The sequence below is a fragment of the Rhamphochromis sp. 'chilingali' genome, assembly GCF_963969265.1.
Source record: "Rhamphochromis sp. 'chilingali' genome assembly, chromosome: 1".
Lineage (NCBI taxonomy): Eukaryota > Metazoa > Chordata > Actinopteri > Cichliformes > Cichlidae > Rhamphochromis > Rhamphochromis sp. 'chilingali'.
Window position 1 is genome coordinate 20,642,830 of NC_137929.1, and position 121,896 is coordinate 20,764,725.

General features: G+C 40.0%; 5 protein-coding genes and 1 long non-coding RNA gene across 6 annotated transcripts; all 6 read right to left on the reverse strand.

Annotated features, from left to right (window-relative positions):
* Window positions 1–8,931: 8,931 nt before the first annotated feature.
* On the reverse strand, window positions 8,932–10,309 carry ccl36.1 (chemokine (C-C motif) ligand 36, duplicate 1; the record flags this gene model as incomplete). Its single annotated transcript, XM_080892365.1, has 3 exons — window positions 8,932–9,394; window positions 10,049–10,160; window positions 10,240–10,309. The coding sequence occupies 3 exons, from the start codon at window positions 10,307–10,309 to the stop codon at window positions 9,301–9,303; spliced, it is 276 nt and encodes a 91-aa protein (XP_080748491.1). The 3' UTR covers window positions 8,932–9,300.
* Window positions 10,310–20,836: 10,527 nt separating this feature from the next.
* tbc1d14 (TBC1 domain family, member 14) lies at window positions 20,837–64,202 on the reverse strand. The gene is given in 15 exon segments (XM_080890159.1): window positions 20,837–24,679; window positions 24,681–24,707; window positions 24,811–25,069; window positions 28,003–28,112; window positions 28,576–28,704; window positions 31,757–31,828; window positions 32,065–32,153; window positions 32,243–32,323; window positions 33,709–33,815; window positions 34,853–34,970; window positions 35,140–35,222; window positions 36,916–37,040; window positions 47,373–47,496; window positions 58,351–59,113; window positions 63,690–64,202. Coding segments are annotated over 15 exon segments (2,172 nt in total). The 5' UTR covers window positions 63,739–64,202; the 3' UTR covers window positions 20,837–24,643.
* Window positions 64,203–69,292: 5,090 nt separating this feature from the next.
* Window positions 69,293–80,645, reverse strand: kiaa0232 (KIAA0232). The gene is made up of 8 exons (XM_080874253.1): window positions 80,288–80,645; window positions 77,928–78,494; window positions 77,542–77,682; window positions 73,870–73,939; window positions 73,688–73,772; window positions 70,208–73,559; window positions 69,965–70,073; window positions 69,293–69,536 (listed from the first exon to the last, which is right to left on the reverse strand). Exons 2-8 carry the CDS (start codon window positions 78,162–78,164, stop codon window positions 69,520–69,522), a joined length of 4,011 nt encoding a protein of 1,336 aa, XP_080730379.1. The 5' UTR covers window positions 78,165–78,494; window positions 80,288–80,645; the 3' UTR covers window positions 69,293–69,519.
* Window positions 80,646–102,933: 22,288 nt separating this feature from the next.
* LOC308404800 lies at window positions 102,934–104,535 on the reverse strand. Its single transcript, XR_013973197.1, has 2 exons — window positions 104,421–104,535; window positions 102,934–103,648 (listed from the first exon to the last, which is right to left on the reverse strand). It is a non-coding gene; the product is annotated as an uncharacterized lncRNA (long non-coding RNA).
* A 5,773-nt stretch (window positions 104,536–110,308) lies between these two features.
* LOC308404992 (protein S100-P-like) lies at window positions 110,309–111,142 on the reverse strand. The gene is made up of 2 exons (XM_080895356.1): window positions 110,909–111,142; window positions 110,309–110,558 (listed from the first exon to the last, which is right to left on the reverse strand). Exons 1-2 carry the CDS (start codon window positions 111,044–111,046, stop codon window positions 110,412–110,414), a joined length of 285 nt encoding a protein of 94 aa, XP_080751482.1. The 5' UTR covers window positions 111,047–111,142; the 3' UTR covers window positions 110,309–110,411.
* Window positions 111,143–111,584: 442 nt separating this feature from the next.
* On the reverse strand, window positions 111,585–115,506 carry LOC308406270 (protein S100-G-like). Its single transcript, XM_080897179.1, has 3 exons — window positions 115,372–115,506; window positions 112,287–112,488; window positions 111,585–111,809 (listed from the first exon to the last, which is right to left on the reverse strand). Exons 2-3 carry the CDS (start codon window positions 112,422–112,424, stop codon window positions 111,669–111,671), a joined length of 279 nt encoding a protein of 92 aa, XP_080753305.1. The 5' UTR covers window positions 112,425–112,488; window positions 115,372–115,506; the 3' UTR covers window positions 111,585–111,668.
* Between the last annotated feature and the right edge of the window lie 6,390 nt (window positions 115,507–121,896).

Here is a 121,896-nt window from a genome sequence, read left to right on the forward strand (position 1 = left end):
ATTATTTTTAAAGATATTAATAAAATTCCATCCATCCATTTGCTTATCCTTTTAAGGGTCGCAGGGGGTGCTGGAATCTATCCCAGCTGTCATAGGGCAAGAGGCAGGGTACATCCTGGACAGGTTGCCAGTCTGTCACAGGGCCAACACACAGGGACAGACAACCATTCGCACTCACATTCACACCTATGGGCAATTCGGATTAACCAATTAACCTCTCACCACAAGCTGCATGTCTTTGGAGAGAGCCCGGAGAGAACCCACGCAAACATGGCGAGAGAACCTGCAAACTCCACACAGAAAGACCCTGGCGTGATGGTGGAATTGAACTCAGGACCTTCTTGCTGTGCGGCAACAGTGCTAACCACCGTGCTGCCGTAATAATAACATTAAATAACATTTATGAAGAAATTAAAAGGGGCATGCCAGTAGGTGCGTATCAGTTTATAATTGGATAAGGTGTTTTGAGCCATTAAGCATGTGAGTGAAGTTGGCCCCCCCACCTTCTTCAAATCCAACAAAAGTGGTATCAAACGTTTGTGCTGGTTTGTGCTGCAAAAATTTACATTTGTGCTGCTATCATTTTAAAGAAATCCATACAAATTTCTGGAGGTCATCAGAGGTCAACCAGCCCCCCCACATTAATGGAATCAAACAAAACTGGTGTCAATCAACTGTGCTACGTTTGTGCTGGTTTGTGATGCCTCTGTTTTAAAGATATTAATGAAAATGTAAAGGTCAAAAGGTCAACCAGCCCCCCCACATTAATGGAATCAAACAAAACTGGTGTCAATCAACTGTGCTACGTTTGTGCTGCCTCTGTTTTAAAGATATTAATGAAAATGTAAAGGTCAAAAGGTCAACCAGCCCCCCCCCACATTAATGGGATCGAACAAAATTGATGTCAAACGTTTGTGCTGGTTTGTGCTGCTAAAATTGTTGTTTGTGCTGCCTCTGTTTTAAAGATATTAATGAAAATGTAAAGGTCAAAAGGTCAACCAGCCCCCCCACATTAATGGAATCAAACAAAACTGGTGTCAATCAACTGTGCTACGTTTGTGCTGGTTTGTGATGCCTCTGTTTTAAAGATATTAATGAAAATGTAAAGGTCAAAAGGTCAACCAGCCCCCCCACATTAATGGAATCAAACAAAACTGGTGTCAATCAACTGTGCTACGTTTGTGCTGGTTTGTGCTGCCTCTGTTTTAAAGATATTAATGAAAATGTAAAGGTCAAAAGGTCAACCAGCCCCCCCCACATTAATGGGATCGAACAAAATTGATGTCAAACGTTTGTGCTGGTTTGTGCTGCTAAAATTGTTGTTTGTGCTGCCTCTGTTTTAAAGATATTAATGAAAATGTAAAGGTCAAAAGGTCAACCAGCCCCCCCCCCACATTAATGGGATCGAACAAAATTGATGTCAAACGTTTGTGCTGGTTTGTGCTGCTAAAATTGTTGTTTGTGCTGCCTCTGTTTTAAAGATATTAATGAAAATGTAAAGGTCAAAAGGTCAACCAGCCCCCCCCCACATTAATGGAATCAAACAAAACTGGTGTCAATCAACTGTGCTACGTTTGTGCTGGTTTGTGCTGCTAAAATTGTTGTTTGTGCCGCTATCATTTTAAAGATATTCAAGAAAATTTGTAGAGGTCATCAGAGGTCAACCAGCCCCCCCACATTAATGGAATCAAACAAAACTGGTGTCAATCAACTGTGCTACGTTTGTGCTGGTTTGTGCTGCAAAAATTTACGTTTGTGCTGCTATCATTTTAAAGAAATCCATACAAATTTCTGAAGGTCATCAGAGGTCAACCAGCCCCCCCACATTAATGGAATCAAACAAAACTGGTGTCAATCAACTGTGTTACGTTTGTGCTGGTTTGTGCTGCCTCTGTTTTAAAGATATTAATGAAAATGTAAAGGTCAAAAGGTCAACCAGCCCCCCCACAGTAATGGAATCGAATAAAAGCCTTCAGTTTTCAGGCCCCTCTTCTGTGGAACCAGCTTCCAGTTTGGATTCAGGAGACAGACACTATCTCTACTTTCAAGATTAGGCTTCAAACTTTCCTTTTTGCTAAAGCATATAGTTAGGGCTGGACCAGGTGACCCTGAATCCTCTCTTCGTTATGCTTCAATAGATGTAGGCTGCCGGGGGATTCCCATGATGCATTGAGTTTTTCCTTTCCAGTCACCTTTCTCACTCACTATGTGTTAACAGACCTCTCTGCATTGAATTATATCTGTTATTAACCTCTGGCTCTCTTCCACAGCATGTCTTTTATCCTGTCTTCCTTCTCTCACCCCAACCGGTCGCAGCAGATGGCCGCCCCTCCCTGAGCCTGGTTCTGCTGGAGGTTTCTTCCTGTTAAAAGGGAGTTTTTCCTTCCCACTGTCGCCAAAGTGCTTGCTCATAGGGGGTCATATGATTGTTGGGTTTTTCTCTGTATCTATGAAGCGCCTTGAGGCGACTTATGTTGTGATTTGGCGCTATATAAATAAAATTGAATTGAATTGAATGTTTCATTAGAGTGGATGTGGCACACTTAATCAAAATGATTTGCCAGTGGGACTGTTTGAGGAAAAAAGCCTCATCGGGTGAGGGATTTCTATGTGCGATCAATGGCACAACTTGTCAAGTCCCAATCCTTGGAAGAAGCAGAGGTCCTAATACGCAGCATTGCTATTGTGGCATTAAGTGAGACAGAAGGCTGTGACAGTTTTGGAAACCTCATTATGTCAGAAGTGTCCAAATCAAATCTGAAAAGAAAAATTGCAGATGAGACTGTCTGTTTCTGATGACAAGGAAGAAGAAGACATTAGATTGGATCCATGCACAGAAATAAACACCGACTTAAGGCAGTGGGTGGCAGATATTTGTGAGGGGAGCAGGTGCCATGCTGAAGATCATGGTGATCGAGACAATATGCACTATCTACCTGAGCTCGTCCCACACCTAATTAGATTGGGAGGATACCTACCACTCTGGACTGGAGAAATGGTTCCCCTATTTCAGAGCAAAAAACTCACTGCAACTTTAGCTAATGTTGAAGCAGAGTTCAAGAACATTAAACATGGTCTGTTCAAGCATGAAAATCTCCCTATAAGGATAGATAAATTCATTGCACGTCATCTTGGTTTTATTGAAGGGAACATGCGGATCTCTTCTGCAAAACAAATACGAAAAGAAGCAGAGGTTGCCAGACAGGATGGTACAGTGAAGCGTCAGTATCCACACAAAGCCTTTGTGGAGCAGGAAGTGGATGATAACCCCTCTCAGGAGCCCAAAATTGACACAGACATAGACATACAGGAAGGGCACGAAGTACTGCAGTGCGTTTCACGTTGATATCAGGCGCCTCCTAAAAAGGGAAAAGAAAAGTTCATTTAAGGCAAAGTTTTCAGGTGTCATTCTTTGGGGAGAATACATGTTTATGAAACTGCATGACATCAGACTCTACCAAATTTTGGAGACTTTTCTTTTAAGATACAACCTTTCTGTCTCTTGTGACAGAGAGTCTGTTTCTTAATCATTTGACAAAAACCCTACACAGTATTTTAAAATAGTGTTCTCCAGATCAGAGCTGTAATCTATATAGAACATGGGGTTCAAAGCAAGGAAAAATTATGTTTATCAGTGAAACCTTTAATTTGTGTTAATTTTATCATTATCAATAAATGAAATCTTCACCTTAAGGGACTTAATGAATGGTTTCTTCTAAAAATTAGAAATGATTGAGTCATTTCACATCATATGAAAATATTAATTTTTAATACAAATTTGGCCCTACAAAAATGGAAACTCAGTAACAAAGATAATGGAGATTCTCTAAACACGAGCAAATATCACAGTAAAATTGTTGATTGTGATTTACACATTGGATGTATCCTCAGTGATTTGGTACAATTATACAACATTTTATAAGAACTGAACAACTGATGAAACTAATTATAGGCCAATCTCCAACCTTCCTTTCATATCAAAAATCCTTGAAAGAGGATTTTTGTTAGCTGTTTGATCTGTTTGATCTGTTAGTCAAACAGCTAACAGATCATCTGCAGAGGAATGGTTTATTTGAAGAGTTTCAGTCAGGTTTCAGAGCTCATCACGGCACAGAAACAGCTTTAGTGAAAGTTACAAATGATCTTCTTATGGCCTCTGACAGTGGACTCATCTCTGTGCTTGTCCTGCTAGACCTCAGTGCAGCATTCGATACTGTCGACCATAATATCCTATTAGAGCGATTAGAACATGCTGTAGGTATTACAGGTACTGCACTGCAGTGGTTTGTATCATATCTATCTAATAGACTCCAATTTGTACATGTAAATGGAGAGTCCTCGTCACACACTGAGGTTAATTATGGAGTTCCACAGGGTTCAGTGCTAGGACCAATTCTGTTTACATTATACATGCTTCCCTTAGGCAGCATCATTAGAAGACATAGCATACATTTTCACTGCTATGCAGATGACACCCAGCTCTATCTGTCCATGAAGCCAGATAACACACACCAATTAGTTAAACTGCAGGAATGTCTTAAAGACATAAAGACCTGGATGGCCGCTAACTTTCTGCTTCTTAATTCAGATAAAACTGAGGTTATTGTACTCGGCCCTGAAAAGCTTAGAAATATGGTATCTAACCAGATTCTTACTCTGGATGGCATTACCTTGGCCTCCAGTAACGCGGTGAGGAACCTTGGAGTCATTTTTGACCAGGACATGTCCTTCAATGCACATATTAAACAAATATGTAAGACTGCGTTCTTCCATTTGCGCAATATCTCTAAAATTAGAAATATCCTGTCTCAGAGTGACGCTGAAAAACTAGTTCACGCATTTATTACTTCCAGGCTGGACTACTGTAATTCATTATTATCAGGATGTCCAAAAAACTCCCTGAAAAGCCTTCAGCTAATCCAAAATGCTGCAGCAAGAGTACTGACAGGGACTAGAAAGAGAGAGCATATTTCTCCTGTTTTGGCTTCCCTTCATTGGCTTCCTGTTAAATCCAGAATTGAATTCAAACTCCTGCTCCTCACATACAAGGTCTTAAATAATCAGGCCCCATCTTATCTTAATGACCTTGTAGTACCATATCACCCTATTAGAGCACTTCGCTCTCGCTCTGCAGGCCTACTTGTTGTTCCTAGAGTATTTAAAAGTAGAATGGGAGGGAGAGCCTTTAGTTTTCAGGCCCCTCTTCTGTGGAACCAGCTTCCAGTTTGGATTCAGGAGACGGACACTATCTCTACTTTCAAGATTAGGCTTCAAACTTTCCTTTTTGCTAAAGCATATAGTTAGGGCTGGACCAGGTGACCCTGAATCCTCCCTTAGTTATGCTGCAATAGACATAGGCTGCCGGGGGATTCCCATGATGCATTGAGTTTTTGCTTTCCAGTCACCTTTCTCGCTCACTATGTATTAACAGACCTCTCTGCATTGAATCATATCTGTTGTTAACCTCTGGCTCTCTTCCACAGTATGTCTTTTATCCTGTCTTCCTTCTCTCACCCCAACCGGTCGCAGCAGATGGCCGCCCCTCCCTGAGCCTGGTTCTGCCGGAGGTTTCTTCCTGTTAAAAGGGAGTTTTTCCTTCCCACTGTTGCCAAAGTGCTTGCTCATAGGGGGTCATGTGATTGTTGGGTTTTTCTCTGTATCTATGAAGCGCCTTGAGGCGACTTATGTTGTGATTTGGCGCTATATAAATAAAGTTGAATTGAATTGAAAAAGTTGAATTGAATTGAATTGAATGAAACAACTTACTTATGTGACCACATATGAAGTGTTATAACTTACCACAAAAGGTGAACTGTGCCACTGACCCTTGGTAGATCTGCACATGATAAAAAAAAAAAAGCATTATAAATACTAACACAGCTATTAATAATTAAACTAGTGGGGTACATTTAAGATGTTAATGTCACAAAATAAAATAGACTGGTAGAAAGAAGTACAAGGAAATGGTAATGGGGGGAGCCATGAAAATATATCTTTTCAACATGATTCAGTGTGACAAAGCAAGGGCATGATTTTTTTTAAAAAAAACAAAAAATAAACAGGTTGTCACGGTCCTGGGTCAGTGACCCAGTGTTTTGAGTTTCTTGTGCCTCTGAGTTTTTTTGTATTATGTTCTTAGTTCTCTTTGTTGTCCCAGCGTATTCTTTAGTGTAGTGTCTTAGTTTGGTTTTCTTGTATTCTGTTTAGTTCTGAGTATTTGGTAGCTGCCCTCTGTGTTTCTTAGTTGCTCTGTCTCCCCTAGTCTAGTTTGCATCTGTGCTAATTCCTGTTTTACTTTGAAGGTCTGTGTCTCATGTGAGTGTATCCTACTTTGCTCCCTTGTCTCGTCAGTTCTGATTTCTCCCAGCTGTGCTCTCCTTCTGTGTCTCATTCCCCTCGTTACTTCCCATTGTATTTAAACCCTGTGTTTCTCTGAGGCAGTGCTGCGTCGTCCCTTAAGCTGTGTGTTTCTTCGTGTGCCTCTCTGCAAGGTGTGAGTTTATATTTTCCCAGTTTAATTTTGTATGCTCGTTTTCTGTGACTAGCAATTAAAGCTGTGATTTTGAGTTCATCCCCTGAGTCTGAGTCCTGCATTTTGGGTATCTATAGACTAGTGATGGCCAAATGAAGCTTTCCGAAGCACTGAAGCTTGTATTGAAAAACGGTTCATTACTCGAAGCTTTTCAACACAGTCCTCTCCGGTGACATCTGGTGGTGAAAATTTTGAAGAGCAGCTTGAATCTGCAAAATAAAACGGACTGCTCAATTATCACTGCTCACTCAAGAGTGGAGTTCTCTCTGATATTGGGCCACCGTTCCGTTGCTTTGAACATGTAATTGGTTTTGTTTTCTCGATTGGGGGGCTGAAAAAAATGTAATGCGTATTTGCGTAATACATTTTGATCAATAAACTTTCCCTATTTAAACATGCACTATGGTGGCCTTTCTTTGCTCATAACTCCTTGATGTTGGTAAATACAATAAGTGAGCAATATATATAATATACATATGATAATGCACAGCACATTATGGAGTATGCCCCTGCTGTGAAGTCCTGCCTCCATCTACTTGTCGTTTAATCACTGGACAGCTGGACAGGTTCATACAAAATATTAGATTAGGCCAATTGTCCTATACATATTTTTGACCTAGGGGTGGGATTGATTGTGAACTGGAAAGGGAAAATGCTTAGGAAGCTGAGTACGGCTGCATCGTCACTGATTTGTAGAATCATTTTGATTCGATACAGGATCCGATTCAATTTGATTGGAATCTGGAAAGTTTTGCCTCAGTCAGAAATATTACAAGTCTGATCATTTAACAGTATATATCCATAATTTCGTATCTATTAAAAGAAAGCTGACACATGTGAGACTTAATTAGAGATGTAAACAGAGAGTTATGAAACCTGCAGCTGCAGAAGCCAGCGGGGAAAAAAAGAGGCAAACACAGCGCGGACCCGCCGACACATCAAAATCTGACTCTGACGGGTCGGGTCCGCGCTCTGTGTTCACGTTTGTATGCAGAATCCGTAAACCTGCTCCCAGTTACTGTTTTAGCTGCATGGTGTTTGACGACATGTTTGTGAGGTTTAACCTGAGATGCTGGCGTTTCAGGCATAATAACGTTAATTTACAAATCGACAAGGGATTTTAATGAATCAATATCACTTTATTCAATTTAGCATGGATTGTAATCAGAAAGGCGATAATCAAAACCCACCCCTAATCAAGAACTTGCAAAGTAAAAACATGATCAATGTAAGGTAGCCCTTTTGTTATTTACAGTTAACAAGAGGATTAGTGTTACTGTGCGCTGGCTGAGTCTGTTTCTTTTCTTAGAAATAGTTTCTCCTGCCCTGAAGAAAATCCACTTGCATGGAACAGAAGAGGCTGTGGAGTGCAGGAACTACACTGCAAGTTGGTAGATATGCAGGTATTCCTGGGTCCTGCAGACTATCACCTAAAAACAATAAACAAAATGATTTTCTAAACTGTGTAGCAATGTCATGTACGTATAGTGTCAAATACATTTTTGTAGTCTTCATCAGCTTTAATTCACATGGAAGTGTTTCTAAAGTCATATGCTGTAATGATATTTACATTATGAAAACATGATTTTGGACATTTCAAGTTTTTCACTTCGGCAGATAAAATGAATTGAGCAAAATCAACTCAAAATATTCCCACACGCCAGAACGTCCTCTCTTCCTCGCTGGCTCCATATCTGTCAGTGGAATGATCACCTCGTCGCTATCTGTCACCATCAACACACTCCACGAATCCCGTGGATGATTCACTTCCTTATATCTGTTTGAATCAGGTACCGAAGCAGTTACGTGCGTAATGAAGCTTCGGACGTCACTGGTCACGTGACTTTTGCCAAACGAAGCAAGCCTCGACACAGTGCTTCTGAACCAGTGTGTTGTTTTTTTCGACACACGCTCCGGAGCGTCAGCTTCAAGCGGGCCATCACTAGTTTGCACTATGGAAAGCACAAAATCAACTTCTAAATGAAAGAATGAGACAGGTCAGTTTTACTATAGATGCACTCTGGAACAAGATTAGTCAGACTGCAGGTACTCAAAGCACCTTGCACGCTCCTGCCACTACGTAAGCCAACGGCGAGGTGACGTTTTTCACTGCATTTTTGCATTTACCTCAGTTAGTGTAGCCCCGGTGCTCTTTTTGAATCTGTTCATGTTTTTCTAACGAACCTTTCCTAACCTTTCTCTGTACAGATCTTCCTGGACCCCTTCTTGTTTCTGGTGGACCCTGTTAGATGAACATGAGTGGATTCCAGTGTTGAGTGGGTTTGAGTGAGTCACAGACTGTGTGAAGAGGAGTGTGGACATGTTACCCTTACCCCGGATCCCCCACCCCCACAGGCCCCAATCCTTCATCACTGTATATATTACTGCTAAATATTCCATCAGAACATTTGATAAAATGTGTTATTTATTTAGAAAACCTTATTTTAAACTGTATCAAAGGAAAATTAGACTTGACAAGTCTTAAAGCTTCAAAGAAACGAAGAAGAGACAAAAAGTTTCAGACTCTGTCGTATTTGTGAGGTGTTTATTTTGGAGCATAATATATATAGCACAAAGCATCCACGAGACATTACACAATCAAAGGGCGTGACTGTTCAGTGGATTATTTCAGGCTTATAATCGCTTGAAAGATAAACTTTGGACCACATGTAAAAGAACTGTCATTATAAAAACTCAAGTTTGCATGCGTTTTATATGATATTATCTGACAAAGCAGAGCAATGTGTAAGGATGAGCAGGCAGCTGGTTCAGAAAGAGCTCTGGTCCAGTCTTTTCATGATGCGTTGGGTCCAGGAGGCAGACGCATCCACACACACTGAACGAGACTTTTTGGTAATGAAGCTGAAACAAAGAGGTGGAAATTCAGAAATCTGAATTTTAAATAAGCTTCAAAATTCTCTCAGTAAATATGTTGTAAAAATAACAATAATAATAATAATAATAAAGTATACTTTATTTATCCCAGTAGGGAAATTACTCTCTGCATTTAACCCATTCACTCTAGTGAAGCAGTGGGCAGCCACCAATCAGGCATCCGGGGAGCAGTGTGAAGAGACGTTACCTTGCTCAGGGGTACCTCAGGGTAGCCGTTCAGTGGTTTCGAATGCCCGAATATGTACTTTTTTTTTTTTTTTTTAAATGACCAGTAGACAAAATGTCATAATATAAACACTTAAATGTGTATTTCAAACAATTTACAAGCAAAATAGCCAAACATCCACGTAAAATTGATCAAATTATGAAAACAAGTTTGTGCATTTTTCTTGAACATTTACAGGATAAAATTAAAAGACAATAGTAGGAGAACAAATACAAGTTCAAATAAAAAGTATCAAACTCATACTATGTCCTGAGCATCATGTGTAAAATGACAATTTTTAATTGTCCAGAAACTCTGCAGTTACAATGATCATACTGCATAATTTTCATTACAGTATTTTCAGTATTTGTGTTAAACATTATGAAAATAAAATAAACCCAGTTTTCTTCACTTACATGATGGCAGACTTTGGGCATCGGTGATCAGTCAGTCGATACGACTTGATGAGGTTTGCTTGAATTCTTCCCGGGTACAACTTGAAACAGCAGGTGTCGGGACCATTTGCATCTGAGGAAAAAGACATTTCATTAGACTTACTCAAAAAATAAAACTTCTCTTTTAATGATGACACTTAAGGTAATCTTACTGTTGCAGTTAACTGCAGGCAACAAAGCAGCTCCAAGGATGCACAGCAAAAGGAACTGAGCGGTTTTCATTATGATTCCTCAGGAGTTGATGATGATGACGATAAAGACAACAGCTGCTCTTCAGATGCAAGCAAGGGCTTCTAAATATTAGGTGGTGTGCTGTTACATTTATCAAGATCAATACTTTTTTTTAAAGGTAGATAGGGTGTCATTGGTGTGAAAGAGGGAGGGTGGATGTGGTTTCAAAAATTGCTGAAAATGCCTCTGACAGAACTTTCCATTCGGTTACATTGACAGGAAATGAAGCTGCGGTTTAGCCCAGCGATGCAGCTCAAAGCATGACACTGTTAACAAAACCAACTTCTACATCCCCCTCGCCCAAAAGTTTTAAAAAAAATATATGTCACAAAATATTATGACCACAAAAAAAACGCTAAAACAATCGTTGAGCAGTCCATATGACTCCATGAGTTTTGCTTTAATTCTTCTTGGTACAACTTTCAGCAGCAGTTGTTGGGACTATTTCCATCTGAGTAAAGAGGATTAAGATCAAACTGTTTAGAAAGTATAACAATAAAAAAAATATCGATGACCACCAGAGCTAGTCCTCCTTGTAGATAATCAAATGGTATAAATTTCTAAATTCACCGCGCCTTGTTCTCAAATTATCGCATTCCCAAGACTTACGATTCAATTCAATTTTATTTATATAGCGCCAAATCACAACAAAAGTCGCCTCAAGCTGCTTTATATTGTACAGTAGATACAGAGAAAAACCCAACAATCATATGACCCCCTATGAGCAAGCACTTTGGCGACAGTGGGAAGGAAAAACTCCCTTTTAACAGGAAGAAACCTCCGGCAGAACCAGGCTCAGGGAGGGGCGGGGCCATCTGCTGCGACCGGTTGGGGTGAGAGAAGGAAGACAGGATAAAAGACATGCTGTGGAAGAGAGACAGAGATTAATAACAGATATGATTCAATGCAGAGAGGTCTATTAACACATAGTGAGCGAGAAAGGTGACTGGAAAGGAAAAACTCAATGCATCATGGGAATCACCCAGCAGCCTACGTCTATTGCAGCATAACTAAGGGAGGATTCAGGGTCACCTGGTCCAGCCCTAACTATATGCTTTAGCAAAAAGGAAAGTTTTAAGCCTAATCTTGAAAGTAGAGATAGTGTCTGTCTCCTGAATCCAAACTGGAAGCTGGTTCCACAGAAGAGGGGCCTGAAAACTAAAGGCTCTCTCTCCCATTCTACTTTTAAATACTCTAGGAACAACAAGTAGGCCTGCAGAGCGAGAGCGAAGTGCTCTAATAGGGTGATATGGTACTACAAGGTCATTAAGATAAGATGGGGCCTGATTATTTAAGACCTTGTATGTGAGGAGCAGGATTTTGAATTCAATTCTGGATTTAACAGGAAGCCAATGAAGGGAAGCCAAAACAGGAGAAATATGCTCTCTCTTTCTAGTCCCTGTCAGGACTCTTGCTGCAGCATTTTGGATTAGCTGAAGGCTTTTCAGTGAGTTTTTTGGACATCCTGATAATAATGAATTACAGTAGTCCAGCCTGGAAGTAATAAATACATGAACTAGTTTTTCAGCGTCACTCTGAGACAGGATATTTCTAACTTTAGAGATGTTGCGGAAATGGAAGAACGCAGTCTTACATATTTGTTTAATATGTGCTTTGAAGGACATGTCCTGGTCAAAAATGACTCCAAGGTTCCTCACAGCGTTACTGGAGGCCAAGGTAATGCCATCCAGAGTAAGAATCTGGTTAGATACCATATTTCTAAGCTTTTCAGGGCCGAGTACAATAACCTCAGTTTTATCTGAATTCAGAAGCAGAAAGTTAGCGGCCATCCAGGTCTTTATGTCTTTAAGACATTCCTGCAGTTTAACTAATTGGTGTGTGTTATCTGGCTTCATGGACAGATAGAGCTGGGTGTCATCTGCATAGCAGTGAAAATGTATGCTATGTCTTCTAATGATGCTGCCTAAGGGAAGCATGTATAATGTAAACAGAATTGGTCCTAGCACTGAACCCTGTGGAACTCCATAATTAACCTCAGTGTGTGAAGAGGACTCTCCATTTACATGAACAAATTGGAGTCTATTAGATAGATATGATACAAACCACTGCAGTGCAGTACCTGTAATACCTACAGCATGTTCTAATCGCTCTAATAGGATATTATGGTCAACAGTATCGGACGCTGCACTAAGGTCTAGCAGGACAAGCACAGAGATGAGTCCACTGTCAGAGGCCATAAGAAGATCATTTGTAACCTTCACTAAAGCTGTTTCTGTGCTGTGATGAGCTCTGAAACCTGACTGAAACTCTTCAAATAAACCATTCCTCTGCAGATGATCTGTTAGCTGTTTGACAGCTACTCTTTCAAGGATGTTTGATATGAAAGGAAGGTTGGAGATTGGCCTATAATTAGCTAAGACTGCTGGGTCTAGAGATGCTTTTTGAGTAAAGGTTTAACTACAGCCAGCTTGAAGGCCTGTGGTATATAGCCGATCATTAGAGATAGGTTGATCATATTTAAGACTGAAGCATTAATTAATGGCAGGACTTCTTTGAGCAGTTTTGTAGGAATGGGGTCTAAAAGACAAGTTGATGGTTTGGAGGAAGTAATTATTGAAGTTAACTAAGAAAGATCAATTGGAGAAAAAGAGTCTAAATTAACATCAATGGTACTAACAGTAGCTGTAGATAATATTACATCTGTGGGATGATTATTGGTCATTTTTCCTGTAATGATAAAAATTTTATTTGTGAAGAAGTTCATGAAGTCATTACTAGTTAATGTTAAAGGGATGGTTGGCTCAACAGTACTCTGACTTTATGTCAGAGCTACAGTGCTGAAGAGAAACCTGGGGTTGTTCTTATTTTACAGAAAACCTGACCTCTGACCTTGAGATCACCTTGACTTGAGAAGGTCACAGGACTCAGACTTATACATTATTTTAAGTAGCTGCACCTGCACAACTTTCAGAATCCTACACAAGTTATCTGATTCACAAACTTGGGTGTTGATGCTGCCCGCCCGTCTGGCAGCGTAGCCCCAAAATGATGAGGAAGATAAGGAACATTTCTTTGAATTAAAATTTTTCTAAAGTGTTATATTTTATAGGGAAATTGGTGAATTTAACATGGAAAAAGGTCTTTATTTGCATAGTTTTCAGCTTAGAAATCTGAACTTTGAGGCACCAGACAAAGAGCGATTCAGAAGACCCCTATGAGCAGAACACCAAGGGAACAGTTCACCCTGCCCGGGATAGGGTCACTGGGGCCCTGCCCTGGAGCCAGGCCTGGGGAGGGTGCCTGCGGGCGAGCGTCTGGTGGCCATGTCTTAGTCCATTGGGGGGCCCGTCCGGTCACAGCCCAAAGAGTGACATGGGCCCATCATCCTGTAGACCAACCAACCCCACGGCTTGGGCTCTGGAACCAGTCCCCTGGAGAGGGCTTGGACTCTGTCTCAGTCGAGTTGTCCCTGGTAAGAGGCGGGCTGTAGTGGGTATCCTAGTTTCCCCTCAGCTTGCTGCCTGTACGTGGTGAAGAGAGAGCTGAGTGTAAAAGCAAAGCGTTCAATTTACCAGTTGATCTACGTCCCTACCCTCACCTTTGAGATGTGGGTAGGGACTAAATCCTTGGCTCCTCTGTGAGGTGTACCGGGCACGTCCCACCAGAGGGAGGCCCCAGAAGAGACCAAGACCACTTTTCAGACTAAGGAGAGAATAAGAATTAATTTCTTTCAGGTTCCAATGTAAAATAAGTAATCTATATAATATATCAGGCATTACCCCTTTTTGCTTCTGTTTTGTTAAAGAAAATGCTGAAATAGGAAAGAAATTATCAGACTATCAGAAAAGAAGGAGCATGTGCCTCTGTCTGCTATCATCTGGCCAAACCATGGTCACACTGCCACCTGTTGGGACAAAGATGTTATGACAGCTACAGGATTGTTAAGAAACTAGATAGGCCTATTTAGTTGAAATTAATTATTTTAGGGCATTTTCAAATGAAAGTATTTCAATATGTAGTAAAATGATGTATAAATTATTTTTTTAAAGTATAAATTATTTCACACAAACTTGATCACATATGAAAGTCAAATCTCCAAAAACCAGTGAACCCCAAATCAACTGTGTAGTATATTCATTTCTTAATTTTTCAGCACTAACCCATAATATTTTAGAAGGACATGGTTTCTTTATATATATTCTAATCTTAAGCACTTAAAGTGTTCATGACACATTCATTCAATGCTTCAAACATGGGGGCTAGGTGGCGTGTACTGTCTTACCCACGGGCACTTTATCATGCAGAATGGAGGAACCTGGGACTGATCCACTGATTTTCTGAATATTGGATACGTGCCCCTCTTTCAGAGCCATAAACATTACAGGGTGTATAACCCACTTAATAAATAATTAAATAATAATAATAATTTTCTTAGCAACATATTCAGTCATGGTTGTAGGTGCACCCAGGAGAGCACGCCATGTCATCACAGAGCCTCGGTTTATTTTAACATAAATGTGGCAATTTCAAGTTTGACCTGATGATGGCAGTGGTTTTTCACACCTACACTGCCAAAAGCCAGTTAGTTAGAAGTGTGTGTGTGTGTGTGTGTGTGTGTGTGTGTGTGTGTGTGTGTGTGTTTGCCTTATTTTCACACTTACTGTAAAATTTGGTAGAGAACGACTCTGTTTACCTGCAGCCCTGATCATAGGCTCTGAAAATGGATTTGTATAAAAACTCTGTCATTCCAATATTTTTCTCAGCTCCACTAAAACAAGATGAAAGTCTGCACTATAATCACATCTTAGCAAACATCTGGACAAAAAGGAACGAGGATGAAAAGATAATGTTCTTGCAATGGTCAACACACAGTACTGTGTAAACGCCTTAAGCCAGCCTAAAAGTCTTTATTCCCTTATTTCCTAGGACTCAAAGTTTTAGTCCAGCCTTTGACCTTTGTGAGGAGTTGTGCTTTCTGAGTGCTCTTGTTAGTGTTATTGACCTACAGCTCTCCAGGCTTTCTGAAGGTCTTTCAGAATTTATCTTTGGCTGCTTTTTCACTTACTTCAGTCCAGTCCTTGTGCCTGAGCATTTTCTTGTTTGTTAAATCACCTAACACCTAACTCTGTATCATTTAAGCATTAAAAATGTGCTTAACTCAAAGGATGAATCCTCACTGTGGAGGACAAAAGAAAATTCCAGATTACATAAGAAGTGGGTCACATCATTTCATATATCAGTGTGGAGGATGTCAGGAGAGAGGTGCAGCGTCTGCAGACATCCGTGAAACACAGTGGAGCCTTGATTGAGGCTTAATTCTAGCCAGTGCTGTTGGAATCTTGTCAAAATTGATGGCATTATCAGTGCAGAATACCATGTGATGCATCATGCAATAACATCTGGGGTGGTTCCATAGTGTAGTGGTTTATAAATTTACCAAAAGAGCAAAATATTGCTGGTTCAATCCCTTAAGGAGTCACGAATCCCTTTATGGCCATGTCAGGACGATCTGGTGCAAAAGCTTGCCAAGTCTAATATGCAGAGTTACCTGTTGTGGTAACCCCTTGTGAATAAGGGAGTAATTGAATTTAGCTCCCACTATGCAATACCTAGGAAGTGTTTAATCGGCAAGTACTTCAATTTTGAGCAGAGCAATGATCCCAGACACACTGCCAATGCAGCAAACATACACCTGGATAAAAATGTAGTCATGCATCGGCCTCCCCAGCGACCAGATCCAAGTCTGGGATCATTCTGAGATAATCTTGACACGGAAATAAAAGGTAGCCAATATCCAAAGAAGGGCTTCAGAATGTCCTTTAAGAATTCTTGAGAGTCGTTTCCAAAAAATACTTAAATATATTACCAAAGAAATTGCCTAAGAGGGTTCAGGTTGTTGAAGAACAATGATGATCATCTTAAATATTGACTTCAAAGGTGAAGAGAAGTGTACAAACTAGAATTTTATTTAAATGTATGTTTGCACATTTTCATCGTTGCACTTTTTTTTCTCATTTTTGTGGCAAAGTATACAGAAACAAAGGTTGGCTCAAGACTTTTGGACGTTATTGTAAATCCAGTTAATGGCTGCAAGAGAAATTAGGAACAGAAGAGGAAAGAATTGTATGGATGTATTTTGACCTCTGATGAATGTTCTAATCTTCGGCCATAACATAACTTAGCAATTTGCAACACCAAGCACAAGACTGTGCCCAATTACTCTGCTGGTTAATTTGTGTTAAAAAAAAAAACCTAAAACAAAAACAAAAACAACTTTTTCTTTTAGATACTGGATGCTACATTGTTTTCTGTATGTCCATGGAAATATTTATACTGATATAAAAGAAAAAGAAATCTATTGTACAAGAGTTATAGGTCTAACACAGAGTGCTGGGCCATTTCCTTATAACTTCTCTAATATCTCTGACAAACTACATAAAGACTCAAAACAGAACTCACAGAAGGAAGTAGTTGTTCTTTGTTTGGGTGTTTTTGTTGTTGTTCTTTACTTAAAGTGAGAGTTACTTGATATGTTGGCAGTAGCGAGTTCATAAACAGACAAGCATTCAATAAAGCTCAACAAGTTCAGAGACCAGCAGACAGAGTAGCATTAACTAAGGTGTCCTCTAGCCAGTAGCTCAGGAAGTCTGTCCCAGCTGACAGTGGGCAACAGCAGAGGTGAAGTCTGGACAGGAAACCAGTTAATCATTAGCAATTTGTAAAAGCAGTGGTAGTTAAGAAGAAAAAGACAGAACTGGGCCAGAAAATTATTATTATTAAAGAGTCAATTATTTACTTTTAATTCCAAATGAAATTCCAATGATAGCTCAACCATAAGATTCTTAGTTGGTGCATCGAGGGAAAGCCAAACATTTACATACAGTTACAAATCAGTTGCATATATAACTCATAGATTGTGTTTAAATTAATTGTTTGTTTTTTTTTGCCTGTCCCATTTGGTTCTTTAGCCATCAGAATTGTTGTCTGAAGACCAACAAGGATACCCAATGGATTTACTTTGCCAAATGGATCATCGTGGCATTGCCGTATTGGTCCATTTGGTCGATCTTTGTTTTTATTATTTATTATATTTTATTTTCAGATGTTACAGACGGGACAGACATGAGTGAGGGATAGGAAAGGGAGAAAGAAAGAGGAAGGAAAGGGAAAACAGAAGGGGAGAGGGACAGTGAGAAAGGGGGGGAGAAAAAAAAAGTAAAAATCTCCTGGATCACCTGTTGAGAGAAAAATAGAAAACAAGCAAAAAAAAACAAAGCAACATACTAAACACAACACCATCGCATTAATCTAGCTAAGTGTAAACAGCAGTAAATACTAAATATTCAATGTTGTTGTGCAGCACGCAGGACAGATGTGCTTCGAAGTAGCGGCCAAGAAAGGTGTAATTTGGGTCTACGAGCAGTGAACACCCGTGTGCATACCTGTGTGGATCAGCGCGCTTGTATTCCAAAGGTTTCTCCATGTAACGATCTGCTAGGGAGTGTGGGGGGGGCCACAGCCCCGTCCTCCAGGGTGTGAAGCGGGTATGGAGGAGATCAAAACTCCAGACATCCAGAGGCCCCCAGAACACAAGAGACCAAGGAAGACCAACAGAGGGGCAGCCGCGCCACTGTTCCAGTAAGAGCTGAGGAGAGTCCCAGATGAGGGTTCACTCAGCAGCCGCGGAGCAGAAGCCAGGGGGAGTTGCAGTGACGCGCCCATGAGCTCCGCCGGCCCCCAGCTGTGCCTGAGTGACCGAGCCCCAGGCCGAGAGGCCGGGGGCACCCCACCTCCGAAGGGGTGTTTAAATTAATTAATTGTACTTTCAGAATCGACCAAATTATATGTTATTTGTTTTAAAAGTGTTATTTCACACAGTATGTAAGGAACACTTGGCAACCCGTAAAGCTTAGAAGACATGAAGAAGAGACAAGAAAAAGTTTCACACGCTTGTATTTTTGTGGTGTTTATTTTGGAGGATAACACATAACACAAAGCAAAGAGACATTACACAATCAAAGGACTTTTCAGTGGATTGCTTCAGGCTAATAACTAGCTTTGGATCAGTTGAGACAAAGTTGCACTAATTACAAAAATCATAAAGGTACATTGGATATGATATTTGCAGATAAAGCAGAACAAAATGAAATGATGAGCAGGCAGCTGGTTTAAAAAGTGCTCTCGTCCAGCGTTTTCATGATGCTATCGACCCAGGAGAGAGACGGATCCATACAGACTGAACGAGCCTTTTTGGTAATGAAGCTGAAACAAAGAGGCGGAAATGCTGCTGTTATTGTGTGTTGTTGTTTTTTTAAACAAAAAAGCAAAAATAACTAATAGCTACAAAGAAACACGGCTACAGGATAATGTTAGGAGACAAAACTAAAAGAACAAATATGAGTTCAAATAAAAAGTAAACGTAGAAGATGTCCTGTGTGAAATGAAAAAAAAAATGAAAATGTCCAAAAACTGTCCAGTTACAATGGTCATACTGGATATTTTTCATTACAGTAATTTCAGTTATTGTGTTAAACATGAAAACAAAATAAACCCAGATTTCTTCACTTACATGGCGGCAGGCTTTGGGCATCGGTGATCAGTCATGTAATACGACTCCACGAGGTTTGCTCTAATTCTTCTTGGGTAAAACTTGAAGCAGCAGTTGTCGGGGCCATTTCCAGCTGAGGAAAAAGCATTAGAACATGTTTCATTAGACTTACTCAAAAAACCTCTCTAATAATGATGACATTAAAGGTAATCTTACTAGTGCAGTTAACTGCAGACAACAAAGCAGCTCCAAGGATGCACAGCAAAAGGATGTGAGTGGTCTTCATTATGATTCCTCAGGAGTTGATGATGATGAAGAAGATTAAGACAACAGCTGTTCTTGAGACGCAAGCAAGGGCTTCTAAATAATAGGTGGTGTGCAGTTACATTTATCAAGATCAATATTTTGAAAAAAAAAAAAAAAAGGTGCATATGGTGTCATTGGTGTGAAAGAGGGAGGGTGGTTGTGGTTTCAAAAGGTGCTGAAAATGCCTCTGACAGAACTTTCCACTCGGCTACATTGAGAGGAAATGAAGCTGTGGTTTAGCCCAGAGCTGCAGCTCAAAGCATGACACTGTTAACAAAACCAACTTCTACAGCCCCCCCAAAAGTTTTAAAAAATATATGTCACAAAATATAATGACCACAAAAACACTAGAAAAACAATGCCCCCGAACATCACTGTTGGCTATTTCTAATGTAATGAGACTGTGCTGGCCAGAGTAACATTTCAAAATCAACAAATCTATTTGAACAATGTGTGTTATCATTTTTTTCGTGCTACATATAGTCATGTGCTGTACCACAACAGTCCTTGCGATTGCTATGGTTGCGGGTTGCTGCAGTCATCTGTTGTTTTCATGAAAGACACAACTTAACCAACTTAACTGTTAAACTAACTTAACTGTCTTAACAACTGAGCACTATTAAAACTTGAAAGTGTGACACAAACCAGAATGTTAACATTCACACTATATGTTGTGCTTCAGCAATTCAGCACATTGCATTTTTTACTTTGCAAAGCGATCGAGGATTTTGCTAACCAGTTGGGAAATACACATTTATTCCTGAGTATTCTCCGGCTTTAACAAGCACTTAAACAGTGATTGCCATCAGCCTCAACTAACCACCAGCCAACTGGTTGGGAAATATTCTTTTTTTTTTTTGTGTGTGTGTTGCCAAAAGGTGATCAATCTCTAGACCTGTTCATACGATTTGTCAAATCATTTAAACGTCACGTGGTCAGCGTGTGGTCATATGACCCTATCATGGTCATAGTGTTTATAGGAAAATGGCCGCAGATCTGATCTTAACAAGAACCTTTTTGATTCACGCATTTTTGTTTTTGTTTTGGTTGTTGTTGTGTTTGTGTTTTATATATCAGCTGTAAAACAAATCAGTGATTGTTTGTAGCAGCTGCACATGTTACTTAGAAATAGTCATGAAATATTCACATAGAAACAAAGATAGCTAACAAAACAATGCCATGGGGTTTAAATTATATACTTATATATGTTGGAGAATTAAGCTGAAGAAGTAGATACAGATTTTAGATGAAGACAAAACTTCACTCTCTGCTCATATGAGGATCAGATCTGTGATTAAAGGCTTTTGTGGACTCCAGGAGATTTTTACATTTAAAACTGGGCCACTGTTGTCTGACGTAGGTCTGCTTCAGAGAACCCCATTTGATATTTATGTAATATGTTCACTAATCAGTGGTTTATCACCACTCATCGAGAATCAAAGCAAAAGTGCGGATCACTCAATACTAACATATAGATTTTATCTCAGGTAAAAGTGTGGCAACCTTTTCACAAGAAAGTGTAAATACACCACAACGCATTGCTGCAGCAATGACTGTTGCACTAACCACATAAGCCATCGTGTTCTCACTCCGGTTAGGCTCAAAGGCACTCTGGGAAATTCACTTCCACCTGTTGATCTATACAAGGCAGGAGGAGAGTTGTAATCCAGTAAGAAACAAACTAGCTCCTGGTTGAATATGTACATCTTTTTATTATAATAAAACCATCATTTATATACATTTCAAGTGAGAAACAGTTGCGCGGTGACCTTCTGCTGTCTCCATGTATATCTATCAGTCCTCTACAGTACACAGGTCTCTTGGAAAAAAAGGAATACAAGTCAGACAATGCAAAACGACTGAGAACACCCAGCAAATCAACATGATTATCAAGCAATGGTACATCATCTAAAATATCTTTCAACCCAATTTAGTTTGAATCTTTTTGACCACAAAGGATCAAACGGTAGTGTTGACAGGTAGAGCTGATACCCAGGCCAGCTTTAAATGTAACAATTAATTGGTAACTAACAGGTCTAATTGTGAAGATACCACTTAACCACACAAACAAGACATACACATACAGACACACACTACAGTTTGCAAACAGCTACCTAAAAAAGGTGGAGAAATCAACAACCCGTTTTTAACCACGAGACTATCAGAGGCACAACTCAAAGGCTTGCACGTATGGCTTGCAAAAAGCTTTAACTGCAGTCCTGCAGTGTTTCACCACAGTGGGGGAGGGGGTGCATTTAGAAGAATGATCAGACATAGTATTGCACGGTGCTGAGTCAAAAACACAGCAGGCGCCCTTTCAGCGGCCATGTGGCTGAGACGATGATGAATTACAAAACGAAAGGAGTCTTCCTGTTTTTAAAGCCCAGACTGAACGTTCTACTTCAGCTAATGTCCAGGGATTTAAGAAAGCACAGCCTCAGCTGAGGGTTAAGAGATTGAGTTCACTAATATAACAGGAAAGACCGACTGGAACTCCATCACACACAAATTCAGCAGCACAACACAGCACGTGAAGCAGTTTCACAAGGAACGACGAGACATTTCCTCATACATCGGCCTTTCATTCCTCTGATGACGCTTGTGCACAATGGGCTTTCAAAGTCATCACTGTCACAAAACAAAGATCAGATCAGGAAATGCAGTGTGTTGACTTTGCACAGTGTATCCAATCAACGTAGCATTGGCTCCGCCCACTACTGGTGAGGATGGAGTGACACAATAACCACAGTGTGAATGCAGTGTCAAGGCCTCAACTTAGTGACAACCTCAACTTTAAGCAGCCACAATACCCTGACACACGCAGCAGTTAGCAGATCTAGGCCAGATCTCTCTCCACTATGCCACTGTGACACAAAAGACAACACAATCTGTGTCATCTCATGATGAAAAACTAAAAGTAGAGATTTGCAGGCTGTGTAACGCTCAATATCCAACAATCCGCTTCCTTCTTCCAACTTTGTGTAGGGCTCTAACTAAATATTGCTTCTATTATCAAATAATCAGATCTGCTACCCTAATAAAAACTCTATAAAACAACCAATTTAAAGCCCCCACAAAACAAAAAAGCAGCAAATCTTTAAACCAAAGTAAGAAATCTCTGTTATACTGCACTTTGCTCCAGAGTGGAGGATTTAAAACTGTGAGGGGCAACACAACATGACGGGTAAGATGGTTACAGTGATGCTGCAGGCTAGTAATCTGACCAACAGTCAATAACTACAGCTGCAACAGTGACGTTTACACACACAGCTAATGCAAGTAATTAAAGGCCATCTATGCAGGATTTTAAACTTTAGGAATCTCTCTGATCAACCACTTACGACCCACCGTATGTTGCGGTGTAGCTATTTAAACTTTATGCCCAAACCATTCATCCTTAATTTGTCACATAAATTACCTGGAACCAAACCTGGGTTGTCCCGCTCTTTCACGAAAAGCCAAATTTGTACCTCGAGATGGTGCAGCAAGTCCACCAGGCACGTCACTAAGAATGTACAATGACAGCCGGGTGGAAAAGCCCAGCCACTTGATTTAAAAAAGTGAAGGTTTTGGTTAAATTTCACAGATGGCAATTGAAAAAAATACTTTTAAGCCAAGGACGACAGACCCACGATGCAAACAGCAACAACAAAACTCCTGCATAGCGAGCCTTGAAAGTAAAAACCATCAACAGCTGACTGCACACTCCTCAGAGTCTCCACATCTTAATGCTTCAAAGTTAATTTCATTGGCCAGTGTGGTTAGTACTTTTAGATTGCTCCCTGGAAATCCTGCTTTGACCACACGCGCCGTGCACAGACCTCAAACCTGTGCATAGAGCAAAGATTAATTCAGCTTCAAACTGACCCAAATTTCTGTGGTTTGGATGGTTGGCGAAGCATGAGACTGTCAAAATGGAAGTTGTACTATATTCTGCTCTGATCTTGCACCGCTCAGAGCACACTGAATACACAAGTGTCTTCCGCCAAAACAAACACAATCATCAGCTTTTTAGCTTTAAATAGATCCTATCACAGATGTTTGTGGACACGTAGAAACAGCCTTCTAGCTCTACAGTTTTTTTTAAATAAACTGGACTAGTACCTCACTAAGCCTGAGAACTCAGGGTCAAGACTCTGAAGCGCTCTGCTGCCAGGAATGACTAAAAAACATGCAATCAGGGCAACTGCCGGTGGGGACAGTGTACCAGGATGGATGCAAAGTCAAATAACTACAGTGGAAAGTTCTGAACCATTCAGAGTATTTGAACTTTGTCGTTATCAGTGAAGTGATTGCTATTGTCCAAAAAGATGGTTTTTTTCATCTTTCATATTCACGCAAATTATGCAGCCAAATGCGTGCAAAGCCCCTCAAGTTACAGCCTGCAATCTAGAATGTGTTTAAAAAGAGATTAAAAGTGCTCCAAATGTGCAGACAGAAGCTCAACGACAACCCTTCATTTGTCTGGACCAAATCCATCCTTTTCTTAAATATACTAAATAAATGAACAAAAGACTTCACACTCACACCAACACATCTGAAATCATAACAAAAACAAGCTAATTAATTAATGCAAATTAATGTACCACAAATATATTAAATACAGGGGAAATCCACATCTAACACTTTACCTCATTTATTCCAGTCTCGCTGACACAGGCAGCTTCTGACCTCTTCTAATGAACTAAAACTGTAACGCGGTGCTCTCAAACACACCACATTTTCTTATGTGCATTTGTGTCATACCTTCATGGATTATAACCTACAAAACTCCCCCTGTTCAGAAGAGTTGTCTTCATGGAACAGCTAAGGTGACAATTTGGCCCTGATTACAAGCCAATGAAAAGCAAACTCAGAACAAAAGGAAATAAAAACATGGAGGACACAAAGGAATGTGAGAAAAATTAAAGTGAGTGGAAAAAAGGTGCCGCTACGCAGAAGGAGACGCACAGAGACAGCTAGGAACCCCCTCACATATTTATGTCGTTTACAGATTTGACTACGGAGATGAACATTGCTGTAGACACATTTAAGCTTCATTTGCCGAATCAAACAGAAAGGATCTGAGAGCTGGCAGCAGTGAAGGAGTTGATGTAGTATCTGGTATCTCTGTGGTTTCCTTCAGTCTCTGGGGAACTGAGTCAGTCGGGTAGGTTCATATATGTGGGAGTGTGTGTTACATTCTTCAGCCTTTCCCAGCTACAAGTTTCCAGTTTGCTGCTGGGCCTCTAAGCAGAGGAGGGGTGCTGGAAGTTAAATAAGGCCTCATATTCCTTTTTCACACCCCTGCTCAGTCACTGAGACCCCCTCCAGTGTTCTGGTTCCAGTCGGAGGAGTGGCATGCCTCTGGAGAAGAGCTTTATCACTGCAGCCTCAACTGGACGTGTCCCCAACCTGACAGAAGATCTCTCTCAGGTCCATCAGCTTGGGCAAGAGTGTAGGCTTTTCCAAAGGCTGGAGGGGGTCTGATTGAGTACTTTAGCTTGAGCTGGTTATGTTCTGATCTCAGCTCAACGCTTCAGCACCGGGCAACCTCGCTCCCGATCTCTTCTGCTCCGTCAGCGCCTGCAAGACCTGACGGGAGGAAGCAGGAGTGAAAAAAAGGTTTTCAAAACAAAGATGCAGTGATGGGGGTAAACAATGTTTTCAGACACAGTATCTAGAAATAAAATCCCACCTGTGCCCACTTCCTGTTGCGGCTGGTCATGTGAATAGCAGCAATGTGCTGGAAGAGCTGGTCGGCAGGGATGAGGTCAGGCAGGCGGGTGAGGAACTGAGCCATGTGGATGAAGTCCATGCTGGTCAGGACATCCTGGTAGAGGCGAAGCAATCCCAGAGCCGTGCGGAACAGGAACTCTTCACCATCTCTGCAGAACACATCCCACACTCGACACGCCAGGTCCAACGGCAGCGACTTGCTATACAGAGTGAAGATCCTGAAGGGACAAATAGATGGGAAGGAAAAGTTATTATCAGCTAGCACTATATAAAACAAAGTCACTAATAGCAACAGAAATTTGAAATGACCTTTGTTAACATATTAAAGAAACACATGTACTGAGTTACAGTTTCTTTGCTGAAATCTGACTTCATGTACCAACTTCTAAGATCTACCCTCACATCCTGATAGATAAACAAAGGAAAGATACAGTATAGAGTAAAAACTACTCATCCGTCTCCCTTCAAACGCATATGAACTTCTTAAGTGACATCCCATTTTTATTCCATAAGGTTTAATTTGATGTCTAAACCTTAGCAGCTTTAACAGATTCAACTCTTCTTTTACATAAAGTTTAGGAAAGCATTTATTTTTGTCCATTCTTGCAGAGGTGCACTGGGACATCCCCAAACTGTTCCCACAAAGTTGGGAGCATGAAATTATCCAAAATGTCTTGGTATTCTGAAACATGAAGAGTTCCTTTCACTGGAACAAAGGGGGCAGGCCCAACTTGTGTAAAACAACCCCACACCAAACTTTACACTTGACATATAGTGCAGTAACACAAGTACCGTTCTCCTGGGAACCACCAAACCCAGACTCATCATTTGGCTTGCCAGACAGAACGTGATTGGTCACTCCAGAGAACACACTGCTCCAGTGGCAGTGTGCTTTACACTAGAGATGGCACGATACCACTTTTTTATGTCCGATACCGATATCATAAATTTGGATATCTGCCGATACAGATATGAATCCGACATAGTGTTTTTTAATCAACAAAACTGTTTTTTAAATATCTTGCTGTATTTTGTATAAGTTCATACTCAAGTTTAAAACAACAACTACACTAAAGCTATTCTGTTATACCTGTATGCAAAAAAAAAATGTTTCATAGTTCAGCAATACTGATCAATCTAATAAACTTAAACCTACACCATCCTCCCTATTCTGGTATTTTAAAGAGTACTTAGCGTAAATATTAAGCAACCTAACTAATAGGGTTCCAACTCCCAGCAACAACAAAAATAAATAAATAAAAAATAGGGAACCACCCCTCACGCTCCACCTCATGATGCTTAATCAACGTAATCAACCTTAATTTGACGCAGTGTGAAAAAAAATGCACAGAAATCAATTATTTTTCAAGAAATATTAAATAGATTCAACATCTTTCTTCAACAAAATTGCAGACTGCACAGATGGTACCTTCCCAAAGGAAAAAGCTTACTAGGGTATATTAGACTTAATAGTCACTATATACAGTAATTGACTTCTATTCATTTTACTTTGGGTGTCAGATAATTATTTATTAAAAGCTCGAAATTTTAAATGAGAATAAGAAAGAAAAGTATGTCTTTGTGCCCCCTTTTCCCTGTTAACGCCCTATCGGCCCCCCTGGCTAAACTTTGCTAGATCCGCCCCTGCACAGTTACCAGCGTCAGCTACGTAGAAAAAGATCCTCGAGTAGAAAGTAATATTAAATAAATTCTAACAACAGCTGATCAAGCTTAAACGTGCTGCTGTTGTTCAGCCGCTGGTTTCCTCTTTCTGGTGCAAAGTGGGCCAAAAGCAAACTAGAGACACGGACTCGCGACAGAAAAGCCGATCAGCTGATCGTTAAGCAGTTTCATGATTGAAGTAGCAGCAGGAGAGGCAGTCGCTCCATATATCGTTTGGTAAGCTTAACGCAGGAATGCTTTACAAACATTTAGAGATGGACTTACACACTTGCTTTACTTCTCTCGGGGATAACTTTGTCGGAGATGAAATGCCGGGTTGCTAGCGAAGCTCCACATGCTATCCAGACCACCGACAGGTCCCGCATGCCACAGCCGCTCTATCACGTGATGCATACTGCTCCACTGCTAACGTTCTGAGGTGAGTTACGGCGTGTTGCAAGTTTTGTGAGGTGCTTTTGTGATATTTAATGGATCGGATTACATTTTTTATTTTTCTCCGATATCCGATCCAGTAATTTAGGTCAGTATCGGACCGATACCGATACGTAATATCGGATCGGTCCATCTCTACTTTACACCACTGCATCCCACGCTTTGCACTGTGCCTGGTGATGTAAGGATTCAGCTGCTGAGCCATGGAAACCCAGTCCATGAAGCTGAAGTTGTTCACGTTTGTACCGCAGCATCCACTGTGATTTTACAAGGCCTACCACTTCTGTCAGTTCCCAGTTGCTTTGTTATAATTCCACTAACAGCTGACTGGAATATGTAGTAGTGAGGAAATGTCTGGACTGGTAGCACAGGTGCATCCTAGCTTGAATTCACTGAGTTCCTGAGAGCGACCCATCCTTTCACAAATATTTGCAGAATTACTCCGCATGCAAATAAAAAAACAAAAACACTTTTTAAAAGAAAAAAGGCTCCTTTCTACGTTGTTACAAGCTTCAAGAGATTTAGAAGCGAGCTGACTACCACCTGCTCTTAATAAAACTAAAAGGCTGTTTTAGGTGTAATTACAAACAAACAAAAAACACAATAATTCACAATATTAAAGTCAGAAGTCTGTGAATAAAAATAAATGATTGATATTATTGCCCTAGTTATGTGGCATATATGTGGTTAAAGTGAAGATACAAACACAAATTTCTACCTCAAATGGGCAGTGACCACTCATACAACCCCTTTCCTGTTTTCTCAGAAACACACCTGACACTGAAAGTATGACAAACTGAATGTGAGGCAAGTGTCATGTTTCGAGATGAAGGCATGTAGCGTGTTTTCAGCAAGACGGGGTACAAAGTGCACTGTGCATGTGGGTGGAGGATGAATCGGTAGAGCTTTGCTGCATCAGTGAAATGACACACTGCCAAGTAATTCATGTTCATCAATAGATGCAAGTTCACTGTTAAAACAAAACAGGAGATATAAAATAAAATGAGGCAATAGCACAATACAGGGAAGCACTCACCAGTCAATTAAATAAATATCAGGTGTCAAGTTGTTTTTCTTGAAATGTGCAAATAGCTTTGGTAGATTTTCTTCAAAGAACACTTCAAATGCTGCAAAGTACGTCAACATCTGCGGAGAGGAGAGGAGGTGGTCTTAGAGAGAAGTAAACCCAAACCACACTTACAGTTTGCTCAGTGAGTCAGACACAAATGACAGACACTTTGGTTTAAATGGAGACAAGTGTGTAAACACAGTAGAGATGATGATGGGACAGTAACATTACCAAGTTTATAAATGTGGTTAGAAATAACAGCACTAGCACTGCTATATTCAGTAAAACAGGTAATGGAATTTACTGACGTATTAGGTATTACTGATAAATGTTTTAAGTCAAACAGATTTTTTTTTTAAACCGTTAAGTTCTCAACTTTACAGCTGAACAAAGAGCTTGGCGGAAAAAGGTGATTTGCAGTCAACACATATGTATACATATATGTTTATTTTAAAAAAGCTCAGAGTCATGTGTATTTATAGGTACTGCGTGTGAAATAAGTGGGCGCGCACGTGTTTGCCATGCTCTTTGTTTACTTACAAGGCTGTGGTCAACCCTGAAAAAGGCCATCTGACAGGGCTTGTTGAGCAGGTTGGCAAAAGCTATGAAGGCATCGGCTGTGTCCAGGTTCAGGATGAGCACAGCAGCGATGAAGGACATTCCCTGCACCTTAAAAAACACACAAACACAGAGTCAGTACAAGCGAATACTTACAGCAACCCTAAAACCGGTGACGGTGCGAGCTTGTACGTGTCAAATGTTGTAATATTTAGACAGAAACACTGGCAGGAAGTCATTAACGGGTAACCTTGCATTTGAGTCAGACACTATTAATCGGTGCAGGCGCTTTGACAGTGATGTGCAAGTATTACAAGTAGTGTGGACAATAAATCTGGGGAGAGAGATGATAATGCTGATGGAGAAATGGAAAGAAATAAACCTGCGTACAGCTTACACAGACTGAGAGTGTGTGTATGTGTAGCTGCTCATGGGTTGGGGTCAAATGCAGGAAGTCACAGTCATTTCTACCTGTCTATAGACAAAAGCATGGGGCTGCGGGTAGGAGCAGCAAGGCAAACCACAGCAGCACTGCTCATTAGTGCAAATGCAGCAATTTTGCTGTAAGAGCACACAGTGATGATACTGAGAGAAACAATAAAACAGAGAGCACAGTTGGTCAGGTCCATTACAACTGACAACATAAACAAAATGTAGCGGGTGACTTTTTAAAAATACTGCTTTGCGATCGTTGCTTCTTTATCCCAAATATTCGCTGGGTTCACACTTTGTAAATGTGCAGATTGTTTGCTAATGCTCCTGCGCACGTCTTGTAAATTCAATGTTTGGAGGTTTGGATGATTTAATGAATAAAGAATCAATCTGAATACATCCCCCTATGGATTTTTGGTTTGTTTGATATTTTAACAGGCCAACACTGTGAATGAACAAAAACATACATTTTATTAAATAATAGTTTAAAAAATAAATAAAACTTTAGCCAAAAAATTCAGTTTGATTTCTAGGAATCAAGTAAACCATGAAAGTATCACAAGGGAGGATCAGGGCATCGTGAGAAACTAGAGTCGGAAATCCAGGGCGTCACTGAGGCTCAATACAAAGTCTCCTTGAAAGGAAGAAAAGAGCGAATGGAAGGAAAATATTTGAGGTCTTCTAACTTTAAAATGGAACCTACATGCTGCAGAAACCCCCTGACCAATCTCCTGGGCACGGTATTTCAGGGTTAGTGAACGTCACACAGAACTGATCTTTTGACTGGTTGCTGGTGATGAGGCACAAAAAATCCCCCCAAAAACACAAAAGACAAAACAGCGCAAACAAATGTGAATCTGTTGCTTAGAGAATTCTAGAAATTACTCTGAGCACATCACCTGTTAAACACACTAATGCCAATCATAAATGTAATATTTAATACTATCAGAAATGAAAAATGATTTGCTTTTAATATTAATGCTCAGTCCTGAGGGTCCTTCTAAATTTCCAAGTAATTTTTGCTTGCTTAGAAAATTCTGTAAATTTTCACGTGTGGTCTTGTTCATAAGTAATTCAGCAGAGGTTAATCACAGGCTCCCTTTTCTACAGTTGGCTAGCCCCACATTCTGTAAATAGCATCCTACATTTTACTCATCATAGCTTGCAAAAAGGAACATAAGTGAGTCAAGCAGAAATAGGAAACTTAAAAAGAAATGCATACATATGGATGTATCCCAACTGAAACCCAAAAAAGATCGCAAACAGAAAACCAGATCAAATGAGACTTAACTACATTTGTCCTTCGTATGATTGATACCAAACACGCAGAGTTATCCTTTTAGATCAGCTCTCAGCATCAGTAACAAATGTATCTACTGGAAATCTGAAGCACCTTTATTTACACTAAAAACAAACCTATGGCATAATGTAATAAATCTGAAAATGCATCATTTTCCTCATACAGAGCTTTAGTTGGGTGGAAACGCTCACACAGATTGCTAACAGGACCATCCTCTATATGAATCTGATGATTTCATTAAAATAAAAGCCTGTGTATGTTAATACGTGTCATGTTTTATAATGTTAGACCACATCTATTAATACATTCTATTGAGGGGAGTGACTATTCATGTGGTACTACTACCACACCAAAGCTTATATAACTGTAATTCATGTGCAATATATTCCTTACTTACAATCAATTAGCAGCTTTTGGGAGGTTTTTGAGAAAAAATACTGGAGAATATGATGGAGCTAAAGAAGGTTGTGCACAACTGTTTTATAATTGATATGAAAAAGACAAAATGCATGAAATCAAGCCAATGAGTATGAAGTGCTTTAATATCAGGACACCTAGTGAAATATCAGTGCTTGAAAGAAATACTTAGCGCCAAGAGTAAGAAGATAAAGATGGCACAGCAGGTAAAGCATTTATTTACTTAATGAGAAGGAATCGGGCCTAAATATTCTATTATTTCTGGCAGGATTTTGTTTTTCAGACTGGTGAAATATTTGAGAACCGTACTCACAGACAGTCATCCCATCTGTCTGTCTTCTTATTCATTTGGTGACTTTGAGGTAAATTACCGTGCTTTCCCCTTTTTGCTGCACTTACATTGAGCCCAGGTATCGAACTGTATCACACACCGGCATAGAAAATGTTGCCGACTTCATATTCAGTACCCACTCAGCTCCTCGCGTGTGGCAGCAACCTCCCACTTGGTGCAAATTGAATCGTCTTATTTTAAGCTAATATTAGGCTACTGTAGGTGTTGTGTGGGAGATCAAAGTCTGTTTAACCTTCATAATACACAATGAGCTGCAAGGTGCAATATCTCAAAGTTCACTTAAAATTTCCAAGAACAGTCACTTTAGTTTCAAGAAGACAAAGTCGTGGAGCGACTCCAAGGGAACAAGACTTATATTTGTGGTGTAAAAATGACCCGTTTTATCTACTACCTGAACAAATGTATTAAACAGAAATTGTTTTATTTGTTCGTTTGTTAAATAAGAGCATATAGATGAATAAACTCTTTATGGTCTCTAAAAATCAATCTAAATTTCAGCGCCAGTAGATGTAAGAATCTCATGACTAAACAATATTTTCTATACTTGAGATATTCATGTGGCACTTTGTGTTTTTGTCCTAAACATGAAGCTGTAACATGCCCCAGTCACAGGTGTGAGTATCACAACATGATGTAATATTGGTTAAGCATGTGTGACTTACATAGCCAACATCAGGCCTGTAACAAGTGTATGCTCCCAGAATGCTGTGCAGCACGTCGTGATAGGGCCCACCCTGATGACGTACAAAGAAAAACAAAACAATGGAACAATGAGTCCAAAAACGCACAACGTACACACACCTTTTTACATTTACAAGCTTTCAAAACCTGTTTCAATCATACAAATATTTTTTTACAAAAATAAGCAAGACGTTCCTTTCATGTCTTGCTCAGTTTAGTCACGTTTTCCTTCGGTGCATCCCATTACCCACATCGTGCTGAAACGTTATTCTAATTCTCTCTCACTGACCTTCTGGAAGATGCACAGTTGTGGGAAAGTTCTTGAGATGTCCAGCTTGATGAGCTCGAGACTTGACTCTCTGTCTGAGGAACCAACATCTGCAAGACATTTCAGCACATTAAAAAAAACAAACTGGAAAAATATGAGTATTATTATAAAATTAAAGAAGTTTCTTTAGAAACTCCACCTTCACTTTCAGTCTCGGTGAAGAGTGTCGCTGTGCTCTTCCACTTCTCCTTGGCCCGGGACAGACAGATGTTATACAACTCTGCACAGACACACAAACAGCAGCACAGTGAAGTTAATGTGAGAGATTGGAGGGACGCACAAGTTTGAAGACTGAAATGTGAACGTGATAAATGGACAGAAAGCACTCGCATCAGCAAACAGTGAAGGTGACTGAAGAAAACATGTCCCCCAATTACAGAAGACTGCACTGCTGTGCAGCCTTTCCTTTGAACTGCTGCTGCCCTCTGGTGCTCAGATGCTAGATTTAATATTGAGCGTTCAGAGAGGAGACGTGGAGATTTACACTAGTGCTCGAGTCAAATCTGAACTACAACAAGCTGCTTGTAGGATGAAGAGGTTAAGCTGATGATCGGTTAGCCTGTGGTATGCAGCTCGTTAAAGACAGATTGAAGCATTAGTTGATGCTAGGACTTTAAGCAGCCTGTCGGGTGATTGGTCTAATAGAGACGTTGATGGTTTGGAGGAACCGATTAGTGAAGTTAACTCGGAGTTTTAAAACAGCTGATATTTATTTAAAGCTGCTGTAAATAATTGCACGTTATGACAAGTGAACAATTTCTCTAATCATTAAAGACAGATTATTACTCTGCTATATTACTCATCTGCAAGCCAGTCAAAGACATTAGTAGTAACATTAGCATCAATAATAAAAATGCTTCTGTGAAAGTGAGGGAGTGCTGTCACTGAGCTGCCCATGCAGCTACTTTAAAGGGACTGAAAACTCCACGAGTGTGTGTGTGACTGCAGTGTGTGTTTTGGTGTGTAGGATAGTGTAGCTCCAGTTAAAACGATGAATAGCACAAAGTGGAGCAGACCAGCTCAGCAGTCAGAGAGAGTGCTTATCTGCAAGCAGCCTTGAGGGTGCTGAGGAGCACACACACACACACATTTGAGCATGCATGCACACAAACACACAGTCTAAGGAATGCCAATTTCAGTTTGTACTCCATTCTCAAGAGGAAGATGAGGGTAGTGGGTGTGTGTGTGTGTCGTCTGTGCAGGATCAGCGAAGTCATTGAAATGCTGCACATTCTCTCGTGTACTGGGGGAATTATTGGACCGTGCTCCTTAATGGACACGCTCTTCCTTCCTCTTCTATCCATCTCACTGCCACACATTCAACTACAAACACTGAGACAAATTGGTGCACCCATCTGCGTGTGTGTGTGTGTGTGCTTTTATTACTTATTTTGTGGGGATGTGTGTTTTTGCAATCACCCAATGAGAAGAACACCAACTTTTGAGCATCAAAACGCTCGCATTAAAGAAACTGTTACATTTTAAGTTGCAGACATAATTCAGGGCTAGGTTAAGTTAACCCAGCTGGCAGTTTTTAGGTTAAGGTTTGGCCTGCTAACAGATCTTTTAACTTGAAAAAACACACACACACTCATTCCCACGTACCGTGTGTTATGTTGAGATCGTTGCCCACAGCCAGGCTCCACACTTTCCCTCTGACACTGGGGGGGATGCCCTGCCACCAGAGGTCCCTCACTCGTCGAGATGTACACCTGTAGCAGTGGGGGATTAGAGGGGAAAAAAATGTTAAGCACATCAGAGTCTATGATAAAAATGTTTTATAGAGTGGGCCATAGGTTAACAATAACCTAATTGGCAAACCACTGATTCGAAAGCAAGAAAAACACTTTCCTTCAGTCTAACACCATCTATACTGTCTTCTGTTTGTATTGTTGTAGTAATAAAGATACAATAGACTAAAGGAACGATCTGGCAGCAGTACTGTAGCGATGTTTGGTAGTGTGAAGTGAATTAGTCACATATTAATCAAGGAGTACACCTGCAGGAGGAGCCTGGTACTTTTATGAAGATTACCTGAGATGACCACACTGGTTTGAACGTGTTTTTCCAGCTTAACCGCCACAACAAGTTATGTCTTGTTATATTCTTATGTCTGCATACTGCATTTCCGCCCTGCAGTGCTGGCCAACAGCAGCAGTGTACTAAATGCTCCCAAGAAGGATCAAATATTGAAGATTCAGTAAACTTTTAAGCAGGCAGAGAAGTAAAACTGTCTATGTGGTAATAAAGGAATAGCGAGTTGAATTTGTTGGTCATTATTTTCTCTGACTTGTACTTCTGTGTTTTTTATTAAAAATTCAAGTCCAAAGTCAACAACACTATTGCGTGTTCTTCCAACATGTACACTCCTATAGTCAGGCTCTTTTCAGGGTCAAATTCAAGCATTTTCAAGCACCTGTACAAACCCTGAATACTGTACATGTTGACCAAGGAATACTGCACATTGAGCATGTTGCACATTTTGCAAGTTCTGCATTAAACTGAGAATAAAACGGCAGTAAAGCTCCATGTAATCCCGCAGTGTAACATGCAGCGAGGACCAACATCAGGCTTAACCTTCGTAGCCACCTAAACACAAATGCTAAACACTGATACGGCATTTTTGTTGTTGTGACTCTAGCTGTTGGGATGGAAGCTAACTGCACAACTGAATATACCGAAGCAAAGCAATGAGCTTTGTTATTGTTAAATATGTTATAATTCAAACCAGAGTCTTTTTTGTACTCACACTGTACTCCAATTAGGCAGGATGTCTTGGTTCCAGGTCTGAGCTGCTGTGCCAATGCTCTCTTCAAGCTTGCATCGATCCTCCAGCTGCTTCTTCCTCCTCTGAGCTTCTTTTAACTCTGCAGAAGTCATTAAACATAAAATTACATGGGAAAGAGAGGAGCGGACAACAGACTGGACAGAAATAAGAGTCTGAACTATTGTGTAGTGTGCCAGGCTGGAGGAAAAAAAAAAAGAAAGCAACATTGATGCTGAAGCTGCAGCCTCAGTTCACTCCACTGAACTCACCCCTCTTCTTAACCTGGGCCACCATCTCTTCATACTGCTGCCTGTGTTTCTGTGCCTCCTCAGCTGGCTTGGCAGGCAGGTTACTGCACATGCAAATGCAAACACACACACACACACACACACACACACACACACACACGGTTAGCAACTATGTGCTCTTGCATTACTCATGCTGAGCAATCTTGGAGTGTATAAAAAGAACATCAGGACAGGAAGCTGCATGTGTTTATGGAGTGAACACAGCTGCTTATATTCCAGTAAATTCAACTTACTGCCTCTTTAACATGCTACAAACATTAGATAACCCTTTTTTCTTTTTTTTCATCTTTTCCAGTCTTTCTAAATCACTTGGCTGATGTCGTGCTAGTTGCTGGTTAAAATCAATAAGCATTTAAATTTTCTCAACACCTTTGCCTTTATATATCAGCCCCTGGCAACAAAGTTTATTCTTGGAATAAGGACTCGGAATAGGCTCAGGGAAAGAACATAAAGGAGGAACATAAACATCTAACTGATAAAGAAAACACTCCACAGCACGTACTACAACGGACCTTGAGAAAAGAAAAGAAAACACAATGAACTAAAGGAACATTTACAATCATTACAGTGCAGATTGTTTTCCTTTCCACTATCTTGCTTTGAGTCTTCTGCATGGCAAAAAAAACGTATCAAAACTGTGTATATGGTTAACAATGTGCAACACAACTTTCATTATTTGGACGGCTTTCATGAAGTTCAAGCAGATCAATTCACTGTTACTCATATAACACGAAATCACAACAACAGTCGCGTCAACGTGCTCTATAATGTATGATAGAGGATACAATCATACAGAAAAGCCCCCAACTTGGCGATAGTGGGGAAGAAAAACTCCCTTTTAACAGGAAGAAACCTCCAGCAGAACCAGGCTCAGGGAGAGACGAATAGCACAGCCGAAACTGATTAAGCAGCTCTGCTACTTAAGTGACATGATCCTATACTCCGATTAAAAAGTGTTCCTTTAATTTTTTTTTCAACAGTGTATAAAATGCTATATACATATGTGCCAAAGTCATCAGACTATATTTGTTATACTCTTATCAACTGTGACAATAAACATAAATACAAACGGCATTAAATTCAAACGTATTCAATTATTAAATTGCAAGGTGAAAAACATTCGTAACAATGCTAAAATAAATCCATCTTTGTTAACAGCAAAATAAATGTTAAAATATATATGCTATGTTTAGTCACATTTGTTATAAAACACATCATTTGCACTTTTCTTGCAGGTTCAGAGCTTGTGTGCAGACACATGAGAGGCTGCATGCCACAAAGGGAGCAGCAGCTGAATGCAGTTCTGCCATTCATGGTGTCAAAATAAACTTCCTGGTGTTCACAGAGGAAATGTGTCTGAATACGTTTTCATACACTTAGCTCATGGCTAAGCAGCAGTACTCAAAGATGTTGCTCGGCATGTCTGTCTGCCTGAATGCAAAAACATTACAACATACTAAAGAAAAGAAAAAAAAATTACAAAAGGGAGGGTAATGAAACCAAGCTCAGCGAGGGCCATTAAACTTTCAGCAGCACGTCTCTTTTACCATCTGCGATACAAGCGGGGAAACAGTGAGAGCTGAAACAATGCAGAACAGAGCCTAACGACCTGGCAGGGGAAGGAGAACTGATAAGAAATGAGAGGAAGAAGGAGATTGGCTTTTATGTCTGATAAGCAAACTCAGCTGACAGTGAGAGGGAAAGAAAAATGTGACTGCGCCGTTTGTGTTTACATACGCAGGTCTGTCTTCTAGTATCAGCGCAGTGGTGGAGAGAGGCTCAAAATCCAGGTTTTTCCTCACACTCTGCCTCGGAGATGTTGGGTTGCCAGATCCAGCTCTGCCACTCTTTGTTTCATATTCCTGACATCAACAAAAAAATAGAAAATTTAGACATAGAAACATGAAAGTAACAGTGTAACTGTGTCACAGGGAAACCAACTTGCTTTTGAGGTCAGTTTCATTTGGTCTATATTTAGTTTCACACATTAAGATCTGCAGCATTTAAACTGAAGTGAAGAACAGAACAAGGTAGAGCACTAACAAAGGTCACAGGAGGCCTCAGTTCATGCTGTAGCTTGATGCAGACCGGTTAATAATGGAGGGAAAAAAGTTGATAAAAGAAGAGATGACTACTATTCTGTATTTGTATGACGTTAACTTGACATGGCCTCTGAACATTTGCCAGCTGCTGTTTAACGAGTCTGTTGCTTCTGCTTCACTACTGGGAATGTGATACAGGACTTTTAGGAAGAGAGCACCATGTGACAGGCAGTCATTACAGCTAAGACCACACTACACACAAGACCAACCGTCAGCTGACTCACAGGGTGTGTGTGTGTGTGTGTGTGTGTGTGGCATTCAGAGAAGGCCTGTCATAGATCTTATGGTGTGCTGCTAATCAATTAGGAAGCTATAAATGGGGTGAGTGCAATATGAGTGCAGAAACACCCCAAGTGTGACCAAAATGGCCTCCAGTGTGTAGTGTTGGTTAATAATGCAGGCTGAGATCTGCAAGCAATCAACAACACTATACCACCAATGGGACACACACACACACACACACACACACACACACACACGGAAAATCTATTCCCTCAACAGGACTGTGTGTGCACAAGTGCATTCATGACTTTTGTAATGCAGCCAGTGTCATTAATTTCTTTGTGTTTGTGTCTGTTGCACCTGCTCTCAATTGGTGTTGGGGGTGGGGTGAGTAAATAAAGGTAATTGGACCTAATTTTTCCTTGAGGTGGGGGGGTGGGGCACCAATATGCTTGTCATACTCTGCACCATGCTTTGGTGTCAGGCAGTCTCACACCTTTCTGTTTTTTGGGAGGTGTCCGCCCCCTCCCCTCCTCCCCTCACACAGGTGATGCAGCTGGATGGAGTGCAGACGAAAGTAGTAAAGTACACAACAAAGCAGTCACAGAAATTGTGTTTTTCCCCAGTCACAAAGAAAGAAGTACTGTTAGGGGGGGGGGGGGAGTGGTAACAAACACATGAGGAAAGATACTTATGTGAAAATAAATGGAAGAGAAATAACAAACCAATAAAACACAACACTAGTTTTAGAGTTTAAGGTATCATGTGAAGGTGATTGAAACAGAAACATGCACATGATGGAGGGAGATAAGATGAGCTAAGCTTGTAGTGTGGAAGAGGAAAATTCTGCTACTGTAAGTGACTGAGGAAAGTTAGAGAGGAGAGTACTACACAGAAGGTTATTTAGCAGTGCCATTTGTGTGTACTTCTGTCTGCTTTGCCTGTAGTTGCTGTCCATATCCTCTTTCATCTGCTTTGCATCTGTCTGTCTTTCACTTACTCTGTGCTTGACTGTTCTTTAACTGCACCATACTGAAGATCACTGATCTCCCAAACTGGCTAATTTATCTTCAATCTTCTGTTTCATTGTTTTGGTTTCTTGACTCACAGATTTATATTCAGTCATATTAATCCACCCACCTTTGATTCCAGCAGCTATTTAAAGTATTTAGCTGTCAGTCAGATATTTTTCCTAGGAGTCTTCCCAAACATGCTTCCAATGAAATCCTGAGGTTGTTCACTGAACTTAGAATAGTAAAGTCTCTGTTAACCAGGTTTTTCTGGTCAACCATAGTGGTTTAATTGCTTAATAAAGAAATAACAGTCATGTGCTGCTGCATGGCTTATTAAACATGATGTGTACTCAAGCAGCTGCAGGTCAAAGAAAAAGGTTAGAGATGTGCTGCCTGAAAATCAATGGATACTGCAGAGAGGGGGAGGAAGAGCAGATTTTGAAGAGGAGTAGGCATCTGTTCAACCTGGCATCTGTTCAGCAGCAGAGCAGGTACACGCACCAACGTGAAACTAAAGAAGAAAGGATGTGTGAGTGGCAGTGCTGAGGTGCTGATGAGAAGGTGTTGGTGCAGTATTAAAGTGCCCGAGGTAGAAAAATATGTAAAGTTAATGAGGTTATTTAAAAAAAAGAAAGAAAAAAAAAAAGATGAGACATGGCTCCAATCCTGGATTCTCTTCATGGCTCCCTGTTAAATCCAAGGGAGTTTTTATATCCTGCTATCACCATGCGCTTTCTCAAAGGAAATGATGTGAATGTTGGGATTTTCTCCCTATTATTGTAAACTTACTGCAAAATTATTCTTTACCTTACAATAAAAAGTACCTTGGGGTGAATGTTGTGTGTTGGCACTATATAAATAAAATTTATTTGAACTTAAAGCTGAAGTGAATTGAAGTGATCATCTGGGAGGTGAGGCCGAAGAGCTATTGTGCCATTGTGACAATGAAACAAAATCCAGTAAAACGGTAACCCAACTATTCCAAGTCTTGATGCATCCTCAACCATCCAGATAAGGAAATCCTAGAAAGTTTATTCTGTTCACCTGGGAGAAATATTTCACTCATCCAAGCGATGTTCAGATAATTACAATCAACTTTTTGTGGCACACTACTCCACATTCCTCTGTTACCTCACAGGTAGTGCTACAAGTTAATCAACACTTAAGCTGACGAAGCATGAGCAGAAAGGATGAAACATTACTTTACCAACTCTTCCTCCTGTGGTTCTGTCACTATTATAAATGCAACACATTTGTTTTCTTGTTTTGCAACACAAAAAGCTTCTGCTTTACAAAAACAAAAAACTACACCCTGATGTTTATTGCCCTTGTTTTGGATACTGAAAGCTTGATGCATACAGCTTGATTTCAAACTGCTCATATGCAAAGGTGATCAAAGATCTCTTCCCCAGTTTCCCTCTGCTTACCACTGATCAAATAACAGAGCTTTATCGGACTGTGCCACGCCTCCTGATGTTTCATACTGTTTCATGTGGAAAGATATAGTAAAATCCAATTCATTTGTCATCCTGGTACAGGAACAAAGCTGTAAATAACACTTGTAAAACGTGCTATATTTCTTAGAGACTCAGCGCTGGGAATAAAGGCAATCTGTCATCTGTTATACCCGTTAGCTGCAATAGCAATTGGATCCCATGATAACCTACAGCCAAGGCAACCTGCTTTGTCACTATGGCTTTCAGTAAAGTTCTCCAATTTCCTGGTAGTGATGTAAGAGCTCTCTGGGTGCCTGGCTGGCACAGTCTTTCCGATTTAAAGCTATAGACGTGAGGAAGCTGCTCTGTGATGATGACCTCAGGATATTTTCTTTAATGATTCGCATTTGGTCAGTCAGTAATATGTGTTCAAAGTCAAATGAAATTCTGCTTGAGAAGAGGTTAATTTCACTCCTGGTTGTAAAACCGTCCTCCTACAGTGTCAAAGAGCATAGCCTCTGCATCAAATCCTCAGAAAAACACCACAGGGCTTTCTAATAATGCAAGCTGGGAGCTGAGAGGAGACAGCAGTCTGCTTATCCTTGTCGCCAAACTCAGCTTTTCACCAAATGCTGCTTAAGGCATCAACAAGCATACAACAGAGTAAAATACTAATTGATTCTCTATCATTTGTTATGTAGGAAGGTAGGGGTGTGTGTCAATTTACAGGTTATCTAATCAGAAAGGTAGTAAATTCTGCTGAAGGTCTCTTCCTGGTAAAATTCTTTCCTAATGTTGCCTTTTCACAGAGGATTTCACAGCTATTGGGGTTGTCTCTCCAATAGTGTATGTCTGAAGGTTCTCACTCATCCAGGTCATCATAATCTAAGGAGGTTGGAAATAAAGGAGTCTGGACTTCTGCAAGTTTCCTGGAAGACGTTTCACCCCTCATCTGAGAAGCTTCTTCAGTTCTAAGAGCAACCGTGGGGCTACCGTGGTTCAGGGGGTTGCCGGTTCGATCCCCAGCTCTCTCTGTCCTGGTCGTTGTTTCCTTGGGCAAGACACTTTGGCCAACACCAGTAGGTGGTAGGTTAGAGGGGCTGATGGCACAATATGGCAGCCTCACTTCTGTCAGTCTGCCCCATGGCAGCTGTGGCTACAACTGCCTGCACCAGTGTGTGAGATTGAATGAATAGTAGAATTGTAAAGTGCTTTGGGTGCCTAGAAAAGCACTATATAAATGCAATCCATTATTATTATTATTATTAACAACAACAACAACAACAACTGGCGGAGAGTCCCAGATTTTAAGCCCTATGGGAGTGCCCCCTTAGAGTGTCATGTGAAAAATGGTGTAGGTCACAATCCACTAATGTTTCATGTGAACTCATTGTGAAACCTAGCCCAACCTTATGTGATTTCAAATGGTCACATAGCCCAGGATCTGAGTGAGTGTTAAGGCCTCTGGGAAGGGATCTCAAAACTGGATTATAGATGGCAGACAGTTGGTGTCGTAAGCCCCCACCCTCTGTTCAAAGATGGTTGTTCACAGTGGACATAGATGGCTTCTTTCACTCCATTTTAAACCATCTGTCTTCTGTGTCAAAAATGTGAACATTGGTATCCTCAAAAGAGTGAATGTCCTTTAGATGCAGATGGGCAGCCGAGTCTTGTCCCGTGGAGGTGGCTCTTCTATGTTGTGCCATGCACTTATGAAGTGGCTGTTTGGTCTTGGGGACACCCCCATAGGGCTTAAAATCTGGGACTCTCCACCAATTACTCTTAGAACTGATGAAGTTTCTCAGATGATAGGTGAACGTCTTCAAGGAAACTTAAAGTCCAGATGCTTTTCTTTCCAAGCTCCTTAGACTGTACGTTCTGTACTTAACACTTAAAAGGTACTTTTTGACAATGTTTGCTATGGACTCCTATTATGTTGTGACCAACGTCTGGTATATGAGAACACCATAATGTAAATAGTAGACACACAAGCAACATGAAATTCTGCCTGTTACGTTTGGTTGCGTAACAAAAACAAACTTGACCTAACAAAAAAAACAAAAATAAACATTTTACTCCTTTTTCATCTTCTGTCAGTAGAAGTTTGTCAATAGGATGATTCTGCGTGAGTACCAGATTGAGTTTTTATTAACCTACAGATTAAAAGGTTTGTGGTGGTGAAAAAAAAAAATCAAGGTTAAATCAGGAACAATCAAGAACCACAATGTCACTTTGTTTTTAATGCCAACCATCATTGTCATTATCCCATTTGCTTATTTATATCATCTATGACACGTGACCTTACTCATGTTGGAGTAATTAAATGTTTCTGAATTGCTTTCAAACAAGGATTCCAACTGCATGTAGTGTCTTTGGCACAGGACAGCTGACACATTAATAACAGTTCTCACAGGGGAGCTGAGGAGGAGTCTGTAATGATCTGGCAGAAAGTGAACAATATCTAGACAAAAACATAGAACTGAATACTGGCATCAAACACTCCAATGAGACGTCTTAGATGAGCTGTTTCTTTTTAACTGCATCAGTGGTGACAGCAGGAGGAAATCCCTTGGATGTCCCTACAATTAAAAAAGACAATGCTACTTCCACACTGCTACACATACTTTGGTAATACTTGGTAAAGGGCTACAGGTCAGGTTCCATGCAGTGGCGATGCTCTGTCCCCTAGCTGGCCAACCAACCATCAACACATCCAAAAACCAGACATTATCTTTTTAGAGACATTCCAGCAATCATCACCCTGCTCCCCAACACAAAGCACAAAGCTACGGCTATTATGGAATAGCTTGAAAGAGGCTATTACAGGATACCCGAGATGTCCTTTTCCTGTGCTGCTTCTCTTTCAACCTCTGACTACCAGTGTCCTCTGATTCTGCCAGACAAGGCGAGAGACAGTGGGTCATCACACTCACAATGCAGCTGCTCACTCACCATGAACGCTGCGGTTCTGTACAGACAGCCAGTCCTCCGGTGGGGGTTCGTCTTGAAAACCCTAGCCTAGCATCATTGCTGCTCCACAGGGCTCACTCCTGGCAACAGGAAACCCAGGAGGTGAAAAAGAAGGGCTGCTGACAGAGCAACACACCCCGCATTACAAGATGATACAGCACCATGATACCCTGTTTCCTCCCCCCACTCTCTCAGTGTCCCTCACTTGGAGCGGTGACGCTACACTGATCCACTCTAGTCTGTCAGTGCCGCTGCTGCGTGTGTGTCAGCAAATCAGCACCACCGTGTCGCTGCGCTCGAAGGAGCTCTGCACTCTGCTGTGCTCTGGCAGGCGCTCTAATCAAACCCCGAGTAATAGATTAGTTCACAGCCACTCTGGCCTCCACTCTCTTAATCCAGTCAGGACAGAATGAGCAGCTGCGACTTAAGAACTGATAGATCTTTTAAAGACAGCATAACAACACATGAAGAGATCTAAAATTGAATGAAAGCTGTGATTCCATTTCTAAACATTCAGTTGCCTTTCAAAGACGCAAGTATCCAGAAAGCTTTTGTTGCTAAGGCTGAAACACAAAGTTCAACTAATGAAGGCTTCAGGTGCTGTGGCAACATTGTATCTGTACTCTGGACAGATGGAGGGATGGAAAACTTGAGGGGGGGGGGGGGGGGGGGGTCTGAAAATGTTATTCTATTCATTTCTATGTTGAAACTGGTTAGATCCATTAGCAGCATCTAACCAGTTGTTAGAGGAAGCTAACATATCAGAGGAAACCAAAGGCTAGGCAGTTAAGAGGATTATAGGCTGATACGACCAATTTTCTTTTCTTTTTTTTTTCTTTTTTTTTTTTTTAAATAAAGTCAAATTATTGCAACCATGCTACTAAATTTAGACAACATATGTTTGGCTATCAGCTTCTATGTGAACATTTGTTGAGAATCTTTTATTTTTTATTTATTTATGGTGACAAAAGGTAACTTGATTCCAATTATTATATTGTTCACACACGTGAGCGAGGTGCTGGACACACGCGGGGGACTGGCTATAAATAACTGCATTATACAGTAAAAACAAATCACATTGAGACTAGATTAAATAAATAAGCGAGTAATCTAATCCTCTTTCCTTCATTGAATTTATCTTTGTCTCTTTTTATGCATTATTAATGTGAAATCAGACTCGAAGTCACAACAAGGCCTTTAAACACAGTGGAGCACAGTGATGTTTTACTCTCGGCAATGCAGAATTGGTGTACATGACAGAATAATGATTCATAGCTTTGGGAAAAACTGTTAGTGGAAACAGCACAGTGAGTCTCATAATAGCTCAACAATAACAGAGTCAAATAGGAGTCCACACAGAGTCCAGTAACTCCTCCGTGAAACAGCAGCAGCACTGGCTTAACAAAGCCTTGAAATCCGAGCCTTGTTAACTGATTCCTCAGGTCCAATATAGAGTTACAGCCACAGACAGACTTGTGTGTGTACATGAGCACTTGTATATCAACATGCAATTTAAAGCCAACTTGTTAAAAGGTTACACATTAACAGAACCTTTAACTGGGCTTCCCATGCACAAAGATCACTGTAGAGTGCTTTTTCCTTTGTATCAGAAACGGGGCAAATGGAAACACAATAACAGGTTTCTGATGGCTCTAATTACATGTTAGCATCTGGTTCTTTAGTTTATTTTATCAGCACAGAGCGACCCTCTGCTTTTATTGAGCCTTGGGCACTTTTCTGTGGAAGTGGGAAAAAATAATAAGTATTCAGGCACCAGCTGGCTATCTGGCAGTGTTGTCAAAGACCTTGACATTTTGAATACTGCATAACAAACACGTTATGCTTGCTCTCCACTAAACCCAGTCACATAGAGAGAAACAGAAAAATAAGTATATATAATATTTTAGCAGGTTCTACTTGTATACATGCAACTGTTTCTTCTATTTTGGCCATTTTACATCAAAAGACAAAAAATATTTTAGGCAGCCATAAAAAGAATTGATGATTCATTATAACCGAAAAGCTGGAGCTCAAAGCAAATGGGTGTCCATAAAGGAAGCAACTACCAGCAGCCACAGAAAGTCAATGAGATCGAGCAACTTCAAGAAAAGATGGAAAAAATAACCACTGACCATATGAAGTTAAAATATACAGATCGTTTTCATCTTTGAGGTGAGCAACTGCAGCTTGGAATGTCTGATAGCGACCAAACATCACTGTCTGTCAGGGATAATACGTGTAGCATACTTACATCCCCAAAGGAGTATATTATCAACTACTTCAGCTGTCTTCCTGAAGTCCACTGTGTTGTAATAACATGCTCCTGCTATAGTGACCATGCAAATAAAATTCTCCTTGTCATGTAAAACCCAAACCATGACCGTGCATGCTCCCTGCTTTGAATAAACGAATAAATAGCTCAAGTCAAACATTTGCTGGGCCATCTACTATACTTCTAAGAGCTGCTGAAGCCAAACAGAGGGGCCACTTCAATTTCTGCAAGTGGTATTTTTTTAAATATAGCAGCTGAACCTGCATGTCATTTTTCAGCTCAGTACTCTTATTGTTCGAGAATACAGCAGATTGTATGCATGATCTGAGTATTTTGAACTTGCTTATGATGAGAGCCATTATGAACCAACTACTGACGAAGGCTTCTTTATCAGTCTTAAGTAGTTATGATGTTACTGTACTTTACCTCATGGTACAACATTAAGGCTCTGCTTAAAACTGAATCCAAGCTATCTGTCTGACCTTTGAACAACAGATGCACACTCTGCAGAAACACCAATTCAAAACTGCACTTTCTGAATTGAACTGATCACATTTTGGGTCAGAGCTGGACCCTGGATCATGGAGCCAATGCCTACTTGTATTAGCGTCAGTTACCTTATGAATATAATACCAATGGTTTGTGCATCAGACAGCTGGCTGTACAGTTTGACTGGGGCTGTGATGGCAGCACCTTCTGCAGTCACATAAACCGCTCCTGATGGTCTATGCCAAGGCCAGATCAACCCCATTCATAGCACACATGCGGAAGGCTGGTTTTCAAGGACAGTGACCGACTGGAGTAGGATGTTGATACCTTATCAGCTTTATCAAACTCCAGACTAAAAATGTAATTATACTTTTCATGGTTATTTTCCTGTTGGAGTCTTCATAATTTTATTTGATGGTTTCCATTTTTCTGCATAGTCACCACAAACAGAAGATCAGCTGCTCTGGGAAGAAAAATCCTTTGTTCTACTGAAGTACGCAAGGCCATGTTCTGTGTGTCAACCAAGCAAAGCACACACAGAGCTGAACAAATGGGCTACAAACAGACAAAACTCTCCTTGGTTTATAAACAGGACAGTGAAACTTCATGTAAAGGAGAAACAGTTCCTTTTCTGATTAGTTTTCTCTCAAACGAGCAGTGACCTCCACCTCACATGGGGCGGTGCCCAGCTGAGCAACAGGAATGAAATTTGGCACATCGCAAGTCTGAGAGAACAGTTCTCATCTGGAAAAGAGTTAAAGGCACATACCAGGGAAGGCAGAGGTTCATCTGCAGTGGTGCAGACACTGTACTGGTGTGCTTTGAAAATAAGAGCTGAGTGTACAGCAGAGCTGTAAATTCATTGGTTGGTCTATGTTCTTACCCTCGCCTATGGCCACAGGCTGTAGGCAGGGACTGAAACAATAGGATAGCAGATGGCTGAAAACTACAATATACCTGCTGCAACAGTCGGTCACTTCGCTCAGCACGGCAACTGTGTTTCATAGACATTTGTTTTATACCTGCTGTTACAGGAGGCTGCCGCAGTATTCTCCTGAACTATAGATATGGCCACTTAGACAATACATCCACATAAGCGTTGATATAGGAGGAAAAGAAGCCAAAACTGGAAGCCAAGATGTTGTCAAAGGTTTTTTGCAAAGTTTTTTCCACAAATTGTCAAGTTTTCTGCATCTGTGCATCTCTGATCATGTGCTACAATATCATTAAAATGGCAGTAAAAACCAATACAGATGTGTCTTCAACCCAGCTCTAGCAGCGCACCGTGCCAAGTTAAAAAAAAAATTGAGAGGTGCATAAGCAGCCGACTGGCATCAAAATTGATGCGCAACACTACATCATGCCACATGAGATTAAGCCTAGCTAGTACATTGAAAGAAGCCTGGTTCAGGAATCTTTTCTAGAATGTCGTCAGGATGCCTCCTTGTTTTGGAGTTTTAGGCTTGTCCTACCAGGGAGGTGAAGAAATTAATTGGAGAATGGAAAGTATGGTGGGGAAATGGAGATCTGCACATCACTGCTTGGACTGCTGTTCGTCTGACGCAGACGCAACTACTGCCCACGTCTCCATCCTTTCTGGCAATTCAATAGGTATGCTCGTGCCACAAGCCACACACAAAATAAAGCCCCTTAAGTTCTGCTGAACCCCTGGTCTGACTACAGATTCTACCTTTTGTATTTTCTTAGGGTCTTTGAGGGGGCTTTCCCGAAGTGGGACTTTCCCAAACAGCTTCCACCCAGGATCCTTCTGCTCCACAGGCTGATTTTCCTTCACTCTCCTGGCAAACAGGCTCCTGAGAGAGGAGAATGACACAGAATTAGAATGGACGATAATTAGCTCATTATAACAGCAACAAAAAGGAAGGAAGGCGTTGACAACCTGCCTCCTGACTAAAGCAATCAGTGAGGTGAAACACTGTAGTGTGTGTGTCTCTACTACTGGAGGGGACAGCTGATGTAAAGCCACATATTGTATATTTGACTTAAAGAACAAGGGGTTATAGGTCGCAAGCCATTTAACCTCCTACCTTATATGAGCGATATTCAATTAAAATTTAAGGTCTAGTTAGAGAAAATTTCCTCAAACCAAGGTCCAAAATATCAAAGTTCCAAATGCATTATAATTTAATGCAATATATAATAAAGTAGCCCAATTTTTGAATCAGTAGTAGTTTGAAGTTATATAAGAATATTAAATCTACATTTATGGTAATTTCATTTTAATGGAGAAAGACAGAATTCAACCAAAAATCCAGAAAGAAAATATTACATGAAAGTAATAAATAAATAGATTTGCATGTCTCTGAGTAAAATAAAAATTTGATTCCCCCACAGATTGACTATAATCATGGGACATAGCCAGTCAATTCCAGATACTACTGATCTTAACTTGTTGTGTATAAAGTACACCTTTTCACAGAATCAATTTGCTTTTATTCCAACCTATCCACGACCACAGGTAAGACCAAAGATCGATCAAAGAACGTGACAAGACTGCAGATCTGCACAACGCTGGGCTACACATGGATGAGTTACAAGAACATCAGCAAGAAGCTTGGTGAGAATATGACAACTGTCCGTGCAATTATTCAGAAGAAACTGTCACCCTTGAAGGAGTTCTTCCCTCACAGGGTGAGGATGATCACAAAAAAAGTGGATCAGCCTAGAGCTACACTTGTTAATGACGTAAAGGCAAATAAGACCACAGTCACCAAGAACACCACTTTTAACACACTACACATTGAAACCTTGCAGCGTTCCAAGTTCCCCCCTTGGTTATGCGGCCGATCTTACAAACTCAGAAGGAGAACATTTCCCCCACTGTACATCGACTATTGTAGACAAAGGAAAAGGCTGACCATACTAAAATAACAATAAGATAAATGTGAGAAATGTGGCACTAACGTAAAATAGAAATGGTTCATCAAAATCTAGTAATAGGTCTGGGTTCAGATCCAGATTGTAGTCTGCCTATTCACGACTTAGGCACAATATGGAAGAAAGCATTGGGAAATGGTTGAATTTGGGTGTTTTTTTGTCCCACTGCCACAGGTGTATAAACCTCAAGCACTTGTAAAAGAATGGGTCATCTAAAGAGCTTACTGAATTTGAGTATGGTAGTAAAAAAGATGCCACTGTTGCAACAAGTCAGAGTGAAATTTCGTATCGGCAAGTGGTATTATTGCAAAACTAAAGTGTTTAAAAACCACATCAACATCATGTAAAGTTACGGAGCAGGCTTGCCATGTGCTGAGACACACAGTGCCTAACTGCAGAGTTCCAAATTTCCCCTCATTATTGCCGCTTTGACTGAAGAATACTACCTTCATCCAATGAATTTTGTGAATTCCCATTTGAAATGAATTGTATCCAGTCTCCTCTGCACTGCATTGAAAGTGCAGTGGTTTCAACCCACCTGGGGTTTAAATACTACCTGCTAAACCGTTGAAAAGCTTTCTTTTGTTCCACAACATTCACTAAGCCGTTTAGCCAGCTATTCGGTTTTATTTTTTTATTCATTTATCACTGCGTTGATGTCACTGAGCTGTTAGAGGTGGCTTTAATTAAAAGCCCGAATAGAGGCAAGCTGTGAAAAGACATTTAAATTGGTCAAATAAAAAGCCTCTTCTGATCAAGCAGGGCAAGAACAGGCACAATAGAAGGCTGTAACATCAAAGAGCCCACACACTGCTGTTTGTCTAAGGCTGAATTTCATCAAGGGGTCTTCTATAATGATTTTCACACGTCAGCTAAATATGACATTTTCAAGCTTTGGCTCTCAGCAAGTTGTACAGACATGTGGAAAGAGCCGGGAAGGGTCAAATAGGTCTAAATGCACAAGTTGTCTCAGTTGAATCAGTGACCCCTGACCTCTTAAGTGCTGCACAGCTTGACCTGTGCCCCGTGGGTTGGTCTCGAGAGTAGTGATGACAGGAAACATGCTGCCAAACACAGGACAGACTCATTCAATGACTGTCACCACATGTGCTACGGGCTTCTGTTTTTGCTTTGGAAATTGCTTCATTCAAGATGTTCTGTGCTCAGTAAAACCTTACAGTTCCTGTCATCTGGACAACAAAATGACACTGGCTCTTATCTTGCTTAATAACAGTAGTTATAAAGTTATTATAAAGTGCAATTAATACTAATCAAGAAGAAGCTGCATCATATCAAAAACAAGCAATGCTTTGCTGCTAGTAATCACTTATGTTCAATTACTAAACAAATCTTGCAGCTGCTCTAAAATTAGTTTGTAATTTTCCTTTTTTATGATTTGGTAATATTTCAGTTTTCTAGTTACAGTAAAACAGCCCAAGTTGCAAATATGACCTATATTCCACAAGAAAAAAAAAACAAAACTAACATGCACAGAGACCAAACTACTATAATAAAGCTCACCACCTCTGAGCAGCTAACTCAGCTGAACTTCCCTTGTTCTATGCAAGTCTGATCTCTTCAGGAGCTTTTAATTATCTTAAGAAGCCAATTAAAAAGCTCTATTTTAAATTCAGAAAAGAAATCCATGAGCTATGAGCCCTAAAATGCTGAGGCCTGAACAACTTATTCAGCAATATTAGCTGAGAATTAATAGGGAAGAAGTATTATTTATGTATAACCTGCAGGTTTTCCAGTATTCAGAAAGCAATGTGTTTTATGAGTTACAGAGCAGTCTGAGGAGCAAATATCAGGAAAAAAAACATTATTTCTTGTAGACCATTAATACTGTTAGGAATCAGAAGGTGACGCAAGACAGAAAGATGACAATACCATCACACTGCAACTCTGGACAACATTTCAAACAGCCAAGCTTTACAGCCAACCAGCTGTAATTGCTTATGAAACGTAACAAAGATTAACAACAATTTTGCTAATGATTTACCATGGTGACATTTCAGTTTCCAGTGACAACCTGAAAACAAAATAACTTGATCTTAACAAGTAAATCCATTTATGTTCACAGTCAGGCATAAGCTGGGCGAGTCGCCATTCTATTTACCCTCTAATGCCAACGCCTCATTCCTGCCTCGTTGTAGCTGCACGTTTCACATCAACCCTGCATATTTTCCGCTCTGCTTGCTGATAACTACAGTACACAAAGATAAAAGTAATGGAATGTTACTCCCAAGGTGAAAAAAAGAAAGCTGTTAAAAGCCAACACTTTTAATATTTTACAAACTGTAAATGCACAGTGACATTTAAGCTGAACTTCTCTGCTATTTTCACAATTGCACAGACAAACCAGTGAACAAAACAAAAAAACCCCACCATTTTCCATACTATCGCCATTTTCTTAATATTTTGACAAAGAAGTGCTTGAACGCATAAGACATCGGTAAATTGTACAGCACCATTTCACACTCAAATATAGAGGAAATGGTCAATTTAAGGATGTAATATCTACTGACATCAAAGCCATCTAACTCCACCCACAGCAAACAGAGGAAGGAAACGTTAGCCTTCAGATTACAAAGAAACAAAAGATGGAGAGGATAACTGAGGAACGCATGGGGTGACGGAGGAAAGAGTCATTTAGCCACAAAGACCAGGGGAAAGACAAGGACTATTTAACAGATTTCTTTTGAAGCTTGGAGAACTCAAAACAATTCAAGGAAAACTGCTTCACAGACTTTGCACAGGCTGTACTGAATGCTACACTTAAGAATCCCATTATTATCATTGCTCACTCCCTGTCATAGATTTACTTTTAGAAAGACGAGTACTGGCAAACATGGCAAAGTTTCATATATTGAATCCAGCTTTACTACTTTTCTCTACTTTTGGTTCTGAATGATGTTAATCTGAACATGTCGTTAGAATCTGATCTCTCTGGTTATGAGAACCTACCTCCTGTTTAATTCTTCTGTCTTAAAATGAATAAGGATTATTTATAAGTGTTAATCATACAAAACTACTAAGAGTTCTAGAATTTAACACTTCTCTTTGGTGAGGAGGACAGACGAGCTGACCCATGCAACAGGGCTCTCCAACACCATTATAGGCAATCCATCCCTCCATCGCAATTCCAAAGACTTAGAGAAGTAATACCAAGAAGCAGGGTGTGGAACAATATCTTAAAACACTGCACAGCCGTGAAAAACACAAATTCACAGCTTAAAAAACCCAATTACACCCTGATGGCTTCCAAAGAAATTAACAACAATAACAATCTTGGCAAAATTGGACATTCTAGCAAATTCACCACAAAAATGAGAATGCTTAGAGAACCTGCTAAATGCAACAAACCCCAAGAACTGCATCTCAGACTCAACATTTAACATGCTGACATTTGTAAACGTTCAGAAAAAGACTTTTAAAGTATGGCTTGTTTGGAAGGGTTGTCAGCAGGAAGCCTATTCTCTGTAGAAAGAAAATGGCTGCATGACACAGGTTTTTAAAGTTGCATCTGAATAAAAAACAAAAACAAAAAAAGAACAACTTTGGAACGATGTCCTTTGGAAATAAAGACAAATCCAAAGTAGAGATGTTTTACCATAATGCAGTGTTGTAGTTGAAAAACAAACAAACAACATGAGCACAAGCAGTGGTTTTGTAACAATTTATTCTAGTTAAATGTGAGGCCATCAGTGGATGAGCCCTGCGAAAGCTGATGAAGACCCAGAGGGAACATCACGAGTGTAGATTAGATGATTCACGAAAACACGGCTAAACTCAAACTTCTCAAACCACAATGTTTCAGTGACTTGTTTTTCAAGCAAATAAAGATGGCAAGTAGAAAAGTAGAGGAATTTCATAGTTTGTGAAAGTTATTGAACTGATTCCTGGTCCACGGTTATCAGTTTGGTAATGTGGATAGCAAACTGATAGCTTGCTATCCACACTAGCTTTGGCTGGCCTAAAATCAAAATGGAAAGCATCTCTTGATCCTTTGCAATTTACTTGACTACCAAATCTGAGTGTGGATGATGCAATCATGCCGCAGAGACTATACTCCCATTTTAACAGTAACAGCTGCACATTAAAGAACCTTTAAGAAATCTTGGTAAACATGCCCACCATCACAGGGCTTACTAGAATATATTATTGTCATCTCAACCTAAAAAATAAACCCACTAATAAATCTTAAAATGTGGTTCAAAGCTTGGGAAAACATTACTTGGTCAATAATCAACTTTTTGGCTCAACCAACTAATTATTTAAACAAGAATCTGTACATCTGTAACACAAAAGCAATACTGAAAATATGCGATATGCCAGAAAAAGTAAACTGTCAGCAGGGAGTAGTGAACACGAGTAACCCCAGAAAGCCTCTATAAAAGAACGCAACACAGATCAAAGTGCAGAGGCCAACACGGTGCCACCTTTAAGAAGCAAACTTTGACTTCAACTCCTGGATTACTCAACACCTCGTGTGGATGCCATGTGTTTTGTTTTTGCTTGTTTTTGGCTTTCGTGTCTGCAGGAACATGGTTTGCATTCAGTCAGGGCCAAAGTTGCTTCAACGTGACATCTGAATTGGTGCGGCTACGGTCGAGTACTCAAACGGAACAGCTAGGAAGAACCAAAGAACTGACTGTCAGAAGTGCTTATTTATATATGGTCAGTGTGAGCTAAGACATAGCACTAGATTATTTTTTCCCCAAAGGATTTTAAGATTTTTAGCATTTCACAAATCTGGTTTTCAGCCTTGATGTCTGCAAATAAGGTGATAAAGTGTCTCAGCATGGTTACAGGCCTGAATTTACAATAAAGAGACATGACTCAAAAAAATTAACACAAGCCATCTCAAGTAGAAAAGCAGACTCAAGTCATAGAAAACATAAAATAACCAGGACAAAGAACTGCTCAAAGCTGCCAAGCAGAAAAAAAAAATCCAACAGGAAACAGTAGCCATGACATGTCAATCAAGACAAACTTATGCCACCAAATACTGTTCATTGTCCTACCTGTCAGTGTACAGCATGAGCGATGGAGTTGCCATCCTGCTCTGTTAATGCAATTACACAACAGAGAAACAAGAGCCTGGAGTCTAAGCTTCAAAAGACGATAAGAGGAACAGAAAAATAGCAAAAACCCTGTGGTTAAACTCATAGATCAGCAAGTCCCACTGCATTTACGGCTTTTACTACAGAGTGTAAAAAAAGCCCTACACAGCCACTTTGTTCAGGCAGAGTGGAAAGGAGGGAGCTGCTCTCTCCTCTGTGTCCCCACCTCCTCAGTCACAAGGCTGACTTCTAAACAAATGGGATGTAAGGAACAGGAGGAATGAGTGTGAGAAGCAGGAATCTGAAGGGCAATCAGTAAATGAGTAACTTTTACTTGTGACGAATGAATAAAAACAGGGATGACGAGTTGAGTTTGAGGGAGTGCCAATTTAACACTTGATGTTACCTCATTAACTGATTAATTCAGTCAGTAAACATTTTGAGTGTGTTTGGAACTTGGATTCAATTTGAGGAAAACCAGAGCAGGCAGTGGATCATTTCATTCCCGTCATCCTACCCATCTAATAACTACAACCAAAACAAAATGTAAACTCATGGTTTTGACTCAAATGCATCTTTCCTGAAATATATATTGGGAAAGATGCATTCAGCAGAGAGGAATAGTACATTTCTTGCAAGTCAAACAGAATACGGAAATTCCAGGTTTGGCTTCAGTTCCTAAAAGAAATAAAGCGTCTGAAAATTAAAATAGAGTCTCTGCTTACGTTTAAGTAAAACCTCCAGGCACCGATGAAAAGAGGATTTAAACCAAGGTCATCTCAAATCATCACATTTTTGGCAGCTTTCATTTGCCAAGTGAACTCCTACACAAATACAGAAACAAGAAAAGGGCTACTTTCAGCTGCTCTATTACAACAGTGGGCAGTTCCACATGTTTGATTTGGCAGAGTCTTGCACCAGATGCCAAATATGAAATGATTCACACACTAAATCAATGAAATGTTACATTTCGGTAGCAGAGTAGATCTGGGTTAGAGGAAGAAAGAATGAGACCATGCGATCTGACACACGTGGCAATGGCACCAGCAGCCTCAAGCTGAAAGCGGTCTCAGTTGAGATTACACTTTTTCAAAACTCAATGCACACAACAATCTCTGCAGCATCTGTAGTGCTAAATGCAAGCTATCCATGACAACACACTTGATCTGAAATAAGAGCCTGGTCAAATACAAGAAGAAATCTTGGTAGACTAAAAGCGTTCCTCAGAACGTGTGCAAAAACCTGTAAGTCAAATGAAAGTAACTTTAGCATGTCTGTGCCAGCTTATAAGAAGTTGAACCCGAGTATGATGATGAAACTTGTAGTGAGACATCAAAAACCTCATTAGCATTTTCTTCAGGCAATTAAGTAGTTTGATATGTTCTTGTTGGCTGGCGTTTTTTAACTTAGTTACTTACTACGAGGACTACGGTCACCATCCTGCTGCCTTTTCTGTGCACTTAACCCTCTAACTTCATCTTAAATAGTCTTAGTAAACTGCTGTTCCCCTAAGGTGCTCTATCTGTAACATGCACAAGGAGGAGGAAGAGGAAGGAGCACCACACCTTTAGCTGCACACATTCAGAAATGGGAAGTAGCCCATTAGATGCAATGTCATGACAGTATCGTCTTCACAAACAGAGAAGCAGTGCACACTCTCTCAGGACAAGTTATGCTGTTAAGGACGTTCCCTGCCAGAAAACAGAAAATTCCTCAGGATCTGAGATACTGGGTAGGGATGCACATATCTGATAGTCGTATATAAGGGGACAGAGTGCTTTGAATCAGCACAAATATGCTCCACTGCAGGCCTCTAAAAATTCCAACTGCACATTTGGGTCACGCTGTGCATTTGTTGAATATTGAAGCAAACGGCCCCCTCACCCCCCTAAAGAAAGAAAAAAAGAAAACCCCAAAGATCCAAAAACACAGTATGAAGAGTACAAACAGGAGTCGCTAACATCAGCACAAACAACAGTGGTCAACAGACCAGTTGTATGTAACACATCTTTTTGACACTGGCCCCATCTGAAAGCAGCAACGTGCAACCACCACTGAAACTTCATAACTTCTACATGAAACAGCACAGAGGAAGCTGACGGCAAAGGGTCAGTCGTTTGAAGGCATTTCACAGTCTGTTTGCAGTAATTCATGTAATTAACAGCAAACTATAGTCAAGTGAGTTAACATGAGCCAGAAGCTCCAAAAACAGCACTTTCCTTGTTAGCTGCTCTCGCCCCTTTTCTCTTTATGTTCGTTTTAGCACTTGTGAAGCTTTTACTGCACCTACAGTAGAATATGGAGTTTCTTGTTAGACATACTCTGCATGTGTGGCTCTAAGAGCAATGCTTAGTGCTGAGAAACTACTGTGAACATAAATTAGAGCAGCAAATTCTCACTGAGCTTAAATCTGTTTTGTTCACCATGGTTTTGTTATTGTTTTACCAACAAATACAACTTCAGCACATACATGAATGAACTTTAGATTTATGTTATAAGGATGGGATCAGTAATAATTGGTCTAACTGGTCCATTTGTACTATTGAAACATGATGTGCTGGGAGCTGGTGTCAAAAGGTGTGAATAACAAGCAAACCAGGCTTTACCAGGGGTGTTCATATACTAGTCTGTATCTTAAACACAAGAGACAACATGTAAGTGGTAGCTAGGTCGCTGCTGTGCTTTAAAGCTGCTATCAGACTCATGCTTGGCCATGATTTGGATAAGCAGAGGTCAGGGTCATGATCTTTTATGTTCTGGGTGAGCTGCAATTTCCAAGAGTGGTGGAATGGGTCAGAGGGATATTTTGCTTAATGCACGTTTGTGAAGCAATCTTAAGCATACAAATTCTGCAAGTCAAAGAGGAAGTTGACAATCTAGTATTATCTCAGTAAGGCTGGCTACAATGCTGCTTTTTGTTTTTCTTCTATTTCTGCCCTATTATGGCCTCATAACATTTGTGATAGATCAATATTTTATTTTATTTTATTTTAATTATATTAAATAATTTCCCCCAGGGATCAATAAAGTATTCTGATTCTGATTCTGATATTTCTGCCCACGTTTCATTATACTCCAGCATGGTGCAAAGATCTTGAAGAAAGTTTACAGCCCTTAATTTGTAGTTTACATCCAAAGAGACAGGCTTTTTAGATTTTTTTTTTTTTAAGTGTTCTTGGACATCAGGCTGTCTGGAGGTCTTTTAAAGTTTTTCCTTTGGACAACTGCTGCTTTTTCATAAAACAAAAGGCAGCCAATATCCAAAGAAAAGCTCTACAAATGTCCCTCCTAAATCCTGCAACTCCTCTAAAAGATTCTAAATTACAAGTAGTGGTGTGTGGATCACACCATATATCGATCGTGGCTCAAGAGTTGGCAGTTCGTCTTGTAACCAGAAGGTTGCCGGTTCGAGCCCGGCTCGGACAGTCTCGGTTGTTGTGTCCTTGGGCAAGACACTTCACATACTGCCTACTGATGATGGCCAGAGGGGCCGATGGCGCGATGTGGCAGCCTCGCTTCTGTCAGTCTGCCCCAAGGCAGCTGTGGCTACAGCTGTAGCTGCCTCCACCAGTGTGTGAATGTGAGAGTGAATGAATAGTGGAATAGTGGAGGGCCCCGAAAAGCGCTATATAAATGCAATCCATTATTATTATGATATATACACAATTCCTCTGATACCAGATATGTATGTTCTAGAATCGATTCTCACATTAAAATATTGATATTTTAGTAATTTAGTAATAAATTTGTACTTTATCATTAACAAGAACACAGTGGAAAGTAGCCGTTATTGGGATCGTCTAAATGATTGGTAGGAACAACTCCTTCCTGTCGTAGTGAGATGCAAAATGCTGCAATATAAATGTGTCACGGCTTACGTGTTGACAATAAGGGCTGATTGCAAACGGAGTCATGTACCAGCTAAGATGAGGTTTGTGGCACATGTGGCAAGACCACAAACAAAAATAAATCATAGCACAGAATATGATGACTTGATGATGAGGATGAGAGGGACAGGTGATGCTAGGGCGAGACAGAGTCCTTTGGTGCTACAGGCACCATCTTGGTACAGAGACAGAAAATGTGGGGATGTGTACCACTGCTGCCGATTTTTGAAAAGTGACTTATGTCTAGGCTTAGTTTTTGTTTTGATGTTTAAACAAGTTGAATTCCCTGCACCCTTAAAACTATGGAATCACATTTGTTCTTGTTTGTTGTTAATTTACATTAATAAATATGGTAATGAAATAAATACATGCCTGAATGAGTAATTAACTTTAGATGTTTACCCTGAGATTACCTCACATGAATTCAATTGACCTAGATTTGGTCAAGGTTGTAGAGTACATCGTTGACAGTGGATTATACAGGTTAGGTATCATCGAAATATATTATCTATATGCAAAAAACAGCTACTGTAGGCTTTGAAAAAATAAAAATGCATCCAATAAAAACACAGCTCAAAAATATTTCAAATATAAGACAAATAGATAATAACGTGAGTCTAAAAACTTTCTCAGTTGTATTATTATTTTAAATCATTTGTTTCAAATGATTGTTAATTGAATATTCCAAAATGTAGGTACTGACTTTACAGGTTTTTTTATTTCTTATATGATAATTGTTCATAATTGAACAAGAACAGATAGTCTGTGGGGGTGTGGTGGGGTGTTACAAATACAAAGTACAGAACCATGGACTTACCTTGCAAATAAACTTGCTAGTGGTCCCAATTTTCTCTGCCTCCCATCCTCTTCTTTCTGCATGACTTCTGCCGCCCATAAGTCTCTGGAGGTTCCCGCTGAAGACGACAACACCACTTCTGAAAAGTGGTTAGTGCTGCTGTCGGCTGTCTCCAAAGTGACAATCGCACTGGAGTCAGATGTAACTGTGAAATCCAGGATGTCTTCGTTGGAGACCGACAGTTCTGTGCTCATGCTTGACACGCTGCACACAGAGATGTCATCACTACGGTTTAATGCTCCGCCCCCAACACCAGCTCCCATGGTGGAGGATAATCTGAGGGTGGGGCTAAAGAGGCGGATGTTGTCATAGCCACTGCGGGGAAAGGTGGAGGATTTTCGTACAGTGGTGCCATCAGAGGGACCATTGTCCAGAGGTAATGTGGCGGGGGTGTCGTGACTTGATTCCAGCATAAGGCCTCCGTCGCTTTGCCTTTGGTGACTGTGAAGGAAGGGCTCCGGAGGATTGATCTCCAGAGTGGGGATACCAGAGTCCTGGGAAGTCAGGCTGTGGTTGTCTGGCTCCAGGTCTGGGTAACTTTTCTGTGGGCTGCTATAACAGACAGTAGTGGGCGAGCAGGATGGCTTGTAGATGGGCAGGACGGCGTTGCTGTGTGTGGCCGCTCTGGCCTCATGGCAGTGATTGCTGATGTGATCATTTAGGTGAGAGGCCGTCGGGTCTTTGACCACAGAGCCATTCTCCACTATGGTTCCTCCAGGCATAACTGTAGGAAACAGAAATTTCAGTTTAACAACATAAATATATTTATTCACCTCCTGATAACTAGTTTGAGCCAATTTGCTGTAGTCTTTCATAAAAAGTACGTTAAAAAAAAAGTGACAATTCCATTGTTACATTGTTGAAATAAAGAAGCACAGAGAGTGCAAACTTCTGGCAAGGCAGCTCATTCTCTGGTCTCTTTCTTTGTTTTTTAATACACTAAGGTTAAAAATAATTAGTTCTGTTAAAATTAAAGCGTTAATGCAAAGTAATCCGCCATCACGGTCAACACGATTAAGATTTTTAACGCTATTAATGCATCTGGAGTGCAGAATGATTCAAAATTCCCGAAATGTTTCTGTCAACGCATTTTGGGCAGTTTGTCCAAGTAGAGTTACCTTCACACATGTGCAAATGTGCAGTTGATCTGGTAGTGACGGGCAGCTGAACCAAACAACTCAATATAGAAGATGATAAACGCACGTTTGAGTACGTTTGAATATTTAAAAAAAAAAAAAAAAAGACAGAACAGTCAACCGACATAGTATTATGCACATTGTGAAAGAATGAATTCTCTTTTCACCGAAGCACTTCCATCTTAAAATATCACATCGACATGAAGCATACATTAGTCGTGGATGCTGCTAGGACTAACGCGTCACCAAGCTTGCAACAAACCACTCACAGAGCATTGGCAGATTGCAACAAACTGCAGACCTATTAATATCTTTGGGAACATGCGCTTTACATAGCTTTGGTTCCTCGTTTCAAGGACTTGAAGCCTCCCCAAAAGTGACAGAGAGAGAGCGGATAAATGTTTACAGAGTTTTTTGTTAACATGAATGTTCAAGGTCTTGATGCATTCTCAATCATCCAGGAAAATAAATCTCCAAATTCTGTTCATCCAGATTCTGTTCATCTGGACGTAGCGTTTTGTGGGAGAAAACGCTACGTCCTTCAGTGGGCTGGTTTCAGTCATTATGCAAATGTACTGTTTATAAGATTGGGGAAACCTGCAGTCAGCTGAGACTGAAGAAGTCACTTGGATGAGTGACGAAACGTTTCTCCCACAAAACGCTACGTCCAGATGAACAGAATCAACTTTTTGGAGATGAATGTTCAAGATAAATAAACATGTTAAGTACGCATATTTTCCCTTTTTTCTTGAATCTGTTTGCTCGTGCAAAATTAAATGTGATTAATATAGAATAAAAATAAATGGTATTTAATTGTGATTAATCAAAATTAATCCAGAGTAACCCTGTGATGAATCAGATTAAACATTACCTATTAATTTTCAATTCAATTCAATTTTATTTATATAGCACCAAATAACCTCTAGGTACTTGCACAGTAGATCGTACAATAACAAATAGAGAAAACAAACAAACAAACAAACAAACAATCATATGACCCCCTATGAGCAAGCACTTTGGCGAAAGTGGGAAGGAAAACTCCCTTTTAACAGGAAGAAACTTCGAGCAGAACTAGGCTCAAGGGGTGAGATAAGGAAAACAGGATAAAGACATTCCTATTAGTATGTAGGTTTTTTAAAAAGTTGTATTTCACTGGTGAGAACCAGTTTAAGCATACATTCTTTGTGTTTACTCTCCATTTACTTCATTATATTGCATAAATGTCAGTTACAAGCTTAAATATAAAGTTGAAAAAATGTAATTGCAACCAGGCTGTTGATCAAGTAATTGCAATTAATCGCGAATAATTACAGAAAATTGTGCAATTAATTAGTTATTTTTTTACTCTATTGACAGCACTAAGAATAATGTAATATGGAGTCAAATTGATAGAAAAGCAGTGCATTATAAAAGTGAGATCAGAGGTGAAATGTGACATGGCATTTGGATGCAAACTATAATGTGACATTTAGTATCCCCATATACCAGTTTCAAATGTTGCCAATATGAACAGAAGGCAGTAAAATTTTAAACAGTTAAAGATAAGACAGTTTATGAAAGTTTGACCTTATTTGACCTTGAAGAGGTCAGAGATCCAAATGTGATTGCAAAGGTGGGAAGCGGCCTTTCTCCAAACAGCTTGTGTGGAACATGGCTTTAACTTTCTGCAGTTAAATCACCGTCCTGCAGCATCTACATACCTATGCATGTGACAAATAATAAAGAACCTAGAACCTATTCGTGGAGGAATTTCTTAATTTCTCTTTCAGCTTGTTGAGGTTCTGGTTGCGCTCTGAATACAAGTTCATGCACATTTTTCCTTAATGTGAATTTCTCTATATACAGACACCAACAGATTTTTGGTTTCCAAAGATTTGTCACAGCTAATCACCATCTTATCAAACGCATTGCACACAAATGCCAATTTAAACCCATTCAATGGCAAACTGATAGGAAACTCATCATCATATTTTCATTTTATTGGCGCCTTGATGCAATAAAATCCATTTAATAACAGCAACTGACTGCACTGTCTTCAAAGCAACTAGGAAAATAAATCTCAAGTTCACTGCACACAGTTGGAATACCTTTGGTTATGTCGTGGTCCCACACCAAAGTTTTCCCTAGTATGACTGCACCATAACTGAAATGTTTTAATTTGCATTTTGTTTAAAGAGGCTATATAGGGGTCATTTGACAGCTCAGTGTTGTTATTCGTGGGCTTTAGCCAAAATGATCCCACTTCTCTCCTTCACAAACAAAGTTTGAACAGTATGTGAGTGAAGCTTCTGTGCTTACAGAACCTTCAGCTCAAATAACCACATCTATGATATCGCCTCTCAATGACATCATCAAGGCCCAAGAGTAAGAAGAAAAAGAACAACCCAGAAGTGTCTAGATCAGTCTGAGCTTTTGGCCCACAGGACTTACTTGTACACGCGTATACTTGCACTTTGTCTATGTTTAATACGGGCATCCAACCTTTCAATAAACACCTGCTCAATCAAATAACCACAGCTTTATTAGAATTAATGGGCTAGGCAGAAAAACTGCAGAAAAGTTATTTTTGACTGTACATCCCATTGATATTGGTAGCTTTAATACAACAGGATTAAAGGTTTCCTCTAATTGACATTGGATACACGAGCATGTGAGCCTAACTAGGTGAAAACTAATCCTAAAGTAACCCGACTGTAACTGGAGTCTGCAGTGTAATGTGAACATGTTTTCTGCTGGGCTCCATCATGCTCCAACCCCAGCTTAGAAGCTAGTGTGTCTAAGCTCTAAGCTGCATTAGCAGTGACAGGAGAGAATTTCAGGAATCCTTTCATTAAACCAATTCTGATGCGGGGAGGGGGGGGGGTGTTATCTCCTGCACTCTGGCAACAAGGGAAACTCTCATAAACTTCAGAGCACACATGGTGGGTTTAGTGTTCTTACTACATAACTCACAGTGGCCCGACTTCCTAAATTTAATCACACAGAAATAAACGACAGGCATGTTAAGACAGTAAACAGGTTACGATTAAACCAACCACGCCCTAATCAGTAAAAATAAATACCCTTTCAAAGTCAAAACCCTAAAAGAGTTGAGTGCTCTCCAACGCACTGACACACGAAGCCAGATTTTTACCCAAGCTCTAAACCCTGACCTGCAGGTAGTCATGTGAGCCAGGCAGACTTTGTCCCAAAACACAGCAACAGGTTGTGCCACTGTAGAAATCAAAATTCAAGTAGAGGAGAGGTCACCAACAAATGTCAAAATTAATGATGATGACCCTACGGTCATTATTATTAATACTGCTATGTATTCTGAAAATATTAAAAGGTCTTAACAGCTAAGCACTGAAATGTAAAAGCTGTGAAGCATGCGGCCGCACCAGTTTTTTTTGTTCTTGTAAAAGTAATGAAACAGAAACAACAAGATTGCCTTCATTGTCTGCCCAACTTAGCCGCCTATTTGAATACACACACAGACACACACACACACACAAATCTGGTTCTTCAAGTCATGATATGATGACTCTATGGACACCATAAGGAAATGCAATATTACGCCACTATATCCCTGACTAACAGCAGAAATTGTGAAAAGTGGGCCAACACTTTCACAAGCAATGGAGCCAGTTTTCAGTTTACCTGCATTTGTTTAAAAGCACATCACGTGTTATGGCATAACCCAATTCCAAATATCTGTGTCAGGTATATGGAGGATTCCAGTTTTCGGGAGTGGTTACAAATATTTATTCCATGCCAATATCACTTTCTACAAAATTGAATGAAAGTTCAAGTTTTATTTATTCTGAAATGATGTGCAGAACTGAAGACTAGCCATAGCAATTTGCAAACTCACTCAGTGACGCTTGATATTTGAGATATGTGACGAAATAAAAAGTGCAAGTGCTGTTTAATGTATAATTAATCTATGCCGAATTCATGCCCGTATCTATAAAACACGAATTATTCAACTGGTCATAGTTAAACATCTGTGTAAATTCGCGATATTACATAGTTTTGATTTTTAAAAGTTTTTCTAATGTAGTTTGGTGTGACATACGTCACCAGGGAGGGCAGCACACTCAGTGTCAGGGTCACGGTGAACATGTCATGTTGTCTAACCGCGATAAATACACAGAACTGAGACCGTGCTCGACAGTAACGTACCACAGTGGTTCTCCCTCCGGTCCTGTGTGTCGTGGGCCGTGTTGGCCATGCTGCCGGTTAAAGCTACAGGTGGGTGACAGGTAGGCGCTGGCCGGAGTGGTCCATGATGATGCTGTGACTAGTGCTGCACCACCATCAACTCCCAGCCTCCTCAGCGGAGCTTCGGCCAAACGAACAGCACTGAAGTCAGCTCATTTGTTGTCGAATAAATTCCCCGGAATTCAGTCGGAATGCGGCCAGTGAACACACAAACGCCGTGTTGAACCGCACTTGCTCGCCAAGTGCACTTGCCGCTGACGCCAACTCACTAATTTCACGAGCGCTTCCTCAAATGGAACCAACACTTTTTAAAATGAGAGAGACATGTTGGTTTAGCCTTCCCGGCATCACAGCAGGACAGGAAGTGCTTCTCCGCTCTTTTGTGAATCATAGAAGCAAGCGCATTTCTCAAGTTTCTCCGGAATCGTTAAGATTTCATACCTGTGTCGATGCTTCTGCCGCCATTTTAAAACAAACTTGTACGGAGAGTGCGGTCTAATCGAGTAAAGAGTGCTCCCTGTCGATGGTTCACCTGTCTGGACCTGAAGGCATTATTAATCGACTTCGCAACCTGCGGGCTTATTATTTATATCACTGACCGTATGTTACTTCTACAATATAGACGGTTGTATGACGTAGAAGAGTAGTCCTCCCAAAATAAACAATTAAATAACATTTTTAAAGTCGGGTTAATGTTACAAACACATTTTATTAAATGTATGTTCATATTAAAACCATATTGAGCCAATATCAACAGAAGTATATTCAATAGCATCGTAAACTGAAATTTCACAAATTGCTATAATAACTGAGCACCTGCTTATCAAATTGTGAAAACTGTCATTAGAAGTGCTATAGGCCTGAAACTTTTAAGAAGATATACTCTGTATAAATAAAGTGGAATTCTACAGAAGCAGCTCTGGGAAAATGTATAATTGTTATGACACAAAATAATGTACAGAGTTATCTCCTATATGTCTACACCATTTTGGGTGGCATTCCTTTATAGGCCATATAAATAAAAAGTTGATGGTAGTATTTTTAATTGTACAAATCCTGTAGTGACAACAAACCTCTGTTTTAAATAAATATTTTAGTAGCAAAATAATATTTTCTTAATAAAATATTTTTTTCTGCTGATAGAAAACCCAGTCTTTGGTTACACCATGACATTTTCATATCCCAACTCTTCTGTAGCATCCGCACAACTTGACAAAAGACCTGTAAAACATGGTTGTGAATTCTGGATTGTATTGTAACATATCATCAACTACTTAAGTGTATATTTTCTTATAAACATTAATTCTCAAGCTATTCCCAATTCCCGTTACATATTTATAGGTCTAAATAAGGGATAGCTAGAATTAATATGAAGTAATATGACACTGTTGAATATCTGGAAGTCCTACTCGTCTTTTTGTTTTATAAGTTTACAACAGATTTTCTAATTACTAATAAAAGTTTTGTGCAAAGCAGCAATTATTCATCCAAACTCAAAAAATATCAAGGTTAAAATATTAAGTGTGTCCATACTTTTGGATTGCAGTTTTATTAAGTGCAATTTCCAAAATTAATCTAAAGTGTAGGTGGCTGGCCTTTCACTTAGAGATAAGGTGAGTTCAGCCACCCGGGAGGATCTACTCATCCGCCACATGAAGTGGTTCGGCATCTAATATGCCAGCATGTTTTCTGTACATAGTAAATTGTTAGCAAATGCATAATCATAATAAAGTAATATAGTGAACTTTAATTATTACTGCTACTATTATTAATGAAAGCTTTTATTTTGATTGTAGACATCAATATTATAAAAAGCTACACTTAAATGCTATGCTCAGGAATATCAACCTGTTTTCTGCATTGTTGTGGTGTAACCCCTCCCACCATGTCGCTAGCCTCCACCATTTTAACGAGAAGGCACAGATCAAGTCTGACAGAAGCAACACTCACACATGGGATAATCATTTATCTCGTTTGGTCATCTTATTAACACACATTGGGTTTGTTTGACAACCACAAACATCACATTCATTTTATTCTGTTACATTAGAAATATAAAATCTTAATGTGTATGTGTGGATAATCTCATAATGTTAAATATTTAGTCACAATTCTTCAGTGCAATGGATAAATTATTTAAGGCTGTTGCTGTTAAATTAGCCTTTCAAAAACCAGCTAATAATGTGTTGGAAAACCACCTTTGGTACACAAAAGTATACAGGATCTTAAAAACATTGTCCGCAAGAATAAAAGCTGCAGTCTGACATGTGCTATAAATACTTAAGCAGTTGGCAGTGCCTCACCTGCTCTCTAGTGTCACCGTGAGGCTGACGAGCTAAAATGTAACGCTGCTCCTATTTCCTTTCAACACTCTAGATCAGGGGTGGGCAACTCCAGGCCTCGAGTCCAACACAGCTCCTTGATCCAACACAGCTGATTTAAGTGGCTAAATTAGCTCCTCAACATGTCCTGAAGTTCTCCAGAGGCCTGGTAACGAACGAATCGTTTTAATTCAGGTGTGTTGACCCAAGGTGAGATTCAAAACCTGCAGGACACCGGCCCTCGAGGCCTGGAATTGCCCACACCTGCTCTAGATAATGCAAAGACACAGGAACCTACAGACTGCATTTTGGTTTAATCCTTTATTATGTGTTAAGAAAATCCACAATGAAACAAAAATAATTTACTCAGGGTGAACATGAAATAAGAACACAGCTACGCAGGATACATAGGGTTCAGGAACATAGAGAAGAGGGAGGGCAAAGGAGCATCATCTACTTGGGAATGAACAGACGAGGAAAACTTGGGTTTTCTGTGCTGGATATGCTGTTCAGAACACAGCGCAGTTGAAAGTTTGCTTGTAAGAAGTCTCTCCGAACACATAAACCCTCTCTGAATGCGTTTACTCGTCACGTTTTGTTTCAAACACAGCCTATCAAAATGGAAGAGTTAAATACAGAACTCCCAAGTAAGTGTTTTTTGTGATTTCTTGCATACATTCACTGACAGTTTCACACACACACACACACAGTCATAGCATTCTTTCAATCACTTTAACCTCACTCGTAAGTTTATTTTTTTTACCCATAATAATCCAACTAAAAAAGATGGAGTGTGATGTTTGCATGCTGTATTTTTAGAGACATTCCATAAGTTTGTTTTTTCTGTCCCATGTGTTCCTCACTCAAAAGCGATCCACATGCAAAAGTAACTAAAGGACATTTCTCCATATTCTCTTCAATGTTTCCATGCGCCAAGGTATTGCATAGGACTTGGGGCTCGTGGGACTCCCTTCCACATTGCTTATGCAATTTACAATGGCTTAGTTCTTTTTTCCCCCTTCCTAAAACTACAGCTCTAAATTAATGACAGTCACCTCTGCTGTTTGGAAAGAACTCCTGTCAATAATTTGTTCAACATTTGAAGAAAATGTTTTACATTGATGCATCAATGCACTGCCACAGGTCTGAGTGTAGACTATGCAGTATGCTTATATTAAAAAATTCCTGAGTGTCTCAAAGAAAGGTGACAAGACCCTGAAGTTAAGTACCTTCCATTCAGCTACTTGGGGGGCCCTTTTTTAAAATCAAGCGGCATTGGACTAAAACTTTGGACCTTCAAATCTTAATTTTCTACAGAGCCATGTCAAAGCCATGCCCAAAATAAAAACACCTTTACCTGCGACAGTGCATTACTGTGTACACTGCTGACATGTACCCATGACAGAGGGATGATTTTGGTAATCTGTGCTTCAGTTTGGGGTATGATATGACAACAACAAAAAAAAAAAAAATTAAATATGAAAATAAAAAGAATATATACACACTGCTACTATCCTCAAATGAGAAGACAATAAAAGATCAGACAGAAAAACACCTTTTAGGAAACATGCTTATCTGCAAATATTTTGGGGTTTCAAAAGCAAAGGTCACACAGGGAGGCACATGTGCCACGACAAATTGGTAGCCAATTGGATCAGGGTTTTAGTTCAAGCTAGGCCAAATTAATGAAGGTGAAGCTCACCATACACATATTTAAAAAAAAAAAAAAAAAAAAAAAAAAATCAACAACCACTCATTCTGAACCAGTAGTTTCACAAGTTCTATGTCAACACACACACACACACACACACACACATTACTTAATATTTCATTTCAACATGATATAGTGAACACCAAAAGATAAAAATAAAATAAAAACAAAACCCATATGGAGAACAAAAAGCATTTGTACCTTAGTGTAGTTACGCCTTTTTTTAGATTGAACATTTGCCCCACCACTTACACTGCTATCAATCTGTTTAGCTGCAGCAGGGAGAACCAGTTTTGGCCTTTCCGAGGATGGATAGAAAATGAAGACATGCTACCTGCAAGTATTTCTCCTTCTGCTGTTACAGGAGAGTAAGACAACAGATAGGTTTCATTAAAATAAAAATCCAGCCAAATTAACTAGGAAGGGCAAGTTTTCTATTAATTTTCTTATAGGTTATCTGAGGGACAACAAATAAAATTTTTGTCATCTTTAAATCAAGAGTCATATAATAAAACTGCAACTTCAAAATATTTTGAACGTATTTATAGCACCAATAGTGTGTACCATTAAAATTACAAAAGAAACAGAGAGACCCCCCCCCCCCCCCCCCAAAAAAAAAAAACCCACACACGCTCTCTCACACAACCTCCCACCCCAAATAAACAAATAAACAAACACAAAAAAAAAAAAAACCAACAACAACAACATATCTCATTCAATTGCAATGCAGGTCTCTGGAGAGAAAAACAAAACATTAAAAGAAAACAAAGACTGTAGTCATGTCTTATCATGATGGGTTATTACCCCAAATCAAACGTTGCCCCCCAGTGTCTTTTACAGCATTGCATTTTCAAGTAGATTATTAGTATTTTTTGCCAAACAAAAAACTCATTTGATTTCCTTATTTTTATTCATTTGTTTAATATTTTTGCGACTCACAAACCACACTATATCTACTGCTGGATTCTAAAAAGACTATCACCATTCCAAAAAAAAAAAAAAAAAAAAAAAAAAAAAAAATCTCTCACATGGGGAACAGAGATTCAGAATGAAGCTGCACACATTCTCTACTTCACATTCAGAAAGTCATCCAAACAAACTAAACTTTTAAACTGAACTCTTAAAAGTCTTATGGTGTCATTCAAAGAAAAAAAAAAAAAATGTTGTATCGTCTTTCTGAACACAATCTTGTAAGTAGAGGATGCGATAGCAGTCGTTTTCACACAACTACAAAGGAGGAGTGAGGCTGGACAAACATACCGAACAACCATTCAAAGACCACCAACTACCAGAGACCTAATTCAAAAAGCAAAAATGGTGGTAACAAAATGGACAACAATAGAACAAAAGATTGTCCCTCCTGATAACTGTGAGACTTGAAAAGGGACCAGTGTACAAAAGAATCAACCCAAACAAATTCAAAAAAAAAAAAAAATGCCTAAATGCTTAAAAATGCACATCCGCACATGGCATCACTCAAACACAGAACATATTTTTTTTAATTTTCCTATTTTTGTTGATCCGATTGTTGATTACACAAGGTTTTTTTTCTCCTTTTTTTTTTTTTCTCCTTTTTTAAAGTTAGAAAATGAAAACCAACAGGGTTTATGCATTGTGGGATTTGGAGGGGCGTCTCAGAAAAAAAATGAGCCTAAATTAGGTTTTCCAGCTCTGAGATGACCCTGAATCATTGCTGGTAGAGAGGTCCAGTCACAAAAGGAGAGGAAGAAAGGTTTCCTCTCTGCAACAGGTAGAATATTCAAATGTTGCTGCTCCCTGGAGAAGGACAGAAAGAAAAATGGTCAGATTCTTAACTAGAACTAGACTAGACTAATGCTACAAGCAGAATGTCTCTAGATACCAGAGTAGCAAAATTGTAAAAGAAAACAACTACAGTTTCGGTAAAGCAGACAATTATATGCTGAGAGAAAAACTTAATTCCAATAATCTCCCAAAAATAAAATCCCCTGTACAAGATCTTCAAAAAACTTGTCTCAAAGTCAAGTTCATTGAGATTCAAACTTGTCCACGTGGCCTCATTCTCAATTATACACAAACTTAGCAGCCCACGCAACCCACCCAACCAACGGGGTGATGACTATACCCCATCAGACTTTTACAGCTGAGAGGTAAAAAGTTGTTTCATGTGTTCTACACAATAATGGCATGAATAAGATAAGGATCTAATGTTTTCCAAGTTTTACCTGTGCACTGAGATCCAGGGAAGAGGGGGGAACAAGTTGTGTTCTGCCACCAGCACTCATCTTGCTGGTTCCCAGTTCCTTCCTGTTCACCTGTATTTAACAGAGAGAACTAAATAAAACAAATACACAGTTAGTTGTTTGTTTGTTTTTAAATCCGTATTCATCCAACAGATTGATTTCACAGCAAATGACAAAACACCGTGTAGAAATTGACAATCAGAAATCATTTGAATAAAGACTTACCTCTGCCACATCTCCAATAAAGTCGTAAGCAATCCCATACTTGGGAATGTGACCAGTTGGTGAACACGAGCAGAACCGCTTTTCTCCTGAAGATTCGTCTTTTTGAATCTTGGTGACTGAAGTGTCCGTCTGTCCACCTGCACTGGTAACAGCTGCTGCTGTTTTGCAGTCTAAGCAAATCTCTTGCTCAGCGATTGGCAGGAGGGTACTGGAGCCCTCCTGTGAATCCAGAGAGGTCTGAGCACTCTTCTCCATGCCAGACTTCTTTAATCTGGGTAAGAATTTACCAGATTCCAGTTCTGACTTTCCATAATAAGGGCCCTCGCACTCTGCGTCCTCCTCCAAAGGTTTCAGGTCTGCCTGAGGATCATCGAAGACGTCAACTGGTGCTAGGATGGGAAAACTTGTCTCCTCTTTGTCAGACTCAGCCTCAGAATCACTCGCTCCACCAGGGGACAACTCAGAGGCAGATATTGGTCGGAAATGGGTCCTGGGGGAAATACGAATGGCCCTGTACTGTGTCCGATTGATGCCATATATTCGAGGGTGAAAAGCTTCATTCTCAGAGTCTGAGCAAAGAATAGATTTTGGCTTGAACCCTGGACTGAATGACGCCATATCCTCAGGCTCAAAGGAACACTCAACATGAAGGACTTGAGAGAAGGGACTGTTCAAGTTGAAGGATGCAAATGGGTATTCTAAACCTTGATCCTCACTATGCAGGCCTCCATAAGATCCAAGCAAATCTTCATGGAAGATGAAAGAAAATCCCTTATTCAATCCATCGCCACCTCCTCTAATGGCCTGGTCACTCTGCCCAAAGGACACCAGTGGCCTCCACAGGGGCCTGTGCCCAGGTGCAAAGCAGCTGCTTGTGTTCATGAACACATCAGTGCCAGTGATGGTGAGCATATCTGAGCCTGAAGCAGATGCAGCTACAGCAGCGCACTGCAGCAAGTTATCTTGGGCATTACTTGGTGGCACAACAGCCCAATTCTTATCACCGCTTAGTGTCTTCAACTCTCCATATACCCCTCCTAGGATGAACGACGTGCTTTCCTTGTCAGAGTTCAAGTCCCAGGGCTTGGACGGAGTCATGTAATCCCCAGCACCATCTAACTTGGAGAGTTTGTTTTTGGCCAAGTCCTGCTCTTCTTTCTTGCCTTCCCACAGGTGGTATTCTGACCGCTGCACTGCTTTTTTCTGAGGTCCCTGAATTGGAGCTCCTTTCGCATGCACCTCCAGACAGCTGCAGCAGTAACCACCTGACTCCTCTGAGAAGAGGCCCTCACTGGATTTTTCTGCTCTTTGACGTGACGTTACAGATTTGCTGTTTCCAATTGCAGTCCAAATGTCTTTTATTATCCCTGAGGTGTAGTTATCACTCTGTTGGTTTGTGTTGTCCGAAAACATGCCGGTGCTATACTGTTTACTCTCGTCCTCTTCCAAAGCTATACCACAAATGGACTCCAATTTAGATTTTTTGGTGAAGGTCTGATTGGATGCTGTGCTAACACTGACCTCCTCACACTTACGGCCAGAGTCTTCTTGCAAAAAATCCAAGATTTCATCCTCGAGATATGTACTAGTCAGAGGAGGTATTATACAGTTAATCTCTTCACTGCCAATTTGAGCAACATCTTCTGCTGGAACGTTTCCTTGCTCATTATCAGAACGAGTCTCCTCCGAATGAGACCACGGACTGCACGTTCGCGTTGATAGGTTGGAACAGTGTTCAGTTTCGTCAAAGGCACTATTTTTGGTCCATATTAGCAAACGAGACTGTTTATTTGAATGTAGGTCGAGACAGCTACTAGAATCGGTGTTGTTTTCGTGACCAACGGTGAGTGAGTCGCATGGAAAAGGAAAAGTAGGACTGTCGTACTGCAGCTCGAAAAGAGAGAAGCAGGATTGTTCACTGGTGGCTTCAGGAACGGGGCACTCCTCCAGATGTCCTGACAGTTTGCTCAGTGTGAATGAAACACTATCGAGGAGAGGAGAGAGACGGATGGGAGAGTCTCCTATGAAGCTTTCTCCATCTATATCCTCTGAAGTAGATGGTGAATAACATCCCCAAACTTGCGCCATGTTTTCAAGATCCTCCATTAAATATCCAACAGATCCTGAAGCTTCCTGCATTGCACTTTTCCCTTGCTGCTCAAGGCCATCTAACACTAAACAACATTCTGCCTCAACGTCTCTTTGCTCTTTGCTTTTCTGTCGAATCATGCTTAAGATCCGACTCTCTTGTATTGAATCTGAGGCACTAGTATCCAATATGGATTGATAAATATCTACTTCATAGAAGTGAGTGAATTCAGACAGATGCTTGTCATCTAAATCTCTACTATCCTCTGGCTGAGGGCAGCTTGAGGTCCCAGTGAGTTCAGCAGCTTCATCGTCTGCTTCGCCAGGCCCTTCTACAAAGTGCCCATCCACAAATGAGCCTGCTGCTAGGTATGCTCTCTGGTACTCATTGGCGATGTAGATTCCCTGGATTCTCTCCGGCAGCCTCTCCATGTTGGTTGACAAGGAAAAGCCACCGGGAGAATCTACCTTGCTTCGATATTTTGTTTCCAGCTTGCTTTCTCTGCTGCTGAAAGGTATGAAATACTCTGTTATGGGCTCAGTGTACCAAAGTGGCTCCTCCATGTATTCTTTTCTGTTCCTGGCCTCAATTCCGGACTCTTTTGCTTCCACCCAGCCTGGATCTTTACGAATCTCTTTCAGCGGTCTCTTCCCCTTTTTGTAAGGCTGTGGTTGCTTGGCAGTGCCACCGGTGGTGCCACTACTGCTCCCTCCAGTGTTTCTTCGCTCTTCTTTATCAAGAACCTTCACCTGCAGCTTCACTTGCCCACTGTTGCGTGTTCTCCTGTTCTTTGCAGCCTCCCTGGACTTGTGCCTTATTCTAACTGCCTTGCTTCTTGATGACTTTGAGTCACCCTGGTTCCCACTTGAGCTTGAGCCTGCCTCACTAGAGCCAGAAGACCAAGATCTTGGTCGGTATTTGCCCTCAGATCTGTGTCTCATCTGTCTCTTAGAGTGGACAGTAGGTTTCTCCTCTGCTGTTGCACCACTGTGATATCTGTTTTCTTTCTCCTTCTTGCCTCGTCGTTGCTGGCCTCTCTCGCTGGTTACAGTAGTGATGGTACCACACGCCTCTAGGTTTCGCTCCTTTGCAGCCTCGCCTTCACTGTTGCAATCTTTGGGGGAAGAGGTGTCTGTGCTAGTTTGTGGGGCTGCAGAGGATGAGGAGCTTGAATACGTACAGGCCTTAGCCTTGTTCCACACTGTCATAATCTCCTGGAGACAAACAGATTTCTCTGACAAAGGAGGAAAGGCTTCATAATACCTGCAGATATAAGAGATGAGGAAATGGGAGTTACATGCAATTTAATTCAAATACAACTGCAAAAGGTCACCTTTATTTTTTAGTAAAACACACACTTTGGATGAAAACGCCCACATTATATAGCTTACATTTCCACCTGGTCCTTTGAAGAGGGGGACTCAACACGTTCTGGAGACTGAGAGCCATCAGATTTCCTTCTAATCTGTTTTTCCTCTGCACAAAACATTAAACACCAAAACATCACATTAGAACAATCACTTAATGTTTTTAAATGAAATGATTATAGATTTGATAACACAGGATATCAAACCTTTCTGTTTGTTTTGGATCTCCTTCAGTTTAGAGCAAAGCTCTTCAACAAGGCTTTCAATTCCAGAGTTCTGCACAGATGAAAAAGACAAAAAGATTAGAGATGCATATTTTTATACTGTACTTAATAATTCCAACAACGACCCAATTTTGGACAGCAAATCTCAACAATGAAATTTATCAAGATATTGCAGTTTTCTTGCTTGTTTAGTAACAATATAAACTGTTTTATAAAAAAAATATTTGTCATACATGGTTCAAAACAAGAAGATTTTAATATTAAATAAAGTAACCAGAATTAATGCAAAAATTATAGCTTTTTAATTATTTCATTCAGATGGAAGAAAAAAATGCCATCCAACCCTGCCGGTCCTTCTTTTAAAATAGTAATTGCTCCCGTTTGTTAAACTATGAATCAACTGTGATTAACCACAATATTTTAGAAAGCCAAGTTCCGTAGCCAAATGAATCCTAATTAGTGCTGTTCCTGTTAAATTGAGAAATCACTTAAATAGAACCCATCTGACAAGGCAAAGTAGACCAAAACATCTCAACACACTCTACATCATGTCACAAGGCTTTGGGACTCCAGCAAACCACGGTGAGAGACATTATCCACAAACAGAGTAAACACAGCTGTCTGGATGCATGCTGTCCAGGATACTACAGCTATGAATGGGAAATATATATATATATATATATATATATATATATATATATATATATCTCTATCTATCTATCTATCTATCTATCTATCCCCATCCCAGCAGATCCCGGGAACAACATCGGAGATCCCTGTCCAGAAGAGCGCAGTCCTGGGAACAGCTAAGATACTGCGCAGGACCCTCAAGCTCCCAGGCCTCTGGTAGAGGACCCGAGCTTGAAGGATAAACCGCCCGCAGGGGCGTGCTGGGTGTTTTTTTATATATATATATATATATATATATATATATATATATATATATATATATATATATAAATTGCTCCTGCTGAAGACTGAAGATGGACACACAAAGTCATTTCACTGCGTGATATAAAAACATGTTGTACAACCAGGCTACGAAAGAGGATGCTAGCAGCTGGAAATGCATGACCCAAATATAAACAAATGATTTGACCAAGTGTGGTTGAAGCACCCGCTAGTTCAAATTTGTAGGACAGGAAGAGCAAATGCTGAATGGAAATTACTAATGCAGCTGCATGGTAGCAACATAGGGGTGGTTGAAACGTCTGACAAGGTTGATTTCCTTTCGTTATTGCTAAACAAAAATGTTAAGCAGTTATTTTAATACTTCTACTTAAAACTTACAGAAAAAAATAAAAATACTGGCAACTGCCAGTGCTACCCCTCAGCCTGCTAGCACACACATCTAGGTTTGCTGTTATTGAGTTCACAAGATTTTCAGAAAACATGACCTTGACCTCAAAGTCAGAGGTCACTGAGATTCAAAATCCCAGATTTTTAGTAGATTGAAAATCCAACATCCCCAACATTCTCAAGTTATCGCATTCACAAAGTTTTTAGAAAACTTGACTTATTACCTTAACCTTGAGGTCAATGTCACTGGGATTTGAATTGATCCTAAAAAAAAAATTTGACACCTACGGTATCAATTTCAAAATCCTATGTGTCTCATTCAAGTTATCACATTCATTTGGTTTTCAGAAAACTTGACCGAGGTTGAGGTCACTGAAAATCTCAGATTTTTTGGGTGTCCACACCAATCTCCCATCTACCCACCAGGTTGGGTGACAAGGATATCCCATTAGCCTTTAAGGCCAAGAGGTAAAAATGAGAAAATGATAATAAGTTACTAGAAAAAAAAAGGATGGGAAATGCTCTTCATTTACTTATAAATCCTGCTGCCTGCAAGCATCAATAAAATGTTGATCAGTAATTTTTCCCACGCATTTCAAAATATTTTTGGAATATTTGACACATTTTCTTGGAATATTATGATGTAATTTTGAGGCTCTAGAGTCCTCTCTTACATGGAACAAGGTATAACCTTCCCAAAAGTGGCTAGCCTAGAAAAATTACACTAAGACCCACTGCAGGCCTTACTTGCCTGAGTCATGGTCGGCATTCACGACAATAAAAAATAGACAGTGGGAAAAAAAATGGCACCCATTGAAAAGTTCCTTGGTGAAAACCATTGCCATCTAATTTGCCTGAATTAAAGCAAAGAGTGGGCCAAAAGCTGTCCACAGCAATGACTGCAGTTCTTGCTGTCAAGGGTACCAGAGGCAACATTTTTAATGCAACATGCAAGTGTGACAAAAAATGGGAGAAAACAAACAAACAAAAAAAGCACAATCCTGCCTTAGATAAGACTGCAGTGTTCCTAACACTACTACTCTTACCCAAATGAAAGAATGAAAAACACAAGATGGACATAACTTGAGCCAACTGAATTACAAAAGCTCAGGCATGCTCAGAAACAATTGTTCTATATTTAGCTTTGGTACAGAAATGCTTTCAAAATGATAGAAAACCCCCCCCAAAAAAACCCCTCCACTAACGATAAATAATTGACTTACGCGTTTTTAACAATGTGCAGTTGCTACATATACTGTTACAATACACTGCTTCCTTCAACAGTTGAACAGAATGTGAAAAACAGTAACTGTAACAAAAACAACAACTTGTTTAAAATGCCAGCTTAAACCAAGGAGTCAGAGCAATGAGCGTGAAACAAATAAAAACAACCATTTCTCAACAGTTTCACATATTTGTTGTTCATTCTCCCAGACAACAAAATTTCTTCCCATACCACTTCATTAAAAGGAAACCAAAGTTTTCTCCTCCCTGTGTTTCCTCTTGCATCATTGTGCTAATGCTGGTCAGCTGACAACCCACAGACTCTGCTGCAATTCCGTGCACTGTGTACTAGTTAAAAAATAGAGTGCAGAGTCCAGTCCCCAGGGAGGAGCTCCACACTCCTCCCTCTTGCCTTGCAGATCCTTCCCCCTTTCTCCTTCCAGCTATTTACACTGTGTCATTCTCAGCTGAAGCACACACCCCTTACTACAGCTGACCATACATTAAAATGCCAGCAATTTTTTTTCTGCTGTTTTTCCCCTTCATAAAAATAGAAATGCAATCTAATTTATACTTGTGTAATACCTTAACCCCTTACACAAATTATGTTGATTTTGAAGGTCATTTAGAAGTCAGAATAGCACTATTTTATGTTCAATAGAAACTTAACTCCTGACAGTAATATACCCCTTCTAGTGCAGACTAATAGAAGGTGTGACCATCCAGCAAAAAAGGTGACTATGCATTTTCAATACAGATCTCCATTTTACACTGCTTTGGCTTCACATACTGACATAGCTTTATTCACAGTCTATCCACTGCGATTCAATCAATCAGGAGCTGCATGACTGCACCTTAACAAATGACAAGAATACTACAGTAACAGATTCCTTACATAATTAGCACCACCATGTCTCTTGTATTCAGACTGCTTTTCATTCACAAGTTTCCCAAAAAAAATGGAGTCAGTGACAGTCACCGACAGGTTTATCAGGTTCCAAAGCAACAGTGATTTGAGTTCATCACTTTAAACCACAGAAAATAAAATCATTAAAAATAAAGCCTAAGTTGTGTCATAATGAACAGCTGAACAACCGCAGAATTACAAGAGCCAAGTAGAAGAAAGCTTACTTCATCAGATGCAGAGCGGAGACATTGCACAGCGGCTTGCTTCTTCATTTCCTCAAGACTCAGATCGGTCCCTCCCTTCTTCTTGCTCTTGCCCCATTTCTTCCCCGTTCCCTTCTCCCATCCCAAGAAGATGTCATTTTCCTTTCGCACACAAACCAAGAAAAGTCAATCACAAAGCATTTTAAAATGTAAAGGCAAAGAGCAAAACTCAAAAGATTCCTCTTTTGAATCAGTGGTACAATTGCCAGTTGAAAGAAAATCCACACTGTGAACCTCTCCTGGCAAACTGACTTATTCCCCTGATGAGACATTTTTATTCCTACACCAGCAATGAAAATAATTGCTTTAGGGTAAAAGAAAATTTATTTAGATTTCTGAATTCTCACCTGGTCTTGTAGGTCATAATCATAACTGTCATGCAGGAGAAGACTGAGAACATAGCGGGTGTAAATCATGGCATCAATCCCGCACTTCTCAAGCTCCTGGCCTAGCCAGCTTTGCACTGGACCCAGCGAATGAAGCAGAGACATCTTTGAGGCAGGCAGGGGGCCCACAAGAGGGTAGGGGCAAGAGAGGTTCTCAGGAGGAGCAGGACCGTCTGAATCGGTGCTCACTGGACGCATGGGACCTCAGGTATTGGCCATTCTTGGGTAGAGCAACATTATGACAGGTATTTATTGTTGGGTGGTTGGTGGAGAAAGGTGCAGAGGCGATTAACCTATCTGAAAGAGGAGGCTGTCACTCCAGCAGTACAAACTACATGGGGAGACATGTAGAATGTTTTTTTGTTTTTGTTTTTTTTTTATTGCTTTGAGCAAAAAGGGGGGATGTTACTCATCAGGCATGGCTTAATGCTGCTGATAGATTTCAGCTTCTGAGCAAAACACAAGACGTGTTTGCATTTTAGTCAGAGGGGTCCATTTTGTGGCTACGTCTTACTTCACCGGCACAACCTGAAACAGAGTAAACAAGTTTCTCACATATATTTTCAATGTAGAATGCAAGAGAGCATAGCAGCGTGAATCAGGACCTTTTTTTAAAAAAAAAAATAAAAAAAAAATACATGAAGACACAAGTTTGCTCCTTTCAGCTGAATATAAGATGCATTTTATGGAGGAAACAAAGGAGCATTTAATGTTATAATAGGTTCAATTGTAGCATGTGTGTCAGATAATCAAATCTTTAATTTTTTTTTTGTTTCTATAAAATCTTAACAAGTATGCCCAATCTCTTTCAGCAGAATAAAAAGGTTTGTTTTAAGCAATGTTGCATTTCCTCAAAATATAGCCGACTGTGACCCTTCACATAATTCTCAAATGCTCATGCTATTCAGGTCTGCATGCCATTTAAGTGACAGACAAAGTGAAACATGTTTGTAGTGCAGGGCATGAAGAAATCCTTCCTGTTTGACTACTTTTGTGTATCACGATCACAAAACATCCGCATTGTTTCATGACTAATATCGCCAATAAGTTCTGTATTAGCGACAAATCCAACAGCTGAGTGTAACTGCGGGCAGTGAGCAGGGGAAGGCTCGTATAGCAGCGGTGGATTAGGACACCGACGTGAAGAGCAAATGGAGGCTGCGGCGATTTGATTGGCTCCAGTGCTCGTCATTCAGCGGTGGTATATTATAAGTTACGACATAAAAAGGTCGAGATATGAAGCATTAGAGCTTGTCATCACGTGATTCCAGCGGCCGACACCTTTATGTATAAGAATGTTTATAGAAGTGCAGATGGACAGCAGCTGAAAGGTTAGCTAGCTCGAAAACTACTAAATATGGCTGACCAGTATCTCCAACACAGCTGTTTCTTAAATGCACACCATCTCCGGCCGGCAGTTAGCTTTTCACTGCACGACACCAGACCAACTTTATCCAACAGTACTCAAATTATCCCACATGAGAAACAAATGCGTGCCGCTTTAGCGGGTTTATTGTGACTTAGCGCAAATATTAACTGACTTAACGTCACGCCGTTGAGCTACCGAGTGCGGCAAAGCAACTACAGGGAAATCTAGAAGAATATTTAGTATTAGTCAGAAATGTCATCACCATGCCAATATACCATTTAGTCTGGCATTAGCCAACAGCTGTGGCGTCAGCTAACGTTGCGCAGACTTATGCTATAAGAGTCATTTTGCAGTCAAACAGCAAGGTTAGCTTGACCACCGACCTTTAGCTAATAAGCCGTTAGCCAAGTTAGCTGCCGACAGCTTCTCATTTTTGGTCATAAGACGGATTTTAATATTAATGCGACTACTACCTAGCATACATAATTATAACGAAGTGTTTGTTTGATTTGGTTCGTTTCTTCTTTTTTTTAAATCTGAAGACTAACGCTACTGAAGTGGTGAGCAGGTAAACGGAGCTTGTTTCTATACGGTGACAGAGACCTGACAGTTCTCTATTAAATATATCAACACGCTAACATTTGAGCAACTTTCTGTAACACGGCACATGAAAATAGCAAGCACAGAGTCAAAACAAAACGGAGATGCGTTTTTATTAAAACCGAAACAACCATTACATAAGGTTAGCTACGCTTGTTGTTGTGACCGAGGGGGAGGAGGAGCGCCTGCCCGGTAGCCTACAGAGGACTTTCAGACGTTTCCCTTCAAAATTGTGCGTCATATCGTCGTATATAGGCAAAGCAGTAAGCTGCTTAAGCATGAAATACAGAGTAGGAACTAGGATATTTCAATGCGAAAAGAAAACTTCCATGTGAGTCGCTGGTTTACGTACCTGCCGTTGGCTGAAGTTAAGAGAAGCAGCGAGAGGGGAGCGGCTATTTCTCTCCCGCTGCTGTTCCGAGCTCGAGCTCTGGAATCTGTTCCAGTCGCATAGCTATCATGGACGCCGACAGAAATGGCGCTGTTTTCACGTCTGGTGCGTCTTCAACAGCGTCAAGGAAACTGGCGTCATTCGGGCTCAAACGTCAGAGAAGGTCATACTGTGTCGAGACAGAATGCGCAGAGCCAAAATGTCCGCTGAGTAATGGCAGTTTCATTTAGAAACGGATCCCAAATGCACCGCCCTTTGCGTTCGTATCCAAGCAACAACGCAAACCGCTGCTGATCCTGCTCGTATGGGTTGAACCCTCCGCTGGGGTATTGCATCAGAAGGCCATCTAGTACTGTCAAAGGCGGGTCTGACGGGGTGTCCCCCACGCCCCCTGAAGGGTAGTTTCAGTTCCGGCGTCCCCCCACTAAAAATTGCTGTTTTAACAAAGGAAACGCCAACATTCACTGCGTGGGAATACAAACTTGAGTTGAAACAAGAAGAGAGAAAATCACTGTGTCCTATAGTAAAACGGATGATACAAGTTAAATGCAAATTTCATTCAATAATGACGCCTTCTTGTCTGAGTTCTAAGAAATTGTAGATATTATTCAACAAATTTCATGTACACATTTTGGTACAATTAAATAACATTGTTCACTGTGACATGCTGTCTCGTTGTCATTTGAATGCCAATAATGAAGTAGTGTACTCTTAATTTGACACTTTTTCATAATATGTTTTTAATAAAGCAGGTTAAGTCTAAACTGATGCAGAACTGATGCAGGTGATGACCACGCTCAGCATATTTATCTGTATGATTCACAAAAACAAGTACATATGTCAGACAGTTTTGACCTTTTGCTCTTATCAATATGAGACAGCTGGAGCTTTATCTCATACTGTCTACCATCACTGGTTTGAGTGCAGCTTTTGAGTGTCACTTTTACCACTATTACTATTTATAGCTCTGCCATTCAACAAGAAAAAGATTTAATATTTAGGATTTTGTAACAAGAACAACCAGCATCTCCAGATTACTGCAAATAGGAAAAATTATGGTTCAGTGGCAGTAGTGTGTGTCCACTGGCAGTTATGGATCGCCCATCTACGTGCAGAGAGCATTTGTTGAGAAATGGCGGTGGTGTCAAAAATATGTGATGCAGCCAGTCCCACATATTTTTCTATGTGTTGTTATTAATCCATCAGCCAACTGTGGAGAAATTATAACATATGAAGTAATAAAGTAAAACTGAGTGTTAAAAACAGCTACTGTCTGTAGTTTTCATGCTGTATTTTTTTCATCTTTGATGGGTTTTTTGTGCTTTTCTCTTCTACTGTATGTGTCAATCAAGTATTCAACCAATGCGCAGTGTTGTCCACATTAAGCAATACAGTTGAGAGCATGCTCATGTTTGTACAAATCCCCTCTCTGTAGGCAAATACAATCACATAATCATAAGACTGTGTATTTTGAGAGGGGGTTGATGGTGCTTGTTCTATGGACTGCCTTCTAATAAGGATCTATAGTGTGGCACTCTTTATCTGACCCCAGGGGTTATGACCTTTGTGCTGAGACGAGCCAAAGCCTATTGACCAGCTGTTTCTACCACCATGTGTGCAGATACACACACACAGCACAGTCTGCTTCAATCAGGTTAGCACTAATGGTGAGGGAGCACCCAAACTGCTAACTGTGACTACATCGTAATAATCACCACCACAATATTCCAAAATTAGCACAATTCAACATCAGACTGTGAACTTGGCAGCTGGCAAGTTAATGTCCCATTTGAACGTGTTGGAGAACTGTGTTGTAATACATAACTTTACCAGGGAAGTCCTGTAAAAATTCAGGTATGCAAAGCTAATGCACAACAGCCACATATGAATTTCTGTTTTGTCTGCAAGAGCACTGGGGCTAAAAAGTCAAATTCATATTGACTTTTTGTCACCTGGAGACTAAAGCCATGATGAAGTATTATAAGTTTTCAGCATCAACATTTTGTGCACACTGCAAATTCAAGATGTTTTTTTTTTTTTCATTGTTTACTTTGTTCACTTTTTTTGCCTTTCCTGTTACATGATAACATCTCATGAAAGCCTCAGCCATGAGCACGGCAGCAGTTTAGCTCAAGGCTGTTTGACATCTTCACACGTATCTCATCACCAAATTTGCTCAGCAGCAACTATACACTGCCCAAACGATTTGTGAGGATTAAAATACACAACGTTGGGCTTTGTGGAAAGTACGGTTTTGTAATACCACAAGTTTCCCAATACAAAGCACAGAGTCAGGTTAAAAAAAATCTAGCAGATCCTGATAGCCTAATCAATACAATCACTCAGGCAGTCTAAATTAGATGTATCAGTGTGCAAATTGAAATCAAATGTAATCTACAGAAACAAGAATCAAATGTAATAAAATATATATATATCAATTTTGGCCTAATTTTTGTCTTATTACAAGTTGGTTTCTTTAGTAAATTTAGTAAATCGTCCACTCTTCTCTCACCCCAAATGGTTGCGGCAGATGCCCGCCCCTCCCTGAGCCTGCTTCTTCCTGTTAAACAGGAGTTTTCTTCTTCCCACTGTCGCGAAAGTGCTTGCTCATGATTGTTGGGCTTTTCTCTGTATGTATTATTGAAGGGTCTAATTTACAATATAAAGCGCCTTGAGGCGACTGATGTTATGATTTCACGTTGTATAAATAAAATTGAATTGAATTGAATACGAACTGGATGTGGTACAGGATCCTCCATTCACAGAGCAACAGCTCAATCTGCTCTGCTCTTTGCTCTGACAGCTTTCTCATTTGCCAGTGTTAATTGAAAGTCAATTTGGAACAGATGGCAGAGTTAAAAGATGCCCCATAATCCTCTCAGCAAAAGGCGTTAGGGAAGTGGGGGTAGGGAAGTATGCCTCTGGGTGATAGCACTACAATGTTATGACAGTAAAATGTTTCTCATAATGCTATAGCTTTGCTTTTCAACAGAGCACACAGTAGCATTTCAAAGTGAAATTGGTTCTCATTCACATGGTGGGTCAAACCTTTTATTTGTCACAAGCATGAGAGCAACCAAAGCTGATACTGATTTGAGTTTTAAAATATAATCTCATTAGTTGAAGTTTCCTGCAAATTTCTCTATTTTCATGCTGTAAAAAAATATAAACAATCTCACAACTGAAAACTTCAATGAACATTCAAAGAAACTATATACAATGGGATACATACATTTCACGTTCTTGGAAACAACTAGCTCCCTTCAGTGAAGTGATTTACTACACCTGACTGCCTCATTAAAGGTCAATACTCGCTGTGTATTTTCAATTTAATTTAGCTATATAGTGTCAAATCACAATAACAGTTAGGGGCGCTTTATATTGTAAGGTAAAGACCCTATAATAATAAAGAGACAACAGAGAAAACCACAAAAATCAGATGGGCCCCTTATAAGCAACCACTTTGGCTACAGTGGGAAGAAAAAAATTCTTTTGAACAGGAAGAAACCTCTGGCAGAGCCAGGGTCTTGGAGACCCATCTGCCATGACCGTCTGGGGCTGATGAGAGAGAGACAGGGCAAAGACTAGTCCCCATTATTATTGCTGTCACCTGTAGTAACCTTCGCACCTACAGCATAAAGTGGCAAGTATTTTAAGGAGAATATTCTAGAAGATTGACATATGTCATTGTGGTATTTTTCAGGGCCCAACATTTTATTAATTGTGCAAAACCTAGATATTCAAATAAAATAGTGTAGAGAGTATAGCAGTCTTTATAAAGACTTTTGTGGGTTTTCAAGAAATTACAGCTTTTCTGAGGTTCTGTTTACGCTTTTTAAAGATAAGTCAGTTGACCATCTTTCAGATAAAGTATATAGAATAATTGAAAAATTTGTGCTTACCTCGCGAACCTGCTAACAATGCTAATATTGAGTCATGATATTTTGTAATTTGAGGTAAGCTATGTTGTTAAATTGTATAAGAAAAGGTCCCCCGTTTATGTCATTATTAGGTAGCACTTTATCAGTTGTACAGTAAACCACTCTATACATTTTATAGTACCTAAAGCTATTCAAAATAGCTCATATTAATAAGCTAAAGTAAGTTTTGTTGCTAGCAACACTAACAACACAACAGTAGTAGTAGTTTTCCTTTGTAAATAAATACTAGTAACAGTTAATCCTCAAGTAACAACTAGTTTGGGTTGTGCAGCCCTTTTAGTTTAATGATTTACACTTAATGTCTTAATTTAACTGTGTGATTTAGCCACTTAGCTATTGCTGCTGAGAGTAGCATGTGAAAAAATAAACAAAATTAATTTCAGTCAAATCTGTAAACACAATGAGCATAGGGACTTGACTTCATTAGGTTTGAGAAATTCACACCATGTTCTGAAAAAATGAATGCTGAAACTAAACTAAAATATATTATTAAAAAAACATGGAAAATACAAAACTAATAGTTTAATGATCATATTCCATATACTGTAAACAAAAATAAGCAAAGAATATAAGAAAGAATTTTATCTAGCGCAGTCAGCCCAGCATCAAATGCATCTGGTAGTTAGTAAAAACAAATTTTTATATAAAAACTAGTTCCTGTGCTGCAACCAGATTATCTGTGCTTTATGAGCACTTGTGTAACACACATGGTAAGAGATGGTATAACTGGGTCAAGTAAGTATTAGCTTGGTTACAAATAGCTAGTTCTACTAGCTCCTGATCCACCAGTACAACTACAAACAGTAATGGAAAATGAAGAAAAAAGAAACACCAGTCATTATATTTTATTACCAGTATGCATTTATGTAGAGTAAAATACTTTCTATTTTTATTTTGAGTACTAATGTCACTAATAACTGTATTATTAAAGGACTGTTATCAATTGCACAATGCAGTTAGTCAGTTATTGTTCAGTAAGTATCAGTAAGAGCATATTGATACTGTCTGTATCGAGTGTATTTTTCTTTTATAGGGCTTATTTCAGACAGAGAATTTATTTATGTGTTATCCATATAATCGGATTGAATTTATGAAACATATTCCTCATTATTATAAAAATCTAATCACATGTTAGGATTCAGTGCTGACTGTAGAAACTATAGCTCACATGTGCCACAAACGGCAAGTTAATTCTCACCTCCTGTGAGGGTGACACACTTCTTACAACGCTAATCTATTTACAGAATGTAAATGCTCATGGAGAGACCAATCACAGCTTGATGCATTATTCAAAGAGACCAATCAGCATAATTAGAAGACCAATGTGACTTAAATTCTTTTTTCTCATCTCCAGACATGTTTACCGCTGTCTGTGCTCTTTCTGACCACTAATTGCATAAATGCATTTGTATGTGCTTTGACAACAACTCCTCTAACTGTGACTAGTGTGGTTGAGTGATGTTTTGTTTCCTGTGCTCAAACTTGCACAATGCTCCTGCTAGCACTCAGCCTGCACACTGTATCTCTCCTCAGGCCATTCACAGAGATATTAATAAAAACAAATCCATCATCTTCTCTCGATTTGTCATTGTTTTACCTGCAGTGCTGACTGCAGTCTTTTCAGCTTTCCTATTCTGGAAATAGGAAAGCTTCCTATTTCCAGAATCCAGAATCCTTGCATCCTACTGTAATCATGCCTCAGCTTGCAAATATGTATCAACAGCTCTAGCATTAAAATGCTGATTTTAAATTCATGTAAAATAGATGGGCTTTGTTTTGCCAAATATATGTTGCCATGGGGACCTTTGTTGCTTATGTCTTGTTTGATAAAGAGCTGTGAGATTGAAAAGAAAATGTGATGATAATAATACTGATGCAGATGAAACTCCTGTAGTTCACCTAAACTAGCTGAGTGGAGGCTTAACAACTTTCCTGACTGGTGCAATGCATTAATCCTTATATGTCTACTTATCTCACAAATACCCTTGCAGCTCCCTCACTTAAACCACACAGAGTATTTTCAGCAGTGAGAATGCTTTTGATGCAGACTTCCTCTATTTGGTGCTACATGTGAGACAGGGCAACTGTAGACCACGTCATAACTTTACTCTCCAAATATCATCGTGGGTTAATTTGTAAATATGGATTTCTGTCAGTGAGCCAAGCAGCAGCAGCAAATAGCACTTCAGTAGGTCTCTGACTGTTTGCTGTCTGAGGATACTTTTGTAATGACGACATTCATGTTAAAGGTCAGCCTGGTTTCTGCTGTAGGAAAACTCATCAGTACATAATCTAAAGAGCTGTTTGCAATATTGACAGTTATGACTTGACCAGAGAGCTCACTCAGTGAGTCATTCAATGCAGATCAATGTGTCTGACAGCTCTGGGCCTCTTCCTGTGATCACATGGAGCCCCTTAACTTAAGGTGCTTAAAGAAGTGGTGAAATGTAATTGATTATTACATTTTGATCATCAACAGTAGACTAGTTTGTGTTGTAAAACAGCACAATTTGGCACACAAGCAAATGCTAATTGATAAGCTGATGATTGAATGGTTTCACTCTTGATTGTGGACTTTGTAGATAATGATCTTCGATGATATCTAGGAATTTAAGCTGCAGATGTTAAACACAGCACATGTTTTGCAGGGAGAGTAACTGTGAAAGCAAAGGCACAATTAAAGGCTTTTATGTGTGCTAATGGTTTTGGATGCTTTGAGATATGTGCTGGCTGAGAGTGATGTGACGCTAAGATAACAGTGTGTAAATGTGTCTTGTTGCTGAAGGGTTTTTCTTGGGCCGCTGATGATAAAGGCGAACAAGGTCTTCCTGTCATGTGGTTGGCTGCATGTCAGTGAATGAACAAGTAAGACAGAGAATGGCCCTGTTCACGTAAGGAAAGCACACATACATTGCTGGTTTTAATTACGTCAGAGGCAAATGGGTGTGAAAGCAATGAAAATGTGGATTACAGCACGGGGTCACAGTCTTTCCACAGAGGGCCTGTTATCAGCACAGCACAGGCATGAATGTGCTCTCAATGCAAATGCCCTGGCCTCACAGTCCTCAGTCAACCTGTCTGCTGTTTGCAAATGATGAAACTGATAGTCAGTTCAACAGGTTTACAGTTTCTTTTTCATGCTCTGTTTGATCAGATCGAGTTTAACAACAAATTATTGAAAATGCAGATTTACAGTAAATTTACCCATAATTTCATACAAAGTAAAAGATTTGGTACAAACCATGTTGTATTTAGATTATTTTGTTATTATTGTGTTACTGTACTAACTTTCGCAATCGTGCAACAGTTACTAACAAAACAATTATTGTGTGTTTTTTTTGTTACTCATGCTACGAAAGTTCTTTGGTTATCAGAAAGATGACAAGATGTGCCTTTTCCTGCAAACTCACACTACAGTTACCTAACTCTAGTTCATGTGAAGGAAGGAGGTAAATAATAGAACTCTACAACTTTTACTATGAGAGGCTCTTTAATGTTTATTGCATGATAAAACAAGAACGTGATAGACAGGCCCAGGTCACAAATAATTACCCACTGGTGCTAACACTTAGCACCTGCATGATAGCATGCAGCACGTTAACACAAAGCTAGTAGCAAAGAACACTCCATGCAGACACCAACCAAGCCAAGCTTAATGAGGAATGATGAGCACTCATTATCAACTTTCATGTCAGCTTTGTGATAATACTTCAAAGGTGAAGGTAGGACAAATAACCTAGCATGTCTTTGGTAAAACAGAAGCACCCAGGAGAAACCCATGTGGGCACAGGGAGAACATACATCGCCATACAGAAAGGCCCCAGCTGACTTGAGCATTCAAGCCCAGAACCTTCATGCTGTTTGCATTTTTGCAATACGTCATAATGTTTAACCATTTTATACTTAAGATCCCTGAAGTATTTACAGCACATATTTGTAGCACGGTGACTCAGTCAGACAGTCATAGCTTTCAATCTCTTCTCTTCAGGACTGAGTCTACTTTGCTCCCAAAATGGTTTATGTAGTTAATGACTTTGTGGTATCTTTTCATGGTTATTTATGTGGGTCTCTCACGAACACGATGGAGTAGCCAAAAAGTCAACAAACTGTGGAAGGTTTAGTCCTGAAATAAATCTGAAACCCAAGCTGTAAGTCACAGTAGCTATGTTTACAGTAATGTTTCCTAACCACTTAGTTTTTAGTGTGCCTCCTTAACATACCTGTAGTACAGATGCAAATATGGCATCTGTATGTTAAATGTGGGCCAAAAGCTTGCTGAATCACATCCAACCTGCTAAAGTTCACTGGTTAACAGGTAAAAATAAATTGCCATGGGTCTGAACACATGGGCACATTTAAGCAGCTTGGCCAAATAAAAGACAGAGGCAAAAAAAAAAAAAAAGACAGAATTACATCAGCGTTTTATACTCTGACCCTCAGGCCTTGAGTCAGGGAGACACAAAAGAGGACACAAGAGTAAGTCAGCTCTGCCACTGTGTTGCTGTGTTGACTCATTAGACATAGTACTAAAAATATAATTCAAATAGCAATGGAATTTTTGACTAGTGTCTGATTTTGGAATTTTCCTTCATGACCGTAAACATATTTTTAACATAAACTGATGCAGGAACGGTCCTCTTTGAGTGCTTCACTTGATGTTTAAGCAAAACCTACTGCCATTTACAGTCAGAAGTAACCATTTACTTTTTGTTTCCTCTAAATCGAACTGCTGTTAAAAATAGCCCTGACCAGTTGCAGTTTTTCCTCCTGTTGAAATTATATTTCCTGAAAACAGCAGTGCTCAGGTGTTTCATGACGTCATGGATCTCTGAGCCATTGTTAAAAATCAAAGCGTGTGACACCTGTAAAAATGTACAGCACCCGTAAAAATTTGTTTATTGAACTCACTGTTTGACATTTCAAGAAAACAAAGAATGCAGTCAGGGCTTGGGACATTATTTAGTTTATTATTTAGTTTAGTTCTTAAAAGAGAGTGATGAGAATATGATGCAGTTCAACTGAATTTAATTGAGTGTAAGTGCTGATTGAACTCTTTTAAGCAGAAATTCTGCTAATTGAACTCTTTTCAGCAGAAATTCTGCTGATTCACCTCTTTTCTGCAAAGTTTTCAGCCTTTTCACCTCTTAACAGCACAATTCTCAGCCGCTTCTGCTTATTTCAGCACAATTGTCAGTCTCTCCACCACTTCTTTGTGAGAAAGAGTTTGGTGCAATGAGATGAATAGCCGCATTGAGACCTGAAGGGCCAGGTTCGAATCCTGCTCAGGGCAATGTTGTTGTTTTTTTTTCTTTATTCAACCTTTTCAGCTTTTTTCAGCAGACATCTTTAACGTTAAGGCATCCACACAGCATTTTCGCAGGAAATGAAAAATTTTCTAGTTCTTTATTCCACTATTTACTAGTTACTTCCGTACACTTTTTGGCACTCAACTACTCCCACAGTTTTTATCCGATTTTCGCCATTCAAACTTTAAAAAATTCTGCTCTTTCTGCTAATGTGTGCTATGACTTTTGGTGCTCATAACTTCTATACTTTTTGAGACGTTGCCCACAAAATTACAGATATAATGGTGACTTAGCTGCCCGTTGGATAAACCCATGGACCTTAGAAAAGATCAACACTAGTGATGTGACGTTCTGTATCGAGGCTTCGAAGCTTGTGTCGAGTAATTGAGGGAGCGTTTCCGCGACGCACGTATCGAGGCTTGCTTCATTTATGGGAGGAGCTGAAAATGATGACGTCCAAAGCCTCACTGCCCGGCTGTACCACGTGACTGGTTCATGAAGTGGTTCGAACTTTGCCGCGAGATATGACAGCGATATAAACCCCTCAGACTTCATTCAAAAATGTGGGTGTTTGATGGAGAGTTGCGGTTAGTGAGAGTTTGGAGACAGTTTGGAGGTTTATGAGAGTGAGGAGAGAAAGTCAGGAGAGAATGGAGCCAGCTAAGAAGAGGATGTCCTCCCCTGTGTGGGAACATTTTGATCCTCCCAACAAGGTATGTAAATTTCAGAAGATGTATTTTCATAATACTGATGGTGCAATACAATTTATGTTAAGCTGTCTTGACTTTTGTACAAGGTGAAGTGTTTGCTATGTGCCAGGGAGCTGGGATATAACAACAACACCTCATCCATGCTTAGGCACTACAGAGCTTTGCATGAGAATAAGGGGAACACCAATTGTGGAGCAAGACCAGGTCAGCCATCAAATGCAATGATAATATAGCATGCCGTAATGTTACTAAATGATATAACAATATTATACAACTGTTATAAGTTAAGTGTAAAGTAAAGTGTAAAGTGTGCGTGTTAGTCCCCATAGGGAAATAGTTCCTCTGCATTTAACCCATTCACCCAGTGAAGCAGTGGGCAGCCACCAATGCAGCGCCCGGGGAGCAGTGTGTAGGGATGGTACCTTGCTCAGGGGTACCTCAGGGTAGCCGTTCAGTGGAGTCGAACCCCCGACCTTCCGATCATGGGGCCACCACTCTACCTACTGAGCTATCCCTGCCCCTGTGTGTGATATTTATATTTGTGCTTTGTCTTTATTGTCTTTCCTCAGGAGAACAATCTCAAATAGCTGAAGACCTGGTTAGCATGGTGATTGAGGACTCCTAGCCATTTAGCATTGTGGAGGACAAAGGATTCAAAAGATTTGTTAAATCATTAAATCCTAGCTATGTTCTCCCCACTAAAAAGGTCATAAAAGCAGTGAAACTTCAGTTTTTACAGAATGAAATGTGAACAGGCAGGACTGAGGCTCAAAGCCTCAGTGTGTAGCTGTCCATACCTAAACGTTACAAAAGCACAACCACTGTCCACACCCCAACCACACCTCACCTCACAGTAAATGATCATTTCCATTTTAAGCATTTCCAAATAATCATTTTCCATACTGCCAGTATAAATATACACAGTATACTGCCATCACTACAATATACATGTTTTACACACTCCTTTTGTTGTTGACATTTACAGGCTGTGTGCAAAAGGCCACACTCTTCAAATTCATGCCAACTAATATTTTTACGTCCAGTAGGTGTCCTACTAGAGCAAATGAAGCTTCAAGAAGCTTTGCGCTGGGATGAACCAATTGGATGAAAAGCTTCAGTGCTTCATGAAGCTTCATCTACCCATCACTAATCAACAATACTCGGATGTAAGCACCCGTGTATAACACAATAGGCAAAATTACGCTTGCTAACCTTTCCACATCACAGGCTTCTCATTAAATAAACATTTTTTCAAATACTCACCATGATCTGAGACCGTTTAAATATTTTGTTACTCTGAAAATATGGCAGTATGAAGCTAAACCTTTAGCTTGACGGCTAAAGCAATGCTAAGATTTACACGGAAACGATCAGCGGACATCGTTAAAGTACTATTGGTCTACATTCTTCTTCTATGGTAGCAGCCTGGGCAGAGTAACAGCCAACTTTAAACTGCGCCATCTGTTGGCACAAATTACAGTAGAAAACATTATTGCGACAACACGTTTTTTGGGGAAAAATAACAGAGATTGAAACTTTATTGATAATTTGTCCAAATTGAAAAATGCCCTCCTCCAAAAATATCACGTGACAACCTCATTGCCTTACAGAATTATGACGTCACACACATGTAGAATCTTACCACCATTCTGATCCTTTGATCCTTTGATCCAAAAATCTATAAATAGCGGTGAAGAGCAACGACTTTTAGTCCGTTTCTCGCAGCATTGATGTGTGCAGCATTGAACCGTTCGCCAGAAAAGCCTTTTGAAATATTTGGATCCTTTGCAATTCTAACTGTATCCAGACCCAAGATGTCTCAAACAAATCCAAAGGGACAAGAAGTTGACCCCTACACTCTTCCCTGGGATGAGCCACTAGACTCTTCCCTTTCCTCTCTTCCTTGGTGTGACCAAGTCGAACTAGAGGAAAAGCGTTTGGAAGAAATGGAGGATGAAGCGCTCAGAAACACCGAGAAGATTAAGTTCTTGATGGAGGAAAATGAGCAAAAGAGCGCTCAGCTAAAAAAGTTGTCATACCAGCTTCAAGAAAAGGAAGCTATTATTGAGGAGAAACAACAAGATCTCCATGACATGGACAAAAAGAACCAGGAGCTCCAAGGAAAGCTTGATGAAGCCCTGCAACAAAATAAAAAACTTGTCCAAGAGAAAAAACAAGACGGCACGAAGAAGAGAGGGCTGTACAGCAATCTCCAAGAAATGGAGCTAATGTACAGTGTATACAAAAAAAAGCTTGATCGCACACTGCTAGAAAATGAAAAGCTTCTCCAAGAAAAAAGGCAACAGGAGTTAAAAGAGAAAGAAATGGATTCCAAGCTTCAGAGCATCAAGCAACACAATGAAAGCTTGCAAGGAAAGCTTGATGAAGCTCTTCGACAAAATAGAAAACTCCTCCAAGAGAAGAAAGAAGATGGCATGAAGAAGAGAGGGCTGCACAGCAACCTCCGAGACATGGAGCTAAAGTACAATGTTGACAAAAAAAGGCTTGATCGCACAGAGCAAGCAAATGAGAAGCTCCTCCAAGAGAAAAGGGAACAAGAAAGCAAACAAAAAGAAATGGATTCCAATCTTCAGAGCATCAAGCAACAAAATGAAAGCTTGCAAGGAAAGCTCGATGAAGCTCTGCGACAAAATAAAGCAATCCTTCAAGAGAAAGAGCAGCTGGACAGAAAGCAGGGAGACATGGAGTGCCAACTCCAGCTCATGGAGGGAAATGACAGGATGCTGCAGGTAAAGTTCAATGAGACACTGCACAAATATCAAGACCTGCTTCAAGAAAGAGAACAGCTGGTCAGTAAGCAGAGAGAAGAAAAACTTCTTCTCCAGGAGTTTGAGAAGAACAACCAAAACCTGCAAGAACTTTACAACAAACTGAAGTTCAAAGCATCTGAGCTGGAAGGAGAAAATGAAAAACTACAAAAACAGGAGGTAACATCTAAAGTGCTGACAGAAAGGTTGGAAGAAAAACAAGGCGAAAAAGAAGAAGTGGTGAAAAAATGCAACAAGCTGCAGAAGCAAAACACCGAAACAATCGAGGAGCTGATCCTCATCCTTGAGAAAAAGCAGAAAAAGAAAAAACGCTTCTGCTTCTTCTCGAGGAAGAACACTCCTTCTCTCACTACTGCCAATGTCACCTCTTCTTCCCCCACCTCTATTCCAGCTTAATTCCCCCCCCCCCCCTTAACTACTAACACCTCTCCCATCTCCCTCCCCTCTCTTCACAGTCACCCCCCAACCAGTCCCGACAGTTGACTGCCCCCTCTAGAGCCTGGTTCTGTCATAGGTTTCTTCCTTTAATTTTAAAGGGAGTTTTTCCTATCCACTGTCGCCTAGTGCTTGCTCGGAGGGGATTGTTGGGGTTTTCTCTCCTCTCTCCCTTTACATCCCACCCACCTTCTCTTTTTTCTTAACAATTGAACAATTAAAAACAATTGGCTGCTAATTAAATGTGTCAAATCAATGTCTTTATTCAAGAATACAAGAAATGGGTAATAGCTGCATGTGTGTTTGTGTGTGTGCATAATATGCATACTTTACGTGTTGGATCCAAATCCCACAAGGAATTAAATAAAACAAGAAGACAAACAAAAACAAATATTTCTCTCCCTTCCCAGGTCAGGAATCAGGATGAGGAAGAAATGAGGTCAGATCAGTGCAGGTTTTTGCACTACTGACAGAAAGTTTCTGCTGATTAAAAAAAGTATGTCGATATTTCTGAAATACATTTGCAAACAAATAACTTTGACAACTTGTGTTTTTTCATAAAAGAAAAAAGAAAAATCAGAGAGCAGAGCTGGTAAAACAGCTTAGCTCCGCAGGTTACAGGAGATCAGATGCCAAATACTTTTCATGACAGTCTTCGTTATTGCATAAATCTCCCCTTTTATCATTGATCAGTAAATCACTGCATATACATTCATCTAACCGTTATAATTTCATGAGTAAAGATTCTCAGATGACTGAATGGCGGTTTTAGTAAATGTTGAACTTTATTGTGATTTCTATTTTTAGAATCAATAGCACACATTTTGATTTAGTTTTGCAAGCTGCTGATTTCACACAGATCCACTGCCCAAACGTGCCTTTGAGTTTTTCATCATTTAACAAGAATAGGCTCAGGCAATCATTGTGTAATTAGGCTTTGGGAAGGTCTGGGGACAGGTATGATGGTGGTGGTTTTAAAGCACTGTGGCACAACAGCTTGACTCAGGGAGATGTTAAAGATGCCCGCTAGGACATCAGTCAGCTGGTCAGCACGGGCTCCGAGCACGCGTCCAGGTATATTGTCTGGTCCAGCAACTTTGTGTGGGTTGACTTTAGTGAGAGTCCTTCTCACACTGGCCGTGGACAGGGACAGCACTTGGTTGTCTGGCAAGGGGCTGGCCCTCTATAGTCCATCTTGCGTCCCACTTAAACAAGTGCGTGTTCACACTGCCCCTGGATGTCCTGGCCTCTGAGGTTAAGGTGTACGGCTCCTGGTTGTCAACTGACCAATTTATCATGGCAAAGTCTGTGGTGGACAAAAGATAAGAGGCTGATTATAAAAATGATCCATGCACGCCTTATGACCTACAGCATGTACAGTTAACACAGCTAAATGGCTGTGAAATTGTAAAATTACTTTTGAAATAAAGCTATTCAAAGTCAATTAACTGTGACTATAATAATAGCAATGTTAGCCAGCAAACAAAGCGTTAGCACTAATTAAAATAAGCTGCTAGGTGATGTTACCGTTTCAAGTTCTCTCATTGTTTGACATGTAGGGCAGATATTTTGGTGACACTGAGATTAGCCAGACACTAAACAGCAGTGTAATATCAACGCTAGATTAGATGTTTTCTAATCCGATAAAATGACATTATTCCTGTTTATAGAAGATGTTTGTCGTCTGTTTGTTTGACTGACAGGAACAGGAAATAGTGGTTGGAAATTACTGTTGGCGTTACATGAGGGTAAAGAAGGGCTTTAAGCACCTGGGTAAAAACTGGACCCATGATGAAACACTACAACAAGTACAACATATTCTTCAGTTTTAATATGTGACCATACTGTGCAGACTGCTGATGAGTTACACGGTTACATTTCATTAGTCATTGTTAAACTAAAGTGGTAAGCAGTTACTTTATCCTTTCACTTAAAATTTCCAGGAAAAACACTACCTTGGCTACTTTTGTGCTTACATTTGATCTATGCTGGGTCACTACTTTTGCACTATAATGCTGCTGCTGACACCTTGGTTCACACTGACAATTAGAAAAAAGCTGATATGAAAAGAAGGATGGAAAATGCCTGGAATTTAGTTACACTTGCAAATACTGCTGCCTCCAAACTGCAAGCATCAATAAAATGTTACAGTATTGTTTTCTATATCTGTGCATATATCCTTATTGGTAGTTTTCTCGAAATAGAAGATCTTCATTTTTAAAAAAGAAAATCTCTGATAACATTGCTGAAGCTAGCGCCCACCCCTACTGCGCGTACTGCAAATATAAAACTGATATATACTTACATCATGAAGCAGTTGATGTTTGGTTTCTGACAAATACAGTAAAGAGGTGCGTTCTCCCCCTCCATACCAGTGTTCTCAGGCACTGGTACATGGTCAGTGTCAGACACTTCACTGTCCTACAACATACCACATAGGACCACATTAGAAATGACATGTATGTAGACATGCTAATTATACCTGGCTAAATGGATGCAGTAACAAAATGTTACTTAACTACTCTAGTTATTAGTTTCCAGATGTGTGCAGTTGCTCCAGTCTTACTGACAGTATACTGTTTCAAACACCAGTGCCAACATTTTATTTTTTAAATCTTAGTATGATTCTGCACCAAGACTTGTGGCCTGTTGCTCGGTAACTTATTGTCTGACTACATTAACTACAGTTCATAAACATCATTCATTTTCTCCTACTTATTTTATTCAGGTTGTATTCCAGCTGTCATAGGGCAAAAGTACACCCTGGACAGGTCGCCAGTCTGTTGGAGGGTTATTAGAGAGACTCAGACAACCACTCACACCAACAGCCAACTAACCTAACCCCGCGCATGTCTTTGGAGTTCAACACCAGTCTGGCCGAATCACAGATAAGCAGGGTGTCTGTGCTGCAGAGCACAGCTGTGTCAGAGACTCTTGACATCAATGTAGCGTTAAGGATGCGGAGCGACGGGTGCACTAACGTAATGAAATTATGAGAGTGATCGTCATTGTCTCTATGTTGTTGCGCCCTTATTCGTATTACTGAAACCATATATCTATTCTAGCTCACCCTAAAACTGTGGATAAAATTAATCTGTTAATAAACGTGGTCAATTATTTGGGAATGTTCTGGCAAGAACGTCGCATTCTTCCGGTGGGGAAACTAATCATAATACATAATAATTATAATAACAATAATAAATATAATCACCGGTAAAGTCAGTTAGCGAACACTACTGGCATGTAATGCCAATGACGACCATTTCACAAACTGTCGAAAATGCTCAAAATGTTGTCGGCACCAAAAGTGAAGGGCTGACAGTTGTGTTATATACGAACCGTAAGCGCTAATGTTGGTTAGCATCAGCTAAAGCGAGGAAGTTTGACACTTGCAGAGGCAGTGAACGCAGAGAGAGCTTAAAAACGCATTGTGTGGTTTTTTAGTCTTTGCTTCGTTGCTTTGGGATTTTTTTTTTTGCATTAAGACGTTGCCCACAAAATTACAGATATAACGGTGACTTAGCTGCTCGTTGGATAAACCCATGGACCTTAGAAAAGATCAACAATACTCGGATGTAAGCACCCGTGTATAACACAATAGGCAAAATTACGCTTGCTAACCTTTCCACATCACAGGCTTCTCATTAAATAAACATTTTTTTCAAATACTCACCATGATCTGAGACCGTTTAAATATTTTGTTACTCTGAAAATATGGCAGTATGAAGCTAAACCTTTAGCTTGACGGCTAAAGCAATGCTAAGATTTACACGGAAACGATCAGCGGACATCGTTAAAGTACTATTGGTCTACATTCTTCTTCTATGGTAGCAGCCTGGGCAGAGTAACAGCCAACTTTAAACTGCGCCATCTGTTGGCACAAATTACAGTAGAAAACATTATTGCGACAACACGTTTTTTGGGGAAAAATAACAGAGATTGAAACTTTATTGATAATTTGTCCAAATTGAAAAATGCCCTCCTCCAAAAATATCACGTGACAACCTCATTGCCTTACAGAATTATGACGTCACACACATGTAGAATCTTACCACCATTCTGATCCTTTGATCCTTTGATCCAAAAATCTATAAATAGCGGTGAAGAGCAACGACTTTTAGTCCGTTTCTCGCAGCATTGATGTGTGCAGCATTGAACCGTTCGCCAGAAAAGCCTTTTGAAATATTTGGATCCTTTGCAATTCTAACTGTATCCAGACCCAAGATGTCTCAAACAAATCCAAAGGGACAAGAAGTTGACCCCTACACTCTTCCCTGGGATGAGCCACTAGACTCTTCCCTTTCCTCTCTTCCTTGGTGTGACCAAGTCGAACTAGAGGAAAAGCGTTTGGAAGAAATGGAGGATGAAGCGCTCAGAAACACCGAGAAGATTAAGTTCTTGATGGAGGAAAATGAGCAAAAGAGCGCTCAGCTAAAAAAGTTGTCATACCAGCTTCAAGAAAAGGAAGCTATTATTGAGGAGAAACAACAAGATCTCCATGACATGGACAAAAAGAACCAGGAGCTCCAAGGAAAGCTTGATGAAGCCCTGCAACAAAATAAAAAACTTGTCCAAGAGAAAAAACAAGACGGCACGAAGAAGAGAGGGCTGTACAGCAATCTCCAAGAAATGGAGCTAATGTACAGTGTATACAAAAAAAAGCTTGATCGCACACTGCTAGAAAATGAAAAGCTTCTCCAAGAAAAAAGGCAACAGGAGTTAAAAGAGAAAGAAATGGATTCCAAGCTTCAGAGCATCAAGCAACACAATGAAAGCTTGCAAGGAAAGCTTGATGAAGCTCTTCGACAAAATAGAAAACTCCTCCAAGAGAAGAAAGAAGATGGCATGAAGAAGAGAGGGCTGCACAGCAACCTCCGAGACATGGAGCTAAAGTACAATGTTGACAAAAAAAGGCTTGATCGCACAGAGCAAGCAAATGAGAAGCTCCTCCAAGAGAAAAGGGAACAAGAAAGCAAACAAAAAGAAATGGATTCCAATCTTCAGAGCATCAAGCAACAAAATGAAAGCTTGCAAGGAAAGCTCGATGAAGCTCTGCGACAAAATAAAGCAATCCTTCAAGAGAAAGAGCAGCTGGACAGAAAGCAGGGAGACATGGAGTGCCAACTCCAGCTCATGGAGGGAAATGACAGGATGCTGCAGGTAAAGTTCAATGAGACACTGCACAAATATCAAGACCTGCTTCAAGAAAGAGAACAGCTGGTCAGTAAGCAGAGAGAAGAAAAACTTCTTCTCCAGGAGTTTGAGAAGAACAACCAAAACCTGCAAGAACTTTACAACAAACTGAAGTTCAAAGCATCTGAGCTGGAAGGAGAAAATGAAAAACTACAAAAACAGGAGGTAACATCTAAAGTGCTGACAGAAAGGTTGGAAGAAAAACAAGGCGAAAAAGAAGAAGTGGTGAAAAAATGCAACAAGCTGCAGAAGCAAAACACCGAAACAATCGAGGAGCTGATCCTCATCCTTGAGAAAAAGCAGAAAAAGAAAAAACGCTTCTGCTTCTTCTCGAGGAAGAACACTCCTTCTCTCACTACTGCCAATGTCACCTCTTCTTCCCCCACCTCTATTCCAGCTTAATTCCCCCCCCCCCCCTTAACTACTAACACCTCTCCCATCTCCCTCCCCTCTCTTCACAGTCACCCCCCAACCAGTCCCGACAGTTGACTGCCCCCTCTAGAGCCTGGTTCTGTCATAGGTTTCTTCCTTTAATTTTAAAGGGAGTTTTTCCTATCCACTGTCGCCTAGTGCTTGCTCGGAGGGGATTGTTGGGGTTTTCTCTCCTCTCTCCCTTTACATCCCACCCACCTTCTCTTTTTTCTTAACAATTGAACAATTAAAAACAATTGGCTGCTAATTAAATGTGTCAAATCAATGTCTTTATTCAAGAATACAAGAAATGGGTAATAGCTGCATGTGTGTTTGTGTGTGTGCATAATATGCATACTTTACGTGTTGGATCCATATCCTACAAGGAATTAAATAAAACAAGAAGACAAACAAAAACAAAACAAAAATATTTTTCTCTCCCTTCCAAGGTCAGGAATCAGGATGAGGAAGAAATTAGGTCAGATCAGTGCAGGTTTTTGCACTGCTGACATTGAAAAATGTATGGCGAGATTTCCAATATACATTTGCAATCAAGTAACTTTGACAACATAAAGTTTTTTAAATCAAAGAGTGGAGCTGGAAACACAGCTTAGCTCAACAGGTTACAGGAGATCCAAAGCCACCTACTTTTCATGACAATCTTCCTTGTGGCATAAATCTCCCCTTTGATCATTGATCAGTAAATCACTGCATATAAATTCATCTAACTGTTATAATTTAATGATTAAAGATTGTCAGATGATTGAATTGCGGTTTTAGTAAATGTTGAACCTTGTTGTGATTTCTGTTTTTAGAATCAATAGCCCACATTTTCATCCACTGCCCAAACGTGCCTTTGAGTTTTTCATCATTTAACAAGAATAGGTTCAGGCAACCATTGTGTAATTAGGCTTTGTGTATGTTGGAGATGGCATTTGGCCAAATAGAGAACATGCTACTACCAGCATCAACCCCCTTTTTTCTCAAGCTTTTCACTGGTATCCATTACAGTTCATTTGTTATACCAAGGACTTCCACAACCCCAACACAACTGACTTCAGCGTCCAACCAAATAGAAAAACCATGACTGCTTAAGAAAACAGCGCAAAACATTTCAGCCTGTTTCAATTTCAGCATCTGCAGTATTAATGAGCATGAGTTAAAACAGATCAGCTTTCTGAACTAAAAGGTTTTAATAAATTTGCACAAAAGGTAAGGAAACGTGTGTTTTGTTGATAATTTCTTTTTGTCAGTTAACCTTATACCGTTTTCCCCCCTTAAATGGTGTCACATTTGTAAGGAAAATTCATTTTTGGTCACACCCATGAGAAACTTGCCAAATGTTCTCTGGAAATCAGTGTTTTCTGCTACTGACTCTTATTTTGAGCCTCTTGTATTCCACATGCTGACAGTCAGGTGCCTGAATGGAGCCTGATCGTCAGCAATTGTTAGCTTAGACTGTTCCACAACAGTCAGTTGCTGTTTACTCCAAACATACCACATTTCTCTGTAGGGCTGCTCGATTATGGCAAAAATGATAATCACGATTATTTTCACTGAAATTGAGATCTCGATTATTTGACGATATTATTTGACCCTTTAAGACCTACCATAGAACCAAGTCCGCCAGAGCTTATATTATATTTTTACATGCTGTAGTGCCATTTTTGGGAGCATTTCGAGTTGCTATACAACTGTTATAGCCCATATTTTAATAATATGTATGCATTAAGTCCATAGTAACTACATTAATTGCAAAAAAGTGCAATAAACTACAAAAAAATTGAAAATCGTTTTTGTTTTGTTTTTTTTACATATATTTCTACTTGGAGAAATTTAAGAGGCTTATCCCTCAAAACTTTAAATACAAAAAAGTTGCAAAAAATAGTTTACACCAACAGGAAATTTATTTTGAGTGTCTTCATAGTTTTATTTTGGAGATACAGCAATTTTTATATGCTTTTTCAATGTGGGAAGTGTTACGAACAGCTGATCGGATCGGCAAAGCATGTTTCTGGAATATTATGTTTTTTTTTCCTGCAAGCGCTTTTTATGCAATTTTTGCAAAGCTATATGTGGAAGGAAACCGTGACCGAGGACAAGCTGATGGCATAAGATGTAAGTACAACTCCTCCGGTTTAATATGCAAAACAAATTATTGCGCTAGCTTACGCGGTTCAGGTTCTACAGGGATTTAAAGGGTTAACAATAACAATGTATTGAATAATGACTTTAAAAAAATTCTATAAAATAGTGTGCAAATGTTTGCAATATAAGAAATAAATGAAAAATGTAAACATCTATGTTTAGTGAACTTTGCAGTGTTGCTCTGTGGTGCAGCTACGACACTGTAGCAAAGTTTACACACTATGTCTACTTGATCCACGTCTGACTCCACAAACGCATAATGTTTCCACACCACTGAAGTTTTTTTTTTTTACCTCTCTTTTCAACCAATGGCAGTCACTCTCCTCTCCAAATAACTTCTGCCTAGCTTTCCTCGCGGGGGCCCATCACGTATAGGTGTAACGGAGAAACAGCCAATCAAATCGCAGCTTTTCGGGCATTGGAAAAAAATGGGGTTTTTTTTACACTGAACTGTCTGAGCGCGGGTTCGAGTCCTGGTTGGGACAAAGGTTGTGTTACATTATCAAAAGTTAAACACCATTTTCAATTTACTTATTGTGGATAACATTTATTTTTCACTTTGCTTTTAATTTTTATTTCATTATCATTTTATTTATATTATATAGTGTTATGGCCTGTGGAGCAATTTTTCTGCATTACGTACCTATACTGTCACAAAGTACATAACTCAGACTAAACTGTATCATCACAGTTTTGAGATGATACATACCAGACATATAGTCTACAATTATGCAGACATCCAACTTTTAATACAAAGACTAAAGCTAAAACTACAATACAGATACATTCTGATGACATAGAAAATGAAGCTTGTACATAATTTAAACAAGGCATGTCTGTAATAAGTCATCTGTCTGCTTCCTGGTGGCTGTTGGTTTATATCTATTCATTTTCCAACACAAACTCAGTACTGACATCATTACTTTATTCGAGTCATGCTCTTGCCAGCCTCCACTCTGCATGCTTTAAATCTGTTGCTCTTCTGCTTCTGCCATTCTGCGTTTCAGATCCTCAGCTATGCAGCCCGCCTCCTCTCCTTTCTCCTCCTCACTGTGGTCACTCAGAACCCTGTCCCAGCCTCCATCTTCATCACTACCAGCATTTTGACTCTGGGGTGTGGCTTATGCAAAATCCTGTCACTGCTGAGATTTCTTCTGCTATGATGGGTCATTGGAGTCTAACTGCCTAACAGTTACATTTATTTCTGTATCTCAATAAATCATGTTCAGTTTTTCCACATGATCTCTCCTTATTGAACTGCTTTTGTAGATAAGCTTCAAGCCAGAAAGCAACAATACCTAAACCAAAAATATTATCATCAGAAGTGAGACAGTGTCTGGACTATCTCCAGCTGTGTTGCATGTATTAAAGGTAACTTCAGACACTGTCTGGTTGTCATGTCTGAAACAGGCTGTATAGTCAAACAGATAAAAGACAGCAGTCATGTTTCTAATATTACAAATCAACCAGAAAGATTATAAAGATAAAAGCTGTGAGACCCCACTAGAGAAAGGATGGCTTGTTATCATTACATGAAGTGATTTAGAAATAATATGTAAGCTTTCAGGGCAGCACTCACAGCTTTTTAAAACTGATTACCTGATGGTGAGCACACACAGGTATATAAACATACAGGTGAACTCTAAGAGGTTATAAAGAAGAGAGCTGTGCTGCTATTTTTACAGAACACAATTTATTCACATTTTTATATTTACAATCAGTTTTTATTTATATAAACAAAATAAACATTACAAAACTAGAACAAAACTATCTTATGTACAATATCAACAGTTTCTCCCCTATTTCCTCTTTTCTTCCACCCATCTTTGTCTCTCTGCCTCGTAGAAAGGAGACTCCTGAATCTCCTTCCAGGTGCTCTTGGCTCGTGAGCCAAAGCCAACCAGCTGATCATTCTCAGAGGCTTCTGCAGCAACACTCACTCTGCTGGTCTTGTAGTTCAGAAGAGTCTTTATCTCTGTAAAGCTGAGGGCATACTGTACAAATGAATGCAAACTCTCCTTGCCATGCCCTTCTTCCACAGAGGTCCCTGCAGCCTCTTCCTTCTGGAGATCTTTGATCAGGTACATGGTGTACCCGACATCATTCCCCAGAAGCCACCGGAAAGATTTCCCTTTATGCTTTCCAAACTGCAGAATGTACTCTCCCTGCACTTCCTTCATGTCAGACTCATCCCCTCCTCTCTGATAGATGACAGTCAGAGCATTCCGATGTAAACATCCTCCCTCACAGGTGCAGACTTGTCCTGCAGTTTGGGGTCATTTTTAATCCGTCGAGCTTCTTTTGACGGGTCCTGGAGAAGGTATCCAAGTGGCCCCTTGCGGAACACCACAGAGATTTTCCCTGGATATGGCGCAACTTTCTTCTGCATCTTGACAAGCAGTGAAAAAATAAACAATTATATTAAACAAAATTGATTCCAAACACAAACAAAGACATTTCAGGTTATAATCTTGCTGCTGGGTTTACACAGCAGGATGCAGGAGAACAATAACGAGACACAATTTGAAAGAACATTGACAACATTTGGGATAAAAGTGTTTTTTACTCCAGGTATAACAAACTGTTCTGTCTGTAAATAAACACCTTTCATGGTTGAATGATTATTGGCATATCTGCAAAATTTGTGGTAACTGCTTAGTAGTCATGGCACATAAGAATTGCTGGTAGATTAACAACATATATGTATTTAAGCTATCGTGTTTATTCATACACGAGTGGGCATTGCTCATGTTAGAGATATCAAAACAGATTTTCGCATTGATAAGGTGACTGACCATTACAACATGAAAGCAATACATTTTCTTTTAAAGCAGGTTCAGTCATTTAGCATGTCATCTCATAACAAGACACTTATTGGTTATTTAATTGTACCACATTATAGTAATGTCAGTGTCACAGCAGTCGGAAACCTACAAAGTTTATTTAATGGCAAAACACGTCAATGAAACACGCAATTTATTTAAGGATCACGTTCATTCATTTTTTACCGTGCCACTTTACAACAGCAGATGCAAACTCCCACCGTCTTTAACTGAGCGATGGATGCTTCGTAAATGCAATCGCAACACGCCTATTACCTGTAATATACACCTGTAAATGTATTCTGTTGGTTTACTGTTATTTCAAACGACGTTTCTTACCTTTGATCAATGAATGAGGAGCGTTGGGATGTGTTGCGAGCGGTGAGTTACTTGTTTTCTCTCCCGAAACGTAAAAGAGGAGATTTTTTAAAAGTGCCGCCGCATCTCAAACTCCCAACAGCGCCGGAAGACCGTAGTGGCCAAAAATATATTACATCCGTAGTGGTTTAGCACTACCATAGAGAATGAATGGGAAACGGTTTAGGCCGTTTAGCTAAACAATCCCAGGCTCCCGCGCGGCGCGGGGCGCGGGTACCCTCCCATGTATAACTATAGAGGCTCTCTCAGCAGCCATTTCCAGTATAAAGAAACGTTCCATGTTTTTCACTGCTCTGGTTTAAAAGCCCACTTCACACATCTCTCTGCATTCTATGAACTCCTTGCAGACTATTCATTTCATTTTCGGTCACTACAATTCGTATGAGTGAGGTGTGAGGGCAGGGTGGGAGGGTTGGAGGTGATGGGACAGGCGGGACGAGACTTCTGTTGATCTTATTAAAGTGAGATTGGCTTTTCTGGATAATTATTATGTCATAATATTTTGGCTATAATATACAATATCAGAATCATGTGTGCCATGGGGATTTATCATTGGAAGAAGGCTGAGAGAACACTACTCTCCAACTTCACAAGCTCTTGCTGTGGGGTTAAATATTGTGGAAACCCGATGAATTTCTACAACTGCAAAGTCAAAGACGAAAAGACACAAAATTATAATATTACAGTTGTACTGAGTGTATAAAGCAAAGTCAGTCAGTTTGCAGTGGTTGGAAATCAAAAGTCCTCGCAGCTGTGCGCACGTTGAAATACAAAACAGATTTCAACCCTTAAAATGCAAATAATTTCTCCATATACCCCAGCTGGTAAAAGGTTGAATTTAGTAAAATGGTTTAATAGGAACTGTGTACATTTACCCCTGGAGGGTCATTAATGCATGCTGTTGTTTATTAGCCCAATTTTTGCTGATTCCTGGAGCACACTGACATTGGAGCAGCAGAAACAGAAATGACCTAACAGATCACATCTAAGTAAAGTTGGTTAACTTTGTGTTAACACAGGTCTGGCACAGAGGACTTTAGCAGTTCAACAGTTCTGGGTCTAATTAGTCGTACATGCCCTAAATGTTTCAGCTGGTGAAAAGTTTGCACTGAAGACCATTTCAGCACCCAAAATTGTCTACAATGGAGCTATACTGTTGTAGTAGCTGTACTATGTAGATAACACTGTGTTGCTGAAATGTGGCCTTCCCAGAAAAATGCACATTCAGGATGGAAGCATATGTTACTCCAATACTTGTATACGCCTTTCAGCACTGATGGTACATTTTCAGATGTACATGCTTCTGGTTCCTTGGCGCAAGGTTTTGAGCTGAGCAGTGACAACAAGCCAGATGGTCCTTCTGGTCTCCTCTGGAGGTTGTAGCATCCATGTTTTTAAAAAAGACATTTCAATTTGTCTGACCACAGGACAGTTTTACATTTCGCCTCAGTCCATTTTAAAGGAGCTTTGGTCCAAATGTAAACAACAGAATCATGTTTGTTTTTTAGTACCGCATGAGAGGCCCAACGATTGCCCTTCATCCCAGAGATTTTTCCAGATTCTTGGACTCTTCTAATAATGTTATGTATTATAGATAATGAAATCTTTACAATTTTATGATGAGGAATGTTATTCTGAAACTTTCCACAGTTTGCAGATGCACTTTTTTGTAGTTCAGTGAACCACCGCCAATCTTTACTTTTGAAAAACGCTGGTTCTCTAAGATGGTCTTTTTATATTTGTAGTACCATTTAATTTTACAGCATTTACAGCCTAGTTTCAGTATAGTATCACTTTAGTTAACAACCAGACTCTGCACTCACAGTCGATTAATACGTGTGTGTATGTTGAGTTCATTAGACCACTTGTGTCTCTTTGGCTTTATACATCATGCTATCTTATACAGTTATTGTTTGCACATTGGTAATTGTGGTTACATTCCTTTATCAGTGCATTAAATACGTGGTTTTAACACTGCATATCAATGCATATCAGATGCTTTAAGCCACATCATGATAAAGCATCTTAAACGTTCAATTTGTTGTGCAGGTGGCCCAATGTGTAGGCTTATTAGTTATATAGAATTAATGGCCTCTTGCAGTATTTTTTTTTTTAAAGTAAACAGATTTTCTGCTGTCCTTCTAACTTTGTAACCTCTGTTTTGTGGACACAGTGTGCATTTCTTTTCCCTATCACAGCTGTCTAGTCCTTGAGCTCTGGCAAAAACTATAAACAGTTAGCTCCATAAATATGTATAATCTTGGTTCTGTACATTAGCACAATATTAGCACAATATGTATTATAAATGAAACAACTCAAATGCAGTTGAAGTGCAGACTTTTGGCTTTAATTCAGTGGGTTTGAACAAACACATAAAAATGTGATGAACTAATGCTTTTTTAACCCAATCACTTCATTTCAGATGTAACTGGACAAATATATAACTAAAAATATTGACCGTATGTTGTCTGTTCAAAGCAAAACCTTCCAAATGATAGCACCACACATCAAATCAACTCCATTTCTTTTATCTGCTTAATTAATAATGACATAATGAAGGAATTGCCCACACCTGTCCATTGAATAGCCTTTTAGTTCCTTTAAAAAAACAAAAGTGGCCCCTGTTACAGAACTGAAAGGCCTAAACGCTTCATCCAGTTTGAATATGGATACCCTCAAATGAAAGCTTAGAGTCTGCACATTATGTCGGTGGAATACATGTATGTGTCAGTAAACAGGTTAAAAAAAAAAACTTGTGTCAGTGTCTAAATATATATGGAGATGCAGTGTTCAGATAAACAATTCACTTGCCTTAAGGTGACTGTTGTTGTGATCTAGTGGTTTATAAATAAAAATGAATTGAATAAATATTATGTGTCTGTGTTTTATTATTATTAATGCAGTAAAAGTATATGATTAGACAAATGCAAATCAAAACATAATATGATTTGTTTTTTCAAAAGAAGGCAAGAACCTCAGCAAACACAGTAAACTCCCCCATAATACACTTTCCCTCTCCTCCTATATGTCCTAAATCCAGAGCCACATCCTCCTCCACTCTGGACATCTAATCCCCATAAGCCTGCATAATGCCCTGGCCAGGGTGAGCGAGTAGAGGAAGTGAAGAAAGGCAAGTTCAAGTTTAATGACCTTGCAAGTGGATTACAGGTCGGCTAGGGTTCAAAAACGGCTCTGCGCGGCCTTGAGCGCAGCCTGAGGACCAAAATCAGCTGACACAGAAAAGAAAGGTTCACAAATCAGGACATATGTAAGTCAGGTTAAGGGCAGGGACATGTATGACCTCTGTACTGTGTACGTGAAGTTGCAGAGTGTTCCTCTGCCACTAGAGGGAAGCAGAGCCTCTCATTTTCTTCAGTCGTAGCTGAAGAAAGTGTGTTACTTGGCCTATGCTTCCTGGTGGGCTGATACAGCAATGACCTGACCTAAAGTATCACAGAGGTGGATTAAGATGCCTCTGGTCAGAGGATTAACTAAAAGCTGTGTTTCCATGCAGCATCTTTGCAGCTCCATGTCCTTCTGTTATTGTTGCAGCAATTGTTGTTGTGATGTCTGAGTGACTGGGTGTAAACACAATGCAGGTCAGCGATAGTGAGCAGTGTAACTGCTTCACAGCCTTTTCAGCATTTGTGTAGATCGTGATTTGCTTTTTGCATTGTTTTAAACTCCCACTCAGGTTCAAAACAGGCCCACTCTGAAACCACTCACATGTTTGAAAATGTGTTTGTGAGCAGACAACAAGCTTGTCTACTTGTAAGTCTGTTGCACAAGAACCAAAACCGCAACTCTGACCACTCGCTTGAGATTTTGAACGTGTCCTCTTCCCCTGCTTGTACCTGGCAGAGGTACTTTTTCCGAGCATCGGTGATACTCTAATAAAGCTACACTCAGCAACGTGATTTAAAACCTTATACATGGAAAATGTCACCGATTGGTTCTGAGCTTCAGATGATTTTATCACATCAAAGCACTTCAAGCTCATAGACTTGCTGTCTAATGACATCAGGTGACACAGGAGAATCTTACATAATCACAATAGCACAAACCCACTCTAACATCTTGCATCTTGCAGAGGCATGGTAAATGGATTGATTCTTATATGGTGCTTTTCTACTCCCCCGGAGTACTCAAAGCGCTGTATACAACATGCCTCATTCACCTATTCACACCCACTCATACAACCACTTCCTTCTATACTTAAGTGCAATCTAAACATTCACACACATTCACACTCCGATGGACGGATTGAAAAGCAACTTGGGGTTAGTATCTTGCCCAAGGATACTTGGCATGCAGACTGGGAAAGCCAAGGATCGAACCACCAACCTTCCAGTCAGTAGCTGATCTGCTCTACCACCTAAGGCACAGCCACCCCAATAACCCCATCTGCCCTAATACAGATGCCATCATGTAAGAAGCGATCCTATACAAATGTCTGTGTGGAAAGTATGTTACGACTTGCTAAATTAAGTCGTAACAAGCACCTCTGTCTTAACTCTGTCATTTCCTGTCCCTTCCAACAACTCTCCATCCACTGCAGATATATTTCTAAAGGTCATGTTTCTCTGCACACATACGGAAATGTGAATCTGCCGTTGCCGTTCTTGTTTTTGGTTTTGATTTTTCTTACCCTTTGTAAGAGCCTTGAGAAAATGCCCCAAGGTTTTCAGGAAATGCATTTCGGGAACTGAAATGTGCTTCAGTTAAAGCTCGATGATTATGTTATACTTGCCTGTACTTGCACAATTCGTTTTGAGAAGGTTTGGTAATCCCTAAATGTTTAGAATTCATGCAAAGAATGCATGTAAAGCCGAAACTGCACTGTAATTACATTTTGTTGTTTCCAATATTTGGGATTGTTAAACTGTTTCGTAACTTTTTGTTTGCTGTATAGACTCAGTTTTACAGTATAATGCTGTAAAATTTATAAAATGTTACTGCTACCACTCTTACATCCGATTTGGGGGGGGTTACACCAGCATTGTAAGCTGTTATTGTCCATTTTTGTCCTTTGTAACTCAAATTCAGCACAACATATTTGTATTTATGTGCTCTACAAGTTATGTTGAGCTTTACTGCTAAAAAAACATCTCAAACATCTCAATAAAACATTTTGAAAAACATGTACCTGGATTTAATCACACATCTTCTTTATCCATAATTCATGGTTTCTGTAGCTCTGACAATGCCACTGCATGATAGGTTAATCAAGCAAATAGTAAACATGGGAAGTGGACATAGCTGTGGTTAGAGTGAAGCACAGCTATGTCCCTTTTGTTTTCTTACTTTTGTAAAATTGGGCCCCAACAATAAGACAAGTTTCTACAGGTAGGGCTCACGGAAGTATTTCATACAGCTGGTGTTTCAGACTGTGCCAACCTACAATTCCTACATGCACATTCCCTGTAAGGTCATATACTGCATTTGTGTGCATTTATTGGAGATATTTTCTGTAATTTGTTTAATTCTGTATGAAGTTATTATTATTATTATTATTATTATAATAGTTATTATAGTTATTAAATTATTACATGTGGTAATAATTGTGCCAGCTGAGATATAAACCTTGCTGTGCCATAATTTTGGTTTAATTTCACTGTCAATCCATTTTCACTGGTTGATGTTTGTTGCCACAAGATAATCCTGAATCATGTTTTAACCTTCTGTCATTGCATTTACTCTGGTTTGCAGCTGTCTGTGCTTCTGTGTGGCTGGACCTGAGTTATTATTATTACTACAGCTAATGTTTACTACTTCTGTTACACCATGTATTAGGTGTAAAAATCTTCTAAATGTTTGCAATTCCATATAAACAACGCTTTACAACCATGTTCAGGAAGATAAACCAATTTATTCATCTGTTACAAAACAAGTGGAATTTCAGCAGTGTTATGCAGCTGTTGGTGCTTTTGTCTCCACCCCAGGGTGTGGTCTCTACTTCTTGCTCTTAGTTGGCACACCACGGAAGCAGCAGGTCAGAGCAGCTACCACCGCCATAAACTCCTCAAAGTCCACCACGCCATCTCCATCAAAATCAAGAGCTTTGACCAGGTCATCCACTGCTTTTTTGTCCTTTGCTCCCTGTGAAGACCAACAGAACACCAGTGCTGTAAGCTACAGTCTGCAAGCTGCCAAATAGGGCCTCACTTTTTAGTCGAATAAAAACAGTTAAAACTAAACAAAATGTTGTTGTTCAAGTTAAACAATCAGTCTGCAAATACCATTAGGCTGACACCTTTTGTTAAATTTTAAACATCACAACTTGTCGGAAACACTTTTAAAAACAACTAGAAGCATGCAGCTGCAGGATGATATGTCCTTACTGCTTTCATTTTGCAAGTTAACCACCAAAACCAATCACCAACACATGAATTTGTATATTTTGCAGCATATAGTAAAAACACAGGTATGCCCTCTGGGGTGTACATTACCGAGATCATTTCAGGCATTTCCTTTTCCAGCAACGTCTTGACTTCAGATTTGGACAGACTGTTCGGGTCGCCATCAGTTTTTGCATACTTTCCAAAGGTGTCGAGCAGCATACACATGGACACCTGTAGCTGAGTCATGGTTCCTGGCTGATGGGTAGTTATTAAACAGGTAGAGAAAAAGAAATGGAAGGTCGACAGAGCAATACCTGTGCAGGCAGTGACGGAAAAGAGGAGATACGGTTCTTTTTATACCTTTAAAAATGGGCTTGGCCACATTGGGAAGACAAAACCTTTAAAGGTGTGGCAGTGTTTGCTAAAGTATGTTGCACATATCAGGTTTCATACTCTGAGAACACAACCTCATTCTCCCAACGCCCAGTATGCAAATACTGAAAGGCCATATGCAGCTTTAGTCATTTGCTAGTGGACTTTGGTGAAAATTAAATGAATATTTAATTGTTGATAAACATTGTGCTTTGGATATGAGTTTAACTTTTCTACCACTGCATTTCCTGTGTTTGGCATTTGTCTGTGCTTCTGCATAGGGCTGGACTTAAGCCACTAAAAGCCATACCATTTTTAACCCTGTGTTTAAAAAAAAAGTACACTGTGTAAATATCATTCTAGGTTATGCATTTTTATATTAAATCACAACTATGTGCAGGTAGATAAATCCCTTTATTCAGCTGTTACATAACAAGAGGCATTGCAGAGATAATAGGCAGTTGCTGCTGTTGTTCCCAGGGTGTGGTCACTACGCTCACTTCTTGCAAGGGCGGCCGTGGCAGACGCAGGTGATAGAAGCTACCAGCACCATGAACTCGTTGAAGTCGACCTCACCGTCTCCATTGAAGTCCAGCTCTTTGAACAACTTGTCCAGGTCTTCTTGATTCTGTGCTCCCTGTATAAATCAAAAGATTGTGTCACTAGTGCTACATTTTCTAAACTGCCAAAAGTGTTGTTGTCAGTATCATTTTTATTCAAATTTAGCCTTTTTCAAGATCACGTTGTTCCAGTTCGATGACAAACAACCCTGAGATGTATTTGATTGTCTTTACTTTTCAAAAAAATTGAAACACCGTATAAAAACATCAAAAAGCAAACAGCTGACTGTTTCACCAACCAAAACCGAGCATGCAAATTTTTTGTAATCATTCAGTGTCTTTATTGTACTTGAACTCCTACCATGAGTCAGGATGTTTTCTAACTTCATGATAAACTCTTGCATACAGTATATTTAGTTGATAAATATACTTAAATACATAATGTTATGTAAATTTAAGCCTATGTGGCTGATCCTCGCTGAGCAGATATCAGCACTGTACCCAGCGGTGACATGTACATGGCCCAGCACATGCGTGCAAGGAATGAACAGTACCTTGAGCAGTCCAGGCAGCTCGCTTTCCAGCAGAGCCTTGACCTCGGCTTTTGTTAGGCTGTCCGGCTTTCCATCCTTTCCTGCATATGTATCAAAGACCTTCATCATGCAAGCCACGGACGTCTCCAGCTGTGTCATGATTGCTGTCTGACAGGTGGTTATTCAGGTAGAGAGGAAAAATTGGAGGTGGACAGAGCAGTAGCTGTACAGGGAATGAAGGGTTAGAGAGGGGATTCTTTTTATACCTTTAAAAAAATAGGTTTGGCACCACTGATAAGACCAGCTTCTATTGCTGAGGTAGTGCTTCCTCAAATGTTTGACTCCAACTTAGTAAACACAACCTTGGACCTGCATCGCCCAATATTCGCATCACCTGAAAGGCCATATGCAGCTTTGGTCATTTACTTGTTGACTTAAGGCGAGGCCGATCTATTAACAGAACAACAAAGGTAATAAATTCTATGATTTAAAGCAGTAACTAAGCGATTGATTTATTATGCAAGCTGAGCTGCAAAGTCTGTTGTCGTTATCATCCAAAGACGATAATGAAACAAGTTTAAACCTGCTGTCAGTGCAGCTTTTACTGTGGTTGGTGGCTGTCTGCGTGTCTATGTAGGGTCGGATTTAAACCACAATAGGAAAGTTACGAAAACTGAGTACACGCGGGCGGTAATCTGTTCTCTCTCATAAATGATGTTGTGGAAATTGTGCTCTCTTACAATATATATATCTATGCATGAAACATCAAAAGCATTTTTGTGGTCAGATAACATGTCACAACATGCCTCTTGCTTCATTATGTCAAACACAATGAGAAATAAAGTTCCTCATGCAGATTGGATGGCAAAGGAGGAATCAAAGATGATGGCGTTCAGTGGACCGAGTACCCGAGTCATACTTTCGAATTTCACTTTTTATTTTAAAAACAAAGCATGTGGATGTGGTGAAAGTGCAAGGGTGCAAGCTTGCAAGTAGAAGAAAGCTTCTGAGACTGTAAAAACCTGGCCATTCAGTAGCGGTTAACACGTTTTGGAGGGTACATCATGGCAAGCAGGCCAGGTCTAGTATCACACTGTAAGTTTGGTTTGTCCCTCTGTCAGTCTGAACCTGGCTGACTCAACAGGTCAAATATTTGCATTGCTTTTGTCCGTCTAGTACATGTTAATCACCGCTTTCTGATATTATCACAAACCCAAATGTGTTAATGCAAAGTAATGTGACACTAAAACTGATCTGTCTTGTAGCTGTTGGTATCACTTTCTGAGGCAGAGTTGTTTTAAGGGTGTAAAAAACACTGCAATTTTAAGTTTACCTGAAAATTAAACGATTTTCTAAATATTTTCCAGTACAGCACATTTTGCAGCTTTGCCAAATGGTGTAGACTTTTCATATCACAGATTGTATATTGTCAGTACTCAGTGCTTCATGGTGAAAACTAAGCTTGGTCTCATGGCTTCTGTTTCTATTGTGTCACTGTTTTTTTCACTGTGGTGAAAGGTGATAAAACATCTTTATGTGGCTCTCCATTTATAGGTTCTTTCCTCTTGCTCTTTTCTCCTTTTATATGCGTCTGCCATCTAAAGCAGCCAAATCCCTCAGCCTTAACGTGATGATTAAATTATTTGTGCGCAGCTGTTTAAATTTGCACCCTGAAAACGCTTTTTATTGTCCACCATGCGTAACTCTGTGTGTGAAACAAAAACTTGACAAATATTTTAGGTATTAAACAACAAATCCTGCAAATACATTTGAGTATACTGAGTATATTTCACTATGACATGAAAGAGATGCTAAGAGATAATATCTTTCCTTTGCACAGCAGTTAGTTTTCCATGTATGGTAACCAAACTGATTTTGACTGTAAGCTGTAAAGCTCTGCTCTATTCATGTGTTGTTGACAGGCAGTTTGACCTGGAGACATGCTAAACAATGCCAACTCTACAAACATGAAAGTGATTCTTGGAAATTCACCGTCGGGGGTTCCTATGAAAGGCGGTGCCTTGACTTTTGCTGTTTAAAAAGAAATTAGAGCGCCTTCCCTGGTTATTGTAAAATCATATATGATATTATAACATTGTCATTATTTTTATAGAAGCTGAAGATGAGCACAATATCTTGAAATAGGAGTAAAAACGAACAGTGGTATATACAATATATAACATAAAATATGTTCAATGTGTGATGTACACTGGCATTATGCCAAAGTCAACAGTGTGCGTATACACACGATGCGGTGTATTGGGTGGAGTACTGGATAAACAGGTGCAGAGAACTAAAGTCTTAAGGCTGCAAACCTAATGCATCAACACTTTAAACAACTTATTGTGATACACACAAACAAAACATAATCTTTCACTTCAAGGTGGCTGTAGCAGGAAGGTGGGTGGCTCCCCCTAGTCTCCATGCCAAATATCCTTGTGTAAGATATTAACCCTAAGTTTCTCTGCGGTGCGTCTATTGGAGTATCAATGTATGTAAATGTTAGTTAGTAAGAAGTTGTTACGGTGACTGGGGGGACTCAAACGCTGGACTCCTTGCTCAAAGAAAGAACGGAGGGTTTTATTTACAAACACCAGGTGAAATGTGTGACAGTGACTCAGTGCTATATACAAGCATGCGGGGATCAGGGCTCCAGGGAATCCACGGGGAAAAACAGGGGAACACTCTCACTCCTCCTCAGTCTCTCTTGGCGTCTCACCAGTCATTTACTCCTCTCTCACACCAGAAACTCAGTAGGGAACAAGGGCAGGTCCAGGGGTACAGGTCAACAGAGATGGGCAGTAACGCGTTACTTGTAACTTGTTACTTGTAATGCGTTACTGTAATCCGATTACTTTTTTCAAGTAACGAGTAAAGTAAGGGATTACTATTGCAAAAACGGTAATTAGATTACCATTACTTTCCCGTAGGAACGCTGCATTACTGCGTTACTAAAACCGTGATTTTTTTGCGAGAATGTCTCATGACAGTGACGTAAGCGAGTGCGACGTTCGTGACAACAGCTGTGTGCAGATCAACAATGGATCACATATCGATTGTGGGAGAGAGTATGAGCGTGCAGCGTTTAAAGCGTGGAAGTACTGACCTTACTTTGAGTTTGATTCCATAAAAAGTGACAAAAACATTAGTGTCCGTTGTGCGTGGGAAGAAAACTTTTTACAGCGAAAAAAACCCCCTAAACTTCCAAGCAAGCACCGAGTGCACAACGATGTAATGAGAAACTCACAGAGAAACTCGCGGATTGTTTAACTGACCGCTGCACACCTGCACCAGAGCACACCTCCGCCTACCCTACTCCTGCTTTACAGGTGAAAATAGAGCAACAGGACCGCTAGTCTTTGATTTTATTTACTTTCTGCTGTGTTTTACTTGCATCTATTTGAAAGAGTGAGTGTAAACACAAAAAAATATTTTATTTTATGTGCTGGAATGTGCAGAAAATCGGTTTAAATATTAAACAAATTTCTTCCAGTCAGAGAATGTTGCATATAATTACATTTTTGCTTGATGCATAAAGTTAAAAGATTAAAACTAACAAAACAAGTTTTAAAAAGAGACTTTTCCATTTGATTACATTCTGTATGATGAATTATGTAGAAAAAGTAGAATTGGGCTGAAAGATCTATCGCTTTATTACCTCTTCAGGTTGTAAATCGTGTTTTTAAAAAGTAACTAAGTAATTAATTACTTTTGAAAATAAGTAATCAGTAAAGTAACGGGATTACTTTTTTGGGGAAGTAATCAGTAATTAGTTACTGATTACTTTTTTCAAGTAACTTGACCAACACTGCAGGTCAAGCAACGATCCAGCGAAGAGCAGTCTCGCTTCTTCCCTTTAGTAGAGGCCAGTTAATGAGGCGGAGGTGTTGATCATCTCCCAGGTATGTAGACCAAAGGCGGGAGCCCACAATGAACTCCGCCCAGGCGACAGAGGGGGAGAGGGAGAAAGAGGGAGAGAGAGAACAAAGCAGAACTTCTCAGGCAGATCTGTCGGACCGTGACAGAAGTAAGTTGGCAAAAATCATAGAATTAAGTGCTTGGGGGAATCTGGCATGTTGTATTAAGTGCTTTGAGTACTCAAAAATTGCTATTTAAGAATCAGTCCATTTACAATGCATTGCTTCTGTTTATAGCACATGGAGCTGTGTATTGTATTTATCTTATCATGTACAGTCATATGACTCAGACAAGATTATTGCCTGAGTCATATGAACAAAAGACGGTTCTGGAATGCGGCACTCCCTAAAACAGGGAATGGTAACTGGAATATACCAACTACTGACACATTAGTGGGGGACCACCATTATAAACCAAATATTTACTTCTAATATGATTACAGTTGTGTTCATAATCACTCATTGTGGACATAACTGCCATAGTTTCAGTTTTAATTATTGCTTTGAACTGTTCTTTTTCAAGTTTTCATAAGTTTGAATTTATTTTGGATTTTCTTTAAGTCACACGGGGTCAAAAGTATAGAAACACAAGGGGAGCTGAAAGTTCTAGTGTGTTTTAACTTGATAAGACCAAGGCGTATTAACTTCTTGTCACTAAACATGATTGAGTACGACTGGTAGTTTGTCATGCCAGCATTTTTTTATAGCGCTTATCGGCTTGACCAATACTCAGAACAATAGGAAAGTCCAGGGAACTCAGTGAAGATCTAGGAAGGAATTGTGGATTTATGTAAATTGGGAAGGAGTCTTGGACTCATGTCTAAACAACTGCATAATCCAATATCATAATTTTAAGGAGCTGAAACACTTCTTTGCAAGCTTTGCACGCTTTGCACGCTTTGAGGTGAAGGGACCAGAGGCAGCAGCAAAAACATCAGACAGCAGCAGCAATTTAAGGGATATGAGGTGAGGCGCACACTGAGGGCAGAGAACCCCATGAAGGCCGCTGGTCCAGATGGTGTGACGGGAAGGGTTCTAAAAGAATGCGCAGACCAGCTGGCTGGGGTCTTCACTAAGATCTTCAACACTTCACTCTCCCAGTCCTGCATCCCACCATGCCTAAAGTTGGCCACAATTGTCCCACTGCCAAAACGTACAGACAGCCTCAATGACTACCAACCTGTTGCTCTAACACCTGTTATAATGAAGTGCTTCGAGAAACTGGTCCGACGTCACATCATGTCCCGCCTGCCACCCACACTCGACCCGCTCCAGTTCGCATACAGAGATAACAGATCAACTGAAGATGCCCTTGGCACAATGCTCCACACTACCTTCTCTCACCTGGAACAACAGGGGCGTTACGCCGGGCTGCTCTTTGTTGCCTTAACACCAGCTCTCCACAAGGCTGTGTACTGAGTCCCCTGCTGTACACTCTGTACACACATGACTGTGTTAAACGTCTTCAAGCAACTTAAAGAAGTCCAGACGCTTTTCTTTGCAAGCTCCTTTGACTACGATGACCTGGATGACTGAGAACCTTCACAGACAAGGTGCAATAATAACAGTGTGCAATACACATGCACTTATTGTTCATTTTATTACTAAGTGAAGTTACTGTGTTGTGTTGTGATGTGTCGTGTTGTGTTGTACGTAGTGCCGACGTGGGACAGTTTTCCAATTTCATTGTACTATTGTACTATGTGTGACTGTGCAATGACAATAAAGAGTTATCCTAAATGATTATATGTAAGGATGGGACAGTTTAGACCTGCTGTTGCACCAATTCCTTTTTAATTTCATTCAGGCCTTTCTAACCAATTTTAAAATGTTTCCGCCTTTCTTGTTTTTCTTTAATTGCTGGAATTTATAACAGAGTATGTTTTGAAAGATGACCAAGTAGCAAACCTCCAGATTAAGAAGGTAGATCACACTATAAGATACTGGAGGTGTGAAATTGTAAAGGGTGAGATTGGGCCTGTGGCTCTCTAACCTGACACATCTGAAGCTACAGCCACAGGAAATAACACTTGTTTCACTGTGAATAAAGCTTTTTTTTTTTCTTTTTGAAAACTTTTTCAGAGAACTTATTACAACTTATATATTTATAGCAGTGTTGTAGCACACTCTCACATACAGAGCTCTCATGGCGCGTGTGTTTGAAGTATGGGCAGTATGTGCTGCCCATACTTCAAACATAGGCTAGTTCGTTATCACACCTACGATGGGCTACTTTTGCCTTTGTAAACTATAAAAACTGTTAAGAGAGTGTCAAGGTTCAAAGAAACTGGAAATGAATTAACGACTGCACCATAGGTGATACTTCTCTGGGTGCACATCTACAGTAGGACGAGGTTGATTATAAGGTGCCGGTAAATCAGAATACAACGGCTAGTTTGTTAAATTGTAACAGTAAATGGATTTCTATTTTATAGCACTAGTGACACACCACTAACCCTGAGAGCAAGTAGAGCTGACCAGTGTTGGTCAAGTTACTTGAAAAAAGTAATCAGTAACTAATTACTGAGTACTTCCCCCAAAAAGTAATCCTGTTACTTTACTGATTACTTATTTTCAAAAGTAATTAATTACTTAGTTACTTAGTTACTTTTTAAAAACACGATTTACAACCTGAATAGGTAATAAAGTGATAGATCTTTCAGCCCAATTCTACTTTTTCTGCATAATCCATCATACAAAATGTAATCAAATGGAAAAGTCTCTTTTTAAAACTTTAAACTTTAAATCTTTTAACTTTATGCATCAAGCAAAAACTTATTATTTATATATTGTACTTATATTATATTGTACCCCGCCTCTCGCCCTATGACAGCTGGGATAGGCTCCAGCGCCCCCAGCAACCCTGAAAAGGATAAGCGGAAGCGAATGGATGGATGGACTTATATTATACTTATTATATGCAACATTCTCTGACTGGACGAAACTTGTTTAACATTTAAACTTATTTTCTGCACATTCCAGCTCATAAAATAAAATATTTTTTTGTGTTTACACTCACTCTTTCAAATAGATGCAAGTAAAACACAGCAGAAAGTAAATAAAATCAAAGACTAGCGGTCCTGTTGCTCTATTTTCACCTGTAAAGCAGGAGCAGGGTAGGCGGAGGTGTGCTCTGGTGCAGGTGTGCAGCGGTCAGTTAAAGAATCCGCGAGTTTCTCTGTGAGTTTCTCATTACATCGTTGTGCACTCGGTGCTTGCTTGGAAGTTTAGGGGGGGTTTTTTCGCTGTAAAAAGTTTTCTTCCCACGCACAACGGACACTAATGTTTTTGTCACTTTTTATGGAATCAAACTCAAAGTAAGGTCAGTGCTTCCACGCTTTAAACGCTGCACGCTCATACTCTCTCCCACAATCGATATGTGATCCATTGTTGATCTGCACACAGCTGTTGTCACGAACGTCGCACTCGCTTACGTCACTGTCACGAGACATTCGCGCAAAAAACCACGGTTTTAGTAACACAGTGCTTACATGAAAGTAACGGTAATCTAATTACCGTTTTTGCAATAGTAATCCCTTACATTACTCGATACTTGAAAAAAGTTACAAGTTACAAGTAACAAGTAATGTGTTACTGCCCATCTCTGGTGCTGACACATATTTGTTTTTATTTTATGATGCAAAAAGGTTTACAGACAAAACATTTGAAGGGACTTGACACAAAAAGTCTGGTCTCCTACCACTTAATGTATGTGTTTAAACTTTTAAAACTATTGATATTAGTGTTTGGTTTCACAGGCAGAGTTAACAGCCTGGAGCAAGGTGCATCTGTTACTCATTATACTAAGGACTGAGGAAACACCCTTTTATCATCGGCATCGTCGTCGATTGGTGTAGTTTTGTGTTTCTTCTAACTAATCACATGAGAAAACATTTACTCAAAGTAGTAACAAAGTTACCAGTAAATGTTGTACAGCAGATAAGTAATGTTCTTAGTGTGTACAGTATTTGTGCAGACATCTGCACAAACCATTTATTCTTGTTTTATTATAGACGGACTTTAAAAAGGGGGTTAATCCAATGCTAGCTTGCTTTTTTATTGTAACTATCCATAAAACATTTTATTCTGTTATCTCATACAGCTCAATTATACGGACAGGCCCTGTAGATCATTTGGTTAAATGCACCATTTGTGTGTTATGAGCCACCTGTGTGGGCTAATCCAATCGGAACCGTCCATGGGGGGTTATGTATTGGTATTGGACGGTATAAAGTATAAAGTTTACAGGGGAATAATATCCGCAGTGGTCATTGACTCATACCAACTCATGAGACAGCTGCAGGCCTATTCAGTTACTGGCTGTAACTGGCTGCTGGGTTTCCTGACAGGAAGAAAGCAGACAGCAAAGGTCTGCAGTAACACTTCTAGCACAATAACAAGTACAGGGACTCTCGAAGGATGTGGGTTGGGGCCCCTCCTCTTCACTCTGCTGACCCACGACTGCACACCATCACTCAACTTCAACCTTTTCATCAAGTTTGCAGATGATGCAACTGTGGTAGGTCACATCAGCCACAATGATAAAAACCTACTACAGGTGAGAGGTTAACCCTCTGGCAGAGTAGTGCAGCAACAACAACCTGTCCCTGAATGTGGAGAAAACTAAGGAGATCATCATAGACTTCAGGGGAATTCCCAACCTGCACACCCCACTAACCATCAGTGGTGCTGCTGTGGAGAGCGTAAGCAGTGCCAAGTTCCTGGGTGTGCACATCTCAGAAGATCTCTCCTGATCAAAAAACACAGCATCACTGGTCAGTAAAGCCCAACAGCGACTCTGCAAACTGAGGAGAGCAAGAGCCTCAACCCCCAGCTGCATCACTGTGTGGTATGGCTCCTGCACTGGGTCCTTCCGGAAAAGTTACAACGGCTAGTGAGAGCAGCAGAGAGGATTGTGGGTACCTCTCTTCCCTCTCTCCAGGACAGCTACTGCATCTGCCTAATCTGGAAAGCCCTCTGTATTACAGGTGACTGCACTCATCCGTCCAACAGCATCTTCAGTTTGCTGCCATCATGAAGGAAACTGAAGAGCCTCCGGGCTAGAACCAGCAGATATAGAGACAGCTCCGTCCGTCAGGCTGTCGGGATGCTGAATTCACTCCCTGCTGTCACACACATGAACCCCAGACCTGCATTCGCCTCGTTCCTCTGAAACCCCCAACCCCCAAACATATAAAACTCTGAACCACCACCATTGCCCTTTCACTGACTGCCCCACCCCCCACTTGCACACCCACGCGAACTTGCCCACAATCACTATGATTGAGTTGGACACTGCTGTTTATATAAGATGGTATTGTATTGTATGGTGTTTTACATAAGATTCCTGTTTTATTTTTCATCTTTTAATCTTTATATTGTTTGAGTCTACACTTAGGACCATGGGAGCAAATTCTTGTGTATGACTGTACATATGTTCTTTGACAATAGCTGACTTTGACTTCAGTTGTTAGAACATTTAGCAAAAAAGCAGACATTCAGCCCAATGGCTAAAGACTTTGGGCAGACATTGGCTGTTCGTTCATCCAAGGATTAAAGCATAGGTGTAATTCTTAAATAGTTTGAATTAAACCTTGAAAGTCTGCACTTCAATTACACATCAAATGCTTCAGTGACAATCGTCATGCCGTCGTTGTCCCAAAGACGGAGCACTGCATGTAAGCATCTCGTGTTTTCTGCAATAGTATATGTTG

Excerpts from the sequence above, each read along its gene's own strand:
- kiaa0232 (XM_080874253.1), bottom strand. The coding sequence starts at position 78,164 with ATGCGTCCAGTGAGCACCGATTCAGACGGTCCTGCTCCTCCTGAGAAC. Across the intron at positions 73,940-77,541 it reads TCCGCTCTGCATCTGATGAA|AACTCTGGAATTGAAAGCCT; the intron begins GTAAGCTTTCTT and ends TCATCTGTGCAG. Across the intron at positions 73,560-73,687 it reads TCAAAGGACCAGGTGGAAAT|GTATTATGAAGCCTTTCCTC; the intron begins GTAAGCTATATA and ends TTATATCTGCAG.
- LOC308404992 (XM_080895356.1), bottom strand. The coding sequence starts at position 111,046 with ATGACTCAGCTACAGGTGTCCATGTGTATGCTGCTCGACACCTTTGGA. Across the intron at positions 110,559-110,908 it reads AAATGCCTGAAATGATCTCG|GGAGCAAAGGACAAAAAAGC; the intron begins GTAATGTACACC and ends TGGTCTTCACAG.
- LOC308406270 (XM_080897179.1), bottom strand. The coding sequence starts at position 112,424 with ATGACACAGCTGGAGACGTCCGTGGCTTGCATGATGAAGGTCTTTGAT. Across the intron at positions 111,810-112,286 it reads AGCTGCCTGGACTGCTCAAG|GGAGCACAGAATCAAGAAGA; the intron begins GTACTGTTCATT and ends TGATTTATACAG.